Source organism: Agelaius phoeniceus, chromosome 3, assembly GCF_051311805.1.
Source record: "Agelaius phoeniceus isolate bAgePho1 chromosome 3, bAgePho1.hap1, whole genome shotgun sequence".
In the NCBI taxonomy this organism is placed as follows: domain Eukaryota; kingdom Metazoa; phylum Chordata; class Aves; order Passeriformes; family Icteridae; genus Agelaius; species Agelaius phoeniceus.
Genome location: NC_135267.1, coordinates 107,121,829 through 107,242,925, shown reverse-complemented (window position 1 = coordinate 107,242,925; position 121,097 = coordinate 107,121,829). Strand labels below are relative to the sequence as shown.

Genomic DNA, 121,097 nt, shown 5'->3' with positions numbered 1-121,097 from the left:
AAAAGACCCAGAGAAGCATATGGAGGGTGCACTCTTGTTGGAAGCCAAAACTCAGCCTCCTCATTTTCCATATTTGTTTCAAAGCTTTTCCCAATCTATATTACTGCAAATATTTCTTTCCAACAGAAACTCCAGCTTGGGGGCGTGTGTGAAAAGATGATATAACGTTTCACAGGTGTTAGCAAAATAATTTTACAGATGACACGGGTAGGAAACCAAATGTTTCTTTGATGTTTTGATGAGTCCCTATCTCCATATTTTTTCCAGCAGAGGTAGGACTCTCATTATTTCAGTCTCACCCATCTGGATTTAAAAACACAGAGTTTAACATTTTATAACCTTTCAAACAAAAAAAATAAAAGAGGAGCTGAAAAAAGAGAGCCTGAGCTCCCCTGTAAAAGATCTCAAGTAACAAATCAGAGGCACAGTCATCCAAATCATGGAGAGGGGAGGAGAGAAGTGTTACCACAGGGGCCCTTCCTAAAGGCCTCCCAAAACAACCCGAGCTCTTCAGACAAACAACATGCAGTGAGACAAGGGCTAAGTTCCCAACTACTTACATATTTTATATTGAGTCATAATTAGCTGCAATATATATATATACACTTCACTTTAAACCAGCTATGAAGAGCTGAGTAAGTGCCAGGGACTGCCACCTGCTCCCTAAGCCATAATTAACTGCCTGATTATGAAATACATATATATTTATCTAATTAGTTTTAATGGCCTTGCTTTCGCTGGCTCCGCTCCAAAAATCAGGTGGAAAAGCACATCCTACTGATTGATGGAGAGAGGTTAGATGTGGTATTTTCGGGGTCCCCTGGATGGATGGATGGAGAAAATGATGAATCTGACTCCATGTTCTCAGAAGGCTAATTTATTATTTTATAATATTATATTATATTGAAGAATACTATACTAAAACTACACTAGAGAAAGGATACAGACAGAAGGTTTAACAAGATACTAATTAAAAACCTGTGACTCTCTCCAGAGTCCTGACACAGCCTGACCATGATTAGTCATTAAGTTAAAACAATTCACATGGAACCAATCAAACAACCACCTGTTGGATAAACAATCTCCAAACCACATTCCAAAGCAGCAAAACACAGGAGAAGCAAACGAGACAATATTGTTTTCCTTTTTCTCTGAGGCTTCTCAGCTTCCCAGGAGAAGAATCCTGGGCAAAGAGGATTTTTCAGAAAATATGACAGTGACAGCTAGACACGAGCAGTTCTCACAGGGGGCTCTCCTCCAGAGGCCAGCATGGCTCCAGTGGGAGGCCAGGAAGGGTAAGGAGGGACACCCAAGGCAGGGAGCTGCTGGAAGGTTTAACAGGACAACACCCAGGGCATTGCTAAGGCAGCCCCTCTCTGCCTGTGCCAGGGTGGGCCACTAGCCAAAGTTTGTCCTGGGTCTCGTGGTACTGTGGGTGAGGATCGGATGTGAGGAACCAGGAAGATGAGTGCACAGACAGGAGTAACTGTGCCCCACCATGAGGGGACACCAACAAAATGCTGCTTCTTCAAACAGAGATCACTGATTATTTGAGCCCTTGTAATTCTACTGGCAGCATGGTCCAGAAAGACTTTCTATGGATTGGGATACTTTGCTAATTAATTCAGGAAGAAAAAAAAATTCTATTAATATGTCTTTTTTCCCACTTCCCTCTTGCAGTATAACCAGTGTTGCATTCACTGTTAGTTTCTGGGTGAGCAACGTTAAGACTTTGCCACAGGTCAGATTTTATCATAAATTCCACATTTTGATTGCAACTCCAACACTTCCTGCAGCATAAATACATTTAGGGCCAGATTTTAAAAGCACTTCAGATGCCAAAGGGTACATTTGACATCGATTTCCAGGGAAGCCAGGAATCCAAATGCATCAAAATCCAGTCATTCAGGCCAGCCCCAGTGAATCACTCTCTGTTTCCAAGGGCTGCAGACTAGCTCAATTCTGACTCCAGATTAGAAAGCCCTAACACTATAGCAAGCCTGGGACTTTTTACAACAATCCACCCATGGAAAATCTCCAAAAAAGGAATAAAAAAGATGGCCTGCAGCTTCTCCATCCCTCTTTACACACCTTGTGATTTTGCAGGACGTACCTGTCAGGTTCTGTCCTGAACACCAACAGCTCACATTATTTACATCTCTGGATATCTATTTTAAAGCCTGTGCTTTCTTCCTGGAAGCAGAGAGATCAATCCATGGGTTGGGATATTAATGTGAAGCCCCCACAAGATGCACTACTAGGTCTCAGTGCTCCCCTGTGCATGTATTGAACCAGACCTTTGGTTATTGGAGTTTATTCCCACAGGGGAACACCCATCCATTGGGCCAAGCTGCTGTAGCAGCTTGCAGACTTCCAACAGCCTTCCCTTCCCAAAGCTGGGATTCCTGCTCAGCTCTGCCTGCCCCAACACATTACAGCTGCCTTTGCACCGCCACGCTGATGCCGTCAGACCCATCAAGTGCTCCTGTGACATTTATACAAGAGAAAAGTCGATCATCCAGACAACAATTTCACCAAATCCATCATCAAAGCCTGGTAAATGAAGTGTGACAGACTCATTCTCACTTAATGCCCGAGGTCGTGCCAGGTGACAGCAGTGATGCTGGTGTAGCTGTCCCACAGCAGAGCAGGTACATTAATTTAGTGACACATACTCCTGTCTCTATTCCTTGGTTTTCTCCACCACCACCACAGGGTAACTAGCTGTGGATGCCACTTCTTCCAGCCTGCAAGGTTAAAAAAAAATACCCTCAGAAATCCCTTTATTTCCACAGATGGGCTGAGATCCCCAAGGCTCCAGAGAGCCACGTCTTTGCATGTTGGTGAGAAGGTGGAAAAACTCTGCCAGCAGTTCCTTTGTGTTTCTGGGGAGCTGCAGGCCTCCTGCAGGTCTGGAAGAAGTATTATTGCTCTGGCACTGTGATTACAAGCTGCACAAAGCTGCAATATTGCAAGTGATGAGTGGGAGCAGGAGGAGATCACAGCTCTTTTTTGGAGGAGATGGAGGGATGTAATGTTTCAAATGGGACCAATAAACTGAGACATCCCCCCTTAGAGCCTGTTTCTTCAACACTGCTCACAGCCTCCCCCAGCCTTATAACAAGACAACTGATTGAATAAGAGAATACAAATTGTTCAAGTAAATATCCTGAAACAAGTTTAATTCTTACCTTTCTCACAGAACCCACGAGCAGTTGGCTAAGCAAGATAGTTTTATCCTACAAGATTAAGACATTTAGCGAGTTAAAAAAAAATAATTACAGAAAATCCACACTACCCTGAGCCTGTGCCTCTGCTGAGAACCATGCAGAGCTCCTTTCCTTCAGCTGCAAGCATCCTGTTCCCCATTCTTATCATTATTCATGAAATTAGGATTCCTTTCTGTAAGAACATTACCCAAAGCAACTTTACTACTGTATTAGAGCTTTGCTTCTGCCAGTCCCTGCACCTGTCTCCTGACGGCCTCTCTCCAGAAAAGCATTTCTGTATATCCTTCTGTGGCCAAGGGAACATCTTCTTTGTGGCTTCCTGAGAACACTTCACACACTGGGATTCACCAGTGCACTGTCAAATCAGGGCCTGCCACTTATCTGTCCAATTAACAACACTGGGCTCCTTAATTACAAGCAAACCCAGGCAGATATTCTATGCCACTTGTTGAAGAAATTTTGTATGTTCTGTGACAACAGTTATCAACATTTTCTTAAAATGTATACATGTATATATATATATATATATATACACACACACATAAATTATTAAAATCTCCTTCTGTTTTCATTATGGGGCCATTTTCTGGCCCCATAATATCAGAGGTTACAGTTTACAGGATCAAGGCTACATGGGTGTCATCCTGAACTTGTATTAGAGAGGGATGTTCAAGAGACAGGTCCACTCTTCACAGTCATCTTAAATAAAATGCAAGCAACTTCCTCAGGATGGCACAGGAAGCACCCCCTGTTAATTTACATTTTATCAGAGATTTCAATTATGCTGGCCACTGAAGCATGCAGGATTTGCCTGTTTCTTGCTGCTGCCTCTGCAAATGGGCAGAGCCAAAGCTGTGTGTTCCCATGATCCCAACAGCCAAGTTTTCAGGGTGTGCAAAATGCTTGGTCTCCCTCTGCATGCCCTGGCATTGAGTTGATTTGCTTTCTCTGCCAGAGTGGATGGAATCCTCTCCTTTAGACCACTCATTTTTCCATGTGACCTGTGAACAATCACCTGCTGTACAAAGCCATGCTACCTTTAGAAAGGCCAGAAATTCCTCAGAGTGCTGACCAAAGTGAAGCATTCCTATTTGCCTCTTTTGAAACACATCTAAGCATAATTTGCTTACAGAGAAAACCCAGCCCTCCTCTACATGCACCTCAAATACCCAAATAAAATACTTCCTCCCCAGTGAGGTTTTTTACTGAAAATAATCTGTAAGTCTCATTTTCACTTCTCTAAACTGAAAAGACCAGAGAGGGTAGAAGCACTGACATTTACATAACCAGAGTATCAACAAGCTAACAATGCATTAATCACAACTATCTCTGACCTTTGCCATGCTTGGAAAGAGGTCACTGTGATGCCAAGAGCAGACACCACTTCCCTTTTCACCTGCTGAAACACCTCTACATCGAGAAAACACCAACCAACACCCCCACCAGAGCCCAGCCCTGGGGTGATTTTCAGCCAGCTTTTTGTCACCTCCTTAATCCAGAACCTGGCTTCTTGACAGTGGGCAATGAGAGCCTAAGTGCTCCCAGAGAGCTCTCCTAGCAAGGGTCCTTCCTTAGCCAAAAATCTGACGACGGTGTGATGCCTTTACCTGTCCACATCCCTGACACCAGCCACTTTTCTCATTGATTGAGCACTACTCTGGCAAGACTGAACCAGGGGCAAGCAGCTCTGATCTGTGTACAGTGGGCACTGCAATAAGGCTTAGTAAAAAGCAGGAGGTGTTAAATAAGTTTGGTGCAATATTTTATTCCCCAAACCTATTAATGAGCCACGGTTAAAGCTTGAGACATTCTCTGGAGCAAAACTGATGAACCAAGGCAGGTTCAGTGGCTTGAAGCTGTGTAGACATGAGGGCATCACACAATGTGCTACAGACAGCAGACTCTTGTTGGGAGGCTGTGGTTATTCCTAAAATCTCAGGTAAAGGCTAAAATTAGGAGTGACTGATGAAAATTAATTGCCCTTGCTCCACAGTCATAAACAGCTCTCACTTGCTCAAGGCAAAGACTGGGTGAATATAGCAGCACTGGTCTGCTAAAGCTCAGCACCACACAAATTCCTTTTAGACCCTTTGAAAGTGGCTCAAGACTCAGCAGGAGGAAGGGAAAAGTGTATTTGATGGCTGGGGCACAGAGACTGGTGGGAAGCCGCATGCCCTACTGCTGAGCAATTCCATCAGTGCTACCACTGCAATAAAATTGGAAGCACAGCAGTAAGAATGAGCTGAGATTTGTGTCTGTAGCAAGTGAAAAGCTTTGCCTGAAGAAGAAGAAGATTGGTTCCAATGTAAAGGGAGACCCTATTTTGTAGAATTGCAGGTCTTGGCTTTTTGCCCCACTTCAACTGGCCTCCCTCTGTGCTGCTCTCAGCACATGCCTCCGTGCTTGGCTGTTATCAACCCTGTAAAGCTGCTAGGAACCCATTCACGTGGGAAATGGTAAAAACACATCATCATTCTCACCAAAATTTAGAACTTGAGGTAGACCCAAACCAAAACACAAATACACAAGTCCAAATAAGAGTGTTAGGGGGAAAAAAAAATATATATATATCCAGCCAAACCTACAGGGCAAAGTTCTCACTATAACCAGATCCACACCTATCAAATAATGAGCTATTTTACTGAAAGTTTAGATTTTGTATTTTCATGATCCCATAAAAGAAGAGGAGAAAAGCAGACTGTGGAGCCTCAGCACTGAGGGACAGCCTGGGAGAAGTCACCTTCACTCACCAGGCCAGATACCTCCAAGGAGAGGGAAAGTTTTGACATCTTTTGAAGGATAGATCATACTGCAGATATGACCTTCCTATTCACAGTAGAAAGCAGGCCAAGACAGACCTTTGGTCCCCTGAGGTTTTCCTGCATAATAATGAAAATGAAGGATTTTTACTCAAACAGGGTTTGTGTAAGGCTTTGTCTGTAGACAGCCAAAGGGTTTTACTTATTCAGTCAGAAAGCATCATTCACCCAGGCTAGTTTGGACACTGAGTTTTTATCAAATTACAAGTACTCCTTTCAGAAATAAATTTATTTCAGCTATCCTGCCCAAAAATATGGCATCAGTTCTCAAACAACCTCTATTTGATATTTATGGTTGGACCACTGCAACTTGCTTATTCTAAATCCTAGTTTAATGAAAACTGCCAGTAACTCCCAAGATACAGCTGACAAAGTGATGAGCAGCACTTCTCTCCACAACAGCAACAAAGAATTTTGCCAAGTTGGGAACTTCAAGGGCGGGGTTTTAACACAAGTATTTGGCCAGGATTAAAGGCCAAGGTCTTTCTCACACACCTTCAAGTCAGGAGGTTGAAGATTCCCACCCATCCTGCTCAAAGAGGGTGTCTGTGCGTCACATGGGCAGGTTGTATATTTTAAAAGCCAGGGTCCCTTTTATTCTTAGATAATGAAATTTGTTTCTTTGGACTAGTTATTATTAAAACCAGTTCTCTATAGAATTGATGCAGGGCTGGAGACAATTTCAGGAAAAGCACAGCATTCATAGAAAGGGCATGGGCTGTAAAGCAGCCTCCGGCACCATGTTATCTTCTCATCAAATCTATAAACCAAGGGACTTTACTTTAGAAAATAGTTCTTTGAGAAAGGGTTACACCTCAGGAAACTCAGCTGTGTCACTCAGAAAGTTCCACGTTGGTTTCAGAGTGGATTTTGTGCAGGAATCCTGCTGTTTTGCACAAAAAAGGTCCCATTAGGAAAAACATACAAAAAGCTCCTAACAATACCAAGCATTTAGTCTTTTACTATTTCTGAAGGGAGAGGTTTCTTGTTCCTGCTAATCAGCTTTCCTCCCTGTCCCAAAACTCAGCTGATCCCAGCTCTTGGCTGTGTAGGAATGCTGCTGAGCATGGCTGTAATGTCAGCCACAGGTACTGACAAACTGCAAGACACTGCTGGGGCTTCACTGTCCTTCCAGGCAGAGAAAACCTGTGGGTCTCTAGAGCTACTGGGAAGTTTCCCAGTCACATGAGCTTCCCATCTGGAAAACTGCACTCAACAGAAATAACCTCTGGGAAATAATTGTGGAATGTATTTTATTGGAGTCACTTTAATCTTAACATCAAAATGACCTGATGGAGTAAAAGAGCTACAGTAAATTGAAATCACTGTGAGTTTTACCTTTGCAAAACCTCTTCATTTTCATCTTTCTTTGCCTTCCTCCAGGGCAAAAGAGAAGGTCAACATCTACGATTTTCTTCAAGGAGAGAAATTCTTTTCTCAGCCCTCTCTTGATGCAATCACATTGCCAAAGCCACAGGTTAAATGAGTTCAGTGACCTGTCTAATCACAAGGTATAACTTACAGACGATGCGACCGCTTCACACTGCATCCATAAATACAGAACCTGATTCCTCTCTGCCACCATGGCAAATACTGTTTTCTGTCTCTTCTGAAATTGGTAGATCCTCTGAGCCCCATGGGGGCAGCAGCCAGTACTCCTCCCAAACCCTGTGCAAAGGTGTCCCTTTGGGTCTGTGGGCAGGTACAAGCCAAATGCCCCACACCAGCTCTGTCACTGCAGCCCAGAATTCCTGGCTTAGCCCTAATAACTTTTTCAAAGTGACCACACGTGCCACTTTCTCACAGTGTAAAAAGGACTTCCCATGATAAAAGAAGGAAGTGACAACACAAAACAGGTGAGACTTGAACATGATGCAGCCTCCAGTCCAGAAAGCCCCAGCTGGCCAAGAACATGGAGAGCATACAGTACACACACCTTGCTTCTCCCACCACTTCTGAGCACAGCATCAGGTGTGGAAGAAGGGTGGAAAAAAAGAACAAAGGTGGGGAAAAACAGTTATTTTGGGAAGCACAGCTTGCATTTTACCACAGTCATCCAGCAGCACACGCTGCTCACTGGGAACAGATTTGCCAGGAGACAGCTGAGCCAGCTCCTGAACACTGCCTTTAATTTCTGAAGTGGCCCTCATGAGCCTGAACAGCTGTACAGTTAATTCTTCTACATAAACCATTCCCACGTCCATGCACATGATGCTGCCGTGGCTTTGGAGGTGAGAAGCTGCCTGTGGTTTATTTCTGTCCCTCGAGGGGCACACTCAGTGCAGGCAAAGAGAGCATCCAGCACATCCAGTGTGGGCAAGGGACACTGGACTCAGGCTGCAAACAGCTCCCAGACACCCCAAGGCTGGACTGCTTGGAACCACAGCTGTGGAGAATGTTCTCTTTAAATGCTTTCAAAAGGCATGGTTCCCCTCAGCACTGAAATCCAGCATACAACAGCTCTGGGCTTCATCCAGAGGAGTCCAGCCAGAATATGTATTTCTGCCAGTGTGCTCGCAGCTGGGACGGAATCCTTATCCATGAAAAGCATTTTTGGCTTCCTTCTGGCCTTTGGGAAAGGACCATCTCACAGTGCCTCTGCAGTCAGGGAGCACTGGCAGAGGCAGGCACATCTTTCTGCCCTTTGGCTCACAGCAAGGCAGATCAAGGGACTCAAAACCTCTGACAGAGGTTGTGTAGTCTGTGGCTGCCAGAACTGGAGTCAAAGGCAGCCTTTCACTTGTCAAATTAGATCTCCCTACAATGCTATCAAGCATTATGGCTCCTGAAGAAAGAATAGAGGTGTAGTGACGTGCACAGACCCATTCTGTTGGTTTTCACATAGAAATGGCAGACAAGACAGATTTCTTAATTCCCATTCTTTTAAACCATTCTGGAGACCAGAATAAAGCTCTACCCCTCTGTGGCAGCAGCTCTCTGGCCACGGGGAGAAATAGATAACTTCCCCAGGCATCATCCTGGAAGTCTGTGAGAAGATCAGAGAAAAGAATGATAAACAATTCTTATCTTCACTTGCTGCACCTGTTGTTGTGAACACGTGGAATGTGTTATGGAGATTTGTTTACCAAAGGGTGGTTTCTTAATTAGCCAATAGTGATGGTGTTTGGACTGGAGGACCAATTGGGTCCACCTACATTCTAACTGTCTATAACAGAAATGGGTTTCTTAATTAAGATAGACTGATCAGCCTTCTGAAGTACATGGAGTCTATGCTAATTATTACCCCACCAGGGCCCGTTGTGACAATGCCCCTCTTTTAAAGGACAAGCACACAACCTTAATGATTTCCCAGATGCAGCCCTCTGGTGATGTACACCTTGCTTGGGAGCTCTCCTGCTGCAGTGAATGTCCTGTTGAACCACCCACAAACAATACCTCCTTAAACAGCCATAAGGTTACCAAAACAAAGTCTACAAAGCAAATGCAACACCAGAATTATGACTGGCCCAAATGGGTTTAACCTACTCAAAAGCAATAGTCTGTAATTGTATCACTCCTCAGTAATTACACTCCAGTAAGAACATGCCACCAGCTCCATCCTCTGCCCCAGCTTTCCCCCCTCACCTCCCCAGGTGCAGCAGGATTAGGAAATGCCACACAGCCCCTGCTCTCCCCATGTCCAGCCAACCTGGTGCTGGGCCAGCCCACGTTTCCATCCTCTGTGTCCACCCTCAGCCTGCTTCCCTTCCTCACCCATGGAGTAAAGTAAATAACTCTTACAATCAGTTTACTACAAAAACAGACTGTACTCATTCCTTATCTTGATCTTTGGAAATGCATCTGTCTGCCATCTCCAAAGAGCAAAGTCATCTTCAAAGAGCTCAGCCCCAGGCGGATTTTGGGCATGTGTTGGGGGTTGAGTTTTGGGTTGTTTTTTTTTTTTTCCTGTTCTTTCCTGTGGAAACCTGGAAAATTTTTTCCTATTGAGTTGCTAATAGGAACTGAGGCCTGAGATTGGTGGGGAAGGAGAACTCTTGGTTTTTGGGAGTTGCTCTCAGGGGGCAGGGGCGGAGATACCAGGAAATTCAGGCTGGGGAAAGGGATTGAGGACAGTTCTCTGTTGGCCCTGGAGGGGAGACAGGCTGTGGGCATTGTGGAGAGGATTTGACACCACTGCAAGACTCCATCCCTGCTGCCTTCTCCTACCCCCACCGTGACCCAGCAGAGAACCTTCCTTCTGCTGCTGGGCCCCTCATTCCCCTGCCCTGCCAGGACACCCCGCAGGTTACAACTATTTGCCGTGGAGTTTTGCAACATTCTTGTTCACTACCCAGGGATTTCTGCTCATACCTGCCATATCCAGCCTGCTGCTTCCGAGACTCTTGTTAGGGGCACCGAGATCGGCTGCCCCCGGGGGTTTGTGAGGCGAAGCCTCTCCTCCATCCCTCCTTGTCTGTGCCAAGCCGCCATTGCCGCGTGAGGGGGACGCGGCCGAGCCCGCGCCGCAGCGCCCCCTGCAGGAGCGCGGGGAAATCACCACACCCACCCTGCCCAGCCGTGAGCCAGCAGCGCCCCTGCTGGCCGGGCCCGGAACTGCACCCGAGGGGAAAGCGCTGCAGCCGAAAGAGGCCAGGACTGGGTTTGTGCTTCTCTTTTTTGTTAATGCCATAATTGTTGTTGTTTGTTTGCTTTATTACACATATTAATAAAGAACCGCTATTCCTATTCCCCTATCTTTGCCTGAGAGCCCCTGAATGTCAAGATTCTAATAATTTGGAGGGAGGGGGTTTACATTCTCCAAGGGAGGCTTTTTCTGTCTTCCCTAGCAGACGCCTATCTTGTAAACCAGGACAGCATGGAAAATGCCATGTCAGACATGGAGAGCTACAAAGAGCAGCGAAGTCCAGGGCACAGACAGGTAACTTGCACGTAAGTCAGGAAATATCAAGCTTAGCTGCCTCTTACGTGAAATAATAAATATTGGAAAGAAGTGTGCTTGTTTGACCCAACGTCATTTTGCAGTTGATTTAAGAGCACTAAATTGAATTTGAAAATGCTATTATGAGAAAGGTTAAAAAAATAAATAAATTTGAGTAGATATAGCCTTAGGGGCTATTTTAATTTTCTCTGGGCCAGCTTGCTCACTCCTCAGAGTCAATAGAGATCAAAAGAATAATTTATAAGCTTTAATGAGAATATTGATTTTAAAGGTTCATTCTATTCATGTGAGCAGGGAGGGGGGTGACGGGGAAAGGAGCACTGCAGGCTGTGGCCAGAGCCTTGTTGAAGGCTGTAAACCTTCCTGGGACACAGAGAGCCCATGCTGGGATGGGGAAGGTGCTCGATGCAGCACAGAGCCTGCTCCCAGCAAAGATAGGCATCAGTGTTTCCAAACAACTCACCACCTAATTTGTACTTATGTAAAAGAGCCGTCCCACAACACAAATCATCGAGCAATTAACATGCAACGCTTCAGCACAACTCTCCGGGTCTTGTTGCTGAACTATCTTCAATGCCATTAATGAGAACTAATTAAATCAATCAAGGACCCGCTGTACTCAAACACGACTGCAGCTTCTGAAGCGCTATCAGATCAGGAGTGTTTTCTCAGGCACTGTAAGTATCAAGATGTACATTTATCATGCTGTCCTTCCAGCATACATCTGCTCTCACTGCTGTGTGTTTCATTTATCATATGTTGTCACTGTCCCTACCCCCAATACATCTAGGTGTCAATTAATTCTTCCCCGTGCAGCTCGAGTGCATCGCACGGAATAATCTCCGTCTTAATATCCATCCACGAGCTGTCCTTGCCTGGGAGCAGCAGCACTCAGCCACGTCCCCCAGATTACGTGGCTGTGACCTCTCTGTTTCTTTACTGCAAGTTATTAAACACTCAAACCACCTCCACACACTGGGGTAATTTTCAGGGGAAGCAGTGGAGGTTTGGGTTTCTTTCTCCCTCTCTTCCCCCAGGCTTGACAGGATATTTGCAATGCAATTTACCAAAATAAACTTTCCCGAGAAGAGTTTCCAGGAAAACCCCTCAAGTGGATAATTGCTGTGGACCTTCAAAATGGTTTTTATAATTGATGAACATTCAAATAACAGATTCATCTCCACATTTGCAGTACCAGGCAATGGCATTTCTGCTGTACCAGTAGCCCATGTGCCTCCTGTTCTATTACCATGAGCATGCAGGGGAAGGAAAGTCTTTTTCTAAACAGGAGAATCATCTCTCATTACATTATAACATTTGGTCTCTATTTATGTTTCTGCTCTGTCTGGCTAACTCTCCTTTTTATTTACAAATCAGTTATATTAATGTGCTTTAATTTCAATGCTGGTTGTTTATTTTAGAGATGAATCAGTTGGCAAAGGGAAGAAACCCTGCCTGAACAGAAAGCGGCACCAGCTCCAACACCATATACACACTTGTCCTTATTCAATAGCAGACTTAAAATTAGTGGAGTTTTGACTTCAGAGACATACCTTGTAGCATTTTTAATGTTTTTGTTATAAAAATACTGACTTGCAGGTCAGAGAAGGAGCAGATAACTAATGCAGCGTTAATTTCACGCCAGCCCTTGGCCATGGAAGTGCATCCCCTGTGCAATCACCATGGAGAAGAGAGGTGGGGCAAAGTCCCTGCACATTTCCCAGACAGAAGGACATGGAGGGAACACATGCATGGAAGCAGAGACCCTGGGAAGGGCCACACTGAGAATCTGTGTGGAATCCCAGTCCAAACGTAAAACAGTTACAAAAAGAACACCTCATTAGAGGTAACAGCAGTGAGTCACAAGCCAGAACTTTCTGCAAGGGGTGTAAATGCCCAGATGAATTTGTAGGTGGCTTTATCCCAGCTCTGCATCCACACAAGGAGTAAAACACATATTAAAAACCCTTATGGCTTGATTTCTCCAAACCCAGCACTCTGGGAAAAAAAGTCACAGTAATGCTCCAAATAAATTGCCTCTGTGCTGGCATGAGACAGACACAGGCTGAACAGGGGATCAGGTCTTATCCCTCTGTGCAAAAGGCTTTCAGAGCCTCATCAGAACACAGCCAAGAGTAATAATTTGGGTCATTACTATTAATTATTATAGCTGTACTCAGGCTCCCAGCAGAGATGAATGCCTGGGGATCCCTTTTCACCCATCGTCCAGCTGTAGAAAGACCCAAGAGAGGAAATCAAAGTTTTCTATGGCAGAAGAGATGACAGCATATCATTAGGCATCACCATACAGGAAAGCAAGCAGCATTTTCAGTCTCTGTGACCTCTCTGGGTACAAAAAATGATGGGGTTTTTTCTTTCTTTCCTCCATACCCCACTTCTTCCACCACTGAACACACAAAGTTAAAGGTGCTGCAGAAGAGACAAGCATAGCATTTCCCGCTTTAGCATAGATACTCACAGAACAGCAGCCAAGCCTGGCCTAGGAAAACATTCAGGAGAACAGATCATGAAGCAGAAAATCTCCAAAAAGAGGTAGAAGCACCAATACATTGGCAGTATTTGCTTATTCTGGTTTTTGCATACTGGCATTCTCCTTCCCCCATCTGAAAAAATTAACTTTTTGCCAATCTCAGGTTTTCTATTATTGAGAGTCCTATGGGAACCAAAGCCTCACTTCTTGTGGTGATGACCACAGAGACCTGACATCCAAAAACCAAGTTCCCTGTAGTGCTACATCTCACAGAGAAACTTCAGTCATGATCTCAACACAAAGTTTGCTCATCTAATACATCCCTGCATCTCTGTGCTCTGCTGCAGCAATTTTAAGGCTGTGGCAGACTTGTTCATCAAATAAATACATTTGACTGCACAGGTCTCTCCAACCTCAGAGAGGTTTAATGAAATTCTTCCCTTAGAGGAAGGAGTTTGATTACATTCTTGGTTTAATCCTTCTAATATCATTTAGTTGAGTAAACTTATGTGGCTAAAAGGATTCTGTCAGTTGAAGGGATTTCATCAGGTGCATACACATAATTCTAGTGACAAAATGATTTTTTGTCAACAAAACACTGGCTCATGTACAGAGGTTTGTTTAGCAGTGAGCAAGTATACGGTAAAGGCAGGAATAAGATCATGAAGATTATGCTATTATAAAGAGACAAGAAGGAGAGGGAAATTATCTTTTTAGTGCCAGACTGTGGGAAGTAGTTTACATGAAAGGAAAAGGAGTTTACAAGGCAGCCATCAGCTTCCTATGGGCCTTCACCCTTGGCATAAATCAAATCACCGAGGCAAAGCCAGGGTCATATTACATGGGGGTTTCACTTCCTACTCCACTTTTGATCCTGCAGTCAGTTGATCTCTTTAATGTGTTAATTACAGCTCCTCTGGTCTTTATCCAGCATTTTTTCTGTTTATTGATGCGTCTGGCACCAAAAACATGTGAATAAGGCAATGGAATTCTTTCGCCTTTTATGTAGCATCACATCTTCATCTAGCTGGCTTTGAAAAAGCACCAGCAGCTGAACCTTAGCCTCAAGTCTGAAAACCTGTGGATATTGCAAGTAAAGCCCCCCTGGGCTGAGTGTCTGGGGCCCAGCAGCCAGAGAATCATAGAATGGTTTGGATTGGAAGGGACCTTTAAAGGCCCTCCAGTCCAGCCCCCTTCCAATAAGCAGGAACACCTTCCACTAGAGCAGGTTGGACAGAGCCCTGTGCAGCCTGGCCTGGAGTGTTTCCAGGGATAGGGCACCTAACAGAAAACAGGCTGAGGTCTGTGGCCAGGACAGGCCACACAGGGCAGGGAGCTGGGTGCTGCATCAAGTAATTCAGAAGTAGAGGGAAAAGAAGAAAAAGCAGGGAGGGAGGACACAGGTGCTCAGTTCTAAGGAAGTGGAGATGCAAGGGGCAACAAGGAGCAAGGAAATGAGTTTCTTACAGCAAAAATGGAGTTCACACACAAAAAAAACCCCAAAAAACAACAACAAAAAAACCCCCCACCCAAACAAAACAAAAAAACCCCACACAAAAGTTCACAGCAGAGAACAGAGCTATTAAACATCACCTGTCCTCAGAGATGCTGGCAGGCAGAGGAAGGAGGAAATCTCAGAGCAGATTTATTTATTTGTTTGGTGGAAGTGCTTTTCATTTCCCAGCCGTGCAGGAGCAGCAGAGGAACCTCCAGCTGGGAGGAGGCTGGGCAGTGCATGTCAGTGTTTGCACACCCACAGAAGGGTGAAGCAGCTTCTCTTGAGCCTTCAGGGTGCTACAGAAACATTTCCCTTTCCTGATCCTAGAGGTCAGCACCAAGGAACAAGGGAGAGGGTTCCAGAGCTCTGTGGTAAAGTCTTATTTGCAACATGAAAGGACAAACAGGAGGTTTCTGCAGGGAAAAGAGGAGCTGAGATTTGTCCACCTCCTGCTGAGGCTTCCTGTGTCCCCTTGCCATTTCCTCCCATGCCTCCCAGTGCCACACAGCAGTTCTAACTCACTGACCCATCTCTTCCAGCACACCCTCTCTTCAAGCAACTGTGTAAATCTCTTCACTGGTACAATAATTCTGAAGCTTTTGTACAGCCTTTGAGCTGTACTTGGGAGTTTGCAAGGGAAGCTGAAGTCTGAGAGGAGGAGCTTAACCAAAAAGCCCTTGTTTGCACATCTGGGTAAGTATTGTCTAGGAGAGAAATTAAATTAGTTGCCTCCTCCTCCCTCCACAGCAGCACTGCAGCTGAAGCAGTAATGAAGAAAAATCTCACAAACTAGCCACTGGCAACCAGAATCATTTGTCTGCTATCGATCCACAGTGTGATTTAATGGGGTGGAAAAGCAGGCACAGGTCCCTCTCTAGGTTAGGGAAATCTCACCTCATCCTTCAAGGTTCTGCTGGCCCTATCCTGCTTTCATGCCACCCTTGTGCATCCCCAGCTCAAGCCCTAAACGTGCTTTTCCTGTCCAGGTGCCTTGAGAGGGTGGCTACACCTGGAGAGCCAGAAGCGCTCACAAGAGAGGAAAATCCTCAGGATTTGTGAGAAGGGGAGATTGTTCAGTTCTCTGCTCAGTTGCTGAACCCAAGAGCCTGCAGATTTAATCTGAGTCTGCCACAAAACAGGAAGAGATGCAGAATTCATCGAGCAATTTTTGCAGACTCTCACACCCAAACATTTACTTTGGAATAGGGTTTGCTCTCACTCTGCTTGCTCACATTTGCATCTCTACACCAATAATTGAAAGCTGCAGCCTCACCACAAAACAACCTTGAAATTTATGACTAGTGTCATAAACAGAAACTTCAAAATTAAAACCCAAGACCCTCCCTCCCATCAGTTTTTCCATCCCCAAGCCCAGCTCTGACTAAATCATGCAAAAGCCATAAAAAGGAGCCACACACACTAACCCATAAATCCCAGCTGTCCTGTCTCCCCAGCTTAATGCCAAGTGATAAAGATGCCCCAGAGTTTATGTGGCTGACACTGCCCCCCTCCTCCCCCTTTTGTTGATTGTATTCATAAATAAAACCACAAATGATCTCATTTGAGTCCCTTAACCAGCAAAAGCAGGAGCTGGGAGCCACAGCCAGTCTAGCTGGAATGACTCACAGAGGTTTTTGATTGAAGCTGACTATTAGTGGATACAATTAAGATGCCACTTCTGTTTAAAGATTAATTGGCCATGCAGTGACAAATTGTGGATGCTTATTGCTGCCATGCTGAGGCAGGTGATCAGGGAATGAAGTTGTAATTGCAGCACCTCTTGTTTGGCTCCTGCTGGAGCACAGAACGCGAGGTTCAGTTTAACAAACAATTTGCCACACGGCTCATCCCTGCTGGGTGGGAAAGCAAGGCTTGCTGGTGAGGCTTCCTTTGAGTTCTACTCCTTTTTAAACCTGGTATAAGCAAAACTGGCCCTTGCTTTAACCTTTGTACCAAAGCAGAAAGGAAAAGGAGAAGCCCAAGAGTATTGCTGACACTGTATTTGTATCTTGGACTTCATCCAGAGGTGATAAAAAAAAGAAACTGGAAAAGTATGATAAGATGATTAAAAAAAAAACAAAAACAAAAACAAACTGGAAAAGTGTTTTACATACTGGAAAGTATCATCATCCTTTTGATACTTCTTCGGTCTTTCTGAGCTTGTCTGGAGAAACCAGAGCACAGCTAGGCTGGCATGTTGGAGCAGCAAATGCCAATGTGGGCAAGTGGGGACTCTATACACAGCCACAGTTGCTCTGCTGCTTCAGGAGATTCAAGTTATAGCCCCTGGATGATCTTGAAGCCAATTATTCTCTTTTTCCCTCCAAGGGAGGGAGGGAGCAATTGAAGCTGCAGCTCCTCAGCAGTTGGCTTCCACCCTGCTGCAAGGGAAGGAGCGCAGTGATGCTCTGAAGGGCTCAGGGAGCTGGTATTTAAAGGACTCAAAAAATGATTAGAACCAGAGATCTCCTGGATCAGACTCACAGAGCAGAGCTTCCTTAGCTTTGTTTACCTCTCTTTGCATACAACTACTGGCTCCAAGTTTCTAGTACAAATTTGGATTCTCCAACAAGGCTAATTCCATGGAGGAGATACAGCCAGGCCTTACAAACCCTTCCTGTTTCACTGCTGTTAGTGATTCATAACCACACAAGTAACTTCTTTAAACCCCCAAATCTCAGGGATTTAATTGTGTTGTTTAAGGCTAAACATGCATTTACATGTTTTGAAATCTCAGAGCAATGCAGGACCAGCTGCTCTTGTTACTTCAGGATGTAGACATTGGTATCACCTTTTTTGTCTAAGGAAGGACAAAGAAAGTTGTTCTCTAATTGCCAGTCTGACCTAGAAAATGAGGGCATCAGCTGCACAGAGAGGACCCTCTGATCATCAGTTTATAAGTGGCTCAGTTTTTCCTCCTCACAAACATACAGGAATCATAGAAATCAGAGAACACACTGGAATGTTCAGTAGTTTGAAACTGCAGAGGCTCTGATGGAAACCTTATAGAAAAGAAAAAATTAGAAAAATAGTATCTTCTGTTTTGCTTTTGTTTTTTTCTCTAAGTACTGTTGGTCATGGTCTGCAGAGAAGACAGTTTCTTGCCTACAAGCATTATATGGGACCCAGCATCAGCTGGATCCTGCTCTTCACCCCTTATCAACCTCGGAAAAGCCCCAAGGCAGTCAACAGCACAATTGGATGGTACTTCAGGCAGCTGCAAATCAAAGGAGTGAAAAACTCATCCACTTACAATTCAGTGTTTGTATAGAGGCAAGAGCTGTGCTCTGACAAAGCAGGAAGCAGAGAAGCACAAATGCTTTGCAATTTGTGTGTGAGCAGTGCTGGGTACTCTTTTTAAGGGAATGATCTGGACTTTGAGAATGCTCCTCTCCAACATCTCCCAGGCAGCAGCCAGCCTGGCCTTACTGCAGAGCTTTCCCTTGCCCAAAGGTCTTGCAAGACACCAAGCAGTGGCCCAGATTTGGTGGTATCCATTACAGGGCAAGCATTCTGAGGCAACTTGATGTCTCCTTATCAACTCTTATTAAAAAGCCACTATTGCACATGGCTATAAGGTTTCATTTATTGCCCTGTTGTTACAAAAAACACTTACTTTTTAAAACTTATTCTTAAGCATCTATTTGGCCTCTCACAGGTGATAATTAACACACCTGATTTTTTTTTTAGAAAAATTATCCACAGGTTCCTGTTTAAAGGAGCAGAGATTCAACAGCAAGGCAACGTTTGGATCCATCCCAGTGCATATATTGAATGTAAAGCTTTGGGTGTGAAGGCTGCACCTTGAGGCAGCCACAGAGCTCAAGCCCTGAGCACAAAGGGTACTGCAGAAGAGGTTTCTGGAGTTATTTAGCAGCTGGACAAGGAAAGGAATAGCAGGTGCTTGGTTTGTAACCCCTGCCTGGCCCCTGGCAGCAAGACCTGCTCCCTGGGCAAAGCTTGGGAGCTGTGAGTTGAGGTCAGCAGAAGGGGACAGACATAGCAATTCATAATGTCTCCTTCAGGCTGCCCCAGACACCTAATTCAGGTGCAGGTTACAAGAAAAAGAGGCCTCTGTGTCCCAAAAGGCACCCATCTCTGATACCCCAAGCTGGCCAGAGACAGACACTGCAAATATCCTTCCTTTCTGACACAGGTGGGTCATGTTCAGCTCCAATGTACAGCCGGGGAGGGAAATCAGGCAGAGCAAGGTCGAACAGCTCACCTTGCAAATGCTTGCATGAATACTTAATCTCTCTCCTGTGAGCACTCTCACCAGCTTCAATACAACTGCGGATCTTTAATCAAGGAGAGAAAAGATCTTTAACCCACTGCCTGCCTCCAAGGGGCCTTGGGGGTGGGAGGAGAGAGCACAGCCCTCTACCTGAGCCACCCCCACCTGCAGCTCAACTCCAGCACCAACCCCAACATCACCACTGTGAAAAACGCCAATCACCTGTTTTTAAAAGCTTAACACAAGCTAAAAGCTTAACACTTTTATGGTTATAAAAATAGTAATATAGCTAGAGTAATAAAAATTTGGACAATTAGGATTAGGACAATATGAGACAATAAAAACAAAGAGTTGCAAACAGTCAGGGTACCTCTTTCTGGGCAAAATAAGCCCGAAAAAGGAAACACAGAGAATTAACCCTTAAAAGCAATAGCATATTCATATATCTCATCCATGATGCATGAATTCCATTCAAACACAGGATTCTGTCTGGGCAGTGTCAGCTTCTTCCTCTTAATCCTGACAGCATCTTCAGGGCTGAGCGAGGCAGGAAGAACTCAATAAGAGAGCAACAAATTCTTTATCTCTGAAAGATTTAGGTGTCCTGGGGCTGCTATCTCAGTGCAAGCCCTCTCTTAAAGAAAGTATCTTACATAGCATAGTTTCTATTTTAACATTATGTTATAACCTAAAACTATATTTAACACACTACTTAAGAAAAATAATACAGCATAACTTTCTAACATAACACATTTAATATCAATTTCAATATTTGCCAAAAGCCAATCATAAAATACGCATTTTTCACAACCACCACAATGGTTTTAGCCACACAAAGCCCTGGCAAAGCTGAGTCTTTCTACTTTTCACACACAGAAGGTTGCAATCACATTTCCTGGCAAACCACTCCTATTCTCCCAAGCCCCAGACACAGCAGTTAATGTTCTCTAGTTCAATAAACCATCAATTGTACCACCACAGAGGGAAAAACTCTTAAAAAAATCCCCTCTTAACAACCTCACACAATAAAAAGCAAAAAAAACCCAACAACAACAACAAAAAAACCCACTTACCCCTTCAGGCTTGCTCCCTGCAACATGGGTGAGTTTTCAGGCTTTGCAGAGATGCCAAATGTCTCCCACCCAGGGAAAAACTCACAGGTACCCCAACCTGAGGCCACTGCAGATTGGGCAATCCTAAATCCATTCCCACCACCAGCTTCCCCCTAGCTTGGGCCAGCTACTGAGTGATTCAGGATCCCCTCCTTTTCTTCTTCCTCCTCCTCCTCCTCATCAGTTGGTGGGAGCAGACACTTGTGCAGCTCTGGGAGGTGCAGCCCCAAACCAGCCATTGCTTCTGGAAGCAGCAGGTGACCTCTTTAAGGATACCCACCTGTGCTGCCCCTTCAAGACACAGACTGAGCTTCCAAAAGAATCACTGAAAATGGTATTTGTGCCCTACTTAGAGCTGAGGAAAGGCAATTCCTAAGTCAAGCTGCTCGAGTTTCATCATCACATGGAAACACAAGGCCCGCTGAATCATAATCCACGGGTTTTATCTTCTTGGGGCAGGAGACAAAGTTATATCGAAAATGTTGTTTACAGACATCTCTATTTGGAAACAAATGCTTAAGTTACTGCACTAAATTATGTCAGCTAAACGGGATGGAAATCAGATCATTTAAAAGCAGACAGCTCTCCTGTATTGTTTCAGCAAAATAATCTCTTTTGCATAGCCAGCCAAGGGGCTCATTTTTGAGGAAAACAAACACATCTTTTACGATTATGGCCATTCGAAGCTGTTTCTTGTACTCTAAATTGACACACATGAAGGATCAATGGCGTTTTCAGATGATGATTTAATTAAAAACTCCTCCTTTCCTCAAGATGAGAGCTGCAAAACCTCTCTGAATGGCTGATGGATGATTTGCTATTACCTTGCCTGCTTTCTTTTTAATATTTTTTTCAGAATTTTAATTGCTGCCATTTGAGGATTATTGATTACCTGTAATTGCTCCTTTTCTCAGGCATCTCCCTAGTTATCTGCAGCTAAGTGATCTCTGCAAAAGACAAAAGCAGAGTACTTCAGAACCTAATGGTTTTCATTAGCTGTTAATGAACACTGATAGGGTGACAGCTGGACGCTGCAGTGGCCTGAACTTTGAAAGTGGATGAGACTGAAAATTCCTTTTCCTTAAGAAAAAACACTAAAAGCACCAAATCTCGTTTTTATCCACCAGTCACATTAAACAGAAACTAGACCAATGAAGTCTTTACAGCACGGGACACTCCTGAGTGCAAAGAAAAATCCCCCTCTGCCTTCCAGAGCAGGCACTCCCCTCAGACCGATGTCATTCCCACAGGCACAGAGGGATCCAGGGACAGCCAGCAGATCCAGAGGAACTGGACTAAAGGGGATTCTATTTTTTAAGCTCCTAATTCTGTCTGCTCTGATCAGGCCATTAGACAAAGAGGTTTGCTCAATTTGCCAGCGCTCAGCTCACAAACTGCCGAGAGTTCAGACTTGGTTCTGGATTCTGCAGGAGCTGGAGATACAGAGTTGTTTCCTCCACCTTTGTCTTATTTACAATCCAAATTCCATGGAAATATTTAAAACATGCAGCAGAACCACCCAGTGCAAAGCTCATTTTCCTCCTTAGGACTTTTTCTTGGCATTCCAAATACATTTAAAAGCTCGAACATTTCAAAATAACAGGGTCAAAAATGCTGTTCCACAGGGAGCATCAAGTGCAATGAGCATGAAGCTGCCCTTTGCTGCAGGTTTAAGGTAATGCTTTCAGTTTAGTCTGAGAATTATGATCTCAAATTACAGCAAATGATCCTGTTAGAGTTGATCTGATAATTCTGGTGTAACTTGGTAGCAGATAGCATGATTAAACAAAAAAACCCCACCCTGCATCATTAATTTCAGAGCAATTATTTTTAGAAACTGATCATCAGCTAAGTGGGAGCTCATTACCAGATTTTGTCTAGAAATAAGTTTTCAGTAGTGAGTGCCTGCCCACAAGACTTAAATAACAAAAAACTATGAAACGTGGTGGTAGAAATTTAAGAATTTTTTTCCTTAATTTTTTTTTCCCAGTACTGACACTGACCTGCAACCCAGTGGGGAAGACAACCCTACACTCAGCTCTGCCCTCGCCCCAGCACTGCAACCAGGTACCCCTGTGCTGTGGGAAATCCCTCTCATCCACAGACTGCAGGAGCATCCCTGTGCCCTGGGAAAACAGGAGATAAGGAGCTGGAGCAGTTGGAGGTTGGAGAAGCTTTGGCCCTTGGTCATGGTTTGACACTGGCCCAACGCCAGGCACCCACAAAAGCTGTTCACTCACCTTGCCCTGCCACAGCTGGGCAGTGGAGAGGGGAAAAAAATCAACAAAGGGTTCATGAGTTGAGATAAGGACCAGGAGAAAACACTTCAAGGGCAAAACAGGCTCAATTTAAGTTGCAAAGTGGATTTATTACTAACAGAATCAGAGGAGGATATGAGAAGTAAAATAAGTCCTTTGAACACTTTCTCCCCTCCTCAGCCCCTCTTACCTTCCCACTGACAGCACAGTAGAACAGGGCATGGGGATTTTGGCCAGTTCATCACTGAGATTTTCTTCCCCTGCTCTGGGAGAGGATTCCTTCCCCTGTAAGGCTCTGGGCTCCCTCCCACAGGAGAAAGCTCTCTGTGAACTTCCCCAGTGTGGGCCCTCTCATGAGCAGCACCAAACCTCACCTGCTGCGAGTCCCTTCCATGAGCACACAGTGCCCCAAAACTGCTGCAATGTGAGTCCCTTCCATGGGCACACAGTCCCCCCAAAACTGCTGCAATGTGAGTCCCTTCCATGAGCACACAGTCCCCCCAAAACTGCTGCAATGTGAGTCCCTTCCATGGGCACAGAGTCCCCCCAAAACTGCTGCAATGTGAGTCCCTTCCATGGGCACAGAGTTCCCCCAAAACTGCTGCAATGTGAGTCCCTTCCATGGCCACAATCCTCCCAAAACTGCTGCAATGTGAGTCCCTTCCATGGGCACACAGTCCTCCCAAAACTGCTGCAATGTGAGTCCCTTCCATGGGCACACAGTCCCCCCAAAACTGCTGCAATGTGAGTCCCTTCCATGGGCACACAGTCCCCCCAAAACTGCTGCAATGTGAGTCCCTTCCATGGGCACACAGTGCCCCAAAACTGCTGCAATGTGAGTCCCTTCCATGGGCACACAGTCCCCCCAAACTGCTGCAATGTGAGTCCCTTCCATGGGCACACAGTCCCCCCAAACTGCTCACACATGGGTCTCTTCCCATGGGGTGCAGTCCTCCAAGGACAGGCTGCTCCAGCCTGGAAGCTGGGCCCCCTCTCTCCCACTGGATCACAGCTTCCTCCAGGCACCCACCTGCTCTGGCATGGGCACCTCCTCCATGGGCTGCAGGTGGATCTCTGCATCCCCATGGATCCTCACAGGCTGTGGGTGGATCTCTGCATCCCCCATGGATCCTCATGGGCTGATGGTGGATCTCTGCATCCCCCATGGATCCCCATGGGCTGATGGTGGATCTCTGCATCCCCCATGGATCCCCATGGGCTGCAGGGACTCAGCTGCTTCACCATGGCCTTCACCAAGGTCTTCACCATGGCCTTCACCATGGCCTTCACCATGCCTCACGATGCTTCACCATAGTCTCACCACCTCCTGCAGAAGAATCTCAGCTCTGGCACCTGGAGCCCCTCCTGCCCCTCCTTCTCCAGTGACCTCAGTGTCTCCATGTTGTTTCCCTCACATATTCCATCTCCTCCTCTTCTCTGACTAGAAGAAAAACTGTGTGCCCTTTGTTTTGATTTTCTTCTCAAATATGTAATCACAGAGGCATTGCCAACCTCTCTACTTGGCCCAGGCTTGGCCAGCAGCCTGTCCATCTTCACAACTATCAGGGATTGGTGATGCTGGACAAAGTGGGAAGCCTCCAGCAGCTTCTCACAGGAGCCACCCTTGTGGCCCCCCCTACTCCCAAAAACCAGGCCCTGCAAAACCAATGCACCCCTGCACCCTTGCAGTGGGCTTGCACGTGAAAAGCACCAATCACTTAAAATTTTAAAAGCTTTATAGTAATAAAATTTAAAAGTTTTACAGTTATAAAAATAGTAATATAATTAGAGTAATAAAAATTTGGACAATTAGGATTTAGGACAATATGAGACAATAGAAACAAAGAGTTACAGACAGTCCGGGTACCTTTTTCTGGGCAAAATAAGCCTGAAAAAGGACACACTTTAACAGAAGATTAACTCTTAAAAGCAACAGCCTGTTACATATTCATACACCTCATCCATGATGCATGAATTCCATTCAAACACAGGATTCTGTCTGGTCAGTGTCAGCTTCTTCCTCTGAATCCTGACAGCGTCTTCATGACTGAGCGAGGCAGGAAGAAGTTCATTTCTTCTGATAATGGAGCAATAAATTCTTTCTCTCTGAAAGATTTAGGTGTCCTGGGGCTGCTATCTGGTATGAGTGCCTCATTCCTCTCTTTAAAAAGTATCTTACACAGCATAGTTTCTATTTTAACATTATGTTATAACCTAAAACTATATTTAACACACTACATAAGAAAATTAATACAGCATAACCTTCTAACATAACACATATAATATTAATTTGAATATTTGTGAAAAGCCAATCATAAAATACGCATTTTTTTAACATTGCAGATCCAGCAAAACTTCCCGTGGCACAACCACATGGCAGACCACTTGTAAAGGATATTGCTGGAAATGCAAAAAAGGAAGTGCAACAGGCAGCAAAGGGACATATGAAGGGAATCTTGGATATCTAATCCAGTTGGAAAGGACAGCTTGGGTTGGCAGCTAATTGGGAGCCATGGGAAAAGCTTTCCCAGCTGCAGGCAGCAAGCAGCTCAGGGAGAAAGGAGCTACAGGTTTTCTGCAAGAAAAAGCTGACTCTTAAATTGAGTATAGTACTGATGGTAAATGCATTTCATCACCAAATTATAGATCTATAAAAAAGTACAACAGAGAAAAAGAAAAAAGAAAGTAAGTACGTGTCAAGCTTTCTGGGCCTTTTTTCACTTTTCTAGGGAAAATTTTATTCTGGTACATTGGCAGATAGAGCACAGGTGGGAATGTTTTCACCTAAATAATTGCCAGTAGGCTGAAGCAATTAATTCTTTTTTATTTTTTTTCAAATAAAAAAGATATTAAATACTGAGACTTATTTAGTAAAAATGATGGCCAGGACAATGGTTTTGTTTTGTAACAATGTGATTTTTTTTAATACTCATGAAAATAACTCTTATAGTTCTACATTCTGAAGAAGAGTTATTTATTCTGTAGAAAAAGATAAAGATTAACCATTAAATTTCTGGGGTGACCTTCATTATTAAATCTCTGCTCTGCAGAGAGCAGCAGACACTCTTAGGGCACGTGCTGGCAATTTCAGCTGCCTTTACTCTTCAGTGCTTCAGTCCCACAAAGCAAGACTGACATCAAAATCAGGGAAAAAAGATGATGAAAGGAATTAAGAGATTCTTCTGGGTACAGAAATCAACTTAAAAAGCTGGACCCTCCAGTCAGAGTGAGTTATGCATTTAACAACTGTGGTGACTTAAAGAATTAAGTGGGGACAGATTTTTTCTTATTTTCACAAAAAATCAACATTTGGAAAGCAGAGGAAAATGTGGCATAGAAATAGAGAGGCAAAGAGCAGGGTTGGAAGGAAGGAACAGAGGATTTCACAGTGGACCCCTTCTCAAAGGCTCACTATAAATATTATCCCTGTCCAGCTGGAGGAAGTTTCTTGCGGTGCTTTGGCAAATAATCTTTTTTTCTTCTTGTCATCAAAATATATTTTAAAGGACATTTTGTTCATGTGATTCCAACTCAAAAGTTTGGCTTGAACCCTCCTTCTTTGGAAGGCAATCAAATTGTATTTTTGCCTTCAGTCAGGCCAGTGCTGGGCTGATGGGGAAGTGGATGGACAGTGATTAGGGGCATTGTGCACACCTGTGTATTGACAGCAGAGAAGATGAAAGTCACTCCTGTGACTGCTGTTAGGGACTTAGGGAAACCTGAGATGGTCCCACAAGTTGGGACAGAGAGGGACTTCACATTATCTCATGTGCCCAAATTAAGAGGAAGTCACAGAGTGGTTGTTGTGGGGGTCTTCTCCCAAGTGACAGGAAATGGCTTCAAGTTGCACCAGGGGATCTTTAGATTGGATGACAGGAAAAATTTCTTCACTGAAATGGTTGTTAAGCATTGGGAAGGAGTGGAGTCACCAGCCCTGGAGGTATTTAAAAGCCACTTAGACGTTGTGCCTGGGGCCATGAGTTAGTGGGCCATGCTGGACTCCAAGATCTTGGGTTTCCAACCCAAACAATTCTGAGATTGTCTAAGTAAGAAGAGCGATGCAGAGCACTTCCACTGGAAAGCTGGCTGTACTAGACAGGCATCTGTATTTGATTCATAAATTCAGATGATGTGAACATGAAACCTGTCCCTGGTGTAACACAGTTAAGGCAAGGGCACAAGTCTGACAACCTGACCAAGCAATGTGGAAGCACATTCACTGCTAACTGAAGGAATACATCAAGCCTTGGATGCTTCACCAATATCCTGGAAGAAAATCACCTTGTGGGATAGGAGAGCAGCCACTAGGTGGGATAACAGCCTAGCAGGGAGATGCATGCACCTAGCCTTGGGCCAACATCACTCACAGGAGTCCCACAAATAAAAGCCCTGAGCTCTGTGGCAAACCTGCCTCGGCCAGGGAGCAGCTTTAGGAGACCTCAACATGTCTTGCAATATTCATATATGTCCTCTGTTCCTGCTCTGTTCACATGCAAATGTTTTTATAGCTGTACTATTGCATAGTCCTATAATTGAACTTGCCACATTTTCAAACACCCTAGCAGGGCTGTTTCAGAGCTCAAGAAGAAACTCTAATACTATAGTAAAAGAAATGGACAAAGCTCTTGAAATCAAACAATCTGGCTTCATTTGCATCAGAACAAATCTGACCTGTAGATTTTTCTCCTATGTTTTATGGAGTAAGAAAAAAAAAAAGTGATAGTCTCGCTTTGATATTTACAACACTCCTTTTATGCATCCTTAATGGCATTGTTTATAAAAAATGCATTAACTATTCTGTTTTGCTTCAGGCAGGGGGGATCCTTTACAGGATAGGCAGCTCAATTTGGACCTTAACAATGACAATGTGCCACGAATAAATGTATCTGGGAGACAAACTCCCAAGCAAAGATGTAAGAGCAGGAGCCTGGCCTTTGCACATGAATATTCTTAAGGAGGAAGGAAGAGGGTTTTTTTCCTCCTTACAGTTTAAAGTAGATCAGAAACCTCCCAAAAGAGCAGGAGAGAAGCCAGCTGCTAAGTAGGGCATGTAGTGACAGGGCAAAAGGGAACGGCTTCAACTATCAGAGGGCAGGGTCAGATTAAATGTTAGGAAGAAAATCTTCCCTCTGAAGGTGGTGAAGCCCTGGTACAAATTGTCCAGAGAAGCTGTGGCTGCCCCATCCCTGGAAATATTCAAGGCCAGGCTGGATGGGGCTTGGAGCAACCTGGTCTAGTGAAAAGTACCCCTGCTCATGGCAGGGGGGTTGGAACGGGATGGTCCTTAAGGTCCATTCCAAACCATTCTGTGATTCTGTGACATAGATAAAATAAGGCTTAATAAAAACCCACCATCTTACACAAGATGTATGTTTTGGGTTTTCCTTTCCCAGATTTTTATATATGGAATTGTTGCATTCCCCTTACTTCTCTTTGCTCAAGAGGGCTTTGTACAAGAGGACAGGGATTGGGGTGTCCCAAACCAACCTGCAGGCTAAATGATTGATTATCCTCACATCTACTCGCTCCCAGGAGTCTCCATTGACAGGTTGCCCTAGTAAAAAAAGTATATATATAGAAAATAAAGTCCATATAAGAAAAGGCCTTACACCGAGGCTTCCACCTGACTGCCGAGGGACAGAAAGTGATTTCTGCAGGTTAACAACTTAGTGATAAATTGGGCATATATGTATGTAATACATGGTACATACATACATGTATGTAATACATGTATCCACAGTGCTTTGATGACAGTGAAGATGCTCATTTGGCAGGAGGAGGCTGCAAATGCCTCCTACCTGAGTGAAGAATCAAGGGTCTGTAATCCTAAGGAAAATGCAGGAGTGAAATATTAATAAATCCCAGCCAAATCCCAAACAATACCAAGGCCTGCACATTTCTTTCAACTATAATCCTGTTCTGCAAAAGCAGGCTGAGGATATAGGGGTTGTTTAAGATGTCAGGGGGGTGTGAATAGATCACTCTGACAACTTAATTAAGGATGAAAAATATTTTTGGGTATCATAGCACTGATTTTCCTTCCAATGAGAGCCTCACCTGCCTCTGAATCTCTAATAGTAAAGATTATGGATCAGCATGGAAAGAATATTCTGGATGATCCAATGTACCTTTCAGTGTGCAGAAGAATGAATTTGATTTCGTAGCATTTTCAAAAGGATTTAGAATTACAAAACTAAATCAGTATTATTTTTGTGTATGAAGCAATAAAAATGAGAGATACCCTACTGAGCCTGGATTGCCAAGTCCTTGCTAGAAAACAACCATGTATTAACAATTTTCAAATACAGAACCACAACAAGATGTAAGTGTAGCAGGAAGGAATCATCATAACATTTCAGAAACTGCTGCTGTCACTCCTGCTGTAATTTCTCATATATAAGGGAACTTGTACTTTGGAAAGAACCAGCTCTGTCTCTTACACTGTGACAAGGCAGGCTCAGCTAAAAATAGCAACCAGCAAGGAAAAGAAAATAAACACATCCCACACCACCCTTTGGAAAGTCCTTTGCTCCCCACTGATTTCAGCTGAAAATGCCCACAGAGCCATGCATGCTACCTGCTGAATTTGCAGACAGCCCCAACATGGGAAGAGATGAGAATCCTGACTCCATGCTTCAGAAGGCTGATTTATTATTTTACGATATATATATATTATATTAAAAGAAAATGATATATTAAAACTATACTAAAAGAACAGAAGAAAGGATTTCATCAGAAGGCTAGCAAGGAATAGAAAAGAATGATAATAAAATCTTGTGGCTGCTCACAGCCTCGACACAGGTGGCTGTCATTGGTCATCAAGTAAAAACAGTTTCACATGCTGGGTAAACAATTCTCCAAATCACATTCCAAAGCAGCAAAAGCTGAAGCTTCTCAGCTTCTCAGAAAAGATCCTAATGAAAGGATTTTTCATAAAATATGTCCGTGACACGCTGCTGGACACCACAAAGGGCTCCCATGTCTCCAAGCTCACCGGGGCTTGTAATTAAAAGAAAAGCTGCAGCTGTTGAGCAATGCACACAAACTCAGCCTCTCTGCACCCCCTCCTCAGAACCACTTCTGCTCTTCCTTCCCCCTTACACCTCATTTTCTTACAAGATCAATTTGGGGCGTGCAGGTTAAGAGCTCAGGATGCAGGAGATTAGGAGCAAAGGCCCTTTGACAGGCTGAGAGGTGATGTGCAGGTGTCCCAGGAAACCAGCCTCTGATACAGACCTGAGCCCTGATGTGCTCACACCACCAGTGCATCTTTTATTCTCCCTCAGCCCTGAGAGAGATGTCAGTCACACTGCCAAAGGACACAGGAGAGCCAGGGGGACGAGAACCTTCTACAGTGGCAAGGCTTCGTGCTGTTCCTGTAATTTTTTTGTCTGGCAAGTGAAATGTATTTCACCAGAAGGTGGGAAAGGACTTGGAACAAAATTGATCTTGGCTGAGCAAACATTTGACAACGTTCTGTGGGAAACAACCATCTGTCTTGGGAGATATCAACTCCAAGAGATATTGATGGCACTAAAAATATCCGCCTTAGTCCACAGTCCCACGGCATTCAGCTTTCAAGTGTGGAAAGCTTCAATCCTACAGCAGTAAACCTTTCTATTCATTTTTATTTTTGGAGTGTTGACTTACCAGGTGGTTAGTGAAAGGCTCTGGTTTGTTTGAGATGCAGCCACATGAGTTTCTGGTGCCTGGGATGAGTGGAAACTAGAGAGGAGCTGCAGAGAGGTAATTAATATGGATTAAATGGAAAAAGGGCTTTGTGCTCTGCTTCACAAGTACAGACCGTACACTGAGATGGATGTCTCTATCTCAGAAGAGCTTCCTGGAGCAGTTTGGCAGGCTGGTTTCTTCTGAGAAACATGAGAGGAAAGGAAAAAAAAACAGTACTCTTTGAAAGAAACTTTTAAAACATACCATGAATTCAAAACAGCTCTTCCCTCCTCACTGTCAAAGAGGCTAACAGATTTATTGAAGCTGACAAACAGTCCCCATCCCATGAATCATTAAGATTTAGACCATTTTACCTTCCATGTGTCACTAAAAATCAAGATGATACAAAGTCTTCCAAGGAAAAAGGGAAGATGGGGCAGCTCAACTTCACCAATGGATGTTCTGCACAGAAGGTGTCACATCCATTTTTGTATCTGTGATTTGCCAGTCTCCTGCTACCCAGGCAGGTGCCTTTTCCATGGGCCTGTGAAGTAATAGTTATTTTTACCACAAACTGGAGATCTTTTTCCAGGGCACATTTCATTTTGGAAAAGGCAGCCTCTTGGCCATCAGGGGTCTCTGTAGGGAATATTAGAGATCAGAGGATTACAGGCAAAAGCCTTGAGTTGTTCTTCCATACCTGCTCCAGTGTCTCTTGCTCTCTCCACCTGCAATTTGTGCAAACTCCCCACCACAGCCACACCAACACCCACATTCCCTCACAAAGAGGGAACATCCACATTCCACGTTCCCTCACAAGGAGTCCCAACGGCAGCAAGAACAAGATCCTCATTCCACAGGGACAACCAGCATTTTACTCTTTAAATCCCTCCTCCCATCATATATCCTGGGATAATTTTTAGGGGGTTGGTTGGTTTTGGCTTTTTTTTGTTTGTTTGTTTGTTGTTGTTGTTTTTTGTTTTTGTGGGGTTTTGTTTGTTGGTTGGTTGGTTTTTTTTTTCATTTTCTGGTGGTTTTCTCCTTCTGGGAGGGTGTCAATAACAAGGGAGAGCCAATAACCAGTGCTGTGCAGCCAAGAGGAAGGACAAATGATCCTTCCTGCTGACAATAGCAATCCCATGGGAATCCTTGCAGAATGCCTTGCAGAAGGATGACTGTTCAGTACACTCAAAGAAGTAATGCTGAGTTCAGTCAGACACTGCAGTGATGGAGGTAGAAAATGCAATGACTGCTTCATGCAGACAGACTCAGGTGGGTAAAGGAAAGGGGGTGCCCCAGTACAGGGACTGAAAAGGAGAATTCCCACTTCTGGAGTAGTTTAGGGGAAAAACCCACAATAAAACACTTAAGGAAACAGTAACTTCATGGAATAGTGACTACTACATGTCAGGGAAAAGGGAGTCAGGGTTTGTTTCCTGGGCAACTGGGGAACCATAAAGATACTGGATCACAGTTAGGAAAGAAGTGGAAACATCTGAAATACAAGGCAGGAAGGAGAAGGGATTTCTTCCTGCAGATACAGCATGAGAAGGAGAAAAAAGGTTGATAGGATGCATGCTTTTTTATGATTTTTTTTTTTAAGTTGAGTTTATTTGCATGACAGTTCTGAAATAAGACAAGGTACAGAGAAGGGCAATGCTGCATAATGTGAACGAGGCAAGGGAACTATTTGGCTTTTTCATTTAAATGCATGAAGATCTCTGTGAGGTCTGTGTGTGTTGAGAGGATGGGTATGAATTTAGAAGAATTATGCTGAAGTAAATGGTGACTCCAGTGAGAGAACAAACTCAAGCAGAACGCTCATAAGCACAGCTGAAATTAGGAACTGTGCTAATAGTCCCAAGCTGTGTTTCAGGTTGAGGCTGAGTGAGGCACTGACTCAACAAACACGCCAGCAGGACAGAATTTAACACCAGAAAATCCTCTGCAGCTCTTTGGAAATGAAATGTGAGGCTGCAGTCAGAGGGACCTGGCTGCAGGGATGGGATGGATGCAATTGCTGTGGGATGCACCTGCCCATCCACAGGGATCTCCTGGCCCCACTGAGGTGGGTGCCCAAGGGTAGTAGGATGCCAAACTGTCCCTGAGAGCCACATCCTGCTGATCCTCTCTGCCACCCCCATCCCACTCTTTTTCCCTGGTAGCAGCACTGCCCTGCAAGGGGAGGAGGCAAACTGGCAAAGTGACTGACTGTGGAAAGAGCAGAGGGATGGAAAACCAACAGATTCGGGCCTGGACATACCCATGCTGGGGACAGGCACACCAGAGGGAAAGGGCTTGGAGGTTTGGGGGTGGGAGAGAAGAGCACATGCTTGGCTTCCTGCTTAGTGGTGACACAGAGCCCTCAATCTGTCCCCAGCCACCAGGGCTGGCTGCCACAGGAGCTCTGGCTGCTTTCCTCCGTCCTTCGAGGGGGACACATAGAAAACAGTTGGGAGACACTGGATTGCTGCTCAAGAGCAGAAGATAATCAGTGGTGCCTTACCAACAGGAGATGTTGCTGGCTTTGCATCATCTTCCCCAAATGTCACAAACAGGTTTCCTTTGGGCAAGGAAAGAGGGAAGATCATTAAAACTCACAAAGCACAGGCTGGTCTGAAAACAAAATTAAAATAATAGAATCATAGTCTATTATTGGTCTGAGTTAGAAGGGATCCTAAAGATTACCTCATTCCATTCCCTTTGCTATGGACAAGGACATCTTCCACTAAACCAGGTTGCTCAGAGCTCCATTCAACCTGGCCTTGAACAATTCAACAGACAGGGCATTCACAACTTCTCTGGGCAACTGCTTCAGTGCTTCACCACCCTCACAGTGAATTTCTTCCTAATATCTAATCCTTAGATAACTCCTTATTCCCAAATCTCCAAAAACCAAATCTAGACTAAGACAATTAATATAAGGAACCACATATGATCACCAATAATACTTGGATTTCACTTGTCCTGGTCAAACCAAAGTATTTTTGCCACATCATCAAATACATCCTATCTGTGCATTCTTTATTCAGTAATGATTTGTTTATACATGACTGTGGTGCACCCTGAAACATGCAGCTAATTAACTAATTAACAGCCACCTGGGGTGGCAATTAGCACAACAAAACCCGGAGCAAATCCATAAGACTGATAATGGGTTGTACATGCATGAATCACTGAAAACAGGCAGCCTTGATGGTTTTTTAAGGAGAGAACATGCATTTCAAGGTGAGTGAAGGGAGGCTGTCCAGGACTGACACACGTGAGAAATCAGGCTCTGGTTGTGCAGGGGGAGCTGCAGGCTCAAGGTCCCCAGCCTTCAATTGTTTGAGTGGCAGCACAAGGATCTGCCTTTCAATATCACATCAAAGAGCTGGAACTCCTTTATCCCATGGAAGATTGGCTTCCAGTGCTGTCCCTCAAAGTTATCCTGCCAACAGACCACAGACTGGAGGTCAGTCTTGTGATGAAGAGCTACTGATCTGCCTGGGACCATTAAACCAAAGCAAAGACAAGCAAAATTTGGGTGGAAGACTCCACACTCTGTGCACATGCAGAAGGGCTGCTAAGTTGATACAAAGCTTTCTGATACGGTATGTTGGGAAGGATGAAAGTTTGACAAGAAAGTCTCACAGATATGTATGCTTAGCAGATAGATTTTCAAATGTAGAATCTGAAGAAGGAATAGAGATGGAAGCAATTTTTGATATAGAAGAGTAATAGATGTGTAAATTGACAATTGCTGAGCCAGTCTTACTGGATAACCAAGAAGGCAAAGGGTATGTTAGTTAGAAGGGGTTTTATGACTTAGAGCAAAGGATAAACCCACCTCAAACAAGAAAATGTTTTTACCAAGCAGAAAGACAGCACAGGCAAACAAGTCAGCAAATGCTGCAAGTAGAAAAAAGGTCTCAGAATTTTCCACTGCAAGAAAACTGAAAAACAACTTCTAGCTTAAACTGTAATGTGCTAACTTTTAGTGATTGGAGAACAGTAACATGAATATGGTAATTACAGTAGTTATGGTAGGCTATAGATAAAAGTTAAGGTATAGATTGGTTCTACTGTATTAAGATGCTCAGCAAAGAAAAGTCTATAATGCATTGTAACCCAAACTCAGGGTCTCCAGGCCTGCCTGCAGCTGGAGCTGACAGCTGTAGGCACAGGCTCTGTCACCCACCACCCTGGGCTGCTGGAACCTCTTGGATGGAATAAACTGCATTTTGGAGAGCCCCTGGAGTCCCACATCCCTCATTCAGGCTCTTACAATGGAACCTACTGGGTGTGAGGCTCTTGGGAGTTTAGTGCCTTCCCTCCTTTGCTTCCATGAGAAATTACAATGTCTGGGCACTGCTCGTGCAGCTCCACACTGTGCATGTGCTGCTGATGGGTGAATTTAATCCTGCTGGAAATGCAGAGGTGGGCTGCAAAGGATGAACTGTTTCCTGCCAGCATTTCAACTCCTTCGTGCCTGCTCAGGGGTTTTGCCTAAAATCAGTGACAACCTGCCCACTTCTGTACCTAATTGCCACAAACATGTGAAAACAGACCACAGCATAGTTAGCAATTCTCCCTTCATTATCCCAGTGTGCTTCTTGTAGCATAATCATGGTGAACAGACACGTCATTCTCTTCTCACTGTTTTCATTGTACAAGTTTAGCTTCTTTTGCCACGGGTAAAGATTAAAAAAAGAAAAGATAGAAACCACATAAACCACCACCTTTTGAAGGCTGAGTCTGTCCATGCAGCAGTTAATGACAAACCCCTGACTGCAGAATCAGACTCTGCAGTAGCTAAAACCAGCAGAAATAAAAAGCACACTGTTTGAAAGAAAATTTGGTGCCCATCACAGGCAGCTCAGAGTCTGCACATCATCAGCTCGGAGTCTGCACATCATCAAGGGCCAATTTTCACTAGGATTATTAGTTAACAAACCATTTCCTTCCTCACTGGCTTTTAACCATTTATTGTTTATAGAGCAGCCTGGGAAGCTCTGCAATAGACACTAAAGCATTTAGGAAGCAGCAGGAGTCACTCCACAGGAGTGAGTTAAAGCTCAGCATGTGCCTTTCAGCTGGAAATGATAAATCATCCCTGGAAACACAGAGCTGACCCACGAGCTGGAAGACAGAAAACAAGAGGGCACCTCTCCTGCTCCCCATGGAGAGGAACTGTTGCCAACTGCCAGCCATCACTCCTGGTGATGTAAATGCAGACATTTTTGCTAATCTTATGCTAAGTTTGATTTCAGATTTTGCTTTTGCCTGCATGGCCTTTTATTCACTCCTCTCTGTCTTTGAAGGTTGCCTGCCCTTGGGAGTCTCTTCCTCCTTTCTCTATCCAAAACCATTTGCATTCTTCCTCAAAATGTTGCTGACACAGTCTCCTATCCCATCATCCCCAGCTTGCCAGTCATTGCATGTTTTTTGAGAAATAAAAATAAAGCAAATTCAAGATGTTAATAAAACTTATGATCCAGAGACAATATTTGCTTTGGATATTTTACAGAGAATTTAAGAAGCTGGGATCTCCCAGTTTTAGGAACTAAAGAGCTGTTTTACATAGTACACTGCCTTTTTTATAGAACTGTTCAGGAAATGCTGGTCTGAGGTCTGGGGTATTTATTCCAGGACTAGTGAGTACCAGCAGCTGTGTGTGAGGTTTTGAAAAGGACAAAGGATGTTTGTAATTTGTAATTCGTCCAGTTTATTCTGTAAAGCAGCTTTGGATTTAGGAATGAGTCCAGATAAGTTTGTGCACTATGCCATTTGACAGGGCAGCAAAGCCAGTGGCTGACTGACACCTCTGAGGGCTGGAGCCCTGATTCCTGTCCCAGACTGGTGGAGGTGAGAATAACCAAGGCTTCCTAGGCTTCCCATTCCCAGCCATTGGAGGCCTGGCCACCTCTCATGGAGAACAAAGGCAAATACCCAACAATGGTTTAGTATCAACTATCAAAACTCCTCTGTCCTTTGGCAAATTGGATTTTCAGGACAATTTAACTATTTGTGCCTCCATCTGGTCTGTTTGATGCTGTTACATTCCAACTCTAAATGAGTTCTGTTTTGGAACAGCAGCACTGGCAATGGATACACAGATCCTGTAATGAGATCACCACAGTTAGCAATGCAGATGAAGTCCAGATCCTGACACCTGAGCCAGCAGAAGGGTTGCACATCCAAGTTGGATTTCCAGGTTCTCTCAAAGCTGAAATCATTCTAGCATAAGGATGAGCAATCCCAGAATAGCCTCATGTTTGCCATCTCTCAACCAGAAAAATCTCACTTTGGACAACCTGTGAGTAAGTGTGAAGCCAAGCCCAAAGCTCTGACACCACAGTTTCCAGAAGTGACTCTTCTGCTCATCCCCTGCCGCAGCCAGGGGTGCTCCTGGTCCCGGACTCGAGCCTGGAATCCAGCCAGCTCCCACTCCATTTCCTGTGATCTAGCAATGAGCACAGTTGCCCTTTGCTCTCAGCTCTGCTTCTCTCCCATACAAAAAAATCCCAGTATGATCAGCCATTCTCCCAGCTCAGTGTGAGGGAGGTGAGCACCACCCACCCACGCTGCACAAATATTCCTGCCTGCCGCTCCAAGAGCTCCGTGCGTTTCTTCCACCTTGCCTTTTCTCACTGGAGTTCAGAAAATGCCTCTTGCTTAAAAAACCCAAACCAGCCTCATACAGAGAGAAACCTGACGGAAATTGGCCATGCCACTGCACTTGCCTTTTCCCCAGAGGGGAGGATGCAAAAGCAAACAAAACATGGCAGATGCTTGTCACGGTGTTTAACGTGCTGCTGGAAGGGGTTCAGATCCTGTTGTGGTGAGAGCTCAGAAATCTACAGTGCAGAAGCCAAACACTTCAAGATGAGCTTTTTGTTTTGAAATACTTCCAGATGATGTGTCACAAAACTAATTTAGGCAAGAACACATTTCCCTAAGCAAGACAATGTCAGAACATTACATTTGGCAGTTACTCTGAAACCGCACTACCTGAGAAAGCAATTCTTCCCCTGAAATAGTATCAAAATAATTTGATTTTTTATCAAAGTGCAGAAAATATAAAGAATACTACAGCAAAATGCCTTCAGATGGACATCTAGGCTCTCCAGCATATACAGATCTTTGGAAATTACAAGGGGTCTTCATATTTTCCAATAATTTTGAGTTATTACCTACCTACCTCAGCTTTTTTCTAAATTGCAGTGACACAATGGCTTAATTCTCAGCTGTATTAAAAATACTCTGAGTGACTGAAAAGAAAAAAAAACATGCTCACGGGTTTTACATGTTACATTATATCATCATTTGATTTTAGAATGTTGGAATTTGTTTTATTACAATTTGACACTGTCTACTTGACTCAAACAGACAAAAATGTAATAAAACCACCAAAAATGTCATGCCAGTGAGCTTCAAAGCAGCACAAAGCTTGACTATTTTAACACCTTTTTTAATCTTACAGGAACTGCTCACCCATTGATTCAGCCTGCTCACCCAGGATCATTCTGTCACTGTTGCTTTGAGTTTTAATGCATTTCTCTCTAGGCAGTAATTGAAAAAAAAAATAGATGTAACACAACATTTTGTGGCCTCTGCTTAAGGCTTCAGAGCTTCCTTGTGCTGGTTGTAGTGCATCTCTTTAAAAATGTATCATGCTAATGAGAAAAGCAGCAGCCTGCTGGCCAGAACAGGTCTGCAAAGCTGTGAGCCAGTTCAATAAGGGAAAAATTCTCTCCTAAAGAAAGCATGGACAGAAACATCTTCATACTTCTGGTCTCAAGGTTTTGATTCAAGCACAGTGCCACAAGCGACGACGTACATCCAACTGCTCCTCCTGGTCAGGGCTCTTATGTTCCCAGGGAGGGAATTCTCACCCTGGGAGATGGGCAGCGGTTGCCTGGTGCCTCTTACACGGTGCCCCACTAGAAAAATACAACAAAACAAACTTCTTGGCAGATGTGGAGCCATGTCCAACCTGTCACGAGAACATCCTGGAGCGGTGCCTAGGACAGTGGGGACATGGCTGGAGTGGGCACCCCTACAATTCTCTACAACAATGACACGCGCTGTGGGAAAATTTTCCCAGAGGAGAGGCAAATCCCATTCCTGTTGTAGCAACATTCCCCACGGCAAAGCGTAACTCCAGAATAGAAACCATTTCATTGCCGCAGCAACAAAACTCAACGCATTGTGAAGCAAGTTGCCAAAGCCCAGGATGCTTTGGGGTAAGATACAGTAAGATTCTAAAAAATTTGCTCATTATGTGCCTTCTCTTACTGAGGCCTTTAGCTTTTGAATGTTCCATTGAAGCAACGCACTTCGATAAATCCCAGAGAGTGGCCTGTGCTTGTTAAAAGAGCTGACAGAGGAGGCGAGGGACAGGTCTTGGTTTGCAGATCCTAAAACCATTTATGGGCACAAAGAGAGTCCAGGATGGAAGACACAGCAGGTGGAGGGCACAGGGTTAAATATGGGGGAAAAGGGGTGGATCTGAGAGTCAAGGACCAGTGGGAACGGGAGAGTGGTACAGAGGAGGGGCAGCAAACTAGGAGAGCCAATGGGATAACAAGGGCGGAACATTGTGCCAAACTGGGGCCAATGGGGATCAGGAGAGGGGAGAACATTCTAGGGGAATACAAATATGGTAAAAGGAGGCTGAACAGGGGTCACATCCACTGAGTAAACCAATGAAACTTAAAACATTAACATGCACCCACAGAGGCCTATGGGAGGGAGGCTCTTCTCACCCTGACTGTGAAAAAAGCCAATCATTTGTTTTTAAATTTTTTAAAGTTGAATAGTAATAAAATGGTTATAAAAATAGTAATATAATTACAGTAATAAAAAATTGGACAATTACAATTAGGACAAACGGGACAATAGAAACAAAGAGTTACGGACAGTCCAGGTGCCTCTTTCTGGGCAAAATAAGCCCGAAAAAGGACCCACGTTAACAGAGGATTAACCCTTAAAAGCAACAGCCTGTTACATATTCATACACCTCACACATGATGCATAAATTCCATTCAAACACAGGATTCTGTCTGGGCAGTGTCAGCTTCTTCCTCTGAATCCTGACGGCATCTTCAGGGCTGAGCAAGGTGGGAAGAACTCGATAAGAGAGCAATAAATTCTCTTTCTCTGAAAGATTTAGGTGTCCTGGGGCTGCTATCTGATGTGAGTCCACTCTTTTAAAAAAGTATCTTACACAGCATAGTTTCTATTTCAACATTATGTTATAACCTAAAACTATATTTAACACACTACTTAAGAAAATTAATACAGCATAACTTTCTAACATAACACATATAATATTCATTTCAATATTTGTGAAAAGCCAATCATAAAATACTCATTTTTCACACTTACCTCAGAGGGGTGTTTCTCCTTGCTTCTTTCTGGCCCTCCAGGGTTGAAATGTTGTAGCCACAGTGGCAGGCCTTTGAGCTGCCACATTCCATCTTTTCTCTGGGAAGAGGGAGGGAGAAAAGCTTGCAACTTTCTTCCTTTTTCTTTCCTGGAAGAAAATGTGCCTTCTCTCCAGGTCATATATTGCATAAGCTATTTTGGAAATTGTATAAGATGGTTTGGAAATCAGCAGGCAGATCTGCAGTAGCATTCAGGTTCCTTCTTTATGTTGAATTTAGGATTACAGGGATCCAGGTATAATTTCATTTAAAAAATTAAAAGGAGGAAAGATTAGCAGTCAAAATTAGTATGCAAAGTAGAAGCTGGATTTTTTTCTGTGCAAATATTAATTTTACAGAAAATAAGTAGAAGCAGTATTCTTAATAAAACAGTTTTTCCTTTTAACCAAAGACTATTAAAACAAAAAGCTCTTTGAAAAAAAATCCTAAACAAATATATTTGACAAAATATCCAAGTCTTTCTTCTTTCATTGCTTCTCCCCCTTCCTCCACCCTGTTTTCTCTCCTTTAAGGGAATTGTTTTCTTTTCTATTCTTCTGTTGTCATATATGGGGGGGCCATTAGTGTTGTTTCCTTCAATATATTTTAGACAACCTGGCAGAAGATGTATTGCAAAGCAAACTAAGATCCAGGAAAGCAAGATGAAAGGCTAAAACAAGTTACTGCAAATCCAGTAAGATTTGGGACAGAAACTGGAGTGAGAGCTGGTGCTCGGGGGCAGCTCTGTGGGTGCAGGCTCAAGTCTTTGCTGGTCCCCTACCTTACCTGGGGGCAGGTTCACCGTCCCCTGTGTCACCAGGGGCTCTGTCCACCCACCCTGTCCCCCCAGCAGGGCCTCCAGGCTCTGTTTGGAGCAAGAAGCAGCACACATCTCTATGCCCACTCAGCAGGAGCAGCTCCTTACAGTGAGGGTTGTTAAAATAAGCACTTATCTATCGGTTCTCTGCTTTTGACTCCAAATATAGTTTAGGAATACACACGGAGGACAGAATATCTGCAGGTGGGGGGAAGTGTCTGCATCAGCTTCTTGGTCAGCAATGCCCAGCCAACAGCCTGAGCTGCTCAGCAGGCTGGAGAGGATTAACACATCCAGGGCAAAATGTAGCAAAAAAGCTTTCATTTCCCTCCTGCCCGTGCTGCCTTCCTAAGCACCAGGAGAGTTAGGAACGTGTTAAAGAGACTGCATTGTACCAATGTCACATTGCATCACTAAATTGCAGATGTGCCAGCAGATCATTTAGATAAAGACCAAGAGGCACATAGGAATTATCAGCCGTGACTCCAAGGATGACAGGTTGATTCCACAGTTTCCTAAGAGGCTGCATCTGTGAACTCCAAACACCCTTTTTATTTTTTGCCCTCCCACTCGGCAACCTTCAGAAACTGGAGTTTAGGTCTCTTTTAAGTTGATGTGCTAAAAGGAACCAAAAGAAAGCCTCAAGGGGAAGATGCTGGCTTCAGCTATTTGATCTGGGTTTTTACGTTGCTATTCCAGGCCCAGTTCTGAGAAAAATAAATCCCTTCATCCTCCAATTCCCTACCTAATCAAAACTAGGCCATTTTACCCAAATTGCCAAGCCATGTTGCTTAACACCCACACTGATTTCAGCCCCCTCGGAGTCAGGTCTGAGAGATTTTCCTTTAAAGGACTAATCAGAACGGAGAGTAATTTGTAATTTGGCTGTTGCTGCTCTTATGAAGCTTTGTCTTGGTCACAAAATGTTACTCTTCCCATAAGGAAAGTGAGTGGCATAGCAGCATGAGCCCAGACAACATCCAGGAACCTTCAGGTCTGGAGCAGCCTCCCTTAAAGGAAAAATGGATTTGGTTGGTTTTGGTTGTTTTTGGCAGCATTAGCAATGTCTTTGTCAAACACTAGGCTAAAAATGTCATTCAGTACCTGCAACTTCTATTTCTCAAAGGCTTTTTTTCCCTAAGTGCATGCATAAGCGTAGGAAAGCAAAACCAACAGATGAAACAAGAGCATTACTGAAGATGATTGCACAGGAATCTTGGTTAATGAGCTTGTAGCACACCTTACTTTCTTGGCCTAGCATCTCATTGCTACATCAGATTCCTTTGGCTTTAAAACACAAATAATTTCTGAAATTCATGTGACCATCTCTTGTGCCTGAGCAGCAGAGTCTCCACTGTGGTTGCTGTGGCACACAAGCTGTTCTATCAGCCAGGAAAGGAAAGTGCTGTGTAAACATGGAGTAATTCCTCAGAGCACTAACAATGTTAGAGCAAGGTGAAAACCTGAAGTAGCTTTACCCAGTGACATGCAGCCAAACCCCATTTCTGCAGCTAATGGAGATCTGTGACTGCAGCACGTTCAAATTTATTACTTTTCCCAGGAGCTACTCTTTAGAGGTTAAAATGCAAATTTTACTTTCACTCACACTGGAGTGCAGGTCAAGAGAGGGGATTCTGCCCCTCTGGTGTGACCCCACCTGCAGGGCTGTGTCCAGATCTGGGGTCCAGCACAGGAAGGACATGGAGCTGTTGGAGAGAGGCCAGAGGAGGCCTCCAAGATGATCAGAAGGATGGAGCAGCTTTCCTTGAGGAAAGGCTGAGAGATTTGGGATTCTTCAGCCTGGAGAAGAGAAGGCTCAGGGGTGACCTAACTGTGGCCTTCCAGTACCTGAAGGGAGCCTACAAGAAAGATGGAGAAGGACTATTCACAAGGGCCTGGAGTGACAGAACAAGGGGGAATGGCTTCAAACTGAGAGAAATTAGGCTTATATTGGATATTAGGAATGAGTTCTTCCCTGTGAGAGTGCTTAGGCACTGGCACAGGTTGCCCAGAGAAATCAGATGCCCCTGGGTCCCTGGAAGTGTTCAAGGCCTGGTTGGATGAGGCTCTGAGCAACCTGGTAGAGGGGAAAGTGTCCCTGCTCACCTTTGGGAGATTGGAACCAGGTGAGCTTTAATGTCCCTTCCAACCCAGGTCATTCTATGATTCCATGAAATAGAATCACTGGAGTGACTTCAATGACATTATCCTGACTTAACCTGGACTGTGATGATTCTCTTCACACCACCACAGCTGTGTCTCACACAGTGTCATTGGAACTTACCATACCCACACATGTACCTTACACTTTTAAAAAGCTCTTTGACAATATCATCTTTTTACCCCACTGCAACAAAGCCACTCCAGAATTTTCAAGGCACTCGGCTTTCCAGCCAACCTGTTGGATGCCCTTTCTGAATACTGAAATAGGTGACTCCTAACAGCATGGCATGTATGAGAACATTGGGTAGAATCAGGTTTTGGCTCGTTATTTGAGAGGGCTTTTCTTCATCACACCTTTTCTCACCTGAGTATGCTATGCAAAACCTCTGCCTGTGGGTTCATAGGGCAGAATAAAGCCAGTGTGCTACATTTCACAGCCAAAATAACTAAATGGTGACTGGTGAAATCCAAAATAACTAAATGGTGACTGGTGAAATCCTCATCCAAGAGACTATTTCTGACAGCTCCCCCAGGGCTGCATATTGGGTCCATGCTGCTCAGTATCACTGCCCATGATTTAGGGAGGAAAAAGAACAGATCCAAGTAACCACTAGTGATGTGTCACACATGATACATGACACACATACATGCAGTGGCACAGGAGTTAGTAGGAGAATAAATAACAACAATGCCTAGCCAAGCAAAGACAGAGAAAGGAAACTGCTACTGGAGACACCTTTTAAGTTGTTCTATTGAATTCACAGCTAAAGGGAGCTACTGAGAATTTCCAGGCAGGTGGCTGAGAAAAGGTCCTGCTGCTTCTCCTTGTCAAAGAGGGGATCAGCTGTCCATGCTGTGCTGTGCTTAACTCCTAGCCCATGGCCTGGAGGCACCAAAAACAAGGGAGAACTTCAGAGCAGCCAACCAGGCAAAGGAGATCAAGTGAGGAGACTGGTGGGTGGTAGATAAAAGAGGAGAAATCCCAGGAAGAGAAGAGAGACTTTTCATAGCTCCATCAGGTGGTCAGAGGGGACACTGAAGCAAACAGTGCTACCAGATTAAGGTTTTTTAAAATTAGTATTCATAAACAAAACAAAACAGAATTTTTCCCATCATTAAATTAAAAGTATGATTACTTTAATTTTTTTCTATTGCTGAGAAAATGTTTGCAATTAATTTCATTACCCCATTCCTGGTTGTCAGAAGCTCCTTCTGATGGCTGTGCCTGTTTAAAGGCTGCATCCAAGCATTACAATTCATAGTTTATTCCATGAAATCTTCCATATGAAGCTCCCAGTCTGCTGTGGACTATTGGACACGTTAAAACAAACTCTCAACCTTCATTCAGTGACAGGCTCATCCTCACTATAGTTACACAAAAAGTTACTTTTTGTCTTTCTAGTGGCTGTCATTTCTCACTGCAGAATAAATGATGCCTCAGCTTCTTAAAAACCTAAATGTGTTTCTGATACTGTTCCCATAAACTTTAACCATTAACATTGGAAAGAATTTAACAAACCAAAGTTTCACAGTCTTGTTACCTCATTACAGTTGTTCCTCAGCACCACAGAGCTGCTAAGGCATTTCTCATCAGTACATAATTTTCAGGCTACTTCTCCCAGTTTCATAGATGACAAAGCAGAAAGCTGCACAGCTTATGTAAATCATTCTACACTTAATGTCCCACTAAAAGTCTGCTGCTGAATCACAAATCAAACACCAGCCCTGCCAAGCCTCACTCTCTCTCCCATCTTAATGTGTAGTGGGAAAACACAGAATCGCAGAGTCATTAGGTTTGGGAGGGACCTCTGGAGATCCTCCAGTCCAACCTCCTGCCAAGTCAGCATCACCTGGAGCAGGTGACACAGGAACACATCCAGGTGAGTTTGGGATGTCTCCAGAGAGGGAGACTCCATGACCTTTCTTGGCAGCTTTCCCAGTGCTCTGCCACCCTCAACATAAAGAAGCTCTCCCTCATGGTGAGTGAAACTTCTTGTGGCTTAATTATGGCCATAAACTAATCATGCCACGAAGATATGTCCATCTGTCTGATCACAAACATTTATCCTCCTTCTCTTTTCTGAGCACACCAAACAGCCACAAATCAAAGGTCCCTTTATGGCCCATTTCTGGGGTCAGGAATGCAAAGTTCAGACCTTTCAAAGTTCAGAGAGAGAGAGCACACTCATGTCCAAGCTGGCATGTACACATGTGCAGAGAGGATTTGCAATAATGCACATTGCATAGTGTGGTGTTGTGAGTCTCCAGGATGAGGTGAGAGATGAGAATTTGACTTTATGTTTCTCAGAAAGCTGATTTATTATTTTATGATATTATATTAAAAGAAAATGCTATACTAAAACTATACTAAAGAAAGAGAAAGGATATATCAGAAGGCTGGATAAGAATGAATAATAAAAACTTGTGACAGACTCAAGAGTCCAACACAGCTGGCTGTGATTGGTCATTAATTAAAACCAATTCACATGTTTGGATAAACAATCTCTAGACTACATTCCAGAGGAGCAAAACATGGAGAAGCTGAGGCTTCTCATCTTCCCAGGAGAAGAAATCCTGGTGAAGGGATTTTTCAGAAAATATCATGGTGACAGCATAGATTCCCAGAAGCAGGGAATGCACTTTGCACAGACTCCCAGAACCAGACAGAACCTCAGCATCTGCTAGCCACAACTTCAATGGTGCTCATCCTACCCTTATGATGTTTGTTCAGGGAAACAGAAGCTGTTTTGTGAAAGACAGAACACAGCTGAGAACCTCCAGGATGCCCTGAATGGTCTTTCCAGAGCTGGCAAGAGGTGGCCAGAGCATCAGAGCGGTGGGAACTTGTATGGCATGGCTTAGAAACATCCCATGTGAAACAAGAAGGGGCTGAGCCTGCACTCCCAAAGTAGCCTTGGCTTCACCTCCTTGCCCCAACTGTTCCAGGGAGCACCATTCCCTGGAGTCCTCTGCTCTGCACAGCACACGACCCTTTCTGGCCTTACCAAAGGCCAATGCCAACCAAAGTCAGTCTGGCCAAATTAAAATGTCTTTGTTTTCTCATTGTAAAAGCACACTTTGAGCTTTCCACCCCGTTTTCCATGTACTCTCCTCTCCAGCTCTTTAAACTTTGCAGCTACAAGACTAAAACTTCCCAAACGTTTCCTTGCATGTCTTTCCACTGGTCTGAAATGCTAATGTATTGTATAACTCTGCTGTTTGCCATGGGACCCTTTACATTATTTAAAGGCTGTCAGTCAGGTGTGAACCTTTCCATTGATTTACCATTCACTTCTCATCCTCTCCTGGATGCATTAGGCAGCTGCAGCCTGCCTCTGGTATTGAAGAATAACAATTCCATTTGTTTGAGCCTGACTTAGAGCCACTCGCTTTTGCAGCCCATATAATTCTCCTTACTGTGGTTTGTGTGACATTAATGACAAAATAAATAATTCAGCGTGGTTTTCACCCAAATGTAGCTTTGTCAGAGACTAATATACAACCTTTGCTAGCTTATTTAACAAAACAAGCCCCTGAATGATGCTTTAAAAGGCTGAAAGTCTCATTTTAATGGAATTTGGTGGCAAAACTCCCCCAAGACCCAGCGGTAACAAACAGGCACAATCCTCCCACTCTTGTTCCTGCCAACCCACCCTGTCACTTAGTCCTGGTATTTATGCTCTGCACCCACCCAGCAGGTCTGTGCCTTCTTACCCTGCACATCTCAGGCTGCCTTTTTATGGAGCTGCACTTTACTTGCAGGGGCCATAAAATGAAGCTGAACAGCACCAGGGATGTCTGCACAGGGTAATCAGGAGAAAAGAGAACACTTAGCTCCTTAATGAGACCTGACAGTGAGGCTTCAGGAATGAAACCACTCCTGTTCTTGCTCTCAGGGTGGTGGGTTTAGTAACACACCCCAAGCCACTTTAAGCATTTCATGAGGGCTGCTTGGCTACAGGAGCTCTAGAACAGAATCACTGGATTTAAAAAAAAAAAAATCACTAATTTTTTGGACATTCATAACAAAATTTCCAGTACCTTCACTGAGACCAGGATATGCTTCTCAATACCCACTCCCTCAGTCCCTCTGCAGCATGCTTTTTCTCCATTTCTCAAACACTCATTCCTACTTATCTTGTGTTCATTAATGCTGTCCTTGAGCTGCTGTGCTAAAGCTTGTGTCAACAGCTGTAGAAGTTATGCATAAATGAACATTCCTACCAAGAAAAATCTTGCATCTTTCTCTTAAAAGTGTATTGTTTCCAAAATGATCTCAGGGATGATGTGGGAGTAAGACCCTTAATTCCTCCTGACTTTATGTTCACCTCCTTTATTTCTTTTTCCAGGAAAACCACTTAGTTTGTCTGTAAGCAACATATTCAGAGACACCATATATATCATGCTAACTTATTCTCCCCTGGAGCAAGGTCAATTTGATATTCAGATTGGCTTCTCATTCATCCTGGTGCTGCAAAGTGATTTGGTTTTCTTTCAGCTTCAATTTACCTAAACTATGGGTATCTGATTTTTGATTTTGCAGACTGGACTGCTATCCAGGGTGGTTTTTTCCTCATGTCCATGGAGCCTGTTTTTCCAGTTTGTGATTTCAAAATAATGAATTTCCCATTTCATTTAAAATAGGACAGTAATGAATAGGTGATACATTTCAAAGTATATTCCAAGGAAAATGGCTAATGGGTTTCCTTGGAGCTAGAAATTATGCTCCAGGAAAGGGATGCATCTGGCCCCAAAAGCAGCTGTGATGGTGAAGGAGTGAGAGACAAGCAGAGCATCCTTTTGGGTTTTCATCCCCAACTACAACACACTGACCACAAAGTTTCTGACCACCCAGGTCCCTTGGCAGCCCACACCTCCCTTGGGAATCCCTTCCCAGCCCTACTCCACCATGCTTGAGCCCCTTCCTTGTTCTCTCTGCATGAATCCTAACCCTAAAAATACCCATAACTCAACCACAACCATAAAGTAACTCCTGTATTGTCTTGCAAAGAGGAGTGTCCAAAAACCACTGGCTCCTTAACAGAAATAGGCTGGTTTAAAGTCCTGATGGGCTAAACAGTGGCGTTAGTTCAGAGGCTGTTGAGTTATTAAGCCAAAAACTAGAGTTTAACATGAAGAGTCATAACTCTGAGGTTACCTCTCTGATTTTATTCACATCAGAGACATCAGCACAACCAGGAATGGGCAAACAGAGGGGCCTAGAAAATTTCCTTAAAATCAAGGAAACTGACACAGTCAGGATATCAGCACTGGTCTCACAATGCATCTGATATAGAAACAAAAATCAAAGTGGCCTTTTTGTATAAATGATCCAAGAAAAACAGTGCATCCAGCAGAGAACACCTGATGGCACAGTGGAGCTCTGGCAAAGGGTTTTGCTCCTGCCTAGACTCACATTCTGCAGCTTGATTTGCTCAGTACCAGCTTTAGTTTAGCTGTTCATTTAGTCTGAATTGCATGCAGTGTTTACAGAAGCATACATGGGATTGACACAAATACAAATGAATTACTCAGATCTGGAGTTATGACAATGACACCAGGAAATCAACTCTCGGGAGCTTTAAAAGAGGAGAAAGAAAAATCTAAAAATATAAATTAAAAAAAAATCATTGTTGCCTTTTTGAGTTCCTGTGATTTTCAGCTTCTAAAAACATTACCTCAGTTAACTCTCTGCACTGAACTTCTTTATGGCAGGAATAAAAGTTCTTTTTTTTTTTTTTTTTTTTACAAATAAAAAAAGTATTCATCCTGACATAGCAGCCCTACTATCATATTGAAGGTGTTGAAGGCACCTCCCAGGGTAGAGCTATTCCAGATTAGAGAGCATTTTGATTGGAACCAGAGGCTGGATTGCACTTTTCATTTCCATGCACCACAGCAGCCAGGAGCAGCTGGCTGGGACCCTTCAGGAGCAGTGCTGTGCTGGTAAGTGCATTGACTGCACTCAGCAATGCAGCAATTCCCAGGGAGCCACACATGGCAGCCCAGCAAACAGTGACCAGTGCCTGATCTCGTTTAGCTCACACTGCTGCCTTCCCCTCACTCCTTGGTCCCCCCAGGAAAGGGCCAAGACAAAGGGAGGGAGAGGTGGAGGAGATGGAGCTCACTGCAGGTGCTGGCTCCCTGCAGCAATGAAAATTCTGCTCCTCTAAAACAATCACTGGGGGATTCTGAAGGCTGAAATCTGCTGTGACTTAAGCCTGACAATGAGAAGCGTTTTGCTGCTTTGCTCCCAGCTCTCCCACCCAGCTGGGACATCAGCACCCCACATTTTCCTCTTCATGCCTCAATTTCCCTTGCCCATCAGCTTTGGGGCTGGAGAGGATGGTGATGATGCTTTTCAAGCCCTTGTGCCAGCTTGATCACAAAGATCAGGGTGACTCAGTGACGGTGTGGAAAGGTTTGGCTCCTTTGAGAAGATGCTCTTTAAACCCAGTATCCCTGGCAGCAGCTGAGCAATGAAATGCTCACAGTGAAATGCTCATGTCCCACAGTGCTGCTGTGGCAAATGGGGCACAATTTGCCCCACTCACTCTCTCCAGCAGAGCCAGGAGTCTGTCCTGCTGCCAAACCCACTCACAGTCTCCTCCCACACCTCAGAGACACTTGGGGAGGCTTTGTCAGCACAGCACAGCAGCATGAATACACACAGACAGTGTCAAGGACAGCAAAGAGCAACCAGCACAGCCAGCCCTGCTCTAAATGCTGCCAGAATATTTATAACCTGAGTGTTCTGCCCAGGGAGCTGCAGCCTAATTTAGGCTCCTTCTTTTCCTGCTTACTTTCCTCTCCTCAAACACATGATAGTTTTTTGTCATTAATCTTCAGACTATCATACTTCCATTGTCCTGAACTTTTATTTCTCCTTATAGGCACAAGCTGTCCTCCTAGTGCATGGAGCAGCTGACCTGGTCACCTTTCCTGACAACACTCCCAGCCCCACAGGATGAGGCCCAGGACAAGGAATAAATCATTCCCAGGTGTCTGAGCACACACTTGAACAAGGTTTCAGAGAAGTGGTTTCGCACAAGAGGCTGCCCAGCCGCAGCTGTATCCTCCCATCTTGATTTCAGAGTGATGTCCAGAATTATTCCCACTCTTTCACCAGACCAGAAGTCAGTCTTGTTCCACACAAGTGATTGTGCTGCTCTTTTTATCCTCCCCAAGCTCAGCCAGTGCAGTTCTGTGCCCTGGCACAGACACCAAACCCAAGGGGATTTTAGGAAATTAACTGGCAGCCGTGAGGCAATGGGAAAGGACTTCTCAGCAAAATCAGCACCAGATCTGAAGCAACATTGAAGTCCTGACAGGAGCAGACACACTAAACAGAGATAAGAGGAATGCTGCAAGATGGCATTTTGTTAATAAAATAAAATTAAAAAAAAAAAAAAGGGCAGAGTTTACTGAATGAAACCACTGACCCTTGCTGGAACTGGAATGGGAAACATTATCAAAATGTTTTCATTTTGTATTTCAAATTATAACTCAAGCCTAAGTAAAGGTATTAAAAAACCAGGTATTGAAAAGGCCTCAACACCACCAACAATACTCAAGGACTTTTAGTTTTGCTAGCTAACAAATAATTCAATTACTCACCCAGCACTAACGTGAGGGCAAAGAACCAGAGCATTCCCTGCCATTGGCACGGGGGAGATTTAGGTGGGTAATTCCATTAGCACTCTGGAAGACCCTTCACATAAATCTTTGTGGCAGTAATGAGGAAATGAGGCATCAATAATATGAGAAATTTGGTTCCTTAGCTCCACTTGAGGATCTCAAGCAAGGACATCTCAGGTTTCCCACCTCTGCCAAGGCACAGCTTGGGCATCCCTAAATCTTCACATAGGGCTGCACTGCAGTGGTTTACAGGTCTCACAGTGGAAGAAAGGAAATGTAAACCCTCGCAAATAGCAAGAATCACAAGTGCCATTTCCTCAGCGTTCACAAATTCGGATGCTCTTACAAGCCGTGCGTGACATGACGCAGTGAAAAGGAAGAGAAGGAGTTAAGTGCTCAGGAGCGAGCAGATCCGCTCCGTGCAGCGAAGGCACAGAAGCTTTTTCACTCTGCAACATCCTCACCCGAGTCATGCCGGTGTCGCAGCCATTGTTTCATCTCCTTATCGGCAGCGCACAGCGCCGGCGGCTCCGCGGCGCTGCCCGGGCAGGGATGGAGGGAGGCAGGGATGGAGGGAGGGATGGAGGCAGGGATGCCCGGGATGCTCCGGATGCTCTCACACACACACACACACAGACAGAGCCTCGGCAGGATGAGAGCGCTCCCAGCCCCTGCCCATCTCCCTGCACGCTCTCCCTCTGCAGACCTGCACCATGTGGAGAAAAGGAACGGGTTTTGCTTTTAAGTTCGGAAAAGTAGTATGGCTGCTGGGGGGGGGGAAAGAAAGGGAAAAAAGGGGGAAAAAAAAAAAGAAAAAAAAAGGGGAAAAAAGGAGGGAAAATTAGGGGGGGGACAAAAAAAGCGGGGGGGACAATGAAAAAATGGAAAAAAGGGAAAAAAAAAGAGGGGGGAAATAAAAGGGGGAAATAAAAGGGGGGGAAATAAAGGAAGGGGGGAAATAAAGGAAGGGGGGAAATAAAGGAAGGGGGGAAATAAAGGGGGGGGAAAAAAAAGGGGGGGGAAAAAAAAGGGGGGGAAAAAAAAGGGGGGGGAAAAAAAAGGGGGGGGGAAAAAAAAGGGGGGGGAAAAAAAGGGGGGGGAAAAAAAAGGGGGGGGAAAAAAAAGGGGGGGGAAAAAAAAGGGGGGGGAAAAAAAGGGGGGGGAAAAAAAGGGGGGGGAAAAAAAAGGGGGGGGAAAAAAAAGGGGGGGGAAAAAAAAGGGGGGGGAAAAAAAGGGGGGGAGAAAAAAAAGGGGGGGGAAAAAAAAGGGGGGGAGAAAAAAAAGGGGGGGAGAAAAAAAAGGGGGGGAGAAAAAAAAGGGGGGGAGAAAAAAAAGGGGGGGAGAAAAAAAAGGGGGGGAGAAAAAAGGGGGGGAGAAAAGGAGGGGGGAGAAAAGGAGGGGGGAGAAAAGGGGGGGGGAGAAAAGGGGGGGGAAAAGGGGGGGGGAAAAGGGGGGGGGAAAAGGGGGGGGGAAAAGGGGGGGGGAAAAGGGGGGGGAAAAGGGGGGGGGAAAGGGGGGGGGAAAAGGGGGGGGGAAAAGGGGGGGGGAAAAGGGGGGGGGAAAAGGGGGGGGGACAATGAAAAAGTGGAAAAAAGGGGAGAAAAAAAGAAGGGATAAAAGGGGAAGCAGGTTAAAAGGGGGGGAAGGAGGGGTAAAAGAGGGGACAAAAAGGGGGGGGGACAAAAAAGGGGGGATGAAAAAAATGGAAAAAAGGGGAGAAAAAAAGAAGGGAGAAAAGGGGAAGGGGGTTGAAAGGGGGGGAAGGGGGGGCAAAAAAGAGGGGGGGACAAAAAAGGGGGGGGACAATGAAAAAATGGAAAAAAGGGGAAAAAAAAGAAGGGAGAAAAGGGGGGAGGAAAGGGGGTTGAAAGGGGGGGAAAAAAGGGGGGAAAAAAAAACCAAAAGGGAAGAAGGGGGGAAGGGGGGGGAAGAAAAAAAGGAAAAGAAGAAAAAGGAAAAAAGCTGGGCACTGTTGCTGTGGTGGGTCTTCCCAGGAAAGCTTGGTCTTTTGGCCTGCTAGACCTCCAGAGAGATAGGACCTGCCAGATAAAATACTTCATGTTTCCCAGCATCTGCTGCTACATAAGCACACCAAGCTTGTTTACAACTGAAATCACAAATTGTTTCAAATATTGGTCTTAGTTACAAAAGACGACCTCTCTCTGGTGCTTCAAAGGGTGAATAAAATAGCAACTACCAGAATGACAGACAACTACTTTTCTACTTTCCTGCAATTCCTGTGTGCAAGGCCACAAGGTCCACCTCCCACGGGAAGGCAGGAGTTCAGCTGAAGGAAAGGACAGCAGACAGCCAGGGCTAATGGGAGGGGAACACAGAACCCTGCTCTTCTTCAGTATCTGGAAGGATTTTTTTTTTCCCCTAATTGTGAAGGGAAAGGAGTGTTGTGGTGGCTAGATGAGTTTTTGGCTCTACAATGCACTCTCTTTTTGTTTTTTTTTTTTTGAAGATAGTGAGGGTGAAAACAGACCAATACAGCAAGTTTAGTTCTTGATGTCTCTTCCTTCCGACCTATCAATGCTCCTCACTTATGACTTCCACAATTTCAAATGAACTTCTGATCGTGCTCCAAGCCCTCAGGAGAACATTAAGGGAAGATAGACCTGGACACTGGATCACAGATCCAGCACTGTTCTGCTGGCCTGCCCACTTTAAACTTTGATCCTCTTCTCAGTGTGAGATGCAAAAGCAGTTAACAAAGGAAAATCCCTCTCCCCTCCCAGCCAAATCCTCAGCTCTTTCCTGCTGGCTGGATATGAGTCCACATCTCAACCTGGCAGGCACAGCTTCCCCCATGTTGTGCTGCCATCACTGCACTAAGCCAAGCAACTGGAAGAAAAATTTGCATCATGCACTCCCTTTCCATTCAGCTAAGTCTGGGGGGTTGAGACATATTATGAGTGTTTATTTTTGCCTTCCCAGTGCTACTACTGCTCAGGAAGAAAAGCTTTGGAATTAGCTCAACCTTTGCAAGAGGCCCAGAAGATGCAACTGAAACTTTCATGGTCCATCTTTCCAACTCCTGGCCAGACATGGATTAACACAAGTCCAGCAGCAATTACAGGGCCTTGCCTTCACACAGGAGACATGCAAGAGCTGGGGCTGCAGCTGTCCTGGCCCCAGCTTGGCTAAAGGCTTGGCTGGATCTGGTTTGAGCAGTGCTGTGCCTCTCACCAAACACCCAGAGTGTTGTGTTTGCTGGAAAATGCCTGATGAAGGCAGGAATGATGAATCTGTCTCCATGTTTTCAGAAGGCTAATTTATTATTTTATGGTACTGTATTATATTAAAGAATACCATACTAAACTATACTAAAGAATATAGAGAGGATACTTACAGAATGCTACAAAGATAATAATGAAAACTCGTGACTCTTTCCAGAGTCTCTCTCTGATTGGCCAATGAATCAAAAGAACTCACACCAGAATCCAATGGAACAATCACCTGTGGGTAAACAATCTCCAAACACATTGCACATGAGCAAAACAGAGGAGAAGCAAATGAGATAAGAATTGTTTTCCTTTTCTCTGAGGTGTCTCAGCTTCCCAGGAGAAAATCTGGGGCGAAGGGATTTTTCAGAGAATGTGAATGCCACAACCAGAGCTCTGCTAGAGCAGGAGTTGGAACAGCTCAGCCTCCTCTTCCAACATGTTTGTCACTTGGGGCTTTATAAACCATTTTTGCAACTATGTTGGCAGCTCCAGAATTTAATTGTGTGTCTCATGATATTGGGTGGTGGTTTTAATGAAAGCTGCTGCTCCCGGGGAATGAAGGGATCCCAGTGTTCATACAAAATCAATTAAGTCTTCTAATTGAAGCTGCAACCTGAGAACACCCAGCAAGAAAATCCTCAAGGATGGAAATCTGAAGGTAAATAAAAAGACCCCTCTTCCTTCCCTGTGCAATTTTTGTGTAAGAAAATGCTCTCAGGGTTTTTAAACTAATGACATGGGAGGCCTGAGTCACACGTACAAGGCTTCAGTTTAGAAACACTAATATGAATGTAGAACTGGCTGGCAGAGAGAGAAGATAACAATGGCTTTAAGCATTAATAATGGCTTATTTTTCTACTAATACTAAGATTAAAGCACTTGGGAGCGGGTAAAACACATACCTTGTCAGCAGCCATTGGAAGCAGGGTGACATGAAGCAGTTTAACAGCCAGGCAGAATTACCAGTTGCATCCCTTTGACATTGTTACATTGCCAGGGTGAGAATTCAGTAGGATTTGGGGATTACAGGGCAGCTCTGGAGTATCTGCAGTAGAAGAAAAACACACCTGAAGTTTAAATGACAACCAGAGCACTGTGAGTTATGTCAAGTTTAGCTCTGGAAATTAATATCCTACTCCTTCCTAAACCTTGGAGCCTAGGAGTCAGTAAGGAATAAAACCTGCAGTATTTATGATTTAATGGGAAAGGGTTTGTCTTCACAATTCCAGCTGGCTTGGAGAGGAAGGGAATAAGGATGGCCAGAGTCTCATATTCTAACTGTGAATGATGATTCCTTTCCCTCATTGTTTTCTGTTTATTAAATTCAAGTTGAAAAGGCAGTTTTCCTTATATTTACACACCCACACAGTTAATTGGAAGTAAAAGATGTTCTGTTTATGGCCAGGAGTGCTACCCTCATTTGGGAGAAACTGGTTATTGTGCAAGATTCATGTAATTGGCTTCCATAGCCCAAAGCATATCAGGAATAATTTCTTATAGCAGAGGAGCAGATTTATGCTGAAGTGTCCCTTGAAATTTCTCATTCAAAGGCTGATGGCTCTAATGACTGCCTTCAAATTGCTATCAGTAAAAGTCTATTCAAAAATGAAATTCAGCGTGCAATTTGGCAAACAGCTGTATGCTCCCAGCCTTCAGCCCTTAATCTAATCTGGGCTCTAATTTCTCTTTGTGTAGATTTGCAGTGTACACTGGCTTGATCTTAATAAGGCCATTAGCACAAGGAGATTTGCTCAGGCCCACGAGTGCCTGCAGAGGGAAATCCTGGGTGCTGTTGGCTGGCACTGGCCCAGCCCCATCCCTCACCAGTGTCATTCAGCTGTGTCATATTTTCTGAAAAATCCCCTTGCCCAGGATTTTCTCCTGGGAAGCTGAGAAGCCTCAGAGAAAAAGGAAAACAATATTATCTCATTTGCTTCTCCCATGTTTTGCTGATTTGGAATGTGGTTTGGAGATTGTTTATCCAACAGGTGAATTGTTTTGACTTAATGACCAATCATGGTCAGGCTGTGTCAGGACTCTGGAGGCAGTCATGAGTTTTTCATTATTATCTTTCAGCCTTCTGTCTGTATCCTTGCTCTATTCTTTAGTATAGTTTCAGTACAACATAATATAATATCATATCATATTGTGTATCATATCATAAAATAATAAATTAGGCTTCTAAGAACATGCAGTCAGATTCATCATTCCCTCCCTTTGATGGGGCTCTCAGAAAATACTACACAGGTATGAAGGGATACTTGGATTTATCCTCTTCCCAGCAGGTCTCTGGCTGACTCCAGCACACAAAGCTCAGTCCCAGCTCAGCCCAGCCCAGCCTGTCTGGCATGCTGAGCCAGAATGGGGAGCTGCTCCCAAGGGCTGGGAGAGCCTCCCTCTCCCCAGGCAGTCAGCATTTCTCCTGATGCATTCCCTGCTGACCCAGAGCCACCCTGACAGCAGTGCAGGAGTCAGTGAATTCCCTGCTCTTCCATACCCCCTTCCCTTGGGAACCAGCCACCCTCATTCTGCACAAGGAGCTGCCTCTGATGGAATTGAATCAAATGTCTGTGTTTACGAGACATTTTGACCGACAAATCATTTTCCCTGTCAGGCTGAGATATGACAATGATGGTAACTCAAATTTCTCTGGTCAAATGATTCTGGAAAGCTTTTCTGCCATTACAGTCCGTGAATGTCAATGGGTTTATCTAAGTGCAGGCAAAGACTGATGGCAGCACTTTCTGCATCTCCTTTTCCCACCAGAGAGCTCTCTGTAATGCTGCCTGGCAGGTCTGCCCCAAGAAAAGAGGAAGGAAGACACTGGATATTATTCTTATGATTTGCACTATATTGAATTTATCTTTGTTTTGCCCATTAAAAACAGGTTGCAGAAGATGCCCCTATGAGTTAAACACTGAAATAATTTCCTTCTGTAAAGAGAGATGTCCCTGGAATACTGAGGTGTCTAAGCAACTGAAGTATACTTCCAGAGTAAGTAATGACACTACTATTAAAAGAAAATTCAAAACAACATCATTAGAAAACATAAAACCCTGCAACAGAATTACAACTCATTGAAGTAAATGAGTGAATGCAAATCCTGACTTTGAGTCTTGTTTATCTGCCAGCTGTTTCTGGGACAGGAGCCCCAAAATTCCTGTGGTACCCTTGTGGGAAAGTCCAGGAGCTTGCCACTGCTGCCACATTTAGCCTGCACCATCCAGAGACAGCTTTGAGCTACATTTTGAAGCCTTGCTTTGCAAACATAAAAGATTGAACTGGATGTTTTTGCTGTTTGAACTGTTTCACCTATCTTGAAAATGGAGAGAGTGTGGCAGTTCTGCTTAGCATAGAGCAACAAAACAGGTGAGGAGAGCTCAGACATTATGTTGAACTACCATCCATCACTCCATATCTTTACCTTCCTGTTTTTTAAGTATGGCTGCACTGCCTCCTTCCATGGCTCCTTCTCTGCTTATTTTCTTTCCAGGGAGATATCACAAGGAAATGAGGAAAGCAGAAAGGGAGAACAAAAAAAGGCACAGCACAGAGCATTCCTCTGCATGGAAGGAGGAGGAAGGGGGAGAAAGAGGAGGAAAACCTGGGAAAGGGTACAAGGCTGAATAATGCAGTGGGAAAAAGAAATGCAACAGCTGGATTTGCTGGGTGAGAAAGGAATATACCAGCAAAGTGCAAACTAGCCCCAAAAGACCATTCCTGGAGGAATTAAGTGGAAATATGAACAAACTAAATATTGGTAAGAATACAGTGTAAATAAAGCAACAGAGTAAACAGGCAGAGCTACAGTTAAAGAACACAGATAATTCTCCTCATTAAAAAGACAACATTTTTGTTGGAGGAAAGTAGCAAAGACTACCGACAAAGCAATTTCAACTAGAAGTCACTGAAACCACTGGAAGCTTTTGCAGTGTCTTATACAATGTTAGAGACCTTCAGCCCTTCTTGAGCAAATAACTGTGGGATGAACCAGGTGTGCAAACAGCCATGGGCTGCTCTTATGTTATCTTCAACAATGCAAAAGTCATCTGCGATGTAGAATTTAAGATTCCTCACTCATGCCTAGTAATCACCATGTTTATCTGTGTGAAGAAAACTGGCCCAAATTTACTTTGTAGGCGGGAAACTGAGAGTTGGGACCAATGCTTATCCAAGCAGCAAGACTTGTTGCAAAGATGGAAAACCTTAGAGGAGTTCAGGTATGTGGATCTCTGCAGCACAGAGGTGTCAGGGGAGTCACTTTGCTTTCACTCCCTCTCCAGCACACATCTGTGCAGAACAGGTACCCAAAAGGGGAGTTCCTTGGCAGGAGGGTCAGGGACAATTGATCAAATTCTAGACTTTGGGCAGGTGAAGGTACCAAGCTGTGTTGGTCAGGGCTGGAAATGTGCTGCTCTTTGGTAGCCACCAGTTAGCAAAACATCCCTGCTTTGGTCTAAGTGTGTGCAAAAAAAACCCTTCAGATGAGTCACCTTCCTCAGGCACCTTCTGTCTGTAGTCAGCAGGAGCTTTCACCCACCACAGCACCTGCCATTATCTGCTGCAAGAAAGGCCTGACACAAGGGGACTTGCTAAACAAAAAGAGAAACCTAATTATTCCTACTGCAGTCTAAAGAGGGTGAAAGGATTTTCTACACCTGGGGAATTCAGCACTGTACCCTGCTGTTGCAGTTTTGCCCCTTCTAATAATAATTTGTTATCTCAGAGGAACTACCACCATTGCTACAGTCTTACTTTTTTAAAAGAATTTTTAAAAAATCTTCTCTGATGTCGCCCTGGTTTTTTAAGATTTTCTAAGCCTTCTGATGTTGACATTCTTGTAGCGAACTTTCTCACACACTTTCTGTAAATAACTCATTGTTTTGCATTCCTTTATGGAGGAGGAGAGAGTGGATAGACTGTTGGTCTGTCCAGTGTCATTGGAGAGGTGGCACGGTCACCCTCCAATCCACTGGCACTCTTGGAAAACTATAAATGTTAGAAAATAAATTTCCCTTTTTCCTTCACCTTGAGAACAGCGGTGTGCGCTTGTGTTCTTTCGTGTCCTATAGCAACACTCTGCAGTAATATTTCAAAAACAACAAATGCATTTATGATGATACAGTAAGAAAACTCTCCAAGTGCTTCCAGAGCCAGAGAGATTGATAGACCTTGCCATAGTCTGTGGGAACTTAGCCTTCATTAGGTCAAGCTAAATTACCTTACAAATAACTTAGCCTCTACCCACAGCTCCTTGATTCTGAACTGATAGATTATGCAGCCATTAATCAGCTCCAGGTCTGGCCTTTGCTTTTGACTTCCAGAAGGTAAACTTATTCCATGCTGTTCCTCTTATTGAGTTTCTCAGATACATTCATACTCATAAAATAAAAAGTAAAAAGGAAAACACATCTCATTCCCTACGAAGCACTGATGATTTCTCATGCTTCATGAAAGACTGAACACACCTTTTAATAAATTTGTTTGTAACACACCAATTTCATTTTGCCTCCTCTCAAGAAAGCAGATTTCAGTTTGAGGAGCTGGAAGACATGAGAGATTATTTATGGCTGTTTGTCTGGCTCTGTAGTCATTTGCAGAGCCGTAAATTTGGAAGACAGCACAGTAACTGATCTTCAGTTAATTTCCTGGAAAGTCTGAAAACTTTGTTCTGGGTGATCGCTGACAAAGAGATAATAAAATGACCCAAGATGGCCAAACCCAATTGGTTAGTTCTGATAAAGATCATTTTTATCAGAGCTCTGTCAGACTTCATTCACTGATCCAACACCATTCCCTACATATAACCAGTGAAAATTCACTTTCATAAATACCCCGATCAGATTTGTTTGGCCTGGACTCCTGTAGCTATGTTTAGCTCTCAGGTGCATGTCTTTAATAAGAAATACCTTCATATCCAAGGGCTGAATTTCACCCAGAGAGGTTGTTCAATGAGGTTTCATTTTGAGAGATGATCAAAGGTCATGGCCTTATGACTCAGTTCTGCTCCAGCTCCCCACAGATGGTGGGTACACACTTGAAATAAAGTTCTGACTTTCCATTACTGTCATAAAATGAGTTGTAGAACCACCCTTTCTTCATTTGTCTTACTTAAAAATACATCTTCTGGCTCATGGGAAAAAAAAAAAGGAAAACTCCCATCCATAGGTGATTAATGAACCTGCAGATTTAGTCAATAGCCTTCCAGGGGCCTTTCTACCCAAAGTCCTGCTTCATTTGCTGCCCTTTGTATTAACAAATTTTGTGATTTCTACATTAAGCCTAAAGTATCTGGCACAGATCCAGAAAGAGAATTTAGGTATTTTCTAAAGGACCAGCTTTCTACAGGACATATGGAAAAACATTTTATGGATATTTCTCATAATGGATTAAAGATTTTTGCATGAAAACCTCAAAAATAGTATTTCAATTTCTCATTTCTTAGCAAATGCTTCTTGTTCTATTTGACTTCAAAAAATCAAAATGCAAGTGAGACAATATTAATTCCAGCTGTTTCCTCTTCCTATTCATGGGTAATTTTCATAATAATAAGTGAAACATTATCATTTGGTTCTTGCCCTTCCCCAATTAGTCTTTTCTTTATTAGACCCAGCTCTAGCCTCATGAGATCCTTATTGTTTTCTAAAAATACATCTTACCCAATTCACAGTGGGGGAAACTTCAAGCTTTTAAAGCTAAAACCAGAAGACAAAGGACAACACCAAAAACAGGAGCAAGAAGGAAAAGCCTTGCTATTCTGTTTTTTCTGCTTGTTTGGGTTTGTTGTGGGTTTTTTTGCTTGTTTTTAAATGCCACCCTTGTAATTCCTGGGGAGAAGCAGAGGACAGTGCCTGTTTTATGGCTGGGAACTGTTGTACAGCACTGACTTTCATCCAATCTTACATGACTTGAGTGCTCAGCAGCTTGAAAACAGCTCAAGCAGCCCTAGAGCTGTGGATGTGCACTAAAGATCTGTACCTCTGTGTCTGCACAGATCTCCAAGTGTCTCCTGCCTATCTGCAAAGCAGAAATAGGTTTTCAAAACCTTAGCAGGCAGTGTGAGGGACACGTTTCCAGAGGAGGTCTGCTCCATTTGGAGAAACTCCATAACCAATAGAATTTTTTATTTTTTTTCCACACTCAGCTGCACTTTCTGGGCTATCTCTGGCCAGGCTGTCAAAGCTGTTTAGCACCCAAAAGAGTCAGCTGGCCTAGAAGCTCCACTGCTAATTTTAGTGGCTAAATGAGAGCCGACCTCAATCATGCGAGCGAGCTCTTTGGGAAAGTCTGGCCACAAAGCTTTCATCTCAACTGACTGCTCCTCAAGCAAGCAGCAAATGCCTTCTGACATTGTCCTCCTACTTCTGTGCCCTCACACATGCACTTTGCTTATTTATAGAACGTGTGAGCTTCACATACATCAGGCCAAGTTTGTTGGGACCAAGGTCGCGCTTGGTTTTGCGCAGTGCGGCCGATGGTTTTCCCGGGCTCTGAGAGCAAAGGCTTGCTCTGCCCTCCTGCTCTGCAGCTCCCACTTAACCCAGATCCAGCAGTATTTCTGGAAACAGTAAGACCTAACAAGAGTAGGAGGGAAGAAGCTGATGAGCTGGTGTGTTCTGCCATGCAGGAAGGGGAGCAGAGGGGAAATCCCGCTGTGTCTGCTGCAGAAAATGTGCTCCAGCCACCTGCAAGGACTGTGGAATTTGGAAAGGTCTGCAATGCATCCCTGCCTTGCTTGAGGGCTGGGAGATGCCAGGGCAGAACAGCAGAGCGTGTCTCCAAAGTACAGGAGATTTAGTGTTGGAAACACAGCCTTAACTCCTACCTCAAATAAAATTCCACTTGTGCTCCTATAGTAAAACAAACATCATTAGCAACAAACAGCAAATGAAAACCACACCTACATAACAACACAATTTTGCCCAGTTGATTTAGTGGAAGTAACCAACAGCAGAAATTCGAGTGGAACTAAACAGCAGAAATTCAGCAGAAATTTGAGTTTACTATTTACCTACAAACCTGTGTTTACTAAATGTATTACAAACCCAAGTTTACTATTAGAAATTAGTGGGAAGAAAAAGAAAAGCTTCTACTTTTTAGAGATACTTGTAATTTTTTTTGGTAGTCTATGCAGTAACATAAATTGGCATAGACAAACCCCATGTGACAATGCACCAGCCTCCATGCAAGGATGGGCACACTACTTTTTGCAGGAGCAAACAACTGAACAGAGAAAAGAAGCCATCATCATGCAAGTATCCCTCTTCATCAGATGTAGGCAGGCAAGAAAAATCCCTTTGTCTAAAGCCACAGTGCGTTTTTGTGGGCACTGAGCTCTCAAGCAGCTCAATCATCACCTAAATATGCCCTAATTGTCATTCCCAAATGCTTTGAAATTGTATTGCCTGCTGCTGGCACTCCCAAAGTTTTGCCCCTGGAGATATCAGGGAAAAGAAACCGTACAAGATCATTTGCAATTAGATGCAACAACCCCGTGCCCAACTGGGGTAAACTGGTGTCAGGGGTAAAAATAGCATCATCCCAAACGGTAAATGCCTTTAGGTTTGTCAGGAATTGAATGTGCAGCAGCAAGCCAGTAGTTATTAGAGGCTCTGATCAGCAAAGCAGGCAATCATTTGCCTTGTTACCGTGCTGCCTGCCCATGTGAGCAGCATCAAACAAGCATTAAAAGACACCCTGCTTGCCCCTGAAGGGAACACGGGTGGGGAGTATCTGAAAACCTCCTTGTTAACAAGCTAACCTTTGAGTCTGGTGAGGAGGCAAGGAAGCATTTACCAGGCACTCTATCAATAATTATGGAAGGGAAAATCGTAGCTCATTGTCTGTCCCAGTGTGGGGAGATAAACAAGGCAGGCCTGGGGTGAGCAGCTCTCCCATAGGCAACGGCTGCCAAAAAGGCAATTACCCATGGAGCTGCTCAATCCATGGATGATGTATGTTTGGAAACCACCCCAAAGTCCTTCTGCTGGTAATAAGAGTCTCTGTGGCACATCCCCCTCAGGGACCCTGAAATACCCTGGTAAACAGCAACCTGAAATGGGTGGGCAGTGGCATTGTATACCAGGGCTGAAGTCCCAAACACCATAATTTTTGTTCCCTGGAGCTGTGATGTTTCCCCAAGGCCCTTTGAACACACAGGGATGGGGACCTACTTTTAAGCAGAAGGTAGTAACTCAATTTCCTGTTTTTCATATTTCTCTCTCCTGTGTCACCCAGGAGGACTTAAAAAACTAATTATGCTTCAGCAGTGGATGCAGCCACCCACTTTTGTTACAAGCCTAAATCCTGTTCCCATTTATAGCCTAACTCCATTTTGTCTCCAGCCTCATTGCAAGGAAGGAGGGAGAGCCCACCTGAGCCTGCACCAGACTCCCTGGGGGTTGCTACCCTACTCCAGCTCAGCCTTTGCATCAAACCACCAGTTATCTTTTCAATTAATTGTGGGTATCATAGTGGTTGACAGAACAACCTTACTACCAAGGGATAATTTAATATGACTAGACCATAATCAAAGTGTTAATAGCCTCAAAATTTAATCTGTGCAGAAGTAGGATTTATAAAATGGAAAGGATAACCAGGGCCCAGATGAATAATGTTAGTTGTAACATTACAGCTAGTTGTAATAGAATAATTAGTTGTGATATCCAGAAATAAAAATTACACTGCTTTGAGTTCCAGGACGTGTGCCAAAAAGGGGCTGTTAGTCACAGTGATGAAGAACAGTTATGCACTCCATTATCTCATGAACTGCAAGGCCCAGAAATGAATCCTGCATGTCACAGGAAAATTGAGACTCTGCATTTTCAGCAATACACAGCTTTTTAGTTTAGCCCTTAAACCAGATCCTTTCTCACTGTTGGAATGATGTGCTTTCCCATTCAGAGAAAGGCGTCCTCAGAAGCCCTCCTGGCTGAGCTTCACTTTCCCTTTGGGCATGGTCCCAGCTTTTCCCTCCTGTGGCAGATGAAGCTCACCCCTGGCATCCCCACCTGCTCCCTTCCTCCATCCTCACCAGTCTTGTGGAGAAAAAAAAAAAAAAAAAAAAAAGCTCAAACTACATTAAATCCCAAAAAAATCCCTTTTCTGGTTTTTCCTTGTAGGGCCAGGATGCTGGGTGCTGGTTTGGCTGCCTCCATCAACAGGTGCTGCATCCTCATGGGGTTAGGCAGCCCCTGCTGCTCCCTGGCTCAGTGTTCAGGGCCAAATGCCTCAATCATAGAATGACAGAGTTTGTCAGGCTGGAAGGAAGCTTAAAGCTCATCTTGTTCCAACCTCCCTGCCAGGGGCAGGGACACCTTCCAGCAGACCAGGTTGCTCAGAGCCCCAGCCAGTCTAATCCCCTGTAATGTAGCAGCACACTTCTAAACCCCAAGTGCACAAGGCAGCAATAAGCTGGTGTTCAACATCACAGTGAGAAAGCAAGAGGCTGTACAGAAGCAAAAAGTGATGTGACCAGTTTTTTTTTTAATTATGAAGTCAGCCAGTTTTTACCATCCTATTTGTTACTCATTCACTTGCATGACAGACACAGAAACAATTGCTTGACCTGATAGGCGTTTAAAAAAAATTACTTTGAATAACTCCTATATCATAAAAGTTACTTTAAAACCATTTTCTGGTTTTTAGGTAGTGATAAAAAAATTAAATGCTTTTCCAGGTTGTGCTTATCCATTTCTCCTTCATTTCCTCTGGCATACTTTCTTTTCTTCCTCTTCTTACAGTACCAAAAAGAAAAAAGGAAGGAGGAGGAAAACTGGTGAAGAAAAGATAACTCTCTCTAGGGAAAACAAGCAGGAAAAAAAGAATAGAAGTTGTGCTTTTTTTTTTATAAAGAGAAATCACCTGGAATTTAAACAATTGAAACTTTTGTCTCCTTCTCACACACACACACACACATCCCTTCACCCCTTTTTCTTCCTGTTGCTGGCTGACTTGCACCTTCTGGCAGGCACATGGGGGTAAACCAGCTTGTTTTGCTGTTGGAGTCACCAGAAATGCTGTTCCCAGGAGATGTTTTGTGTAGGGATAACATGAGAAGCAAAGCTGTGCTCTGCTGGCCCTTTCCTCACCCACAGAAATGTGTGCTGCAGTCCTGCTCCACCTTCCCTGTGTTGCACATGGGGAAAGTCACCACTAAACACCCCTGGGGAACCAGAGCCTGGCTCAGAGGCAGTGAAACACTGCAGGCTGCACTTGCTCACACACCAAGCTTTTGTGGCTGCCACTAACCAAAGCTGCACTGAGCCAACAAATCTTACAATGGCCTCATTCTTCCAGCAGTGATGCCTCAGGTGAGGCCTCTGTGGCCCAGAAGGGAAAAAGGTTAACTTTTCCTGGAATTCCCTGAACCTGCTTATCTGTTTTTTCTCTCTAGCCATCTGCCAGTTTCAGACACCTGCTATAATATATCAGTTTGTCTTGCAGTGGTTCCTGGAGTCTGTCAGCAACCTGAGCAATTAGTATTGTCAGCAAATCATTCATTAATAGAACTGTTCAGTTTCAGCTAACTTCAAACTAATTGTGTATTTAATTCCTATCTAGCAAGATCAAATCAATCAAGTAAGAAACAGGACCAAGGGTAAATATCAAAGATCAATAGGTAACAAATGAAACCCTTAATTAAAGTCTTATCTGAATGCTAACAAAAAACCCCCAAGTGAAACAGAGGAGATTATTTCATATCAGGTCATTCTGATTATCCTCCTGCTGTCTCCCTCATTCAACCCTGGCATTACTCAAGGCTGGAGTGCATTTTTGGCATCATGAGAAAACCTCTCTCCCTCCCCAGCTGGCAGAGACCCCATGCAGGCAGGTCAATGCCACTTCCAGGGTAAAGGGTGACCTCACAAAAATGTTATTTTCTTACACACTTTTCCCTGGGAATTGGGAGCTGCAGCTACTGACCTTCCTGGCAAGGAGACAATTTTACTGCTGGTTGCACTACAGCTTCTGCTGTTTGTGCAGAAGCATTGAGCTATTAAAGAGGAAGCAGGAGACTGTTCCCTCTTGTGTGTCATCAGCAGAGGTAAATAAAATCTCTGCACAGGCCTTTGTGTTGATGAGCTGATTACCTGTTCCTGCCCTTGAAGGTTCAGGCCCTGTGTTGTCCCCAGTCCCTGCGATGGCTTTGGCACTGTCAGGAGCATGAGAACGTGAGACAAGGGAAGGAAAAGCACTACAGCTGATTTTAAACTGTGCTCAGGTACACAACCTTCAACAAAAGCAAGCAAAAACAGATACATCAATAAGTTAAACTGTTGAGGTCAAAAAAGAAAAAGACAAAAACCCCAAACCAATAAATCAGTCTTACCAGATCAATACAGGTGATCTGGGTGAGATCCACAGGCCGTGTTTTGTTGGCAGGGAAGATCATGGGCTCAGCCTGGAGAAGGTGGCAAACACCACCAACCTCAGAATGCTGCCAGGGAAGCTGGAAGAGCAGAAGCACCTCCCCAACACACAGCAGCCAGGCACTGCTGCCCTGCTCACAGGCACCAAGGGAACACACCTGGAACAGGAGGGGACCTTGGTGGGGAGCACAGGCAGGAATGGGATGGACGTGGGAGCTCCCTGCTAACTTTCCTACCCTCCTGCTCCCTTTCCCCACACCCTATTTATGCCATCACCTGCCAGCCACTTCCCTCTGGCTGTTCCTCTCACCTGAGGGCTCCTATCCCCACCTGAATGCTGTTGTCTGCATTAGCTCCTTCCTACATTATTCACCACAGAAGTGCCTTGGTGCAGTGCTGAGTGTGCATAGAGGAGATGGCAACCCTAAACAGAAGTATCTCTAAACTGAAGAAGCATCTTTACATCCAAATACTGAGCTGGACCCTTCATAATACACATGCATTGATGGGATGTGCTGCCCTGGCTCTTCAATCACTGCAAATAAATATCAGCTTGGTTACAGCAACTGGGTTTCTCAAAAAATAAACCAACCCAAGGCAATTTACTGTAATAGCTTCTGGTTTAGTACAAAGCTCTAAGTCAGCAGCTTGTTTTTTAGGAAAAAATAAAAATAAGTGACCTACCTACAAGTATGGTACAATGAGGGCTTTCACATGCTGGAGTGTGCATTCTTGAAATGTGCTTTCCTATTGATGCCATTTTCCTCCCAGAGCCAGGGAGGACACCCAGGACTCTCTCTGATTGTGAGGCCAGAAGTGGCTGGCACCTGCACAGAAGGTTGCAGAGCCTCTGAACCTTCATCACCAAGCACGGTGTACAAGGGCCATGGCTTGATTCAGACCAGGACTGTCAGACAGCAGCTTTGGCTCCAGGCACTCTTCTGTTCCTCCATTCCTGCTGTTCTGCAGTGGCAATTGTTACAGAACTGCCTTTTACACTGAGCTCTGCAGGACATGGGAGCTGCTGCAGCCTCTGGATTGCAGAGTGGCTTATGGGCTCCCCTGTGTGCTGCCTGTGTCCTGACCTCATCCTTTGCTCTTGGGACTAAGGATCAGACAACCAGTTTTATTTCATGCGTGTGCATGAGATATCCCAGCTCTTTGAGCATCCCCTGCACTTTCCCCCTCCAGATCCTGCTGCTACTCACTGAGCCAGCCTGCAGGCAGACAGGAGGCAATCCTGTGCAGGCCTCTCCTTTTTTATGCTGCTTCCCACTGCGCTGGGCTGGGAGCTGCCAGCAGAGCAAAGGAAGGAGGGCAGAGGCACCAGCATCTCCTGCACATCTGTCCCACTGCCCAGCTCAGCCCCAGGTGAGGCTGAAGCCAAAAGACCTAATGAAGCAGAGGAGAACAGCTACACTCCTGACATAAAAGGCATGCCAAGCTTTCATCTTCTGAGAGGTTAAAAATAAACAGTTTAGCTTTCAGCAAAGTGGTCTGATTAGAGGCAAAGAAAGCTACGCTGATTTCCATGGAAATGGAATATTTTGTTGCTGCTACTTGATCTTGTTGAAACGTATTAAGAACACAAAAGAGTGCAATTTCAATATCTGGAGAGTGGTAGTATACTTTAAGAAATTTAAATTAAATTGATTTCTTTTAAAAGAAAGCTGGCTGATTTTAGTTTCTTAATTAGTTCATTATCACTGCAAATGGAGCATGTTCTTAGAAACTTATAGAAGGATATTACAGAAACAGCTGCAACCCACAACAGAAGAGATACAGACATAACCAATATCTGTACATAAAAATCAGAGACTTAAACATCCTCTTAGGTTCTCTATCTCCTCTCTAAAACCAGCAAAGAATTCTTCTTTAACTTGTAAGTCTTTCTAATTTTAAACCCATTACAAAACAGATCCTAGTTTCTATGGAAAACTGATCAATCCCTAAATTTTGTTTGCTTTTTTTAACGTGTAAAAACACTTGCTAAGAATGAGACCTGCCTACACATGCTCTGGAAGCAAAATAACACAATTAGCTTGAGTTCTCATCTCATTACTGTGGTAGGTATCTCCATAGGGAGGTTTCCTCAGAATGAGCTGTGCCCTATTTCAGTTTAACCCAGATAGTAACAAAATAATCACTCAAAATGGGCCAGTACTGCCATGACCTTCCCTGTGATAAATACTAAATACAGGTGTGAAGGAAAGGATGCTTCACTGACACAGTTGTTCTCTTTGTAGATGTGCCCCAGAGTACAACAAACTCCAACATTTCCACACACACCCCTGGGACGTTGCCACAGCATGGCCCAACAGAAATTTTCTATCAAACAAATGCTAAAAATATCTAAAATCTTTAAATGTTAAAAATATCTAAAATAACACATTGTGATGGCAACAAGAACAAAATAATTCCTTTTCTTCTTCCATTTCCTCAAAGTGAAATTTCAACAGAAACAATAAACCCTTTAGGTTTTTACTTTCACAGAATGATATTTTCTTGACATAAATTTTATATTATTGGGATTTCAGACAGACCAACTTGAGCTTCTAACCAAAAGGCTGCTGCATTGTTATCTGTGTGCTGTGTTTTCCCACATGCTTGCAACTGGCATGTGCTCTCCTTCCAGTAGTGGTGACCCAGGAAAGAAAGCAGAGGCAGGAAAGATTTGCCCACAAACCAGCAAAGCCCTGACTGAGGAACAGATTTCCACAGCTGACCAGTCCCATTAGATATTGGTCAGTATAAATAGCTAAATATCTTTGATTCTGTTGCTCAAGGGGACCTTGCCTTGCCTTTTCTTTTTTTCTTTTCCTCATGAAATCAATCCTGCAGTTTTCCTTGCATTAGGCTGAAGACTCAGTTTGGCTAAGGCTTCCTATCCATTTAATATGAAAGATTGTCCATGGATGCATTTAGGAGTGGATCCTTAGAGAGGCAGCTGCTGAAATACCTCATTTCCAGTGCCTGCTAATTTTCATAGCCCTGATGAAGGTGTTGGAGCTTTTTATTGAATGCACAGGGAAAACCACAGAAGGCAGCAGCAATGGCAGCTACTAATAAGAACCACTGATGAGAAGAGTGGGATTAAGTCCCATTCCTGGATGTAATTAGGTGCCTGTGGCTCATGAGAAATCAGAGCCTATTAACAGAGGAGCCTGGTGAGTACAGGTGATGGGGGAATTGTTGGCAAACAATGACCTGGGTAAGGGTGTAGGTATCCCATTATGGCCATTACACAATTCTTCCCTTTTTTTGCTATTTCTCTTCTGCTTACAGACACCTTTTTCTTTGCCATTGCCTGATTCTCTCTTCTCAAATTGGTGAATACTGCAGCTTGATAGACTGGGTCAGCTAAAAGCTCCTCAGTGTTTGGCACCTGCAGCCACACAGATTCACTGTGCAGACTAAATTGTAGTAAGGACTGGCTTAAGAGCAGCAGATCAATGCCCTGGAGAGTTGTTAGGGTGAAATAAAGAGATCTCATCCATAGATAAAAGGAAGGACACCACCAATAATGACAGAAAAGGCACTCATCAGCTATATTTTCACTCATTGTGCTGAGCCCAAGGGGAAAAAAAGAAAAAAAAAAGGGGGTATTAAAGGAGTACTTAGTTCCTCACTTTAGTAATTTTGCTTTTGACAATATCTGACTTTGTATTCAATCAGCAGACCCTATTACATGAAGCATTTTTTCGGACACTCAGTGCATGCACAGCCTTCTGTTCCTGGCCAAATCCATTTCTGCTTCACTGCCTGCAGGCAGATCACCTGAGGAGAGGAGAGCAGAGCCTGCCAGCCCCACATTTCCCCAAACAAAGCATTAGCCATGCATCAGCAACTTTTATATACAGGTTTTCTTCCCAGGTCACTTTCCCCTCTGTATCACCTGCACAGACACGCTGCATTTCACCTGCCTGGCCTGGCACTGCCCACCTTGTGCAGCTCAGAGTGTTGGTGCTTCCTGTGCAGCTTTTACATTCCACAGTTCCTATCCCTGCCTTTTTGGATGGTGCTAAACAGGATCCTCCTTGCAAATTTAAACAGAGAGTGGGGAAAATTGTAATGAGGTTCTTAGGCTTAACCCCCAGCTCGCACAGAAAGATTAAACAGCAAAACACTTCTTTGTTATGTTGTTTTTTTTAAAAAGCTAAAAACCCTTTTGAAATAAGCCTGTGCTTATTTCTTCCAGAGTAATGATAATTGATTCACACCTTCCTGAAATGAATTTGAGGTAAATAAATGTTGTGGCTTAGGGAAGAGCTGCACTCACTGTGCAGAGGAATCCAGCTGGCTTAGGAGCCTGTGAAAGCTGTGGCTCTGCAGGTGGGAGGTTAATTTCCAGCAGCCTGATTCAGCAATAAAGCAATAAATACAAAATCCTCCTCAGACCTTTCAGACACCAGCACTTGAGAAGCCCTGAGCACAGATAAGCACCCTGCTTTGAACAGAAATCTCAAATCCCACTGCTTTGCCCAAATCAGTCTCAGGATTTGACCACAGTTGTGCAGGACAGGGCTGTTGATATATTTATTTAGTGTAGCTGGGGGCCAGCAGGCTGTGGTTCAAAGTGGGGCACAGGTTTTGGGGGGTTCCTTCAGGGTCCCTCAGTGGGTGCCAGTTTGCAGCTGCCCTGCTCTCTCCTGGCCCTGAGGCAGGAGGGGGATGAGCAGGGGATGATTCTCCTGGGACACCTTCCCTGCCTCTTCTCCAAGGATTAGGGAGGCAGGAGGAAAAGGGCTTCTCTTAACTGGAGAACTGTGTGTGTCCCTTTAGCTGACTCTCTCAAAAAAAAAACAGGAGCAAACTTGGCTTCCTATTTCTAACCACTCTCATAGAAGGCAGACTACAAATAAGTAGTATTTAGGTCAGCAGAATCACATTTATAAGCCATAAATCAAATCCAGCAGACCTTGAACACTTATTTGGGGTTTATAGACCACAACTTTGAGTGTCCTGATGGTGAGCTGCTGGATTTTGTTTCCACAGCATTAAGGAGGCAAATCAACAAACTCCAGCATCCCCAGAGGGCTCTGTCATCTGCCACAGGGACATGCAGCGTGCTGACACATTCAACAGCAAAGAGCACATGCAGCATTTTGTTCACAAATCCCAGCTTTTTGCCAAATAAAAAGCAGATTAAGCATGTTAAGCAGATGATAGCACCAAGTTGCTGCTGTATTCTCTGTGTGCAGGAGTCCTGGTCTTCTGCACATGAGACTGGCCTTGTGTCTTACATCCCTGAGTTTGCTCCTGATGAGACACAGGCACTTTATTGTCTGTACTGCCCTTCCCTTGGAGTCCCTCAGTTCTCTTACATGATGCTTTGTGCCACTCATGGAATCTGATGAGTATCTTTTCAGTTAGGGCAAAGAATTCCCCTTCTTGCACCTCATGAAGTTCTCAAAATAGAATGAAAATGAGTTTCTACATGACTACAAAGTAGTCCCCATATGTGGGAAATAACAATTCCCATGAAATAAAGAATAAGAAACTGGTCATGTTCCCTTAAAATGTTTGTCCTCTGGCTGACAGAGGAGGAGATGTGTTTGAAACACATTGCTGGTGTATCCACTAAAATAAACTTTCCAAAGGAGTCCAGCAATATACAAATGCTTACATTCAGGAACAAATATTGCTCCAAAATGGCACTGTGCTCACATCCATCACATTTGGCAGAGGCAACAGGCACTAGAGCTGCTCCCATCCGAAGGCAGACATGACTTGTAGATCTTCCCTGTTGCTCTGATTTTTTTAAAGTTTTTCTAAGCCTTCTGATGTTTACGTTCTTGTAACTTTCTAAACTTTCTCACACACTTTATGTAAAAAGTTGTTTTGCATTCTTTTATGGAAGAAGAGAAATTTGATGGACTGTTGGTTTGTCCAGTGTCATTGGAGAAGTGGCACTGTCACCCTCCAATCCACTGGCACTTTTGGAAATCTATAAATGTTGGAGTCAGAAATGGAAAATTCTCTTTTTACCTTGAGAGAGCTGTGTGTCCATGTCATGTTAATTCATGTCTTATGGTGACACTTCCCCTTTCACGTTGTTTCCTCCTGTGCACAGCACTGTTTATGCCTGGGCTCCTCTCAGGGCAGGCTCTTGGCAGTTTGAAGAGAACAGTAATTGCTACTTCAGTGATAGAGGGGGAAATAAAGGGGCACCCTGGCTCTTGTTTGCACAATTCTCTCCCTTTAAATGGAATGATGATATTGGATGAATTTCTGCCTTTGAAGGACAGGAGCTGTGAGCCTCTTCTGATGCAGTGAAGCTGTGCTGACGTGCCCGTGTGAGCCACATCCAGCCCTCCTTCCCTGCTGCTTTTACATGGATCATGGCACTGCTGTGATGGATGTGAGCACAGTGCCATTTTGGAGCAATATTTGTTCCTGAATGTAAGCATTTGTATATTGCTGGACTCCTTTGGAAAGTTTATTTTAGTGGATACACCAGCAATGTGTTTCAAACACATCTCCTGCTCTGTCAGCCAGAGGACAAACATTTTAAGGGAACATGACTGACTAGTTTCTCATTCTTTCTTTCAAGGGAATTGCTATTTCCCACACATGAGGACTGCTTTGTAGTCATGTAGAAAGCAACACAGCTCTGGGTGCAGGCAGGTAGGGCTGGGATTCCCTTTGTCACTGCAGCAGCAGCTCCTTCATTTCCCAACTGTTTGTTCACTGTTACAGGGAAGGACAGGGCTGACTCTCAAACCATCTCACAGGAGAGCTTTGCTGTGTCTGCCTGATGCTCAAAAGAGGGATTTGTAGCTGCCTGGGGTTCCTGAGGATCCTGGGCTGTGGGGACAAGCAGCCTGGCTGAGATACAGATAAGAGAAATGTGCTTGTTTGGCCACCTGTGACTGGAAAGCTCTCAGCCTCTTGAGAAAGGGCAAGGGCACATGCAGCACTCCTCCAGGCAGGGGCAAGATCCACTCCAGAAGCACATGGGAAAGAGGGAAATTTTGTTCTTGGGAGGTAACTGGAAATTGTACAAAGCTTCCCTGCTCTAAAATATTCGCGAGACACGTGGAGATCAAGTAACAGAGACACAAAGTTCACAGGGATACCCCAAAGTCAGACAGGGCAGGCAGAGGAAAAAACACTGAGAAATCCACATCCTCTCCAAATGAAAACGTGTGGAAAATGTGCAGTCCTTGCAGCCACTTCTATGCTGAAATGCACCAGAGTGGGGTCAGAAAGTATCAGTCTGTCCAGGTACCCTTTCCCCCATGTTGCAGTGTTGTGAGGGTCCCCAGGATGAGGTGAGAGATGGGAATTGACTCCAAGATCTCAGAAGGCTGATTTATTATTTTTTGATATTATATTATATTAAAAGAAAATGACTAAAACACTAAAGAAAGAGAAAGGAGACATCAGAAGGCTTAACAAGAATGAATAATAAAAACCTGTAACAGACCACAGAGTCTGACACAGCTGGACTGGGATTGGTCATTCAGTACAAACAATTCACATGGAACCAATCAAAGATGCACCTGTTGGTAAACAACCTCCAGACCACATTCCAAGCAATCAGATAATTATTGTTTACATTTCTTTTCTGAGGCTTCTCAGCCTCTCAGGAGAAAAATCCTGGTGAAGGGATTTCTCAGAAAATATCATGGTGACACCCCCATACCCATGTCACCAGCACCTTTAAAAGAATGGAGAAAAAGAAAGCAAACAAACAAAAAAACCCACAAAAAGCCCTGCTATGCTCTGTGGAGTAACACCCAGGATAACAGTAAAATGGCCCAACTGCAGATGGTAATGACAGGAAAGGACAATATCCCCTCCCTCCTTCTCCTGTAAGCCTGCTCCAGCTGGGGAGCTGCAGAGGTTTGGGAAGGCAGAAAGTGATCCCCCATGAAGTCACTGCACCTGCCTTCTTGGAAGAGAAGAGTGGATTTTTATCACACAGAGATACAGGTAATTTTCCCTTCATGTGGAATGTAGGTTCTTGCCTTAATAAATTACTGCTGTTCCTGATAGCGTGTCCAATGGAAGTTACACTGGATCTTTCACTGACAGTTTCAGGTCAAAGTTGTCTCACCAAGTTTCTGCTCTGGAAAATCTGTTATCAGCAAAGACACTCACCTCTGAAAGGAAGGTTCCTGGGAATCCTACATCCCCTACAGGGCAGCTGGAAATGGGGCTGGGCAAAGCTGTGTTTTAAGGCATTGCAGATAATCCTGCTGAGCTGTGGTGAGGCTGCAGTTAAGGGGGGCTGGAATGTGAGTGAAGGTTGTGGGGCACACACTGAAACAGCAACTCTGCTGCTTGTAATTGGATAAATAGCTTCTCAAAAGGATGGGGAGACATAGCCCAGGAAGTTTGCTATCTGAGGTTATGGAGATGGTAGGTATTTTCAGAAATCAACACCACTGCCAGAAAATAGGGTGGAAAAACCTCCCCCATGAAGCTAGAGGGGGCAAAGTCAAGAATGCTGGGACAGGGAGAAAATAGAGTGATGAGAAAGATGGATAAATGGTAGGGGAAGGCTCCTTTCATAAAACAATCTGTTGTGGGGAATGTGAAAATTAAGTTGGCTCTTAGAAACAAGGAATCCCACCCAAAGCTGCTTTTCCAGGGAACAGGATTATCTTGGCTTTGGTTCCCTACCATTTTTAAACACACACTCAATTTAATTAAGCATTGCTACTTTCCTAATTGCTGAGGCTGTTCTCAGAGGCTCCCAAGACTTCCCAGGCTCTGCAGTGTTGGTCTGGAGTAGGAATTGCTCAATTAGCAGCAAGTTATGGCAAGCAGTGAGATCTGGGACTCAGGTCAAGTAGGAATTCTCTCAGTTTATGAAACACTGACATAATTCTGCGGAGATAGAGCCAAAAAAGGGATTTATTTTGCCTGTTCTGTTCCTGCAGATTCACCTGGATTTTTCCAGAGGATATGAACACAGTCTTTGCTTGTTCTGTACCACAAACCTTCCTGCAGTGCTGCTCTGTGCTCTGCTCTGCAGGGACCACATTTCACGGGCTATGTGAAATTACATCTCAACCTTGAACTTGGAGGGTGCATTCAGCCAGCTCATAGCTCAACAACTTTCAGCTCCTCTGATGGAAGAAGCCCCTGTACCAATAACTAGGCCTGGCCCCATCTGTAGGGTTACAGTCTGTTCAGAATCCCAAAAACCTGTGTTTAGGGAACCACTAGTCTCTTCCTGGGGACTTACAGTTGTACATCTCAAAACACAAAAGGCATCTGAATTTTCACAGGTATGACTTCAAACTGTAAAAGATAAAGCTGAGAGTAAGAGCTCAGAGCTCCCAGGGCTTGTTAAAACAGTCCAGCTTTGAAATTACATAAAGAAGGGGAAACAAAAACCAATTAAAACCTCTTTAGGTTCATTGTAAGCTGTTGGATTTTCCTACTCAGAAGTTCAGTCAAGCGAGCAGCGCAAAACAACCCCAGATCTGAGATGAGCAAATAATGCAACATTCCTGTGGTAAGATGCAAACTTTACCCTCCCTCCTCTGCTCCCCAGCTTTGACTACCCTTCTGACTATTTTTCAGCAGAATATTTAACTTCTGGGCTCCAGATAGGAAACAGAACATTCATGTCAGGGATTTCATTGCATCTGCTGCCTTCTGCCGCAGCACTGACTCTCCTTGGGCAGTGCACGGGCCCAAGGGACAAGGCTAAGCAGGGAAATATCCTGCCACACAACCAGGGGGGATAAGCAGGTTGTGCATGCCCAGACAGCAATGTCACCCTGCCTGGAGGGGGCTGGTACCCACACCATGGCAGAGCAGTCAGTGCACAGTGCCTGCACTGAGGCTCAGAGCAGAGGAGTATAGGATTTGCAGGGAGGAGTGATAAGGAGGACTCCATTGATATCAGAAGGCTAATTAATTACTTTATCATACTATATTATTCTATATTATATTACATTACATCTAAACTGAATCGGCCAAGCACTCAACCCTGCTCACACTGCACAGCACTCGTGACAGTCACCCAACAGTCCTGACACACACACTTGGCCCTGACAGGCCAAGGAAACAAACACCATCACTCTGGGTAAACAATCTCCATATTGCATTCTACTTTGGCACAACACAGGCACAGCAAATAAGGTAAGAGTTGTTTTTCCTTTCTCTGAGGTTCAGAGAATGTGAATCTCAGAAATATTCTTGTGCCTTGCTTTTCTCTCCTCTGGCATCAGAGAAGAGGTGCTTGGGGTTTGTCTGCCAGCTGATGCTCGTGTCTCACATCTGTCTCAGAGGTGTGTGCCTCAGCCAAGCAGGGCTGGTATCAATTTCTCCATTTCTGGGCCTCAGGCTGGGCCCTCCCAGGGGAGGGAGGAGATTTTCACAGTGTGATATTTTCTCTGGGGGAGACCCTCCTAGAGCAGTCAGGAAAGAGAGATGCATTGGATTTTTTTGGTCTTCAGGTCTTATTGTTATCTTATCTAAAGTTTTGCATGCTGTCCACACCAGGCTCAGCACTCTGGAAAAGCACCACAAAAATGGCCAACAATCTCTTGTTACAAGGTCTGTTAAGACTAAACTATCCAATAAAGAAAGGACACCTAAATTATTTTCCCTTTTAACCCAATAACCGATCCCTAAAAGTCTGCAATGTGGGTTTTTCTGCCCAGTTACAAAATGCCACCCAAACCCATGAAGAAGGAAGAAGAAGCATGAAGAAACAACTCAGGACAACACCCTGTGCCCTCCATCTTGCTTCCATCCATAGCATACTAAAAATCCCAAAACCTAAATTTCTCACCAAGTGATTCACCTACACTGCTCTCTACAATCTGTTTCACACCTTAGTGGATTCTGGTCTATTCTGGAGTTTAGGAAACTTTCTCCATGAGTGAGGGTCAAAGTCAGTGCTGCCCTGGGGGTCAGGGCACCCCAGAGCAGACAGAGAAATATTCCCAGTGCCCTGGCTTTCCACAGGCTGGGGGATGACACAAGACTCTCTCTGGATGCCTCACCCTGCAGAAACACCAACACTGCCCACCAGGTCAGTGCCAGGCCTCTGACTTTAATACACCCTCACCAGTGGGGATCTTTGTTTTTGTGAGCCACCAGACTACCCTTGCTGAGCCCCTCTCCACCTCCTCACACCTCCAAAATGACCCAACAAACTGAAGCAACCATTTGGAATTGAAATTTCTGCTGGAACAGTAGACTTGTTACAAGATGAATGCTGAGGGATGGAGAGATTAGACAGGTACAGGTGTCACTGCAAGATCTTCTGATAACAACAGATTCAGACCAGTGCATCGTGTCCTGCACACGTGTCTATATTAATAGCTTGGATCTCTTCTGGGAGTTGGCAGAGATCTAAAGTTGTATCAATGTCTTTTTCTTGCCTCCTCAATAAAAAAAAAAACACCCTTTACCTTTGAAGTGAGGTCCTAAGCTGTCATGAATTCTTACTAGACATGCTGTAATTGCTATTCCAAAAGGAGCAAAGTGCAGAGGCAACAACTGCAGAAATAGAAAAATGAAGCTGTTTTGGAGATTTAAAGCAACCAATACCTGTGTTATGTTCTCTCCCTTCCAGATGGCTTGTGTCTGAATGGCTTTCTGCTACCATTTTCTTTTAATTTTTTTCTTTTCTGATCCAAGTAATTTAATGATTTTTTTATGGCATGACGTGATGAAATCTGAACTGACATTACATTTCACTAATGTACAGCTCCCTTGAGCCAATATCAATTTTGTCTATGATGGCTTTGCAAGGGCAGAGGTCAGCTGAGGGGCTCTCCCCTTAACTCTGTCACCACCTCTGGAGTTTCCAGGACACTTATAAATAAATCAGACACTCACATTTCAAGCAGGGAGTCGGATTCTGAAGAGCATCTCCTGACCCATGAAAAGCAATTTTTACTTGAATGGTACTTGAATCAAAACTGATCAAGGATGACCTGACCTGGTCCTTGAATGTGAGTGGATATAAAATCTGTCGAGGGCGCAGTGGCTGTTTCTCAGAGTCTGAGCTCACTGCAGTCTGTACATGTGCAACTCCTGACCACAGGCACACAGAAACCTCTTCCAGCACAGTCACCTGCCATAAAGACACTGCTCAAGGGACACCAAATCCCACTGGGTGTGTCTCTGCTGCTGACCCTCCTTCTCTGCTCCCTGGGGTCACACTGGCTAACCTGCACAATTAGGGTCTTCCTTCCCTGCTGGACTCCTTCTCCCATTTTGGGACTACAACTTGGCACCTCCTGGGAGAGAGATGTCAGCCCAGGACCAAAACCCATAAAGAAATTTCTGTAAGTTGTTTGGATGAATACAATCCATCAGTGTCTTCAGCAGTGTGAACTTGGAATTGTTTGACTGTTGTAGTAGGTAGAAAACCCTCCTGTTTTACAAATACAGGACAGACTAATCTGTGAAAATCCCTTCTCCTCCTTCTTCTTCTTTCTTCTACTTTCTTCTTCCTTCTTCTTCTTCCTTCTCCTTCTTCTCTTTCTTCTTCCTTCCTCATCCTTCTTCTTCTCTTTCTTCTTCCTTCCTCATCCTTCTCTTTCTTCTTCCTTCCTCGTCCTTCTTTTTCTTCTTCCTTCCTCGTCCTTCTTCTTCTCTTTCTTCTTCCTTCCTCGTCCTTCTTTTTCTTCTTCCTTCCTCGTCCTTCTTCTCCTCTTTCTTCTTCCTTCCTCGTCCTTCTTCTCTTTCTTCTTCCTTCCTCGTCCTTCTTCTTCTCTTTCTTCTTCCTTCCTCGTCCTTCTTCTTCTCTTTCTTCTTCCTTCCTCGTCCTTCTTCTTCTCTTTCTTCTTCCTTCCTCCTCCTTCTTCTTCTCTTTCTTCTTCCTTCCTCGTCCTTCTTCTTCTCTTTCTTCTTCCTTCCTCCTCCTTCTTCTTCTCTTTCTTCTTCCTTCCTCGTCCTTCTTCTTCTCTTTCTTCTTCCTTCCTCCTCCTTCTTCTTCTCTTTCTTCTTCCTTCCTCCTCCTTCTTTTTCTTCTTCCTTCCTCGTCCTTCTTCTTCTCTTTCTTCTTCCTTCCTCCTCCTTCTTCTTCTCTTTCTTCTTCCTTCCTCGTCCTTCTTTTTCTTCTTCCTTCCTCGTCCTTCTTCTTCTCTTTCTTCTTCCTTCCTCCTCCTTCTTCTTCTCTTTCTTCTTCCTTCCTCGTCCTTCTTTTTCTTCTTCCTTCCTCGTCCTTCTTCTTCTCTTTCTTCTTCCTTCCTCCTCCTTCTTCTTCTCTTTCTTCTTCCTTCCTCCTCCTTCTTTTTCTTCTTCCTTCCTCGTCCTTCTTCTTCTCTTTCTTCTTCCTTCCTCCTCCTTCTTCTTCTCTTTCTTCTTCCTTCCTCCTCCTTCTCTTTCTTCTTCCTTCCTCCTCCTTCTTCTTCTCTTTCTTCTTCCTTCCTCGTCCTTCTTTTTCTTCTTCCTTCCTCGTCCTTCTTCTCTTTCTTCTTCCTTCCTCGTCCTTCTTCTTCTCTTTCTTCTTCCTTCCTCGTCCTTCTTCTTCTCTTTCTTCTTCCTTCCTCCTCCTTCTTCTTCTCTTTCTTCTTCCTTCCTCCTCCTTCTTCTTCTCTTTCTTCTTCCTTCCTCGTCCTTCTTCTTCTCTTTCTTCTTCCTTCCTCCTCCTTCTTCTTCTCTTTCTTCTTCCTTCCTCCTCCTTCTTCTTCTCTTTCTTCTTCCTTCCTCGTCCTTCTTCTTCTCTTTCTTCTTCCTTCCTCCTCCTTCTTCTTCTCTTTCTTCTTCCTTCCTCCTCCTTCTTCTTCTCTTTCTTCTTCCTTCCTCGTCCTTCTTCTTCTCTTTCTTCTTCCTTCCTCCTCCTTCTTCTTCTCTTTCTTCTTCCTTCCTCCTCCTTCTTCTTCTCTTTCTTCTTCCTTCCTCGTCCTTCTTCTTCTTTTTCTTCTTCTTCCTTCCTCCTTCTTCTTCTTCTCTTTCTTCTTCCTTCCTCGTCCTTCTTCTTCTTTTTCTTCTTCTTCCTTCCTCCTTCTTCTTCTTCTCTTTCTTCTTCCTTCCTCCTCCTTCTTCTTCTCTTTCTTCTTCCTTCCTCGTCCTTCTTTTTCTTCTTCCTTCCTCGTCCTTCTTCTTCTCTTTCTTCTTCCTTCCTCCTCCTTCTTCTTCTCTTTCTTCTTCCTTCCTCGTCCTTCTTTTTCTTCTTCCTTCCTCGTCCTTCTTCTCTTTCTTCTTCCTTCCTCGTCCTTCTTCTTCTCTTTCTTCTTCCTTCCTCCTCCTTCTTCTTCTCTTTCTTCTTCCTTCCTCGTCCTTCTTTTTCTTCTTCCTTCCTCGTCCTTCTTCTCTTTCTTCTTCCTTCCTCGTCCTTCTTCTTCTCTTTCTTCTTCCTTCCTCGTCCTTCTTCTTCTCTTTCTTCTTCCTTCCTCCTCCTTCTTCTTCTCTTTCTTCTTCCTTCCTCCTCCTTCTTCTTCTCTTTCTTCTTCCTTCCTCGTCCTTCTTCTTCTCTTTCTTCTTCCTTCCTCGTCCTTCTTCTTCTCTTTCTTCTTCCTTCCTCGTCCTTCTTCTTCTCTTTCTTCTTCCTTCCTCCTCCTTCTTCTTCTCTTTCTTCTTCCTTCCTCGTCCTTCTTCTTCTCTTTCTTCTTCCTTCCTCGTCCTTCTTCTTCTCTTTCTTCTTCCTTCCTCCTCCTTCTTCTTCTCTTTCTTCTTCCTTCCTCGTCCTTCTTCTTCTCTTTCTTCTTCCTTCCTCGTCCTTCTTCTTCTTTTTCTTCTTCTTCCTTCCTCCTTCTTCTTCTTCTCTTTCTTCTTCCTTCCTCCTCCTTTTTCTTCTCTTTCTTCTTCCTTCCTTGTCCTTCTTCTTTTTCTTCTTCCTTCCTCCTCCTTCTTCTTCTACTTCTTCTTCTTCTGTTTTACTGAGTGTGCCTGGGTTTCCACACACAGTGCCTGGGTTTCCACACTTCCCCACATCCTTAGCTGAACCCATCCAAATTCTGTTATCTTGAGGTGGTTTTCCTATAGAGCACCTTCTAGTTCATCTCTAATAATGCACAAGCTTGACAGCCATTTCGCCTTTTCATTTTTTTCTGGCTGAAGCCTTCTTGCTTCTGCCTGTGGTGAAGCAGAAATCATCCTCTGGAGGCAGGGTTTAGAAAGGGTTCTATGTCAGAGCAGGGGAAAATTTAGATTTCAGTGCCACCATGCCCCCAAATCCCCATCACTCTGTATTTGAGTTGGGTTAAATCAGCGTGCACACGAAGCACATCAAGGACTTGCAAGCAGTTACAGATGGAAAATCCTGCATTTCACACCCAGAGTGACCCAGGGAGGCCCCAGCAGAGCCAACCTGGGGTTACATTTGCACTGGGGCAGGCTGGGGAAGTCATCCTATCCTGCTTCCTGCCCCAAAACAATGAGGCTGGAACCTTCTGCTAATCAACACATTGTTCACCACAACCAGGAGGTCCACAAGGGGCTGCTGGCCCTTGGGAGTAGGGAGAAACAATAAAGTCTGCCTTTTCCTGGTTTCTGTTCTCCTCCTCTGTAATTACTCAGCTCTAAAATGCCATGTTTCCAAAGCCAGGCTTCCTAGGTAATACTTCAGCTTCAAATGTCTTATCTCACAAAGAAGGATGGAGCAGTGGGGCTGACCTTGACCTTAAGCTTCAACCATCCTAAATTTAAATTCCAGATCTCTAAGAGGCCCAAACCACATCACTCAGGCTCTGGGAAGTTAAAAGGAAAAACCAGTAATTTTCTATTTCTCTTAAAAACTGTGAGAATTAAGATACTGTGGATTATGAGTTTCTTAGTTCTTCAGTAATTGTCTTCCTTCATCAGCAAGATCTAGCAAGATTAGGTGGTTAATTTAGTTGCTGATGTGAGAAATGTTTGAGTTCTGAGGATTTTTCTTGTCCTTACCTGAACTCTCCCTGAAGAGAAATTTTTCAACTGAGTAGCAATTCACTCCATTCCAAGTTACAGGTCTCAAGGGAAGGATATTTAGAGTTTTAATTCTCAACAGTCACATCTAATTCCTCAGTGAAAGATGCTATGACACCACAAAAATGAAATGGGTTACTTAGATGGAAAACAAGCTTAAAATCTGCCATAAAGAACAAGCTAAAAAAAGGTGGTTAAAGGGCCAACATAAAAGAAAAATAAAGTAGACACATAAAGTAGAAGCACAACCAGCAGCTGAGAAAAGGGAAGGGAAAAAACCCCATAAAGTCACAGATCTGTGGGATTCATTTCTCTGATAGATTTTCCATTTAATTTTGGGTCAGATGGCTTGAATCTGGCTTGTTTCTCCTGATCCCTGAGGGTCTTGAGTTATGAGGCTGGGTAACAATCTCCAGCCCTTGAGAGGCTCCAGCACAGCCCCAAGATCCCTCCTTGGGAAAGCACCGTGGCTCCCATCACCAGTGGGACTGGTCCCAGTCTGCAGAGCTCACATAAAACCTGGAACATCTCCAGGAGTTCCTGACAGCCTCTTCCAACCTCCAGCATTGTTCAGCTCGAGGACACTTTCTTTATGGGATTTTTTTTAAATGGAATTTCTCTTGGAAAGTCTAATTGCAGGTAACATCCTGAAAGCCATGGAGGAAATTGGAAACCACAAAAAAAAAAAAATCTTTCTCCCATTCCATGATTGAGCATCTGCACTGAACAGGAAACTAATGGTCCTTCTCAAGTAATAGCCTCTCTGGAGGGGCAGTAATTAGACATACTCTCTGATATTGCAAATGTAATAACTTTGATGAGAAACTCAGTATAGAAATACTGCTCCAGAGCAGTTCCCTGTAATATCCCAAGATACTGGACTGGACCTGGGTGTTTCTTAGCTGGGTGTGTAAAGGATGACCCACCTGCAGATACCACCAAGCAGGCAGCAGCTACTTGCCTGTATAGCTGAGAGTACTCTGAGAGACACTGAGGCACCTGGCAGGGGTGTCCACTTTCCCTGTGCACCATGTCCCTGCTGCTGGTCCCTTCTCCAGCATCATCCACAACATCTCTTCCAAGCACATTCCTGGAAAACACCTCCAAATTAATTTTACCCAGTGAAATTTCTGGAAGTACCTCCGTGATGCTGGGAGGCCAGCACTAAGTTTCAAAACAGATTTGGGCTGGCATCCAAGGGCATGTTTGGTTGCCAAACACCCATTTGGTGGAAGTATCTCAGTGCCTGTTGCATTTGTGGGGTGCCTCGTGGCAGTAAGGAATGATGAATCTGACTCCATGTTCTCAGAAGGCTAATTTATTATTTTATGATACTATATTATATTAAAGAATACTAAACCACACTATATTAAAAATACAGAAAGGATACTTACAGAATGCTAAAAAGATAATAATGAAAACTTGTGACTGTCTCCAGAGTCAGACACAGCTTGGCCCTGACTGGCCAAAGAGTCAAAACAATTCACATGAAACCAATGAAACAATCACCAGTTGGATAAAGAATCTCCAAACTGATTCCACATGTGAGCACAACACAGGAGAAGCAAATGAGATAAGAATTGTTTCCCTTTTCTCTGAGGCTTCTCAGCTTCCCCGGAGAAAATCCTGGGCCAAGGGATTTTTTCAGAAAATATGAATAGGACAAGTGCCTGAAGCTGTGAGCACAGGGATAGCTCCAGGTGCTCCCAAGGCTCCAGATGTGGGCCCACTGTCCCTGTGGAGCTCTCAGTGAGCACAGTGACACAGCTGGGTGGGTGAGCTGCTCTCATCAGAAACCCTGGGCCCCTTGCATTATTCCTCTCTGAGTAAGACTCCCACCCAATCCTAAATTGCCACTCTGCAAGGATGAATCATGCTGCCATTCCTTCTCTATTGTTGCCAGAGCTCATTTTCCCTATTGTTCTTCTGTGGATTAGGGTAATTCATTCAGAAATGAAATTCAGCCCTATACAATGGCCTTGGCAAAACTAAATGTTGGAGAGAGCATGGGACATGACAATCCTTCTAAAAAGAGGGAATTTCACTGTAATTTCCTTTGGCCAAATTTCATAATTCATTTTCAAGGGAGCTATTTAGAAACACAGTCTCTGTGCTTTACTCCACCTTAATAATAAAAAAAAATACACAAACCTTTTTATTTATTACCTCCTTTTCCATGCTTATATTTCTCCAATTGTTAATAATTTTAATTAACACCAGGATTCCTCAGCAGCACGTCATCTCCCTTTTCATTACAAGTGTTAATTGCAGACTCAAACAAAAGGTGAAGAAGAAATTGAGGTAAACATCAAAAGAAGCTCAACGCTGTTGGATGTGCAGAAGAACAATTACTTGCACAGTTGTTTTATTAGGGCTTTAGTTGATTAGTAGGAAAGCTTTAAACCCACTTTTGTATATCCTTCTACCTCTATGTATTTTTTTCAAAACAATATATACACATCAAGCTCTTTTCTCCTTTGCCAAAGAAATACTTTTTACTCAAATACATCTTGTTCAGCGCAGCTCACAGAGCTGAAGCAAACTCAGAACCTAAGCTCTGGGCTACATGTTTATTTCCAGTTCTTATTTTGAAAGATTTAATCAGTAAGTGGTGCTACTCATACCAAATATTGAGGGCTTCTAAAGTCTTGACCTAACGATGGTCATTTATCTCCCTGTGTAGGTACATACACATTGCACATACATATGGGCACAGCAACATTTCCCACAAAAACAAAGAGCACATTGGAGAAGAAAAGGAGTCGGGGGGAGCCTCTAAAGGCCAGCTGTAGCATCCAATCCTATTTCCCAGCAATTTAGAATCAAAGGCTGGTTTATGTTGGGAGAGACCTCAAAGATAACAGGTTCACCCTCCCTGGCATGGGCAGGGACACCTCCTGCTAGGTCAGGTTGCTCAGAGCCCTGGTCAGCCTGGCCTTTCATACCACTTAGCCAGAGGCCAATAGAAGCAGGCAAGGAACTTGGCAAAACAAAAATCCCTGAGGCTTTCCCAGGACACAGGGAAGTTGTAGGTAGGAGTTTCACAACAAAGAGCACTCACCTTGTGACCGTGGTCACAGGGGGCTTAGGATGAGGGAAGACACATAGATCTGACTCCATGTTTTAGAAAGCTTGATTTATTATTTTATAGTGTATATTACATTAAAACTATACTAAAAGAATAGAAGAAAAGGTTTCATCTCAGAAGGTTGGCTAAGCTAAGAATAGAATGGAATGAATAACAAATGTTTGTGGCTCGGACAGACAGTCTGAGCCAGCTGGGCTGTGATTGGCCATTAATTCCAAACATCCACATGAGACCAATCACAGACCCACCTGTTGCATTCCACAGCAGCAGATAATAACCATTATTTACATTTTGTTCCTGAGGCCTCACAGCTTCTCAGGAGGAAACAATCCTAAGGAAAGGATTTTCATGAAAAGATGTCTGCGACACTCACCTGAGCACTGGATGCAGGAGAGAGGTGCTCCCCAGGGCTAAGGAGAAGGGGCAAGGACAGCACCAGAGCTGTGTTCTGCCCAGGGATTGAGCAGCTGCACTCCCTGAAAGCTTCACCAGCAAGGGGGAGCAGGAGGTTGCCCCTCATTGTCAGTAGAAGCCACAACATCTGCAGGTGAATCTGCAGGTGGGTGTAGGGGCATGGCTGAGCCCTCCCAGCTCAGCCCTGTCCTCAGCATGGACACAGAGCAGCCAGAGTGACAGAAAAGTGGAGCTGGCAGCTGGGGATGGACATCTCTGATTCTCCCAGCTCCACCTGCCAGAGCTCATGAGTCAGAACATCCCAGCCTTATCCTCAAGTTATGCCAAAAACTGTGGGTGCTACAACGGGTGGGAAGAATGATGTGCAGAACTCCATGATATCAGAGAGCTAATTAATGACTTCATTATACTGCATTATACTATAACTATATTACAGAATGTTACACTAACAAGAACTATCACTAACTCATGATTGTCTACAGACCTACAGTCCACACAGCTTTGACCTGCTAGGCTAATTAACATAATATCCACCAGAATCCAATTACCAAATTCCTTGAGGTACACAGCCAAATTCCTTCTGGTAAACAACAAATTCCTTCAGGTAAACAACCTTCCCAGCACATTCCACGTGTTGCCAACACCAGGAGCAGCAAATGAGATAAGAACTGTTTTGATCATTCTTTTCTCTGCTTCTCTCACAGCTTCTCTCTGTTCAGAGGCCATGTGAACACCCCAAAAAGCAGCACCACAGAGAAGTGTGGCTGCTGGTCTGATCTGCCTTCGTGGTGCAGAGAATTCCTGATGTCAGCCTTCCTTACTTCCCCCCCAGAGCTCCAAGCTCTCTTGCTGCATTCCAGGCAAGGGGGGCACTCCTGGGCAAGCACAAGCACCTCTCTGCCCCAGCAGTGCTGCTCAGGGTCCATTTAACATGTGCTGCTTGAGCCCTTGGTGCCCTGTTGGATTCACATGGCATTTGTCCGGCCCTAGGGATACCCATCCTTTAACACCCAGAATTTTCCTGCATTGTAGATTCAGGCTTAGGGTACAGAGAAAGGACATGCCACACTAGGTGCCTTTTAATCACTGAATCTCCCCTAAAAAAATTAATCCCTTCCCATTTTCCATATTAAAATTCTTAATAATTTGTATATATTCTCTGTTCCTTCTGTGGTTTTTTAGTACATCCTGATTTGTGTTATCCAACATCAATATCAAGTTGGCTTTTAAGAAGTTTTTGCCTCATTAATGAAGGTTTTCCATTAAAAAAAAAAAAAGTGGACTAAAGGCTACTGTTATCCTGCCCTACTTCCCAGTCCAGCTCAACTCTCCATCCCAAAAAGAAACTGGGGAATCCCTCAGGAAAGCTTCCCTTGATTGAACCACAATATTTCCCAAGCATTTTTGGCTTGGTCCCTGGTTACCCCTCACAGTCACAGCTGCTCCCTTCCCTGCTCAGTCCATGAACCACAGCAGCTGGATCACAACCCCCAGCCCCTTCCCCATCACCTTCAACCAGCAAAGACAAAGAACAAAATCAGATTTTTGGATTTTTTTTCTGAATGGGCACAGAGGGTCTGTACAGGATCAGGTGTTTGAGACAAATCCCAGCATCTCCAACAGGCACTCAGAGCATGATGATGAAATTCCCTGTTTTGCTCACCCTTGTTTCACTCTGCACTTTGACTTCTCAAGTTTTCTATTTTGTTGCTTCCCCTATCTCCATGCCAGCCTTCCTCAGCTCCCAGCACTTGCTCTCTCTTTCAACTCTTGTGCACTCCCCTGTGAAATGCTTCTCTCCTCTCTTGTGGATTTTCTTCTTCTTCAGGGCTCCTTTTCTTTTTTTTTCTCTAATTTCCATTTTTCCTGTTCTGCTTTAATTACTGCTCCAGTTAGCATCCTCCAGCCTTCTACCAACCCCTTTCATTTTCACTGCTTCCTCCCAGTGGACCTGGCCCACTCATTTTCATAATTCCCTAAAATTTACTTTCCTAAATGTAGTTCTCTGTGCATAATTCATCCATAAATTTGATTTGTTTCCCACTGGGATAATCAAACAATCTTCCGTAGCATTTTTTTTCCCACACCTGTTGGTATTCTTTCCTTCCAGGTAATTATACACAAAAAGTTACATATTTGGGGCAGGAAAGCAGGAAAAAGCAGATCATGCTTCAAACTCCATGTTTCCCTCTCCTCGCTGAGACTTTGCCTTCTTGCCATAACCAAATCCATTCATTTAATTCAACAGGGCTGACATTTCTAAGGAAAATGAAGTAGACATTGCTGTATGGCAAAATGTGAGGTAAGCAGAGCCAGATTTGAGCTGATGTAAATCACAACAGACCTATTGTCTTCAGAGAAAGTGCATCATTTTCTAGGGGAAAAAAACCCAGATTTTAAAAGGACCACTGGAGCTGTGCAGACATAGCACATAGCTGAGAATCAGGACCACCTTTAAATCTGCTGGCTTTTTAAAATTGTTTTTATTTCCCTTAAAATTGCAAGCAGACTGACTTAGCACATTATTTTTTGAGCACATTCTTTTTTTTGAGCCATTAATAGCATGGAGTCTAATTTGGAGGCAAAGCTAGCACCCAGGAAAACCAAGCAGCACAGATGACAAAATTATCACACCTTCCCTGGCATTGGCAAGAGGAATGAGGGCTGAAGGCTTGCACATGTGGCTTACTCGCATTAGTGTGAAAACCAGTGTGCTTTGGGGGGGAAAAAATGCACTTCATTCTTCAAATCTGATTCCTTTTTCATATCAATTTATGACATGACATCCATTTTTGTGAGCCTTTCCTGTCAGGAGGGAAACATGCTCACACTATCTTCAATATGGGTTTATTTGTCAAATTACCACAGGACAAACTGTGACAAATAGCATCCATACAAATGTGCTGCCTTTGTATGTGCTTACTTCACAGCAAGTGAGAACAGAGAGAAAAGCAACCCAAACAGACAGAAAACACACAGAGCATGACTATTTGTAACATATATGCAAAGAGTTTCACACAGCAGAGATGTATATCCCTGGGCTCCTTGCTGCTCCTATAATACAAATAAGAAATATATAAAATACCTCATAAACCAGCTTGTTGGATTTTATTGCAAGGAACCCATCAGCCATCATATTACCATGCAAATCCTCTTATTGCATTGTCTGACAACAGCAATTCAAATTTTAAAAAAAATATATTAAAAAAAAACCCTTAACAACCTGGGAATAAATTCTCTCTTTCATGCATGCCAGCAGCTCCCATTAACAGTAGTAGGAGTTTCTCTGCAGGGGCTTGTCAAGGTGAGAATAGACTGCCCACCCTTCTGCCCTCTTCAGAGACTGAGTGCTGAATTACTGCATATATATATATTTTTTTTTTTCATGAAGAGATCAAATAAGAAATCCAGGAATAAAAGCTATTAAAAAAAAAAAAAAACAACAAAAAACCCAACAAAACCAAAAAACCCAAGAATAAAGACAGCTCCAAAGAGGAAAGGTACAGTGTTACATATCCTATTGCTCCTTGACATCCCACAGGATAAGTGAGATAACCCCACACACACATTTTTCTATGCCCTGCAGCTCTCAGAACGTGCCCATCTGTCCACATCTGGGCAGCAGGGCAGAGTTGCATCTTGTGGGTGGAATAATATAAATTAGAAATAGAAAATATTACAAAACTATATCCATTCTTCTTCACAGAAAATGTGATTTCCTCCAAAATGTAATTTCTGGATGAAAAATTGCCAACATTTTCCTCCTACAAACTTTCCTCCTACAAAAATTGCAAATATTTTCCTCCAGAACAAACTTTCATGAAACAGATTCCTTCCAAATTCAGTGTTTAAATAAGAATCAGTCAACACCAAATAGTTTCAGAGGTAAAGGCTGGTTGTAGTCTTTCCTCCCTCTTTTAGCCAGAAGTCTTCATAGGAGCAAAGAATGCCTGTCAGCTTTAAACTCCATCACTTAAATATCAGAGGAATCCCCGATTCTAGAGGTCCTCTGACTTTATAAAAAAAAAAAAAAAGATAAATTCTTTTTCACCTTTTTTCTGCTTCTGCTTGAGAGACCTGAAAGGATATGGATGAATTTCAGCCTAAAGAAAGCAGTGAATTAATTCCACTTAATCTCATTTTCCAAGGTGATGCAAAGAGTCAATCCTATATTACTTCCCCTTTTCCATACCATAAAAGCAGCTAAAAAGTGGGGCTGCTTTCCAGAAATACAGCTTCTGGTGCTGACCAAAGGAAAACAGTGGAGGAAAAACCCCCTTGCTGTCCCCCTGGAGTGCTCATGGAGCCAGAGACAGTGCAGGGAGGCTTGGCTGTCAAGTGCAATGCAGAGCTGCATTTAGGATTCATCCTTTCAGCAGTGGTGAGAAGATAAAAGGCAAGGTTAAAGTGTCACAGAAGAGATAAGAAAGTTAAATGGTGCATAAACAAATCTGATGCTGTGTTTGACCTGTGGGGGAAGGGAAGAGCTGGGTACACTGCATGCTGTTCATTTTCTGGGAGACAAATGGATGGATGATTGGAAACTTGTTCCTATACTTCATAGGCTTCTGTCATTCACTAAATGTGAGGTAATAAACCTTATTGGATTTCATACTTGGTGGGAAATGACTCTTTCATAGTTTTGTCCCCTTAATGGATACTCATTTAGGAAAGTACCATATAGGTTTTATTGCATCAAAAGGAATAAAGAGTTTTAAATGAATCCCAATGCTCTCTCAAAGTGCTGCAGTTGGGAACTTCAAGCTAAATTCACAGTTAGAAGCACAGTCCTAAGCTTTTTAATGTACAGAAAGAAAACTTTGGGGATCGAAGTCTTTTATTTAACAAGCCTTAAGTCCCATTTCTCCTTTGATTTTTACAGGTAGCCTCCTTCATCTCTCCTCACTTTTCCTCATCTTTAAGTGTCTCTTCAACCTCCTTACTATTCTTCTCCTTTTCCCCCACTCCTCTTCTCTTCTGGGCAAAACACCTGTTCCCACAAAAGAACAGGTTTTCTTCACCTAATTCAGAGCTCCCTCCTGGAGCTTTCTGCTTTTCTGTATTTTTATGCACTGTTTCCCCCCCACTGGCTTTTTATTGACACATCTGGGAATCATAAAATAAGACAGTCTCATTTTCTGGCATTATTGCTCCTGAGCAATGGAAATGCCTTGAAGGCAAGGAAAACCTTGCTTCCCTGCTTTCTGAGACTCATGACTAGCTGCTGCCCTGGAGCAACTCAATCTCACAGAGGCTTCCCACAGATCTGAAGGCATGAGCTGCTCTCACACTGCTGGCTGCAAAGGCACTGCTGGCACCCAGCATTTATTTGCTTGTTTGTTGCAACCTCACTTTTCATGTCTGTTTTACACAGAGAGCTACTTTGTTCACATCCATCCCCCCTACACCTGGGACCAGGGAAAAGCCAGGCATCAACACACATGCACCCATTCCAGATGGTGCCTACTCCTCTTGACTGACTTCTTTCCTGTTTCTAACCTGATGCTATTTGGAATCCATTCCCCATTTCTTCTGCAAGTTTTGCTGCAGAAAATTCAATCATGATGACAAGAGCCCCACCTCCCTCATGTGCTGTGGTGGTTTTTGCATGGGAGCTTCTATATGTGGTGGCCTAAAACCACTACATATGCACACCTCTGGAAGGAGGCCATGGAAGAAGGAAGAGCCAGTACTTCTGAGATGCACTGTCTAGGATGATGCACAGCTGTGGAGAGAACAATCTTTCCATTAATTCCAATTTCTCAGGCCTGGGGTGTAATAGTAGGACATGAATTCATCAGATGTGAGCATGCCCAGCTCCTTGTAGGACTGGGACTGGCTGTAGAAAAATCTCTGAACATGCAGAGCATCCCTGTGGTTTAATCACACAAGATGGCATTTTCCTGTGTTGAGGCAGGGGAAACCACCAGTCACCACGTGTTAGATGAGCCCTGTCTGCAGCTGAGCTGCTCTTTGAGTTCACTCTGGAATAAAACAACTTGGTTTAAACCACTGTCAAACACAAGTTCCTAGCACACACCTCTTCCTGCATACCTGAACTTCACAGCTGAGCTGGTTTCAGTGGCTCACATAGGCAGTGAGCAATCAGCCTCCAACTCGTGATGGAACTGCCAATTTCTGTTCTTATTCAAATCTTTTAATTCCAATTCTGCAATAAACTTCCCTTTCAATGACTCAAGGAATGATTTGCTTTGTCTCACATATCTCAGCATCTAAAGAAGCTTTGACAGGAGCATTCCTAGGGCTTCTGAGATAAATATATAATAAATCTAATGTTGTCAAGCATGGTGGCATTTTTATTTTATTTTCAAAGAGAATTTAATCTAACTTCCCAGGGGATTCTTCTCTTGTGTCATAACAAAGTCTGGCTTGTAATAGATTTCCCATTTTTCTTTCTATCTTGTATAATGACAAAATTGCTGCAAAGAGAAGCAGTGTTCTATAATATGTCACAAAACATAAGTGGGAAGTGACAGTCATCTTCAAAAGGTTGGGCTCAGCCCAAGCCCTGATTTCTGGAATCACAGGCACTAAATTATTTCCTATGGCCCTACAATCAGTTTCCAGCCAGGCTTGAAGTACAGGGAAAGTCCATATGTAACATGAACTCCCCCTCTCCCCAAACAAAACAGACAATGAGGGGGGAATAATAAAAAAAAACCAAATCAATGAATAGCACTTAAGAGCCAAACTTTCAACTGATGGAATATTGATATAAAACAATATAAATATAAATAACAGTAAAATAACATGAATTTAACATTAACCAATCAAGAATCTGGTTCATACATATCCATCTCTACACATCATCCTAAATCAAAAACTTTTAATATTAAATTTATGGCTGGTAATGGGATGTAATGGAATTCATATATCCTTGGGGGAAAAATGCCTCTATTACATTGCATTATAAATCCTTATGTATCAAAGGAATAAAAGCCACTACTCTCTTCAAGGCCATAATTTTCTTCAACAAATTCCAGAATCCTTTCATTGTTATTGAGCATCCTCATAAAAGACCAATATTTTCAACTGTGCTTTGGATGAATCTCTTTTGCTTGCTTGAAAATTGCATTGCTGGCAGAAAGCAGAGCTGGTGCTCAGTGCACAGAGTCACATTTGCCACTTAAAAAGAGGATTAAAGGCATTTTTTTCTGGGATGCTTTACATTGCAGACCTCAGGCAAGGAGTTCAGAGCACAGCAATTAGCAGGTGAGCAACATTGAGCTCACAGGTAGCTCGTGTTCTGGAACATTCATTGGAGTGCTGAGTCACCCAGGGGCAATTGTGCTGCTCACATTTCACTACACAATTACACAAATGCTAATTAGCTGTGTTGGACCCTTAACAACGCAGAGTTTCTATTTAGGAGAGGCCATTCCCTATCAAGACCTGAGGTCCCTCACATGTCACACCCAGAGGCTGCTGTTCTTTCTCCCCTCTTCGTGCTGATCCTACCTGCTGGTTTTTCCCCAGCTGATGCCAAAGCATTCTCCCCAAGCTGGAGGCTGGGATCATTATTTCTTTTTGACACCTGGAGAGGCTGAGCCAGGAGCAGTTGACTGCCCAAACTGTGCCACGAGCTGATGACTTAGGAACAGGAGAACTCAAGTCCCTCAAAGACTCAGACATCTGCCCCAACAGACAGAGACTTTCTCCAAAGGCTTTGGCCACCATGCCTCAAGCATCTTGCCTTAAAAATTTCTAGCCCATGGCTCCCATTAATCACCCCTTACCCCTTCCTTGGCTTGACTGTGGCTTCCACTGCACAGCTTCCCTCCCCTCTGCAGGTTTCAGTCCTTCCAGCCTGGTACAGAAGCTCGGGGACATCCCAGCTCTGCAGGCTGGCAGGACAGAGGCCCTCACAAGACACCCACCATGAGGTGGGCGCTGCTGAGGCTCATCAGCTTCATGACCTATTGCAGGGAGAGCAGGAGAGGGACTTGTGTGATTGTTCTGAAAGCCTGCCAAGCAGCTCATTAACAGAATTAAGCAGCCTGTAGTATAATTAACACTTGGAAAGCTGTATGGCCTTTTGTTACTTGCCACACAAAGTAGCTCATTTCCTCGTCCAAACATGACAGGAGGAATGGGATCACAAGTCCAGGTCACTGACCAAATGCACTGGACCTCTGCTCTTCTCCATGGCTCCTGCTGTTCAGGAGTGTTTGTGTTGCTTGTAGAGATGCCCAAAGTCTGGGCAGATAACTCATGGGGCTCTGAAATGAAAGGAGGGCCTAAGGTTGCAAAGCTGGCCACTGCAAAACACAGCATCAACACAACTTGGTGCCATCATCCTGCTCCAAGAGCCCAGCCTCCCTTTTACTGTGCCTTCCAAGATCTTCCCTCCTCAAGCACCACTTGAGCCATCAATAACAACAGCCCTGGGCCAGGTTCAGAAGCTTTCAGGTTTCAGTGTCTCCATCTGGGATGTTTGTGGCAGATTCTTGTCCTGTCCCAAAGAGCATCCAAAGAGTCCTATTGAAAATCCAACCATCCCAAATGGTTTCTCATTCCCAGCTGTTACAAGATCTGATATAAAAGGTAAAAGGGACGTTTCCACAACCCTTGGTGAGTGCTGGGCCAGTCCCTGAGCTCCTCCACACCCACCATTCCTCTTCAGAGAAGATCTGTCAAAAGGACGAGAGGGGAAGCTGGTGTTCCAGAAAAGGCCTCCCACCCATGTGTTTGTGCTCCACAACAATGCTGCAAACAGAAGCGTTTCTCGCTATAAAACCTCACATTCACCATGACACAGGCTTTTTCCTGCTTCTTCCTGCTGCTACTCCTGTATGTCCTTGTTAATTGCTCATCTCCCTTTGCTGGGCAGCCAGGAAGGAAGAAGCTCCTCTCGCCAGGAGCTGCTGGAAGATGCTGCACAAGGGATTTCAAGCCCCCCTCCTCCCATCTCTCCCCACCCCCACACACCACTTTCTCTTTTTATTTTTGAGAGGCTGGAGTATCACAGGATAAAGAGACTGCAGCTGTGTTGGGGGAAAAAAGCCCAGTCACGCCTTAGCAATTTATGGACAATTTCCCATTAATAAGAGATAATGGAGTGCAGCTCAATAGATTTGCAATTGTACACTCGCTCTTTGAGAATATGGAGGGGAATCTGACAGCAGTTTGTTCCTCTCAGCAATGGCATTACCGTGATTTTGTATCTCCCATTGTACACAGGGGGATCTGGACGGTTTGAAAGGGTTTAACAGCCTGTTAGGCAAAGCATGGGTGTGTCAAGTTATTGAAATGACCTCAGATACTGTCACTGCAAGGGACAAGTAGATAGAAATTAACCTTGGGCTCCCACCTGCATGTGCTCAGTGGGCAGGAGTGAGGCTGTTGGGTTGTGAGAATGAGAGCCCCCGTTAAATTCTCTTTGCACAGGGGACTGGGAAAACCCATGTTGGGATGCTGCAGAGCACATTTGCATGTGTGTTTCCTAGCAGATCAGCTCTCTTGAGTCCCACACATCCCCCACAAGCTACAGCCATCACAGGCTCTCACTGCACTGTCCCCATGCTGGTCTGAAGTTACACTGCTACTGCACACTGCAAACAATGCAGGAACAATGAGACAGCTCCTGCAGGGACAGAGAGCCCCTTGGGGTGAGAAACATGGGTGTACAGAACCCAAACTAATCAGTTTGTACAGGAGTTTTCTCCTGTGCACTGTCACCAAGTGCCTGAGTCACTGCGTGCAGCCCTGTAGAGCCAGGGACCAAAGCTGCCAGATCAATCTGCTCACCTAGGGAAGAGCTTATTCCTCTCCAGAGTTTCTCTGCACTTGCATATGCAGTCCTGGAGAGTCACATTGGTTAATGGTGCAGACAGTTCCTCTCAATTTCAATTTGCTGTCCTCCAGTATAATTGACTCCCTCTTAATACCTTATGAGCAAGGGCAGCCAGAAGTGCACCTTCTCCACTACTCATATTCCTGCACACTCCCTGACACAGCTCCAGCTTTGAAGTGACTTTTCCATCACTAAGGCTAAAGACAAGCAGAAAATTTCCATTTAAAATTCACATCTCCAGACCCTCTCTCATTCTGTAGCACTGTGCTGTTTTGGAGATAATAGAGCTTGGGTTCCCAATGAAGACATATCACCAGTTATTTTACAAGGGTGTGATTATACTTTGCTGCAGCTACATGATTGCTAAAGCATTTCAAGCATCACTCTGATGTGACAGCACTGAAGTGCAAGACCTACATACTGGGTTTTTTGGCTACATACTGATAGAGCACTTGCTTACAGAGACAAGGGTGCATCACAGAGAATGCTACTGTCCAAAAGAAATGAGCTCCTGCTTTCCCCCCAGCCTGGACTAATTGTATTGACAGATTCCAGCTCACCCATTACACTTTTAATGAACTATAAAAAATGAGTTTCAAGTCACAAGATTCCATAGTGAATCTACAGTTTGGCCAGAGTTTTTGCCAAATTCTTTACAGTCAGCTACTAATTTCTAGCTTTATATATAGGTAGGTATGTGTATATATATCTATACATACACATGAGGGGAAAGAAAGCTTGGGTGCACCAGTACTGAGGAAATGCAGCAACTCCCTAAAGGATTTCCATAAGAAATAAATCACAGACAACCAAAGCAGCACCTTTCCAGATCCAGGTATAAGCAGAAGCCCATGAATTCAACACACGTGGATGCAAACCTTAAATTTGAAATCTTTTCTCAAAGCTCAGGACAGATTCTCTACACAACTTCCCAAGATGATCCAAGTTCACAGCAGAGGCTAGATCAGTCACACTCCTTGTGGTTTCCAGTTTAAGTACAGGTCTCTCACAGTGACAGGCTCTTCCAAAGGATGCAGATTTTGGGCTGTACCACAAACACCCAACGTGCACCTCCTGTGACATCTGATCCTGAAAAGTGAAAAGCCAACACTTTCCTAGGCAGAAACATTACTGTCTTCCACTGGAGAAGTAAATGGCCATCAGTATGTCCATTTTCTCCAAATGGACAAGTTCCTCTCCTTCTTACTCCTGCCTCTAGAGACCACTGCTCAGCCAGAGTGGGAAGCAGATTGAATCTTCCAAAGTTTTCATTCTCAAAGGAGACAGACAAAGAACAACAGTATTATCTGCCATGGATTGAACAGAGCAGTTTGTGATCCAGCCCAGGGCTCCTCCTTCACTTTGGAGAATGACCTCTGCCCTGGCCTTTCTCCCTGCCCATCCTTTCCTCATGGAGAAGGGACATTTAGGAGTAGGCTGGGACACTAAGGCTCCCCAGTAATGCAGATGCAACAGTATTGCTTCCTTCCAATCTAAAATTACCTAGCATGCACCAGAGCACAAAATAAAACCCAGACAGGCTGAAGTTCATTGGGGGAAAAGATGTGTTTTGCATTCCATACCATACCCAATAACACCTCATCTAACTTAAAAATCACCAGAATTTCAGGAGGCATAGTTCTGGATTTTTAAATAGCTCAGCTGAAAACCAATTCTCCTAATGAAAAACAATAGCAAATTACTTAGTTATTATTAATCTCATGCAAAGAAGTAATTATTTCCCAACTAAGACTTGTCTAAAGAATAGTCTTATAGATTATTTTGAAAAGATGACAAATCTCCTTCTCAGCTGCTGTGTTTAAATTTGCATAAACATGACATTAAAACCTGAAAAAATCGCTTTAAAAAACAATTACTCCATCAACAAAACCTGACAGTGCAAAACTCAATGGCAGCACTGAGATCATCTCAGTGAGAAAAGATAATCTTTCCCTTTTACTGACATTAAACCACCTCTTGCTTTAAACAGGACTGCAGTTCAGATTTAGGTTTTAGGACCCTTAATAATTGAACGGGTGTAAATATCATTATTTTTTGGATGCACTGCAGCAGGTCCCACACCAAGCGCCTTGACAGGAGGAAGGATTATACAAGATCTTGCCATGTTGAGAAGACAAAAATGAGACACCTTCCTGTTATCATGCCATGCCTGTCTCTGGGAGCTTTTGTTCCATCAAAAACTTGTTAATTGCTGCCTTAGTACCAAAGGAACAACATGCTGTGGTGGGACCATTAGGAGCCTACAGGGATGGCTCACCCTTAGGAAGGCAGAGGGGTTTTTAATTGGGCTCAGTGTTCTTAGAAGATGCAATAAAGAGGGATAATCAATTGGTGCCAACATCTAACAATGGAGATTCTTTACAAAATGGAAGAGAAAATCCAAACCCTACTGAATTGAAAGCTATGGCATCTGGGGCTGCAAAAAAATGAGCTGGATGTAAAATTTATGTAGTATTTGTGCACAGCCAAGAAAAATTTGTTGAGAATTTTAAAAGGCCATCATCACTTCATCTCTCTGATGGAGCTATGGCTTCAGTTCTCCAGGAAGCAGGTCTGCAAACTCCCATGCAAACCAGTAAATTACAAGTCAGAAGACCCAATGATCATCTGGGTAATCAATAATTCCCCTACTACAGCAGTGCAAGGACTGCAATGCTTCTTCAGTCCTTCCTGGCAAACCAGAAGTTTCCTGTGGAGCTCTTTTACCTCATGCAATGTATTCATGGAAATTCTCCAGAACTGCTATACTTGGTTCTCCCTTTGATCTCCTTAAGTATACAGCACACTCCAGAAGCTTCAGACCCAATAATTAGTTTTGTAGTGTGTGGTTTTATGAAAAGAAATTAAATGGATGCCCAGTATGGCCAGTTTGCATGAGAACTGAAGTCTCTAGAGGTTTCCTCATGAAAATTCAACTCTGATATCCCAACAGTATCAAGCAGTCCAAGCGGTGCATATCAAGGCTGGTTTCCTGTTTTCCATGAAAATACAGTGGGGCTATAATGGAAGGAATAAACTAATGTACATAAGGCTAATAATAATTCATTTCAGTGTTTTTCTAGAAAGTATTTTGCTTTAAAAGCAACCAATCAGGTTTTCTCCAGGAGACAGCAGACAACATGAACAGGTCTTGTGGCCTTTTCCCTACCCTCACAGTAAGCATCCTCAAACAGAGGGCTGTCAGAACTCAGAATTCATCCTCATCTTAAATAAACACCTTTTGTTTACTGACAAGTGGACTCTCTCTTGTCTGTGTGTACTCTCCAGCGTTTGGCACGAGGCAGAGAAGCAGAAAGGGGCAAAAGATGGCCACAAGGACCATTCTCTTCTTTTCCCAGAGCACGGGCCCTTTGTGCAGAGCAAATGCCAGCTGTGACAGCAGTTTGTGATCACAGCTTGCTTGTGACCCCCCTTTTTCCCCCCCAGACCTCTCAGGGCCCAAAGCCAGCTGCAAGAGAGGCATTTTCAGCTGGTGCTGTCCAGAGAGGCTCCAGCAGGACCAAAGGTACCTGCTGTGAGGAGGAGGCTTTGGTTGGAAGACAAGGGCAGGCTACAGATTCACCCTGTGGATCTCAGGCCTGGCGCTTCCCACGCATCACTAAATGGAAGGAACATTTTCTGTTTGTGTCCTCATGTTAATTCAAATCAGTAATGAAGTTGGGAGCATCAAAAGGTTTTAGCAGTATACAGGATTAGACCAGGCTTAGATAACTGAATAAATGAACTGACTTAATTAGCTCTCCTGAAGCAAATTATTACACAGTGCTCATTTCCAACTCTCATACGAACCCCAAAGAGTTCTAGAAATGTATTAATTCCTTGAATAATAAATCTTCTATTTTTGCATACCTACTGCAATTATGATGGATAATGAGATTTTAATTAATCAGACCCAGATTTTTTAATGCTTTTGAAGAATGTAGATACATTAGGGACCTATTTATCGAGTAAATTTTGGAGGGAAAAAAAAAAATCAAAGGAGCAGAAGTCAACAGGAATAGCAACAAAAAATTTTCTGTGTTAAACAAACTCATCTCTAATGGGCTTCTGGAGAACATCCATCCCACAAACACCCTGTCTTGAGTATGAACTCTGCAAACTCTCAAATCCTGGTCAAAGTATTGACTTCAGTACCTCTCTAGAGGCAAAATACAATTATTGGCTATTATGCTGCACAGAATCCATTATTGGCTTTACTCAAATAAGGTTTTTTCAACTGTATTTTAAATGCTCACTGTATGAAGATTATTTTCTTGCTCATATATTCTGTGCTTCCAGATACTTCTGAGTGAGAGCCACTTACTATTAACATGGCAAAGCAGCTATTAAATGTTAAACCTTTCTCTCATATTTTTCCTTTTTTTTTAACCTCTTTTGAGAAGGCAGCTAAAGATCTCTCTCATGGAAAGGTGGTGGCTTTGCAGTTGTCATTAATTATAAATCAGTTTCTAATATGACTGAGAGCACAGAGATTGTAGGGGGTCTTGTTGACATGAGATTAAAATTCCCTTGAAGTGTAATTATTTTGCAAGAGGGTATTGGACTGGATTTGTGACAACCTATTGCATCACTGTGCTTACTGCATTGACAGGAGAGATTTTGTTCATCACAGGGAGGGTATCAATGCTCACCGCTTCTCTTGGAGAAACCCTAGGAAAAAACCTGAAGAAGAACCTTATATCCTAATTACAGATTTCTAGCAAGTCCCCTTTCTTCTCAGATCCTTTTTTGATAAAAGTTGTCGCTGGAGGGCACCAAGAAAGTCAAGAGTACAGCACCCAGCAGGGCAAGGTCAGCTCTCACACATGTTTGGAATAGGGGAAGAAGGCAGAGCTTCCAGTTTAAACCAAACTGAATTTTACGTCTTGTTGCGAAACTTTCAAATTTTTTTTGCCCTTCTTCAATGAACCTCACTGGATTTGACATGGTAAATAGGTTTGGCTTTCTCTTCCTTTCTATCCCTCAAAAGAACTCAATAATTTCTTCTGGAAAAGCCACTTTTCCTTGAAGAAATATGGTGAAAGAATTTTTTAATTAAACCAAGCAATTGGCAGTAGCATATTCAGGCTTCTTTTCCCTCTGTTTGAATTGCTAATCCTTGCACTAAAAAAATGTAATCCTTCCTGAGCCACAGAGCAAGGAAGTGGAGTAGCAGACCCCTCTGCAGCTGCAGTAATCTGGTCTTAAAGTCAGAATTTACAGAAGCAGTTAGGTGCAGGTGTCCCTCTGGCTCGAGGAATTAGGAAACCAAGTACTTCAACCTTGAGAGGATTCTCCAGTCTGTAAATTTGGGCTCGTGCATAACTCGGCAGATCTGGGCCCTGCGAGTGCCTCGTAGAAGACGGCCAGATGTGCTCTCCTTGGCATCTCTCTGGGGAGAGCTTAGAGAACAGATTTTCTTCTGTTCTTTATGTGCACAGAGCTTCTCATGAAGGAGCACCAGCTCCTTGCTGCATGGAGTGGGTCCTTGGTTTCAGGAGCAGCTCCCAAGCCCTGAGTCGCTGCCCCCTTCCCCAGCCTGACCCTCTGAGCTGCTCCTGCTCCTCAGCAGCCATTGCACCCCACACCCCAAGGCCCTTGTAACAGGGGGCCAAACCAACAGGGGCACAGAGGATGCTAAATTCCATCTGGCCCAGAGAAACCAAGGTCACAGTTGTGGCATTCACGTTCTCTGGAAAAATCCCTTTGCCCAGGATTTTTCTCCTGGGAAGCTGAGAGGCCTGAGAGAAAAGGGAAACAATTCTTATCTCATTTGCTTCTCCTGTGTTGTGCTCACATGTGGAATGTGTTTGGAGATTGTTTACCCACAGGTGATTGTTTCATTGGATTCTGCTGTGAGTTGTTTTGCTCTTTGGCCAATTGGGGCCAAGCTGTGTCTGACTCTGGAGAGAGTCACAAGTTTTCATTATTATCTTTTTAGCATTCTGTAAGTATCCTTTCTGTATTCTTTAGTATAGTGTAGTTTAGCATTCTTTAATAAAATATAGTATTATAAAATAATAAATTGGCCTTCTCAGAACATGGAGGCAGATTCATCACTCCTTCCTTCATGGGGGCTCCCCACAAATACAATAACAGTGGTCAAATATTGCTAGGAAATTTTCATCTGTATCTACAGAAACAGGAAACTCAATACAAAAGGCACCTGGCCCAAGACAAAGTGTGTGTTTGCTCAGGCCTTTATGGAAAGAAACTCACCATTTATAATCAGCATCAGTGCTGCTGCAATCCACCTTGCTAATGCTAAGATTCATTTAGAAGCTGCTTTGATATGTTGCACTCAGCTCTTTGAGCAACGAAACGCTTTTGTGTGTGGTTTTCCCCACCCCCTGAGTTTGGTTGCCCTCCCCACCACCAATCTAAATTTGCTTTTATGTGCTAGGAAAACAAAAAAAAAAGTGTGAATTCACCACTTCTGAACATCTTGTCCTCCTAATTTGTACAGAGCTGGTTTGTTCAGCACAGAAACAGTACTAGGAGCAGAATAAATTTAGCTGGGATGCGGGCTGGGGGGAGGGAGGGGATGGCAGAGCCAGGGGGGGAGCAGAGAAGGGCTCTGCAATGGTGCTGCTCTTCTTGGGGTGTCCTGTGAGCAGGTCTCCTCATGCCCCTGCCCTCCTGCAACCTTGTTTCTGCCAGCTGCAGTCAGGATGGAAATGCCATCTCCATGCAAAGCCTCTCCATCATTTCATCTTCCTCCTTTCCTCACAAATTTGCCTTTCTTCAAATTAACTGTTTTAATCCCAGGGTTTTATTTTTTAAAAATTTTCTTCTCCTCCTTTCAGCTCTCAATTCCACCCATGCCCTCTCAGGGTCTCTCACCCTCCTTTGGCACCCTATATCCTCTTCCCAGCCCATCCTTTCCCTTCCTTTGCCCTGCTCCTCCTCAGGCACAGCTCCTTTGCTCCCCAGCTTTCTGTCACTTTCTCCCAGACTCTTCCCTTCCCAGTTCTACCAGCTCTATCCCAGTTGCATCCCCAGAGTCCCCAACTTCTCCCTTGCTACTGCACCTACACAAGGACACAGCCAAGGATGGCATTGAGCCTGAGGACCAGCATTATTGAGAATATGCAATAAAAGGCATGCCAGCGCCACTCAGGAAAAAAGCTGGGGACTGAGGAGAAATGGAAAATTAACTAAAAGTGGAGAGCAAATACCTTTGGGCATCTGGGCCTAAAAACTACATGGGAGAGCCCTGGCAAGCTGTGCCATAGACAGGCAGCTTGGAGAAAATCCACAGCAGCAAATCCTCAAGTTAACCCAGGCGCTTCTTCAACCTCCTGCCCATTCAATTTGAACCAATATTTTGGTTGGAATAAATAGCAGGTTTTCCTCTTTTGAAATAAAAAGGGCAAGTGGAATTCAGATTTTGTTATCTCAGAATATGAGCTGATGACCTTTGCAGAGAAGGGAGGGAATGGCCAACTTCATCTTTACAGCATTTATTTTATGTAACAGCTTTGTCAGCTGAGCTGAAGACAGAAATGGACAGAGCATTATTAGCCAAAGAGAGATGAGTCTCCTCACATTTCTGGAATAGAAATGGGCATGTAAACCATGATAAGTGGTTATCTTCAGCCAGCAATTTAACACCAGCCACAAAGAGAAAGCAGGCTAGAATCTGCACTGATAAAAGGCATCTTGTGCTATTTGATGTCCAGCACTATAATTTGGGGCATTTTCATCTTTTCTCTTGGAGCGAGAGCCTGCTTGTTCTTTGGGGTCTGAGGAAAGGTGAGGATTGTTACACTGGGACAGCAAGAAATGTGTTAGCTTGGCACCAGAGACTGCAGAGGGCAGATCCTCACCCCAACATGATGATGAATCCCCCTCCAGTGCTCCCAGGGGGTGCAATGAGCAGGCTTGGCAGTCATTTGGAGTGGCCTGAGGGCTGCAGTAATTTGTGCCTCCCCCAGGAAGCCCCACAATGGGGTTGGTCATGCCAGGAGGCCTCAGAGCCAGCCCAGGAGGCAATGGATGTGGGATGTGTGGTGCCAGCAGAGCCTTGTGGCTGGGGCTCTCTCCAGGGGGTTTTTCCCTTACAGGAGAGCTGAGGGCTGTCAAAGGGAGAAGAATGCATGCAAACAAAGGAAAAGCTGCTCTCTGTAGCATAGCTGATGGCTGTCCAGAACAACCCCAAAATGGCCTACCCAGAAACACTGTATTTACCCTAGCACAATTATGGCCTAATAAATCCGAGCAATTACCTTGCACACATTATTTAAAACATTTTTTGTATCTATCCAAAAATATACACATTGTCTCAGTTTGTGCCTGCAGAAACCAAAAGCATTTTTGTCATCAGGTTTCTCTCCTGGCAGTGAATGAGCTGGAGACAAGTACATTTTCTTTTATACTTCCATCATCTCCAGCACCTCTGTGAATAACAGAGCTCCAGGCTGTAATGCCACCACAACCATTCCTTGCTGCAGCCATTTCCTCAAGAGCTGCAAGAGTCCCTCCCTGAAACAAGCCCAGCCTGTGGGCAACAGGGTTTGACTGCCAAGTGCCACAAATATGTTCTGTCCAGATCCTGGCAAAACGTCTGTGCAGAGATCTCTGGCACAGCTTGGAGAGAACTTGGCTGTTCACATGGGGTCCCTGTTGGCTCTGACAGCCAGCTTTTGGTCATCTCTCTCTTCCCTCTGAGAGATGCATCCATGTCTCCTGGCCCTGTCTGTGTCATGAAACCTGCTCCAGAAATTTCCATGGTCAATCTCAGTGATACATGGTCTCCTCAAGCCAGGTCTCATAAGCTCTTGGAGATTTATATCACACCCAAGATAGCTCAGCCACCTCAGATGCCATCAAATCAGCAGGATGGCTTCTGTGGTGGTGTTGGAAACAGAAAAGTTTTAATAAAAGGCAAAATAACAAAGCTCTTTACAGAGAAAAACTGAGCCAGGTGCAAGAGGTTCTTGCTCCTGGTAAGACACCCCACAAAAGCCATTGGTTCCTTTGTTCTCTTCTTTTTCTAGTAAATTGCTTAGGCAGGACTTTTTGGCTCTTGTCCAGTTGGGTATCTTTAAGTTTGAGGTGAAGTCTCCCAGTTTCTATGAGGTGTCTTTTTACCTGATTGAGGAGAGAAACTTCTGGGCTTTTTTCCTTTTTTAGGAGACAAAGGATAGTTTTGTCACTCCATCAACAGGGGGCACATTCCCACATCCCAGTCCCTGTCAAGGCACATTCCCTCACACTTCTCCTGAGGATGGTACCTTGCCAACTACAAGGAAGCAGTGGTGGAACACAACTGTTACTGAATGAGCCCAGGTACAGGAGTTCTGGTCTACAGCAGACTGATGCCATGATTGCATTTATTTAATATTATGAATATAGAGAAATAAACATATGCACAGACCATGTTTATTTCACTCTATCAAATATAATTTTAACAAACATGGCAATTTTTACTGTGAAACAGAATGTCTCAACTATTATAAGTTTCAGTGCTTTGTAATTGTGCTTCAATAGGCACAAGAAGTATTTTACTGCACAGTGAATGCATTTCATTAAAGAGTATAAATTTACACTCTCTTGTAAATGAATGTTCTTTTTACACTGTATTTTTTTCCCTGCAGAATGTTGCCATTTCAGTATTCACTGTAATCACTCCACTGTGTTGCAAGCAAATGTCATTTATATGATATGTAAAAATTCAGAGAATTCAATTTAAGGGATCTCAGTCTGAAGTATAAATACATGCAAGCCACGTAACACAAATAAACTTACTCCAGATGGTTGCAGATAAAATCAAATCCCACCATCATATGAAATGAAATTCCCAGTACAAATACAGGCAATTCAGTACAGCTTCTGCTGACCAAACTGGGCAGAAAAATTAGCACCAATCCAAACATAATAAATTTAATGAAGTTTTTGCCACTAATTAGAGAGCAAGCATTATGTTTTCTAGGTGGTTAAACAGCTTTTCCCTCTGAATGTTTTTGAGAAACTGCACGGATTCCCCCAGCTATCTGCCCCAGAAAGTACCACAGGTAAATATCTAGAAACAGAAAACTATTGATACTATTAAATGAGCAATTCTAAAAGCAACAATGGTTTATTTGCCTCTCCACATTACAGCTGCCTGGAGTACTTACAGTACAGCCCAAGAGCATTAGCAAACAGCCAAGCTATTTCTTCTCTGTTGATAGCCACCTTATTGCTTTCAGCAGCTAGCAAATTAAACCTTCAAAATAATTCTCATGTGCACTGACTGTAAAGTGAATTTAAATTAAACTAATATATTACAAGAAAAGTGAGTACCTAGCCAGAGTTCTCAGCAGCCTCTCTCTTCTTTCCAAACCAGGCTGAGAGCACACAAATATAGTTACACACTTCACACCTGCCACCGTGCATCTGCCCAGCCATATGCTGCAGGACACACCTCATCCCAGCACTCACACACATTTGTATTTGCAAACACCTCCTGCCACTGGGAGATGGGGGAGCCCAGCCAACGCTACTAAAACCAAACAACAAAAGCCTCGCTGCCCATTCCTCCTCTGCCAGGCCCCCTCGTGTCCTTCCCAAAAACTCTAAAATGGCCATAGTCACCCCAGGCACGCTCAGCAAATGAAGGCCTCTGACTGCCCTTTTACAGCTGCACATGAAGCCAAAAAAAAATGAAGTTACTGACTCAACACCACCACACCAGGACAAGTCTCAGGTTTCTGTGGCTGAGATGGCTCCCAAGGTATCAGAAAGTCTCTTTTTTTCCCAGCCCTGTGACTGCAGAAGAAGTCGAGATTCTTCAGTTCTGCTTTTCAAGGTTGTTTATTTTTCCTTATCTATAACTATCTATTTCCTTATCTATTCCTGTCTATTCTTTCTCTGACCTGCTGAGATCTCTCTGGCAGGTTGGGTTGAGGCACACTGACCACCCCTGGGGTGGGGTTAGGTTTTTATACTAAAAACTACGTGTAATTTATTTACAATAATTTTCCAATACCTATCACCTATGTTAGACAGTCTGTCTCTACCCTAAACCAATCCAGAAGTGTCACCATCACAGCAGAAGATGGAGGACAAGAAGGAGAAGAAGGAGGACAGGACATGCCCAGATTCCTCCATCTTGCCTCTGGAACCCCCATTCTAAAGCCCCAAAATTCTACTTTTTCACCCTGTGACAAATTAACTATCATCCTACTCAAACTCTTGTGGCTTGTAAATCTTCACACAAAGTCTGTCATTTTTTCCATGGGCTAAAATCAAAGGCACGGGTGTCTCTGACTCTGTGCCAAGGTCTCTGAACCCCTTGCCAGGGTCTCGAGTCCTCCAGGGCAGTCAGAGGAATGTCCTGGGTTCCAACAGACAAGGAAATCTTGCATAGCCCTGCTGGTATCCTTCTCCTTCTATTTATCTATCATTCCCAAGCTATCACTGATAGATGAACTTGTATCATTCAAGTTCAGGCCTGGGAGCAGCCTGCAAAACTGTCTCACACCTTGCACTTGCTGGCTTCAGTCGAGAGATAAACACTCTACACTGAGAATGTTTCAATTGCTCTGAATTCCTGAGGTGGCACAAAAAGAGTGGCAGTGGACAGATGGATTTGAAGTGCTCTAAAACAGCCTCAAACACAGCTTCTTTGCTCTTAGGCTGCTGGACCAAGCCCTAAAAATATGAAAATCCTGATGTGATTGAGAATAATTATGTTTTGGAGAGGTAGTTACTCTTGGTACTTGATGAAATTCAGCTTAGGTGAAAAACAGGTAAGAAGTGGGTTCCCAAATTATTAAATAATAATTTATTAATAAACTATTTTAAATCCTGTTCTTTTTGTTTCTGGGCACATATCAGTTTTGTCTTCTGCACCTCTAGCTTGAAGATTTTAGATTACACTCAAAACAATCTTAAAAATCTCTGCTTTTGCTCTAGGTCAAATTCAAGTTAGCCTCCTGCAAGTAATCCCCTGCAAGTGTCTCAGCAGGATATCATAGCAGAAATGGCTCTTTAAGTCTGGCACCAGGCACAGACAGGTTGGAAAATGGATATAATCAGATTTCAAGGCAGAAAATCTGACTGCATCAGCACTGTGAAACCCAGCAAGTGTTCAGTACACATAGCACAGAGTAGGGGAAAAAGCAGAAAAATGAGAGCAGCCCTTCTCATGGTGTAGGTAATGCTTTTCCACAGGAATCATGGAATGCTTTGGGTTGGAAGGGACCTTAAAGATCATCTCATTCCAGCTCTCTGCCATGGGCAGGGACACCTTCCACCAGAGCAGGCTGCTCCAAGCCCTGTCCAGCCTGAACTTGAACACTTCCAGGGATGGGGCACCCACAGCCTCTCTGGGCAACCTGTGCCAGTGGTTCATCTGCCTCTGAGTGAAAAATTTCTCCCCAGTAGATAATCTAAACCTGCCCTCTATCTGCTTAAATACATTGTTCCTTGCCCTGACACTGTCTGCCCTTGCAAGAAGTCCCTCTCCCTCCTTTTTAGGTACTGGAGGACCACAGTGGGGTCTCACCACAGCCTTCTTTTCTCCAGGCTGAGGCCCAAGTCTCTCAGCCTTTGTAGGAGAGGTGCCCCAGCCCTCTGATAATCTCCATGGCCTCCTGTGGAGGGTGGCTGGCCAGCCCCTGGCAGGGCAGGGCAAGCACCATCACGTTCTGCAGGGAGATATCATGGGGCACATCCCCCCAATATCAAATAAGGAATTCCTGCATCATGGCCAACCCAAGTCCTGAAGGCTCCTTTTCATCCAAAGTCATACATCACAGCTCTCCTTACCCCTTGCACTCACACATATGAAGCAGCCACACAATTTATTACTCTGTGGAGCCCAGCTTTGATTACAAAAACTGTTACACACATTCTTGAGACTCGTCCAGTTACTGCTGGCATTAGCACATAGTTCCTCCTGGATTATTCCTCAGCATTTTAAAGCTGCCCATGCCGCTGCTTGGTGCAAGATTGGATTTACCAGCATTTCATTTCCTGATTCAACCTTCCTGGTTGGAAGTTTCCAGCTCCAGTCCCTTGGAAGCCTGTAAGTTATGCATGGGTCTAGCACCAGAGCAGTTTAGGTGCCCTTTCAGAGCAAGGGTAACATTGCTGGACAGGAGCTATGTTATCTGCACTGCAGGTCACAGAGTACTCTGTGATTCCTGCTAATTAAATTCACTGTGGGAAGCTCCTTTCATCTCCATGTGATGCCTAACTGCAGAGCTGGATGTTGCCCCTAATTGCTTTTTATAACAAGGTTATAAAAGTCACGCTGTTATGTCCAGCTATGTCAGGGCCCTGACAACCGTACAAGACCAGAAGTGACATTAATACCATACTGTATTGTACCAAAATTGGATATCAATGAGGAAATTTCAGTCCTTTTTCAGTAGGATCTTATTGTGATCAGTTAAGAGCTGTGTTTACACAGGAATGTTAAGGAACATTAAAATAAAACTCCAAGTAAAAATCTGGATATCGATGTAACCTAAATGATGTGTTAAGACACAAGATAATCTAATTGAGCAATACTATTAGCTGCCAGGTTAAAAATGTGTCTAACAGCATATTACAATTTGTTTTCTTCAGCCCAACACTGAAGTAAACTGAGGGAGTGAGTGAGATTTCTTGTGATGAGCAATTATGTTCCTTGGCAAGGAGCTGAGTGGTGAAAAGATCACTGGATGACCAGATGCTTTTCCCCTGCTAACAAAGAACTTCTGCACAGTTCAACATTTGAGCTAAATGGACAAGAGGGACAAACCTGAGACTACCCAAACCCATCCCAGATGTCCCTGTTTCTGGATCTCAGTAATGAATGAACTTGGGGAAAAAGCAAGTTAGCTCAGCCTGAAACAGCCTCTTGGCACCAGCCTTGTTGCTATTTCCACCTAAAGCCCACACTCCTTGGGACTCCTGTGGAAGTCTTTGGGCACAATCTCCTGTGCTACAGGACAAAAGATTAATGCCATTAAATTAAGTCTCAGATTACTCACCCAGGCCAAGCAGGAGAGAAGGGGTCCTAGTGTTCATATCACCAGGGGGTACATCCTGCCCCTGCTTGTACTCCTGTGTCACAGACATATTTTCTGAAAAATCCTTTTGCCAGGATTTTTTCTCCTGAGAAGCTGAGAAACCTCTGAGGAAAAGAAAAAGAGTAATTATCTGCTGCTGTGGGATGCAACAGGTGCATCTCTGATTGGTCCATGTGAATTGTTTCTACTTGATAGCCAATCACAGGTCCAGCTGTGTCTGGGAGACTCTGGTCAGTCACAGGTTTTTATTATCATTCTTTCCTTGCTAGCCTTCTGATGAAATCCTTTCTTCTACTCTTTTAGTGTAGTTTTAGTATATCATTTTCTTTTAATATGATATATATTATAAAATAATAAATCAGCCTTCTGAAACACGGAGTCAGATTCTCATCTCTTCCCTCGTCCTGGGACCCCTGTGAACACCACCACACTCCTGCACCCTCACCAGACATCAGAGGCAGAATTCATCCACACAGACTTTGAAGTCTGGGATGCCATTTTGGAGGGATGGGTGCCACTAGATCATGGGTATTTTTCTACAGTAATTGCCAAGTAATAAGCAAGGGAAACTGATCCTTAGAAGTGCTTATTGCTCAGCAGCTCCTGGTTCAGATGGAGATACCTCCATGCAGTGGGTAAAAGTACTATGCTAAACCACTCCTGCAAACCAAACCCACGTGGCACAGGCTTGCCCAAAACCAATAGCAATCAATTATTAGCTAATGAATCAGTTAATCACAGTCTGAAATGTGTTTGGCCTAGAAAATGCTCACTAGTCCTACGTATGCAACATGTTTACATTAACATTTTAGAAGGCTCAACAGCTTCCAAGTTCCTTTATGTTTGCACACAGCAGAGATCTCTAGGAAAATCTGATAGGAAAGCACAGTGTACACTGAATTATAATAACAGACACCTGAATGAAGGCCTTAAGGCAAGGCAGCTCCACTTGCTTTACATACAACTTGCTGCTTTCTCATTATATTTGTTATCTATTGCTGAGTCAAGAATAAAATCCAATTTTGTCAAACATTTTAAGCAAAATATAAAGGCCAGGGAAGAGTGCTTTTTCAAATTACTTTCTATTAGAAGAAAGCTTGCCTTACTCAGGAGCTCACACAATGTTCCATCGAGTTTTCCAGTTTACAGACAGAAGAAAAAGCTTGGGTTATCCTGTCCCTTTGCAGCTCTCCCAGCCCCTTACATCTCCACTAGGAATCCAGGTAGGACTTCAATGGCTTTGGTTTCTCTGGAGCATATTTTCAAAGCAGGCACTCAGTCTCAGTCTGATCACAAGAGCAAGGAAAAGAGGGGAACATTCATGCAACTCCCTGCAAGCTCCTGTTCTAAATGCACAGCAGAAACCTGTGAAACATCTCAGACAGCAAAGAGAAAATCCTGGGGGATCAAGGCATTATATGTTGTTCTGTGCCTGGAACACCTAAGAATTCCCTGAAATGGAAGAGGAGACCATAGGGAGCTGCAGATGTTCCCAGCAGCATCTCTCTGCAGCACCAGAGCCAGTCTGTGGTATTTTTGGGGTCCTCTGTCGTGGAGAGGAAAGATGAATCTGACTCCATGTTCTCAGAAGGCTAATTTATTATTTTATTATATTAAATAAAAGAATACTTAACTATACTAAAGAATAGAGAAAGGATACTTTCAGAAGGCTTAACAAGATACTAAAGAAAAACCCGTGACTCTCTCCAGAGTCCCGACACAGCTTGACCATGATTGGTCATTAAGTCAAAACAATTCACATGAAACCAATCAAACAACCACCTGTTGGATAAACAGTCTCCAAACCACATTCCAAAGCAGCAAAACACAGGAGAAGCACATGAGATAATATTGTTTTCCTTTTTCTCTGAGGCTTCTCAGCTTCCCAGGAGACGAAATCCTGGGGAAGGGGATTTTTCCAGAAAATATGACAGTGACACCAGTTCCTTCTGGCAGCTGTGCCACAGAAGCCTTGATGGCTCTAAAGCATTGAGATCCCAGTGGAGCTGCACTGGTGTTTGCAACAGATGAGAGGAAATATTCACATTTTTACGAGGCAGTTGTAAAATCACGAGGCACTTGACTACACCAGCAGCTCAGCACTGTTTCTCAGATCACTACTCATTTTTTCACATAATATGAAAGATAATAACTGCTTGTAGTCAGGTACAACAGAGGTGCTCTGGTAGGGTGCTGCTGCAGTGCTCTGTCACCCTGGCTCCCTCATGAAGGGCTCTGTGCTGACAGAAATGTGGAGTGGCTCCGTTTCAAAAGGCTCTATGAGCCTAAAAGCACCTTACTGGAAATATAAAAAGCTCCCAAAAACTAAAACAGTGAGAAAGATTTCAGCGTGTGCATTATGTGGAGTCATAGGAGAATGACATGAGGGGGCTGCAGAAAGCTCCACAGACCAGCACTGAGGATTGTGAGCTGGTTTCTGATTCTTATTTGCAATTCAAGAGGTCTGTGATTGATCAGACCATTGTTTCTTCTCCTCTAACTACAGTCCTTTCCACCCTCAGGGAAATACCAAAGAACAAGGAGTGAAGAATGCTCTTAAGATATAAACCTTTGGCATTTGGTGGATATTTTAACCGATGCTGGCATTTCATTACTGATATCAAATAAAGAATTATACAGCCTCATTCAGCCTGATTTCCCTCAGACTATTCCAATCAGTAGCAATTGCAGCCTAAGTCTCAGGTTGAAGATTTCATTTGCAAATTAAATTTTGGGGGGGGTGGGGGAGATAAATCTGTTAGTCTGTGGTTTGATCAAAAGTTTGAAAGCTAGTCTTATAACAAAAGAGTGAAATCTTGGCTGCAAAGTCAACATGGGGTTCACTCAAAATTTCCTCACCCAAAATTTCTCACAGCCCTTTTAATAGCATAAATGCTTCAAACTAATACATCTGGGTCTCTGAAACGGTGGCAGCAGTATTTCAAATATTCTCAAAGCCAGATACTTGGACGGGCTTGAACTGGTGACAATAATTGTCAAGATCAGCTTCTCAGGCCAAAGAGAAACACGCCAGGACCACGTAGGCAGGCTCAGCTGTCTCAGAGGAAACACTGGAGTGAAGCAGGATGCCAGGGCTTCAAAAAGGAAAAGCTGGAGGGCATAGCAGCACATGTGCTGAGTGGCAGAAAATTAACAATTTTGATACTGCAGCTACTCCAAAAGACACATTGCCAAATACACCGAGGCAAAGAATAGAAGAGTAGAATTCAGTGAAAAATTAGAAAATACTTGGCGAGTTTGGGGCATCAAATAATCAATATTTGTTGCCCAAATTGTAACTGATGAACCAAAACTTCCTTTAGGGCACAGAAGGCACCTCAAGAGATGCATCAAGCAGCATTCAGCAAAGCAGCACATGCCAGAGCTTTCCATCAACAGGATTCTCCACAAAGCATTTAAGGCAGGTCACAAACCAGCAAAACACCAGCTGCTTGCATTTACTTTTTTTTTTTGTTACATTTCTAGAACAAACTTCTCTTAAGACAAGTCTGACCGAGTTATGTACAATACTTTCTCTTGCTCCAACCATTTAAATAGATTTGATAAGCAAGCCAGATTGCACGCCAGTGCTTCCAACAATTAACTTGCAAGAAATCCTGTGATGATCCTTAGTCTCTTTTCACACTGACTTTATTATACTCACAAAACTTTACACTTGTTCATACACAATGTGAAAATAAAACACTGCCAGGCCAGCAGACAAATCAGTGACCTAAATGTTCCAGAAAATGAAATTATATATGTCTTGGCTGTCCTGCAGGGCTTGCAGAAGCAGGAAGAAGTATCACCAAATAACTTGAATTCAATAATTCCCCAGAAGCACCAATTCCCATAACCTGAGGAAATTCTCATACAGTCAGCAGGAGAAAATACATCTCTCTGGCAGCTAACTACAAAAAGAGAAAGTGGGACACTCAGGAAAAAGAAAACTAAAAAGAGAATTACAACACTGGAAGATATATAGGAAGAGAAAGAACAGAAGATTTCTTCTCTGTCAAGCAGAGGGTTACAGATCCATCCTGTGTTAACACTTCCTTTCCAATTTGCTCACAAACACCTTTGGTTTTTTATTTATATTAAACCCTGGCTTTGAAGCAGTGGGCTATGGGAATGAAACAAAAGGATGCATTACAAAACATCTCTCTATCAGCCATTTGGTCTGACCAGCTGAACTTCTTTTAATGTTATGCAAAGGAAGCTGAACAGGCCCTCAAGCAGAGGATGCTCCTGGCCTTAACTGGAGCCTGATCAAATAATTGTCTTCCTATTAGAGGGTGCAGTCTTGCAGCCGGGCTGCTGAAATGGTGCTTTGATCATATCTTGTGGAAAACTGGCAAGAGCAACCATTTAATGTCACATTTCTGCTTTTACTCTACAGCTCTTATTACTTTATATGCATAAAAAATGCATGGCTACTTATAAATCTTTGATTATATTCTGGACTAGACCTGTTACATTTTTCACCTCCCCTCCAGGATAGAGTCTGGAAAATGCACACATTCTATACAGGGTATGGGATATTCTGCAAATTTGAGCACAGGCATTCATTCAAAGGAGAGCAGCAGCTGTTCCAGGGGCAGTACCAAAACCAGGAATGTGGAATTTGTCCTTTTTTTTGCAAATAATTACATTGAAATTGTGAGAGGCAGCCTCAGTGTTAGAGTGCAAGGAGGTTGAGATGGTTGTCCCCTCCTTTCATGTTCCTGCTGTGAGACAGAGCATGATGCCAAAAACTCTCATCAGGTGAGCTGGTGATAATTATTGTTTTACAGCTCCATGCAAGAAAACTACCCTGGGAAAGGGACATAGCTGCCAGGACAGCCTAGATCCCTGAAAAAGTGAAACAGCAGCCTACAAACCTACCTAGTAATTGAGAGGGCTCACTCATGAAAGATTCATAGTGGCTATTGAGCCCATTCATTGATCCAACCTCCTACTCTTGACAAAGAGACCAATGCTTTGCCCTTTTTCCAGGTATTCTCCACAATCACTCACCCTTCAGCTCTACTTCTCCCATCTCCTGCTACCTCAATTCCCAGAGGGACAGGCAGCCCATGTTAAACTGCAGGGATAACAACATCCCTGGAGAAACCACTTCTACCTGGGCCCATGAAGCTCTGTAGGCTTTCTGAAATGCTCTGAAAAGCCAAAAAACAGGCACTTACCAGCAGGAATGCCAAGGAGATGAAAAAGAAAAACAAACATGGACATGCAAAACAAAGATTTTTGGATGTACACATCACACTGCCTGAAAGAGATCCCACTGTAAATCTTGCCATGCCATTGCCTTGAGACTTACCATAATCAAGTAGTTGTGCAGTCTTTCAGCTTAAAGATGATCTTTAAAGAACAGGTATTGCTCTGCTCATCCTCTTTCTTTCATTTTCCTCCCACAGAGGTATTTTGACTAGATTTTGGAGTCTGAAATCACAAGCCAAAAAGCCCCCATGAGTGAAGGAAGGGGTGGGGTTCTTTAATGTGTGGGATTCTTTAATCACACAGGTGAAGGTGAAGGGAGATTTGCAGCTGGGCCAATTACCCAATAATCTGCAGCAGCCCCTGGTAGAAATGCCCCACTTTGTTCTTAATCCTTTTGTAGTGCCAGCCCAGCTTGGTGCCACCTCTCCTCTCCTCTCTGACCACTTTCCTCCCCTAGCATGCACATGCTGCTGCATTTTGTGTGTTGAAACAAACTCCTAGTGCTCAGGTATTGTGCAGATTACAGCCAGCAGGATCTCCTGTTTTCCAGCTTCCTTTTATTTCCCAGCCAGTAACTGCCTGTTCTATGCACCAGGAGATTAGGAAGAAAATGTGTTATTCCCATGAAGGCTGACAGAGCCTTTTTCTCCATTTATACCTACTGATTTATATTTTTTTCCCCACTGATGCATTATATGAGTTCCTCTCTGAGTTCCATTTTTTTGGCCACCAGTGTTTTAAAATCTTTCAGAAAATACATGTGCTGTTTAGCATACTATGGAGTGAGGATAGGCCAGGTGGGGATCATTTTACATTGCAGGGAAATGAGGCCTCTTTTCTCCATAATTATCAAATCTGCTTCTACAGAGAGCTTTTCTCTACTGCTAGGCTGCAGCCCTCAGTTACCTTATGCCACTTGGTAAATATTCAAAGGTCACCACAGCAGGATTTCCTCTGGAAGGCAGAATTCCCAGAAACACAGGGCTAGGGTAAGGAAAACAGTCCTGTGTGACTCCCTAACAGAGGATGAAGATTTCTCAGTAGTTAGTGCTGAATATTGAGAAAAGGAAAAGCTTTGCTTCTAGTTCCAACATTACCTGAGGAATATCAGTTATCAAAGAGGGAGAACACACAATTTTAACAGGAGTGATAATATGTTTAAAGTGCTATATACTCTTTTTTTTTGGACTTGGTGGAACATAGCAGATGCAAAAACCATTGGAAAGGTCAAGGATGCTAAGCAAAGTTACCATGCAGGTAACTGTGCCTGTGTCAAATTCACCTTAGGTGACATTTCTTTTTCATTAAGTCATTGAAGCTTTCACCTAAAAACCTCTTTTACATGTTTTCCTTTCATCTTCTCCCCAATTAGCTTTTTCAGTAGAGTTAAACTGGAGGTTAATCCATTTAAGTTTAGTGTTGTCTACATGAGGGTACTTGAGATAAATCAGTTTTAACTGATGAAGGGTTTAAATTCAGGCCAGAGGAGTCAGTCTGCATGAGTCCATCTCAGGGACTCCTGTTCAAGGCAGCCTGGCCACAATTAAGCAGAGTTTGTTTCCACAGTGGGCAATGTACAAGAGCATGTAGTGACAGAACAAGGGGGGAAGACTTAAAACTGGAAGAGAGTATGTTTAGATTGGATATTAGAAAAAATTGTTTATTCTGAGGGTGGTGAGGCACTGGCACAGGTTGTCCAGAGAAATTGTGGCTGCTCTATTGCTGGATCAGGTTCAATGGAGCTCTGAGCCTGATCTGGTGGAAGATACCTCTGCCAATGGCAGGGGATTGGAATTAGAAGATCTTTAAGGTCCCTTCCAAGCCAAACCTTCTATGATCCTGTGTAGGCTGTGTGTGCAGGATGCATCCAGTTTGTCTGGGTGCATTACCTGTCAAACCCTCACAAAACCTGCAATCCCAGGTTTGCCCAGGACAACCTCCCCATGATAGTGATGCCAGATCATTTTGATCTTTTTTTTCCTTTCATATTCTCTCTGTATTCGTTACACATATATTTGGAGCTCTGGATTATTGCATTCATAGCTAGTTTTCCCTGCTCAGATAGGCAGAAAGACAAAACTCATTTATTGGTTTCTCTGTGTCTGGATTGAAGACACTTGAGATGGTATTTCATGTTCTGACTCAGGTGTTTATTATTTCTTATCTGTAAAACAGTCTCACAACCATGAGTTCATTAGCAAGGCACAAAATGGCCAACAATCTCTTGTTACAAGGTCTTTTAAGACTAAACTATCCAATTAAGAAAGGACACCTAGATTATTTTCCCTTTTAACCCAATAACTGATCCCAAAGAGCTGCAATGGGGACTTTTCTGCCCAATTACAAAATGCCACCCAAACCCATGAAGAAGAAGGAAGAAGAAGCATGAAGAAGAAACCCAGGATGACACCCTGTGCCCTCCATCTTGCTTCCATCCACGACACACTAAAAATCCCAAAACCTGAATTTCTCACCAAGTGATTCACCTCTACACTGCTCTCTAGAATCTATTTCACACCTTAGTGGATTCTGGTCTATTCTGGAGTTTAGGAAATTTTCTCCATGAGTGAGGGTCAAAGTCAGTGCTGCCCTGGGGGTCAGGGCACCCCAGAGCAGACAGAGAAATATCCCCAGAGCCCTGGGTTTCCACACTCATTCTAAAACCTCTATCCTATCTTGGCTCTTTCTGGGAACCAAGGCCAAAATCAGCTCTTTGGGACACAATTTCATTAACAAGTTTCCATCAGAGGGGGAAGGAAGGACTTAGAGAGGGGGAACTGTGGGAAATGGATTTGTGGAGAGTTCTCAGGGCCTGAGAGAAGGCCCACACAGTGTGCATCCATATGCAGAGCTTGAGACAAGAAATGCTGACTTAGAAATGCCATGAAATGGGACAGATGTTGTTGAGAGAGAAATGGAGCTAGAAAAAAGTTTCAAAAGATGGCCTTGTAAATAAGACTAGATACTTTGGAGAAAAAGAACTATGAAAGATGCATTGTAGTGGGACCCATGAGGGGTAGTTTTAGATGATTGGCTTTCAGGCATCTACAGCATGGTGTGGCAAAAAGCTGATAGGCCAAGAAATGCTTATAATGTATTGGAATTAGGAAATAGTTGGCTTCTGATTGTGATGGTGTGAATTATAACATCTGTGTTGTCTCACCCTTCTCATGAGACCAAAAAAGTGAAATAAAAATTTTTAAAATGCCTCTCAGTTGCCCCATCTCTGGGTCAGGAAAAGGGCATTGTCCGACAAGGGGGAAATTACCTCACCTCTTACGTCTCTAATTGGGGATTTTTGTCAAATATGCTAATTTTCTAAACCTAGAAAAACTGTATAAAAACCCACAGTCCTCTGTGGAAAGAACACTGACCACTAGTTGGAAAGCACTACCTTCTCTTTCAGCAGATTCAAATACTACATGGAATAATTTAGTGTTATAATAGGAAATAATAAAAATGCCAACAACTGTTCACACACAACCTCCTCAAAGGAACCTTTGTGCTTTTAAGAATCAACAATCCAAAAATGAAGTGGGAGGTTCCTGTGGTCCCCTTGGTGCAGCTGAGTCTGCTGCATATGGGAGTGCTTTGTGCCAGGCTTTTGTGCTGGCACGGGCATATGGGATCAGACACAGAGGAGGAGTTCTGAACTTTGCTGCAGAAGGATGAATGAATTCAAGCTGAAGTAGCAGCACAGATCTTGCACTAGCCAGTCCAAAAATAGTAAAGAAATCCCTTTTCTACATTTAGCACTCTGTGGATGGGTTTCTGTGTTCATTGATGAGCGCCTAGGCCAGCTCAAGTTTTACAAGAGCTACAGCTCTTTATTTCTACAGTCAAAAGAGTGCAGGAGTTTTGAATATTAGCACAATATCATCTCCTTTTTTGCTTTCACTGCATTCAGCAGGGCTGGCTCCACTAAATAACAGATCAATCTTAACTGTCTGTTATACAAAGATTATTTTGAAAAAGGGTTTCTTGCCAGACTATTATCCATTTTGTACCACTTTTTCTTTCCTTGTTCTGACTTTTTTATTCTTCTATGAGAAAGAAAGATTCGTCCTCTCGTTTTTCTTTCTTTTTGTCCTGATCTAATTCTTGTGGCTGATATATAAGAGCACCAATTGATTGCAGTTTTTCATTTTGGCAGCTTTTTTTAAGCAAATTCCATAGCATGATCTGACCAGTGACAAATGACCCAGCACTTCCACTTGGAATACTAATGCTGAATTATCTGGCTTCCTGGGATCTGATGGAGATGCAGCAAGAATTAAAAAAATTACTGCACAGGAGCAGTGCTGACTGATGTAAGGCCTGCAAGCTGAGCTTTTGACCTCCACTGTTTCTACAGTAACTGTGCAATGCTTTGTGCTTTCTATTCTCAGGCTTGCCTTGGAAGCCAATTAAATTAAAAGGCTATTCATTTCATTCTGTTTGTCTCCAGGAGGCTCACATAGAAATGCAAACAATTCCTGTTCATAGTTCCCTGCATCAGAGAAACTGATACTGTGCTGCTAATTTGTGATAAGGCTATTAATCAATATGCAATCTGCCCTGATTTAAGAGATGTACATAATATGTTCTGTGAATTTACAAAACACTGATTAGGGAGATCATGGAATTCAATCTTCTGAAGGGCATGTCTTCCAAACATTTAATGCAGCTCTTTTTCTTGGTTTAATCAGATAATTAATCATTACAACTCAGGCTTTCCAAGAGCCAGATTCATCAATACTAGGAAGCATGGATTTGTAATATTGAACATTTACAGTCTCAGGAAAGCTTGGTGAAAAGCAAAGCTGTAAAAGGTGGTTGGCAAGCATTTTGCTGCTTTAAAAAAAGCAGTGGAGGAGCTGAGTGAATATTTCTTAGTAAAACCAAAGAGTCATTTGAGGACTGATCCACCAATTTGAACAACAGAGAAACATAGTCCCAAATACACTATTCTCTTAGGGACTAGTCTTGTCTCCAGCTCCGTGAGAAATTAACATTTTTATTAAACTACAGAAAACAAATTAACACAAAAAATTATTATTCTGTGTTTTTATTCTAAATTAACCTTGTGATACAGCTCCCCATGCAACTTTGAGCAAGTGTAATTTCAGGTTTGGAGGAATGACCTTCACATTGAAGTGAAGCAGGAGGACTTCAACACCATCCTGCAGGATATGAAATTACATCCTGCAACCTGCCATTTGTAGATCATTTTTGCAGGCTAGCAGCCACACATTGGAACGTGCCTATCAACAATGGCAGGTCAAATGTTAAGGTTTTTCTAATGGCCACGTTGCTGAAGGTTTGTTGATAGAGAAGGTGTGGGTTTGTTACAGAGGCAGCAGCCCCCACTGTGCTTTGTCTGGAACAAGCTAAACGAGGCTGAAATGACAAAAATGTCATTCCAGGCTCATGAAAACCTGGAACACTATTTCTGGGAAAAGCTGGCAGTTTAGTCAAAATTGCCAAACACTGGACTACCTTTGTCAGAGAGATGAAAGCATTCTGGGCCAGAATCACTCACCTGCAGGGCTAAAAACCATGGACCTTCCACCAGGGGTGGGCTTGAAGACACTTCTCTGGGTTGAGAAAATGAACTTGCTTCCCCCTCCTATGACTTCATTAGTTCTGTTTTCTTCCCTCCCTGACTCTCAGTAAAATTTCAATCAGTTACTGAAGTATTAGAAGACGAAAAATTTAAAGTGAAAAACTGGTAAGTGAGGACAGGCTTCGTAATATAGCTTGGAAAAAGAAGCAAATATGAAAATTTCAAGCAGGTCACTTCAGCCTTCATCTACTATGCTGACTAGAAGGATCTCAATAAAATGAAAGATGAATGTCTTAGAGGAGAAGGCCTTTTCAGCCTGAGGATTTTATGCCACAAAGTACCAAACAGCAGTTTAGCTGGCTTCCAAAAATCCAGCTAATGTAACATAAATGTAATGTACTGCACACCAAAGCACCTGGAGGGGTTTGCACAGATTTGTATCCACCAGCACAGGGGGGACAGGAGAAAGCAAGATCTGCACAATAAGGACCAGGAACTCTGGGCTGGCACATTTCTCTATAAATTGCCCTGCTGTGAAGTTTCTGATCCATCTCCTGACCCAGCTGGAATGGGCCCTGCTAAAAGAGAGGATGCTAAATGATAAAATCCATAGGTCTGTGGGACATGGAGCTTTCTGTGTCCTTTACTGCCTCATTTCCTGGCTTTGAGAAAGGAAATTTCCTTGCTAATTCTTTCCTAATTTCCTTGCTTTGAGACAGTTTTCCTTGTTATTGCAATTCCTCTGCAGAATATTAATCTTGAATTTGATGCAACAGTGATGGGGCAAAACTTCTACCTGCCTCAGTTTTGCAGCTTAGAGGATGAAGACTCCAACGAGAAAACTCTGTCTTTGATAATTTATTTTTGTTTGGTCTTCTAAGTATAGCAACCAGTTTCTAACAAAAACTCCCACAGCTTCTCAAAGCTTTTAGTTTTTCTATGACAATTTCCAAACTAAGGCTTTTCCTGAATGGGATTCAATTTGAAAAGAGAGTACAGAAGGGGACCAACACAGATTTTTCAATTCATTTTTCCTAAATGAAAAGAGATTTTTTAAAAGACTTATTTTTCTTTCTAAAAAGAAAGGTAACTTAGGTGTTTAGAAAGACCTGTAAATGGAACTCAAAGCTGCAATGTAATTGTGACCAAAGACTCAGCTAGTTTTGAAGGAGAACTTGGTTTTATAGAACAACATTTAATTACAATAACTAATGATAAAAAATTAATAATGGAAAGGAAAGAAAACTTGTTTCATGTAAGGACTTACCAATGCATTCTGGACAGGATCTGGTGAAGACAGATTACCTTGGTTTTTTGTTTGTTTGAGGTGTTCTTCA

At 43.7% G+C, this 121,097-nt stretch overlaps 2 long non-coding RNA genes across 4 annotated transcripts; one reads left to right on the top strand and one right to left on the bottom strand.

Moving 5' to 3' along the window:
- Positions 1-3,191: 3,191 nt before the first annotated feature.
- Positions 3,192-50,863, bottom strand: LOC143693635 (uncharacterized). 3 transcript variants are annotated; one of them, XR_013181551.1, is made up of 5 exons: positions 50,706-50,863; positions 39,586-39,846; positions 32,720-32,829; positions 30,193-30,852; positions 3,192-3,239 (listed from the first exon to the last, which is right to left on the bottom strand). It is a non-coding gene; the product is annotated as an uncharacterized LOC143693635 (long non-coding RNA). The 3 variants fall into 3 exon arrangements; XR_013181550.1 differs by lacking the exon at positions 3,192-3,239 and adding an exon at positions 24,317-24,648; XR_013181549.1 differs by lacking the exons at positions 3,192-3,239; positions 50,706-50,863 and adding an exon at positions 50,221-50,676 and having other exon boundaries at positions 30,588-30,852.
- A 1,317-nt stretch (positions 50,864-52,180) lies between these two features.
- On the top strand, positions 52,181-58,507 carry LOC143693634 (uncharacterized). The gene is made up of 4 exons (XR_013181548.1): positions 52,181-54,129; positions 56,359-56,465; positions 56,603-56,840; positions 56,965-58,507. It is a non-coding gene; the product is annotated as an uncharacterized LOC143693634 (long non-coding RNA).
- The last annotated feature ends 62,590 nt before the right edge of the window (positions 58,508-121,097 follow it).